Consider the following 134,033-nt stretch of genomic DNA (forward strand, 5'->3'; position numbering starts at 1 on the left):
ATCTCATGAGACTTTTTCACCATCACAAGAACAGCATGGGGGAAACTGCCCCCATGATTCAATTATGTCCACCTTGCTCTGCCCTGGACACAAGGGGATTATCACAATTCAAGGTGAGATTTGGATAGGGACACGGATCTGAACCATATCGCCAGGCAATCCCAACATCACTCTCATGGGCTTCAGGTTTCATCTCTGGCTACAAGCAGTTCTCAGCCACAAGCTGTCAGTGGGACCCCAAGCGCCCAGTTGTCCAAGTCAAAACTATGGAGACCATCTTGGACTCCAGCCCTGCCCCCCTTCACCAAGTCCTGGAGCTCCTGCCCTCCCAACCCTCTCTCGGCCGCTTATTCACAATCTAAGCAAGTAAGTTTCTTAACCTCTCCAAGCTTCCATTTTCTTGTCTCTAAAATGTTGCAAAAAATACTAATGTGTCTCAAAAGTGCTTTCTCACGAAGGAACAGTTCTGACTGTGTCATGGAAAAGGCCACAGTATATAAGCATGTTTAGTATCACACATAAATATGTTTTAAAGCCCTCATGGGCGAGGCTCAGTGGATCACACCTGTAATCCCAGCACTTTGGGAGGCCAAGGTGGGTGGATCACCTCAGGGCAGGAGTTTGAGACCAGCCTGGCCAACATTGTGAAACCCTGTCTCTACTAAAAATACAAAAATTAGCCAGGCATGGCAGTGGCGCCTGTAATCCCAGTTACTTGGGAGGCTGAAGCACAAAAATTGCTCGAACCCGGGATACAGAAGTTGCAGTGACCAAGATTACCCCACTACACTCCTGCCTGGGAAATGGAGTGAGATTCCATCTCCAAAAAAAAAGCCCTCAAGACTGCGTGTGTCTGCATTTCTTCTGGATAAAAGCCTTGAGTGAGAAAATGGTCGCTAAATAAATCTGTGAAGTCAAAGGCAAAGGTGTGTTTGGGGTGCAGAGCATCAAAGGCGCCTGGGGAGCAGGTGCAGGTCAGTGGGGTGGAGGGACTTCGCAGGGGGCCTGCACCCGTTCTCATGGCTGTGCCCTGTATTCCTCTCTAGAAGCCTCTATTCAGTTTTGACAAATCACGGGCTGAATTCTAAGAGATAATCCTGTTGTTTAATTTATTGCCAATAAACTGCATGCTTATAGGAAAGCATTTTGAGACCCTCAAATAGCAACTTTATAGGATTGCTGTGAGGTTTGAAAAAGATAATGAATGGAATGAGATTGCCTCTGTGCTTGCTTGGCACAGAGAAAACTTATTAATAAGTCTGTGCTGAATTTAGAAACGTCAGGTCACGGTCGTTGTTGACAGCAAAAACTAAAATTATGAAGCACGGTTTGTCTCTTTTGTCCTGGAATCCTCCAGCACCTAGTACAATGTTGGCACATACAGAAACTCAATAAATATTGCATGACTAAATATATAGACGGGGTGGGAAATTAACAGTGCAAAGGGGAAATGTCTATTGGGTTAACTATTCGAATGCTGCTAACCTGAATAAGTGTATAATAAAGACGTTTCACAAAACTCTTCAAACAATACATCATTCATGCATTCAATAGATATTTAGTGGGCCGGGTGTGGTGACTCAAGCCTGTACTCCAAGCACTTTGGGAGGCCAAGGCAGGAGGATCACCCGAGGTCAGGAGTTCCAGAACAGCCTGGCCAACATGGCGAAACCCTATCTCTACTAAAAATACAAAAATTAACCGGACATGGTGGTGGGTGCCTGTAATCCCAGCTACTTGGGAGGCTGAGGCAGGAGAATCGCCTGAACTTGGGAGGCGGAGGTTGCAGTGAGCTGAGATGGTGCCACTGCACTCCAGCCTGGGTGACAGAGTGAGATTTTGTCTCAAAAAAAAGAGAAAGAAAGAAAGGAATGTATGTTCCTATTACTAATAAAAAAAAGAAAAGAAAAAGAAAAAGAAAAGAATAAAGAGATATTTAGTGAGCACTTTGTCTGTTCCAGGCACTGTTCCCGATGTGGAGATAGACCGGAGAACAAAGTAGACAAGGCTGCAGCCCACATAGCAGTGTAGGGAGACAGGTAATAAACGAATAAACATATAATATCATAGAAGAAGTGCCATGAAGAAAGATAAAGCAAGGTAAAGGGGCAAAGGAGGCATGGATATGCTATTATAAATAGTGAAAAGCCTCTCTAAAAAACGACATTTGAGCGGAGACATGAAGGAAGCCACGTGGATGTCTGAGGGAAGAGATTTCCACACTTGGAAACAGTTGAAAAGAGAACCAGTGCATTTCATCCCGTACGAGGCCTCGTTCTCAATCGACTGAAACAAAATACTCTTTGTAGTGCAGCACCTGAAAGTTGAACAGAAATGTACTCAACATGAAAGGCAAAGCTTTAGTTAATCTGTTTTGGTTGTTATTGAAATCTTAAGTACCTCCTTTATCGCAGATGGCTCAAAACCTGCAGGGAAGGAGATGCTTTAGAAACATAATTCCAAATGAAGAAAAAATGACGACAGCAACCACCCAGTGATGATAATGGTCTCGCAAGAAATAACTTGAAATTGTATGTGTGATGCTTGATGAGATTAAGCCATTGGAGGCAAATGATGGAAGCCCCAAAGAGGAAAATATTCTTACAAATAATTACACAAATCCCTTGTTGTAGCACATCAGACTCAGTGATACTCAGTTTGGGGAGCAGTCATTCATTCACTCATGAAATATTATCAAGCACCCAATTATTTGTAAAGCTGGGTGCTTTGTGACATGAATGAGATGAATTCAATCTGAAGTGAGTGGAACTCAGATCTACCCTTAAGGAACTTTGGTGTGGCCACAGGTTTATTACTATTTATTTTATTTTAGATGGAGTCTCACTCTGTCGCCCAGGCTGGAGTGCAGTGGCGCAATCTTGGCTCACTACAACCTCCACCTCCCAAGTTCAAGCAATTCTTCTGCCTCAGCCTCCCAAGTAGCTGGGACTCAGGTGCACGCCACCATGCCTGGCTTATTTTTGTATTTTTACTAGAGACAGAGTTTCACCATCTTGGCCAGGTTGGTCTTGAACTCCTGACCTCAGCCTCCCAAACTGCTGGGATTACAGGCGTGAGCCACTGCTCATGGCCTATTTTATTTTTTAATTTAATTTTTTTCTTTTTATCTTCTGTGTCCAGTCCCCTTCTCCTTGCCCCATAGACATTGTTCCCAGGTTCTCTGTCCATTTTATTTACATTTATAAATGTATTTGCATTCTAAATGCATACATGTGCATTTATATAAACAACATATGGTATTGTCTTATATAGTGATACATGGCTAATAGCTCATTCTGCTTCTTTGACTGACATCTATTGATCTTGATTAATATAGATTTAGTACTTTTTTACTGTTGCACTATATTCCATCATTTATGCATATTATATTTTATTTACTAATTCTTTATTGAAGAACATCTAAGTTACTTTCAACTGTGTTATTATAAACCATACTGCAGTAAACATCCCTGAATATATCTCTTTGTGTACTTAAGCAAGAATTTCTCTGGGGTTCATACACAGGACAGGATTTACATTATAAAGGGAGATGCACTTTGTCCATATCACTAAAAATCTCCAAATTGCTCTCCAAAATGACTGCATCAATTTTCACTCCCAAAGAGGGAGGAAGGGAGGGCCACAAAGGTTGAAAAACGACCTTTTGGATTCTATGTTCACAATCTGGGTAATGGGTTCACTAGAAGCCCAGAACCCAGCACTACCCAATAGACCCATATAGCAAACCTGCACCTGTACCCACTGAATCTATAATTTTTAAAAAGTGAAGAAAAAATTTTCACTCACCCCTGCAGTGCATAAGGGTTGCATTTTCCCTGCATCCCTGACAGCTGGATATTATCCTATATTTTATTATTGAATGTAAAGTAGTATCCATTTCTCACTTTATTTTGCATTTCTCTCATTATTAATAAGATGAAACATCCCTTCCTCTGTTTATTAGCCACTCTGGTCTCCTCCTCTATGACTTGCTTGCTCATATCATTTCCACATTTTTACATAGAGTTATCTCCCTCTTTTTTTTTTTTCCTGATTTGCTGTGCATTACAGATATTAATGTCAGTCATATATATTGAAAATATATTCTCTCAGTTGAATTGGCATGAACTCCGTCTATGATACCTCTTCACTGTATAGCTACTAGCTAGCTCCAACAACTGCCCTCCCTTTACTTCCTAGTTAAAACAAATACAAACTCTGATTTGTAGCTGGACCCAAGGCTTCCAGTCACAAAGACTACATTTCCCAAAATACCTTGCAGGTGTTGCCACGTGCCTAAGTTCCGGCCAATAGGATATAAGAGAAAATATGTGGGAAATTTGTGGGCAGTATTCTCGAAGTCTCCCTCTTTCTTCTTTCCTCTTTCCTCCTTCCTGGAGGTTGGAACATTGGATTGAGAAGTCGGAAGTCGGAGTCATGTGCTGAGGTTAGGAAAACATCCCAGATGCCAGCCCCGGACTGCTAGTAAGCCTAAATCTAACTAATACAAGCAGAGCCTTTCATTTTGAAGTAGTCAAATCCAGCTATTTTCTTCTTTAAGAAATTCTTACTGATCACGAAGTCACAAAGGCATTTGCCTATATATTTTTTTCTAACTTTGCTTTTTCACATTAGGTCCTTAATCCAGCTGGAAGTATGTTGACTTCCTTCCCCACCTTATCAGCCAATTCTCCCACCAGCATTATTAAGTAATTCATTTTTCCTCCCTGAATTGTGATGCCACTCTTTATTATATACCGGGTCCCCAATACCACATTGAACAGTAGTGGTATTGGAAAGTGTACTGGCCTGGTTTCCATATTCATGGGAAATCTATATATATTTTTTCCATTAAATACAATGTCTGCTGTAAGTTTTTGATAGAGTACTTTTATCTAAGTATATTTTATTTAAGAAAGCTACTAAAATCACTAATAAGGGTTTTCCTGTATCTATTAATTTTTTCTTTAATCTGAAACACCTCAATAGATTTACCTGACTCTAAATTATCTGTACATTCCTAAAATAAACCCTACTTTGGTTTTTTGCTTTGGGAATTTTGCATCTGTAATTGTAAGTAAAACTGGCCTATAGTAATGTTGTCTCATACTGTCTATATCTGGTTATGATATCAAGGTTTAGGCCAGATGTGGTGGCTCACACCTGTAATACCAGCACTTTGGGAGGCTGGGGGTGGGTACAGATCACTTGAGCACAGGAGTTGGAGATCAGCCTAGGGAACATAGCAAGACCCTGTCTCTACGAAAAATTTTTAAAAATTAGCTGGGTGTGGTAGCACATGCCTGTGTAGTTCCAGCTACACAGGAGGCTGAGGTGGGAGGATTGCTTGAGCCTGAGAGGCCAAGGCTGCAGCAATCTGCAGCTTCAACCTCCCTGGCTTAGTCGATCCTCCCACCTCGGCCTCCCATGTAGCTGGAACTACAGGTGCATGCCACCACACCTGACTAATTTTTTTTTTTTTTTTTTTTTTGTAGAGAGAGGGTCTCACTATGTTGCCCAGGCTGGGCTTGAACTCTTAAGCTAAAGCTGTTCTCTCATCTCAGCTTCTGTGCCCAGCCAGTTTTTCTTATATATTGTCCTTACCCCATGGGTTATTTAAAGATACCACTTTTAGTTTTCAGACATATGAGCTTTTTTGTTATTAGTTCCCATTTGTACTGCATTTGATTTAGATAACTAGCCAATATGTTGTCAAGTTTTAGTAATTTCTTAATAGCTCTTTTGTAGCTTAGCACATAATTAATTTGTACATGTTATATATGATTTTGAGAATAATTCGTATTCTGAATTTATAGATGAAGTTTTGTATATATATGTATATATATATTAGCTTAAGCTCACTAATTGTTCAAATGTTCTATATCCTTGCTTTTGTTCTCTCTTCTTTATTGGTTTCTGAGAGGGTTGCGTTTATATCTCTAACTGCTGTTGTAAATTCACCTGCTTTGCCTTGTAAGTCTATCAGTAGATTAACCTATGTATTTCTAAGTTATTAGGAGCATATATATATAGCATATATATATAATATATTGTATATGCTATATATTGTGTATATATATTTATATTGTATATATTGTATATCTAGTGTTTGTGTATATGTATATGTATATACACACACACTATATGTATGTATGTGTATATATACATATATAGTAATTGTTATATACACTCAGTACAAAGATCTTTTACTGGCTGGGTGCAGTGGTTCACGCCTGTAATCCTAGCACTTTGGGAGGCCGAGGCCGGTGGATCACATGAGGTTAGGAGTTCGAAACTAGCCTGATCAACATAGTGAAACCCCATCTCTACTAAAAATATAAAAATTAGCCAGGCATGATGGCGGGCACCTATAATCCCAGCAACTCTGTAGGCTGAGGCAGGAGAATCGCTTGAACCCAGGAGGCAGAGGTTTCAGTGAGCTGAGATCATGCCGCTGCACTCCAGCCTAGGTGACAAGAGCAAAACTCCATCTCAAAAAAAAAAAAAAAATTTTACTAATAAACGTGGCCCTTTTTCCTTGTATGGATGCTTTGTTGTCTTAGGTTTTTTTAAATTTGTATTTGCTTGGTTTATATTTTTTATCTTCTTATTTTTTATTTTTGGGTAATATGTTTACATGACTCAAACTCAAAATAATATGAAACGGTATACAATGAAAAGTTTTGCTCCCACCTGGTTTCCATCTGCCCTGTGCCAGTTTTCAGTTTCTTGCCTTTCAGCTCTTAAAAAAAGTGAAAACAACAGACATTTATTCTTGCATAGTTCTGGAGTAAATTCACTCTTCTGTATAATGCTTTGTGACACTGGGGTAGACTCTATAAACACTTCTCCCACTTTGCAGATGGCAAAATGCTAGACTTTATCAGTAGAGGGTATTGAGGGAAACTGCAAGAGGAAAGACTTCTCTTCCTGATTCTGGGTGCTTTTCTTCTGGCCTATATAGTCCAGCTACCAGTGGATGACTTCTTGGCGAAAGGTATGTAGGTATAGGAAACACAGTGATATACACATTCCAGCATCCTGTGGGCTATAGCCACATACTCTCCAATGAGATCTCATCTCATCCTTGGGGTGAGTTGGGGAAAGGACTCTCCTACCTTGTTTCTTCCTTGGATACACTCAGCCTTAGAGACAGCAGCCACTCCCAACAACTGCTCTATCTGTATTCTTTAGAGCTGCCCTATCTAATGTGGTGACCACTTGCCAAATGTGTGACTTCTATTTAAAGATAAGTTAAAATTAAGTAAAATTAAAAATTCAGCTTCTTAGTTGCACTAGCAACATTTCAAGTGTTTCAGAGCCACATAGGTACCTTGGGTAGTGAAGTTATAGAACATGTCCTTCATTGCAGAAAGTCCTGTTGGTAAGTGTTGCTTTAGAGGTCTCTATTCAGATTCCCTGTTCAGATTTTCCTGGTTTCTATCTCCTGACTAATACATACTCCATTTTCTTATGTATTGTTCCAATGTTTTTAAACAAATACAAATGCATATTCTTATATCTGCCCTGCCCCCACCACCACCATTAGCACAAAAAAATCAACTGTATGTAAGTGCAGGAGTTTGACAAACTACTTCCAGTAGGACAAATCCAGAGCCAATTCTGGCCACATTTATTTGTTGAATGTATTGTCTAAGTGCTTTCATGCTATAATGGAAAAGCAAGTCACATAGTTGCAACAGAGATTATATAGCAGGTTGGTTGATCCCTGTTCTAGATCTTCTTAAAGTTAACAATACAGTCAGCCTTCCGTATCCTTGGGTTCCACATCTGTGGATTCAACCAACCTCAGATCGAAAACATTTGGGGAAAAAATACGAAAGAACCATACAGTAATAGAAAATAAGACAACTAAAAATATGGTGTAACAACCATTTACCTAGCATTTACATTGTGTTAGGTAGTATAAGTAATCTCGAGATGATTTAAAATATATAGGAGGATGTGCGTAGGTTATATGCAAATACTAAGCCATTATAGATATCAGGCACTTGAGCATCGTGGATTTTGGTATGCAGGTGGGTAGTCCTAGAACCAGTCCCCCCGACAGATATGGAGGGATTTTATATATTGAAGTTATTTCCCCATAAAGATGTTTAGAGCTTCTTCACTTATTTAAAACTATGTAATAGAGCCTGGGTGACAGAGTGAGACCCTGTCTCAAAAATCAGTAAATTAAACTGCATAATATGCCATTATATGGATGCATCACAATGTATTTAAGCTAGTTTTTTTATTCGAATTTTACTTTTCTCCTATTTTAGGAATCATTTCACTGAATAACTTTGTATATGTATTATTTTATACACATACAGGTATGTATAAAATAAAAGCCCAGAAGTACAATTATTGGATCACTGGGAAATGCACTTTAAAATTTTGGTGTTATTAATCTGCATCGAGATTGTATAGAGTGCAATTCTATTTCAACCAGCAATGGATGAGAAGGCCTGTTTACCATCACATTGTCAGACTTCCAGGATTTCCCAATGCATAGGTGAAGAAAAGATATTTCAGGGTAGCTTTCATTTGTATTAATCATACTGTGAATGAATCCAACAGCTTTTTGAGTATTTATAAGCCATTTTCCTGCCTATCATATATGGGGACTCTTTCTTCAAGTCTCTGCTCATTTTTCTAAGATTTTGAAGATGTTTGGTCTTGTTCTTGTCAATTTCCAGCAGCCCTTCATATATTAAGAAAATGAATCCTTTGTCTGTATTATGAGTTTCAAATGTAGTTTCCCAGGTTGCTATTTGCATTTAGACTTTATTTATGGATTTTTTTTAAATGTGGTTGAATGTATAAATCTTTTCTTTTATGGTTTTGGGAATTCGAGTCAATTAGGTCTTTGCTACCTCAGGGTTATAAAGAAATTGCCCATTTTTTCATAGTACTTTAATGTCTAAAATTTTTTAGCTTTAAGTCTTTGATCTTTTTATCGTTTATCCTAGCATAAGATGTGAGGTATAGATAAAACTTCTTTTTCAAATTATTACCCAATTATCCCCAACTATTAATTATAAAGTGTATCTTTACTTCACATCTTTAGCAGAAACTAAATTTCTCTATGTATTTTGGTGCATTTCTGGGCTTTCTTTTTGTTCTATTGGTTTGTCTGTTTATGTGCTAATTATTCACATTTTAATTGTTGAAGCTTTAAAATATAGTTTAATATCTGGCAGGGCTGGCTCTGCATATTCTTTGTTGCTTATTTTTCCATTTGAACTTGATAATCAGCTTCTCTAGTTTCAGAAAAAAACTTGTTGGTATGTTTTCTGGGAGTTAACATTTTTATGACGTTTAGCTTTCTTGCTTCAAGAAATGTATGTCTTTCCATTTGTTTGAGTTTTCTGTTTTATCCTTCATTAATTTTTTAATTTTTTTTATTTTAGACGGCGTCTCTCTCTGTCATCCTGTCTGGAGTGCAGTGGTGTGATCTTGGCTCCCCACAACCTCCACCTCCCAGCCTCAACTGATCCTTCCACCTCAGCCTCCTGAATAGCTGGAACTACAGGCACCCACCACCACATCCAGCTAGTTTTGTATTTTTTGTAGAGATTGAGTCTCACTATGTTGCCCAAGCTGGTTTCGAACTCCTGAGCTCAAGTTATCCTCCCGCCTTGGCCTCCCAAAGTACTGGGATTACAGGCATGAGCCACTGTGCCCAGCCTATCCTTTGCTAATATTTTGAAGCAAAACCTTTTGTATCTTGTCTTTTCGTGCTATTGTAAATGCAGTCTTTCATTCCATTTTTCTCTTCTAACTGGTTTCTGTATATTTGTTTAATATTCCATCTCCACCTTAGCACCTTTTACTCCTTTTTCCTTCCCCCGTATCTTTCTCTCTCTCTTCTCTCTCTCTCTCATTCAAATAGGTTCTTCAGCCAATTCTTTAGGACGTTCTAGTTATATAATCCCATTATCTCTCATTTTTCTTGGATCGTATTGAATAATACCTTCAATTTAATGTGAAAGAACAGCAGTGAAAGTGGGCATCTATGTGTTTCTCCTAATTTTAGAAGAAATGCACCAGGGTTTCCCAATTAAGCAGATATACTGTGATAATAATTTTCCTCCTAAAAGAAAACTTTGATAAATTAGATTTCCTCATAGTTAAAAACTTCAGCTTTTGAATGACATCTTAGGACGATGAGAATATTCATAACACAGACTGAAATATTCTTAATACATACGTATGAAAAAGGACTTGAATCCAAAATATAAGTAGAGGCTAGGTGTGGTGGCAGGCGCCTGTAATCCCAGCACTTTGGGAGGCCAAAGTGGGTGGATCACCTGAGGTCAGGAGTTCGAGACTAGCATGGCCAACATTGTGAAACCCCATCTCTACTAAAAAAACATAGAAAATTAGCCAGGTGTAGTGGCAGGCACCTGTAATCCCAGCCACTTGGGAGGCTGAGGCAGGAGAATTGTTTGAACCTGGAAGGCAGAGGTTTCAGTGAACTGAGATCGTGCCACTGCACTCCAGCTTAGGTGACAGAGCAAGACTCTATCTCAAAAAACAAACCCAAAATATATAAAGAATTTTTATAACTCAACAATGAGAAGAGAAACTACCCGGCTGGGCATGGTGGCTCACGCCTGTAATCCAAGCACTTTGGAGGCCAAGGCGGGCAGATCACCTGAGGTTGGGAGTTCAAGACCAGCCTGACCAAGGTGGCGAAACCCCATCATCTTTAAAAAAAAAAAACAAAAAAAAACTACCCAACCGAAAACAATGGCAAAATATTTGAATGGAGACGTCCCCCTCACCCAATACCAAATAGTAATGATGAATAAGCATGCAAAGGGAAATGCAAATAAAAACCAAAACGAGATACTGCTTCACACATTAACATGACTGCATTTAAAGTAACTGACAATGCCAACTGTTGATGAGGATGTGGAGTAACTAGAATCCTCGCACATTGATGATGGAAGTATAAGTGATACAAGCACTTTGGAGAACTGTTTGGTAATTTCTTATAAAGGTGCATAAACAGCTATCATATGGCCTAGGCTTCACATTCCTAAATGTTTACACAAGAGAAATGAAAACATGTTCACACAAAGACTTGCACGTAAATGTTCATAAACTTTATTCATAATACCCGAAGCTGTAAACACACAAATTCACACATTCACACAGGTGAATGAATACACAAATTGTGGTATATCCATGTCAGCAGACCCAGTAATTAAAAGAAACAATACTGATAAATGCAACAATATGAATACATCTCAACTACATTATGTTGAGTGAAAGAAGCCAGGCATGAAACACTACCTATTATATAATTTCAATGATATGAAATTCCAGGATACGTTAGAATTCTGCATATATTACATATATAATATGTAGTGTTATATAACATGTAACATATATTATTAGCATATTCTAGAATTTCATATCTAGAAATTCTGAATATGAAATTCTAGCAAGTCATCTATAGGGACAGAAAGCAGATCAGTGGTTTCTGGGAGCTGAGGGTTAGAGAGATAGGAAGGTGGGTAAGTCTAGAGGGGAAAGAAGAGTGTTGAACTGGGAGAGGGTACAAGGAAACATTTGCAGGTGATAAAAATGTTCCGGGATGTCTAGTTTCTAAGCCGGCATGTAAGAAACTTGGAAGTCGCCACTCCATCCTAACAATAAGTAAAAGCCAAACAAACTAAACATCAACAACTCTTAGATTCATAGAGAAGTGAGGTCATAGGGTAAATTACTGCCTCAGAATTAGAGAAATAGGTGGATACAGAAATCATAGTTTACCAGAGCGTAATAAGCCTCTGTGGAAACTAGTGCTGGGTAAGGAAACCTGAACTGTGATTGATGAATTGCTAGAGACTCAATGTGGACAAGTTCGAGAGATAAAAACTGCAGGGATAGCCGAGCATGGTGGTGCATGCCTGTAATCCCAGCTACTTGGGAGGCTAAAGTAGGAGAATCGCTTGAGGAGGCAGAGGTTGTGGTGAGCTGAGATCGCGCCACTGCCCTTCAGCCTGGGCAACAAGAGCGAAACTCTGTCTCAACAAAACAAAACAAAACAGAACAAAAAACTCCAGGGGACCCAGTCACATTGGAGGAGTGCACACACTTTTTTTTTTATTGTGGCAAAATAAAATACCATAAAATTTACCATCTTAACCACCTTTAAGTGTACAGTTAGTGTTACGAAATACAGTCATAGTGTTATGTAGCCATCACCATCATCCATCTCCATAACTCTTTTTGTCTTGTGAAAACAAAACTCTATACTCACTAAACAATAACTCCCCACGTCCCTCTCCCTCCAGCCACTAGCAATCACCATTCCACCTCGGTCTCTATAAGTTTGACTATTCTAGGTATTTTATATTAGTGGAATTATATTAGTCTCTTTGTGATTGGCTTATTTCACTTAGCATAATGTCATCAACGTTCATCCCCATTGTAGCATATTGCAGAATTTCTTTCCTTTTTAATATTGAGTAATATAGTCCATTGTGTCTATATGCAACATTTTGCTATCTAATCATCAGTCAATGGACACTTAGAGTTGCTTTGATGCTTTATGTGTTGTGAATAATGCTCTTATGAACATGGGTGTACAAATATCTCTTTGAGACCCTGCTTTCAATTTTGGAGTATACACCCAGAAGTGCAATTGCTGGATTATGGTAATCCCATGTTTAACTTTTTGAGGAACCACCATACTGTTTCCACAGCAACTATACCATTTGACACTACCAACAACAGTGCACAAGGATTCCAGTTTCTCCACATCCTTGCCAACACTTACTAGTTTCTGGTTTTTTGTTTTAAAGCAGCTATCCTAATGAATGTTGACAGAGTATGCTCATGATCCGCCTGCCCTCAGCCTCCCAAAGTGTCTGGTAGTGACTTCTAACTTCATTCAATTATGGTAGGAGAAGATGCTTTGTGTGATCTCTGACTTTTTAAATCTATCGAGACTTAATTTTTGGCCTAACATAAATCAATCCAGGAAAATGTCTCATGTGCACACGAGAAGAACGTGTGTGGAGCTGTTGTTGTGTAAACTGTTCTGTATATTTCTGTCAGATCTAGTTGGTTTATTGTGTTAAATCCTCCATTTCCTTATTTATCTCCTATATGGTTGTTCTATCCATTGTTGAGAGTGGGATAGTAAGGTCTCCAACTGTGTTGAAGAACTGTATATTTCTCCTTTCAATTCTGTCCATTTTTGCTTTATATATCTTGATGGTGTGTAATTGGGTGCATCAATATTTATAATTACTCTATCTTCCGTTTGTATTTCATCTAGAGGCTCCCACACTTTTGTGAGTTTTGCCTCCTGGAGCTCTAGCCAGGTTCTAACAGTGAATATCTGAGAAAAATCTCCTCATGCTTCCAGCAGTGGAAGGAGAAAAAAGAATCATTTCAAAATACTCCAGAATGTTATGTTCTCTCTCTAACAAAGTCTCAAGGAAAATTATTTAAACAGAATCTAACCTTCAGGGATTTGTTGATAAAAGGAAAGCCAAATGCTATAAAATATCTGAAGAGGTTTATTTTGAGCCAAATATGAGTGACCATAGCCCAAGGTAGTCTCAAAAGGTCCTGAGAACATGTGCCCAAGGTGACGGGGTTACAGCTTGGTTTATTCATTTTAGGGAGACAGAAGTCACAGGCAAAGACATAAATCAATATATGTAAGCTATACATCCTTTCGGCCCAGAAAGGCAGAGCATCTCAAAGCAGGGGCAGGGGCCTTACAGGTCATAGGTGGTGGATTCAGAGAGTTTCTGGTTAGTGATTGGTTGAAAGAGTTAAGCTTTGTCTAAAGTCAAAGTCAGCAGAAAGAAATGCTGGCGTTAAGATAAGGGTAGTTGTTCTTGTTATGCAGATAAAGCCCCTAAGTAGAAGGCTTCAGAGAGAAGAGATGGTAAATGTCTCTTTTTGGATCTTTAAAGGTGTCAGACTCCTACTTAAATCTCTCCTGGATCTGGAAAAGACCTAGAAAGAGAAAGAGATTCTCTGTAGAATGCAAATTTCCCCAAGAGACGGCTTTGCGAGGCCATTTCAAAATATGTCAAAGAAATGTATTTTGGGGTAAAATACTTTGATTTCCTTTAGGGCCTGCTATCTGTCATGTGATGTCAGGTTGGAATTTGGTATCTTATTGCTACAGTCTGTTTTGTCAGTCTTATCTCTTTTAATGTTAGTGCTCGTCAGTAGCATATAAACTCCAAAGGTAGGGTGTATAACTAGGCATGTCCAACCTCCCTTCCCATCATGGCTCCAACTAGTTTTTCAGGTTTCTTTGGGATTCCTTTGGCCAAGAATGGGGGGTCCATTTGTTACAGTTGGTAGTCAGTCAGACATGAGCAGGGCAGGAGAGGGACTCCTCCACCAGGAATGTTAGGTGACCATCAGGTAATGGTCAGGTGGTTGTTACACTGTCTCTCTAAAATAATAATTGGTCACTGGGCATGGTGTGTCACGCCTGTAATCCCAGCACTTTGGGAGGCTGAGGCGGGCAGATTACTTGAGGTCAGGAGTTCAAGACCAGCCTACCAAACATGCTAAACCTTGTCTCTACTAAAAAAATATATACAAAAAATTAGCCAGGCGTGTTGGTGGGCACCTGTATTCCCAGCTACTTGAGAGGCTGAGGCAGAAGAATCACTTGATCCCAGGAGTCAGAGGTTGCAGTGAGCTGAGATCATACCACTCCAGGCTGGGCAACAGAGTGAGACTCCAACTCAAAAAAACAAAATAAAATAATAATTGATCCAAGGGGTACCAAGGAAAGGCAATCTACCAATAGATAGAAAAAGTCTGAAACTGGTGATCAGCGGCTTCCCAATTAGATCTTAGGAGTTGGGTGAGTGGGTTCAAGCATGTGCAATAAGAGGCAAAATGGTGGAGTTTAACTGGTGTTCATATATGACCTTCTAGAAACACTTGCCTGGTAAGAGAAGAGTGCCTCAAGTGAGCATGCAGACAACTTCAGTAAACTCACTGTGCAGGCTCCCCTCCCAAGTGCTGGCAGGCCACTGCTCATGCAGGCAGCCCACCCCAATGGAAGAATTAGGGGAGAAGAAACACAACCCCCCCAGGAGCATGCTAATCTATAAAATCCCAAGTCAAAGGTCAAACCACACACTTGAATCTCTCAAGTCACCTGCTTGGCCCTCTTCCAAGCGTACTTTACTTCCTTTCCTCCCTGCTCTAAAACTTTTTAGTAAACTTTCACTCCTGCTCTAAAACTTGCCTTGGTCTCTCACTCTGCCTTATGCTCTTTGGTCAAATTCTTTCTTCTGAAGAGGCAAAAATTGAGGTTTTTGCAGACCCATATAGATTCACGGCTGCTAACATACTTTGGTGCCATGTGATTTAGATACATTCGTTAGTGCTAACCTTTGGTGCTGTGTGACTTGGATACTTTTCCTAGGGTTAACCTACTTGCCTGACATTCCTGGTAGGGGAAACCCTCTCCTGCTCTGCTCACGTCTGACTTACTACCTACTATAACACATTCAGCCAGCAGAGGGGTTAGAATTTTTATTTTATTTTATTATTTATTTATTTTGAGACACAGTCTCACTCTGTCACCCAGGCTGGAGTGCAGTGGCACAACCTTGGCTTATTGCAACCTCTGCCTCCTGGGTTCAAGCCATTCTCCTGCGTCAGCCTCCTGAGTAGCTGGGACTACAGGTGCGCACCACCATGCCTAGCTAATTTTTTGTATTTTTAGTAGATATGGGGTTTCACCATATTGGTCAGATTGGTCTTGAACTCCTGACCTCGTGATCCACCCTCCTCGGTCTCCCAAAGTGCTAGGACTACAGGTGTGAGCCACCGTGCCTGGCTGGAATTTTATTTTTGATTTATAGGTTTTACCAAAGATTAGTCTACCTGAGAAGAGGGACAAACCCAGCTCTAACCCCCCCTTGCTTTCCATGTGAAAGAAGGGAAATATCCAATTCCAGCCCACTGTGGCCATCCTGCCCCACCTAAGTGGGGCAGAAAAAACTGAGAAGCACTTGTAAAGTTCACAGTCCAGGGGCACAGGGGCGCCAAAAGACTGAGCTCTAATCATAGGACTGTAAAACACTTCCCACATCCCTCCACCTTACCACCACACCACTAAAGGCCTATTTACAGAAGAACTTATTTACCCAGTATATCGTGTCTGGCTGTAAAGAAAAAAATACAAGGCATACCAGCCAGGCATGGTGGCTCATACCTGTAATCCCAGCACTTTGGGAGGCTAAGGCAGGTGGATAACCTGAGGTCAGGAGTTTGATACCAGTCTGGCCAACATAGTGAAACCTCATCTCTACTAAAAATACAAAAATTAGCTGGGTGTGGTGGCACATGCCTGTAGACCTGGCTACTCAGGAGGCTGAGGCAGGAGAATTGTTCAAACCTGGGAGGTGGAGGTTGCAGTGAGCTGAGATCGCATCACTGCACTCCAGCCTGGGCAATGGTGAAAGACCCATCTCAAAAAAAAGGAAAAAAAACCAAAACAACAACAATACATGGTTTAAAGAGACAAAGCAACCATCAGAACCAGCCCCATTGGGTACAGATATTGGAATTATCAGACCAGGAATTTTAAGCAACTATGAATTAACATGCTAAGAGCTCTAATCGATAAAGGAGACAGCATGCGAGAACCGATGGACAATGTAAATAGAGATGGAAATTCTAAGAAAGAACCAACAAGTAATGCTAGAGATAATAAACACGGTCACACAAATAGAGAATGCCTTTGATATGCTTCTTATAATAGACCGAACATGGCTGAGAAGAGAATCTCTGAGCTTAAGGATATGTCAGTAGAAGCCTCCAAAACGGAAAACAATGGAGAAAAACAAAACTGAATGTCCTAGAACTGTGAGACAATTGCAAAAGGTGCAACATATATAATGGGAATGTCAGGAGAAGAAAGAAAGGAACAGAATAAATATTTGAAACAAGAATAACTGATAATTTCCCAAATCAATGTCAGGCATCGAACCACAAATCACAGAAGCTCAGAGAACACCAAGTACGATAAATATAAAAGAATAAAAACTCTACGTAACCATATCATTTTCAAAGTTTAGAAAAACCAAAGATGAAGAAATCTTGTAAGAAGCCACAGAAAAATAAAACCTTACCTACAGAGGAACAAAGACAAGAATTACTTCTAACTTCTCCATGAAGGTTCTACGGAAACCATGCAAGCAAGAAGAAAATGAGAAATATTGGAAGTGTTGAAGGAAAACGTCACCAAACTAGAATTCTGTACCCTGTGGAATTATCCTTCAAAAGTAAAGGACAAATAAAGACTTTTTCAGACAAACAAAAATTGAGGGAATTTGTTGCCAGGAGACCCGACTTGCAAGAAAGGTGAAAAGAAGTTCTTTAGAGAGGAGGGAAATTATATAGGTTAGAAGCCGGTCACAGTGGTTCATGCCTGTAACCCCAGTACTTTGGGAGGCCGAGGCAGGCAGACCCCTTGAGTTCAAGAGTTTGAGATCAGCCTGGGCAACATGGCAAAATCCCATCTCTACTAAAAATACAAAAATTAGCTGGGCATGGTAGCATGCACCTGTAGTCCCAGCTACTCAGGGGGCTGAAGCAGGAGGATGACTTGTGCCCACGAGGTAAAGCCTCCAGTGAGCCATGATAGTGTCACTGCACTCCAGCCTGGGCGACAGAGCAATAACTTGTCTCAAAAAAAAAAAAAAAATTCTATATCTTGATATGGTTGGTAATGGTTACACAGGTGCATATATTTGCCAAAATTCCACTTTTAATGAGTACTTTTTTTTTTTTTATGAGATGGAGTTTCGCTTTTGTTACCTAGGCTGGAGTGCAATGGCGTGATCTCGGCTCACCGCAACCTCTGCCTCCTGGGTTCAGGCAATTCTCCTGCCTCAGCCTCCTGAGTAGCTAGGATTACAGGCACGTGCCACCATGCCCAGCTAATTTTTGTATTTTTAGTAGAGACGGGGTGTCACCATGTTGACCAGGATAGTCTCGATCTCTTGACCTCGTGATCCACCCGCCTCGGCCTCCCAAAGTGCTGGGATTACAGGCTTGAGCCACCGCACCCGGCCTAATGAGTACATTTTTAAATGTAAATTAAACCTTGGTAAAGTTGATTCTAAAGGAAATGAAAGATCATGCTGACTTGCTGTCTGCAGAACACTGTAAAGGATGTCAAAAGAGGCTGCAGAAGGCAGGTAGTAGAGTAGTTAAGAGGTTAAGGGTCATTTGGACTTCGGCCGTGGACGTGGACAGAGCGTATGAGAGGCGAAATCAAGACTTGTGAGTGGTTGAGGGTTCGAGAGAGAAATGTCTGTGACAATTCCCAGGTGTCTGAGCTGGACGAGAGGAAAGAGAACGGCAGGTGGGCTATCATCTCGGAGCTAGAAAGCCTGAGGGCAGAAATGGGCTGGGAAATCGTCACTTCAGTTTTGGATCAGGTAAATATGCCGGGCCTGTGAGCCATCTCAGTGGAAGTGTTGATTCCATCCTTCTAAATGTGAGTGCCTTTCGCCTCGGGGGCAACCAAGGCAAGGGATTCATCGGGTCAGGCCCACTGTTGTCTGGGCAGCCCCATTGGAGCAAGGCAGTCTCCCTCCTCCTCGGCGTTTGTCATCCGGGATGGACGAGCAGGCAGGCGGTTGACCTTTCCGAGTCATTTGGCAAATTCCAACAGCAGCCTCATCTGAGACTGTCTGGTATCCACTGGGCAAGAGCTGAAGACGAAGCTTCATTTGGACTGGAGAGAAGATAGTGAAATTCTAACACTTAGAAAGCCAGGAAACAGAATGCCAAGGCCCAGACACCTACTCGAACAAATAAAAAGCATATGTCGAGCCTCCAGCAAACTTCACTTCCACAAATAACAGCACTACCTTGGGGAACAGCAGAGACATTTGACCGGACAGCAGCTGTGCAGAGGGTGCTATTTAAAGACTCAGCTTTTGCCGCCCGAGGACTCTGGGCATAGGATTTGATTGGAATGTGGAGAGAAGGCAGCAAAACTGAGGAAAGAACCAGCTTTGGGGAAAAACATCACCAGGTGGTTGGCTGCTGTTGTGAACCCCGAATATGTCAAATGAGTTCATTTTAATAAAATTACGTCTATCTCTCTCTCTTGGAATAAATCAAATGGGTTAATTCATGGAAAGCGCTTAGAACAGTGTCCAGCACACAGAGCTTGTTACTTGCAAGCTGTCATTATTATCATTATGATCTCCCCATCCACCCACATAAATATGCCCGGAGTGGGGAGAAATGCTCATCTGTAATGATAGGTTACTGCTGAGTGGTGGGATTTACAGTGATTCTTGTTTTACTGTTTCCTTTGTGTTTTTCTGTGATCCTTGAATTCTTTATAGCAAACACATTGATTTTGTAAAACCCAAAAGTTATTACTACAGGTTGAAAATAAGTGCAGAGTCTGGAGTCAGACCTCCCAGGTTTAAACCCTAACTCTTGCTATTTAGTAACTGTGTTTCTTTGAGCAAATTATTTACTCCCTCTGAGTCTGTTTCCTCCTGTATAAAATGGGGTCTATTTAGTAGGTGTGTTTCTTTGAGCAAATTATTTACTCCCTCTGAGTCTGTTTCCTCCCGTATAAAATGGGGTCTATTTAGTAGGTGTGTTTCTTTGAGCAAATTATTTACTCCCTCTGAGTCTGTTTCCTCCCGTATAAAATGGGGTAAAAATGTTACCTGCTTCATTGGGTGATTACAAGAATTAAACCAGAGAATCTAGTTAAAGGGCTTGGCATGATACCTGGCAGAAAGAGTGAGATAAATCATTGCTATTATTAGCAGGAGAAGTTGTGTTGGTTATTTCTTTTTTTTAATTTAGTTATTTATTTATTTTGAGACGGAGTCTCGCTTTGTCACCCAGGCTAGAGTGCCATGGCACACTCTCAGCTCACTGCAACCTCCGCCTTCTGGATTCAAGCGATTCTCCTGCCTCAGCCTCCTGAATAGCTGGGCTTACAGGCCCACAGCAGCATGCCTGGCTAATTTATTTTTAGTAGAGATGAGGTTTCACCATGTTAGTCAGGCTGGTCTGGAACTCCTGACCTCATGATCCGCCCGCCTTGGCCTCCCAAAGTGCTAGGATTACAGGTGTGAGCCACTGCGCCCGGCCAGGTGTGTTATTTCTTAGTATGGCAGGGAACATGTTTTATTGACCTCAGTTTTCTTGGCATTTAGTAGTCACTCTGGAAACAGCTGGCAGTTTAGTAGAGACACCTTGGGCGTCTTACACAGGGTCATGGCATGGGAACATTCTTTTCCAAAGTCGAAAAAAGTTGAAAAGTTCTCAACTCTCCCCCTCAAAGTCAAGGTTTGGGTCCTTCTGGTGATTGGGAAGCACAGCTTATTTCTCCACAGCTGTGGAAGCTCTATAGGGAGATGAGGCCCTTAGAAGGTCTAGAAAGTCTAGGCATTGTCTTCTCATTTTTGATATCAGGGGAAGCCAGAAACCAGAGCCATTGCTTTTCATGACCCTATGCCACTCTTCATGAACCATAGGCAAGTCAGCCCCACAAGAATTTCTATTAATGCAAAACCCGAAGTAAATGGTTATGGGGAACCTGCAGCCATTGATCCGCTGTGTCTGTGTGCGCGGGCTGTGTTGGGGGATGTCTGGAACAATCTCTCCTGAGGGAAAGATTCCTTTCCATGTTTTTTAAATTTTTACAATAAACATGAGTTCCTTTTTTAAAATTAAAAAAAGTTAAAGTTATAGAAAGCCTCCTCTTTGTCACTACTGTCCCAATACTTGAGTACACTTGGTGGCCATTCTTCTTTTGCTCTGTTTAGTCCCTATAGGATTCAAAGTCTTGTTAAGTAGAACGGGAGGGACAGATGGTGCCTGAAAACTGATTCCTATTGAGACTCCTGAGCTTCAAGCCATCTGCATATCTGCATTCGCATACAGCACATTGGCAATGATACTGTTTTTTAAAATCCATTAATTCCATAAATATTTCTTTCTTTTTTCTTTTTTTGAGATGGAGTCTTGCTCTTGTTGCCCAGGCTGGAGTGTAGTGGTGCAATCTCAGCTCACTGCAACCTTCACCTCCCCAGTTCAAGCGATTCTCCTGCCTCAGCCTCCTGAGTAACTGGGATTACAGGCACCCGCGACTACGCCCGGCTAATTTTTGTATTTTTAGTAGAGACAGGGTGTCGCAGTGTTGGCCAGGCTAGTCTCGAACTCCTGACCTCAGGTGATCCAGCCACCTCGGCTTCCCAAAGTGCTGAGATTACTGGTGTGAGCCATCGAGCAAGGCCAAAATCCATTAATTCGATAAAGATTTCTAGAGCACCTACTATGTGCCAAGCACCCTTCTAGGTGTTTGTTTGCTAAATCTAGCAACCCTATATTGGGGGGTCCCACTAAAAGAGAACGTGAGGCTGGTAGAAATGAGGGCTTAGGAGACACAACAGCTGTGGGCGTGGTTCCAGTGATTACAAAAGTGACTGAATGTCAGCTACAGTAAATCCGACCCTGAATGTGACAGTGACAGGAGTATAATAGTGAAAGTGACTAATTGAGCACAAGGGTACGAGGACAACTGTGTACCCTGAAGGGGCCTGTTAAATACTGGCTTGACTGTGTTGGCAGCGAAAGCGGCTGAATGACAATGACAGTGAAAACCACAGGAAGGGCAACAGCTGGGCAAACAGAGTACTATTTTGAACAGAACCGTTTGAAGTTTATGGTCATTGACAGTAGCTGCGTTGTGCAGACGGTGACAGTAAATATGATCGACCGGGAGACAGCAACAATGCAAGTGACAGTTCTGCCCAGTAGATTGAATTTGTGATGTAAAACAGTGATGGGGTGAGTCAGTCTGCCAGAGACAGCTCTCTGAACGACTGAATATTGACATTGCGGATGGAACAGCTGTAATCACAGAGGAAGCTCGACATTGCACTAAGACGGCTGGATTTGGGTGTGTAACTGGCAGGGACAGAAAAAGTGGCTGCATGTCAGTGACAGGGTGACTGTGTTCAGTGGGCCAGCGGAGGTGACTCAGTTTAATACTGCTGGATCTGATTTAAATGTCTGTGTAAGGAAGGGTGGCAACGGGACTCTTCAACAGGGAACGCATAGTGTCTGAGAAGGAAAATGAGCAAAAGAAAAGCTAGGACCACCTTCCCCCCAAGCCCCTAAATCCCAAAACTGGGAGGTGCAAAACGCAGGATCAAGATGCCTTCAGGACGCCTTCAGCCCACTACGCCCCACCGGCGTCAAGCCTCTCCCCCAGAAAGTGCGGCCAGGGACGTGGCTCAGGTCGCCTCTCTGCCTCGCACATAAACGTGTTGTTTTGGAAAAATGAAGCCCTTTGTGTTTACTTCTTTGCCATCCTTCGAAACAAGATCCTAACCCTAGAGCTCCCTCAGTGAGAGATGGCGGAGCTCCAGTAGAACTTTCCTCGGTGGCTCACACCTGTAATCTCCGCGCTCTGGGAGGCCGAGGCAGGTGGATCATCTGAGCTCAGGAGTTCGAGACCAGCCTGGCCATGGTGACATCCCCGTCTCTACTAAAAATAGAAAAAGAAAAAAAAAAGTTAGCTGGGCGTGGTGGCACATGCCTGTAATCCCAGCTACTCGGGAGGCTGAGGCAGGAGAATCGCCTGAACCTGGGAGGCGGAGGGTGCACTGAGCCGAGATCGCGCCATTTTGCACTCCAGCCTGGGCGGCAAGAACGAAACTCCGTCTCAAAAAAAAAAAAAAAAAGGAGAAAAAAACTTTCCTTAGGAAGTGTGGGGAGGGGAGGAGGGAGTGGCCAAGGTCAGGGGTCAGAGAAGAGCCTAGCAACCGACCGGCCCCCGCGATCCTAGCATTGGTGGAAAGCGAGCGCGTGACTCAGGCCCCGCCCTCGACACGTGACCGCGGCGAGCGGGGCAAGTCGGGCCGCCCCTTTCCCGCTGATACCCATTGCGAGCCGGCCTCAAGATGGCCGCCTTCTGGCGTCTCCGGCGCTGTTGAATGGCGAAAGCTTTATTGTTCCCTTCGGGCAGGAGTGTTCGTGTCCTCTATGGCGCTGTCAATAAAGAACGGCAGTTTGAATCGGTGCTGAACAGGTAACCATAGAAACGGGGCTGGGACTCCGCGTGGAGACCCTTTTTGCAGCGGAGGCCCGGGTGCGCCCTAGATGAGGGGTGTACACAGACCCTTCCGCGCGGCGAACTCCGCGGAGCTCGTCCGAGTCACAGCCGCCTCACCTCGTCCCGGGACGTGCCTCCCCAGGGGCGGCTCGCACCGCTAGCGCAGGCTCTGCTGTAGACTGCGGAGGGGAGAGGCCGCGGGGACCCACTCAGGGCGCCAGGCCGGGCCTGACACCGCCTGGGCCTGCTGTCGCCCCGCACCTCCCTCTCGGCCCGTCTGGAGGCCTCTTGTCACTGTCTCACTCCCCCTCCCTTCAGGTCCCTTCGCCGGGCGTCGGACTAATCCATCCCCCCACTTCTCTCTTCCCCTCTCGGTCTTTGTTTACATTTTCAAATGGTTGTGGGGAAGAATAGTTCATATAATTTGCGAAGGTTCTATGAAATCAAGTCCATAAATGAAGTTGTATTGGAACACGGTCACGTTCTTTGTTGATATATTTGTCTATGGCGGCTGTCCTGCCAAGAGGGCAGAGATGAGTAGTTGCGCAGCCATTGCTTGGCTTTTGATCGGCTGGCTTACAAAGCCAAAACTATTTCTGCCTGGTCCCTTACAGCAAACGTCTACTGACCCCTGCCCTCGACACAGGTTGGTTGGATCAGTGTTGTCATCCAGCAATTCCTCTCGTCCCTCCTGGAGTGGGAAACGAGTTAAAACTGCCCGATGCACCCAGAGCGCCTTAGTTAACAAAACACTCTGGCTTCCATTACCCCTGTCTTACTGACTATTCAAAGAGTTACTCCTGCTTTGAATAGCAATGATTCCATGTAGCTAGTGCTACAATGAGCCAGGTGCTTTCTTTGTATTCATACGAGCGTTGTTGTACTTTATGACAACACTTTATACGTAAGTATGGTATTTCCATTTTACAAAAGAGGAAGAAGTTGGTTCTGAGTGGTTAAGATATTTATAGGCGTACTAGGTTATAGGGCTGCCAAATTGAGCCCGTCCCTGGAAGCCCCCAGCCTGATGGCACAGGTCAAACTGCTTTGGATTTTATTCTTTCAAGTCTTTTCTACGTGGAATTGTTGGTTCTTCCCTGGAATTGTATCCAGAGCTTTGGATGGCTAATGGAGATTTAATTACAACCTCAAAGTGAAATTTTTTTATACTTAGCTAAATCATCAAACTTCTGCCCCTCCTTTCTAATGTAAACACTTTTCTTCTTTTCCCAAACTTAGCTATTCATCATCGATTTAACAGATGATTTGAAAACACCCCGTGCTTGTATGCAGGCATTCACTAATCGTTTAGTATTTGTTGAACCCTTACCATGTACCAGAGATGTTTCACACTCCTGGAAATACAGTGGTGAACAAGACAAACATGACTTCTGTCCTTCCATGGAATTTAAATTCTATATGGGGCTTGGACAAGTGGTATATAGGTAGACAAAGATAATTTCAAATACAGTTGTAATAGCATCATCATCATAAAATTAGTAGTTGCTATTTATTGAGTGATTATTTTGTGCCTGGTACTGCGCTAAATGCTTTATTTATATGGACTATCATTTAATCCTCACACCAATACTATGACATAAGTAGTAGTAATATTACCATTTTCAGCATAGAGGAAACAAACTCACAGAGGAGAGATGTTGGAGGTTACATAGCTAATGCATTCAGCCGGGAGCTGGAGCTAATCTGATCACACCCACCACCCTGCATTGTTCCGTCTGTTTTTGTCTTTCCTATTAGTTTAGGAGGTCCTTACTGGCAGGGACCACACCTTATCTGTTGTATCCTCAGCTGCTAGCCAGTACCCAAAACCTGGTGTTTGCAGGTAAATACTAGGTAAACAAATCCAGGTCATTCATTGAACAATTTTTTATTTTATTTATTTTTTTGAGACGGAGTCTCTCTCTCTCACCCAGGCTGGAGTGCAGTGGCACAATCTCAGCTCACTGCAACCTCTGCCTTCTAGATTCAAGTGATTCTCCTGCCTCAACCTCCGGAATAACTGGGACTACAGGCATATGCCACCACAGCCAGCTAGATTTTTTTTTTTTTTTTTTTTTTTGTATTTTTAGTGGAGACAGGATTTCACCTCGTTTGCCAGGCTGGTTTTGAACTCCTGATGTCAAATGATCTGCCCACTTCGGCCTCCCAAAGTGCTGGGATTACAGGCATGAGCCACCATGTCCGGCCTTGAACAAATATTTTGGTGTCTCCACGTACCAAGCACCACTGTCTAGGTCCTGTGATTACCAGGGTGAGCAAGATGGACCTGGGACTCTGTTGTGGAAGCTAAGCCTACTGTCAAGACAGTGAAGAAATAACAAAGTTATTCCAAATTGTGGCAACTGCTCTAAAGGAAATAAAACAGTGCTGAGAGAGACACTAACTTGGGAGCCTTACTTTTTATCTGGATGGTCAGGGAAAACCTCTCTTAAGGAAAGTAGTTTAAGCTGAAATTGGTTGAGTGACAAGGAGCCAGTCCAGCAAGAAGGGGAAAGGTAGAGACGAAGCTGGGAAGAACTTTTCAGCAGGTTCAGAGACTAAGGGGGTAACGACTTGAGGTGTTGAGTAACTCAAAGGGAGTAATGGTGCTCAGTCCTGTGCTCAGTCCTTGATCCTGAACCCAGCTACTACTGAGAGAACTGGACACCCATGGGCAAGTTACAGATTAGTTATCTCATCTGAAAATGTGGATAATGGTGCCTCCTCAAAGGGTTGTTGTTGTTACACATATTGCTGAATAACTAATCAAATTTAACTTCAAATGGAAACTTTATAAAGTGCTAAATAATAACAAAAATCCAGAAATATGTTACAGACAAAATTAAAAATGGGGGATCCAAGAACAATGGAAGCCCACTACTTTTTATCTCCAGCAATAGGGGAGCAGATCTTGTTTTTTCTTAGTGTTTCTGCTTGGAGAGGAACTTTTCCCAATGGCATCTAATTTTTTTTTTTTTTTTTTTTGAGCTGGAGTCTTGCTCTGTTGCCCAGGCTGGAGTGCAGTGGCGCAATCTCGGCTCACTGCAACCTCTGCCTCCTGGGTTCAAGTGATTCTCCTGCCTCAGCCTCCCAAGTAGCTGGGATTACAGGCATGTACCACCACGCCCAGCTAATTTTTTTTTTTTTTTTTTTTTTTTTTGTATTTTAGTAGAGATGGGGATTTCACCATGTTGGGCAGGCTGGTCTCGAACTCCAGACCTTGTGATCCACCCACCTCAGCCTCCCAAAGTGCTGGGATTATAGGCATGAGCCACTGCGCCCAGCCTGGCATCGATTTTTTTGAAAACCAAATTGTACAGCTGTCTATGCAGAACACTTTTCAGTATTTCAGTGTTTTAAGTTTGAAACTACTTGTGTTCCTCCATCCAAGGTGTATGTATTCTCTTAAGGCATTCTAAGCAAATGTTAGACTTCTTTTAGTTGGTGGTAATTTTAAAATTTGTTTGCAAATGATTTCAAGTTTCTTCCAAAAGTTTTCAAAATAATGTCACATACCCTAAAACAGTACTGAATGCTTTGAAGTAAATGGCAGACTTTTTGAATAAGTAAAAATAGGTTGGGCTGGGCGCAGTGGCTCCTGCCTGTAATCCCAGCACTTTGGGAGGCCGAGGCGGGCAGATCACTAGGTCAGGAGTTCAAGACGAGACTGGCCAACGTGGTGAAACCCCGTCTCTACTGAAAAATACCAAAATTAGCTGGGCATGGTGGCTCGTGCCTGTAATCCCAGCTACTTGGGAGGCTGAAGTAGGAGAATTGCTTGACCTGGGACCTGGGAGGCGGAGGTTGCAGTGAGCCAAGATTGCGCCACCGCACTCCAGCCTGGGCTACAGAGTGAGACTCCATTTAAAAAAAATAATAATAATAGGTTGATGTTTGGGTTCATAAATGTAAGACATTAGAGGAAATAATAAATCAAGGATCTATAAGAAGAACAGGATGGCAGGTTTTACTTTAAACACTACCCAGTAGCCATATTGCACATGTCATCAGAAGACACAATCCAACCCTGCAAACAGAGCAAAGAACTGGACAGAGAGTGGCATGTTCATGCAATGTTAAACAACAAGCCCTGAATTAAATTGCTATTTTAGGTTTGGGTGGGACCTTTGCATCTAAAGTATTGCAGTTTTACTCTGTGATTTGGGTCTGTTGGGTTCCAATAAAGAGCAGGTGCTAATACTAGCTTTGAAGGATAATATGAAACTGCAGGAAGAGCCAGGGCATACCAATTTGTTTTTCAATCTATTTTATTTCAGTTCAAAGCATCATTGCAGACAGGCAGCCCAGGAAAACGAGCCACGCTTTGGCAGTACTCAGCTGCTTTTGGAGATTGAGGAAGACTGAGTATAACCCAAGTGTGGCTTGTTTTCTTGGACTATCTGTCTGCAGTGATGCTTTGAACTGAAATAAAATAGATTGAAAAACAAATTGGTATGCCCTGTTGCCTCATACCGAGTATTTACATTACCCTTCCCAAGTACTGCCTGTACCAGCACCCTGGGGGAAGGCAGTGACCCCCTCAGCCTCTTTCAACTCTTCAACAGAGTGAGCTCTTTGATTTTCACAAGGAAATTGAATTGGGATATATGGTTTTCTGTATCTCCAATAGTCTGCCTTCTAAAGCCATCATCTTGATAATGTGGAGAAAGCAAGCTACTAACCACATAGAGGAAAGAATTAAATATTAAGGGCATTTAAATTCAGAGATGAGATTGTCACTTTCTTTAAGTCTTGCAGAGAGTGCAGTATTTCATTTGCAGAAAGCATGCAGTTTTGAGACTCTGGCAGCCCTCAAGAGAGAGAAGGATAAGAAGAGAAAGCCAGCTTTCCTTACATTTCCCTAATGTTGTTATTTGACTCCAAATCCTCAAAATTATAATGCCACATATTTCATTTCCTCACATAAATGTATTAGGCTGATCCATGTAAGTCAGAGATTGTTAATCTCAGGGTAAATGGTTGAATTTCAAGAGACCCATGAATCCTTTGAAGTTGCCTGCAAATTTGTGTGAATGTCATTTTTTCTGGGGAGAGAGCCAGTTACTTTAATCTGATCTCAGAAAAGCCCTTGACCCCTTAAAAGGTGCGGAGCCAACAATGAAACATCACATGTAACACCACCTAAATGAAGGCGTGATGAGAATCTCCCCGAAACCAGGTACTGTTTCACTGCTCTATAACCTTAACCTCAGAGTTTAAGTCTTTTCAGGCTTTGTTTTCTGTCTAAAGTGGTCAAGCATGGTTGAATGTTTGTGTAATATAGGTATCTGCGCAATGAACTGCTTCATGAATGCCTAAGAGATGGTTGTTGGTTGTTAATTTACATGAGACCGGTGAGATGTGGCTCTATTGTCTAGGCAACCCTGTTAGCAGATACCGTAACTGTTTCTACTGAGAGAGGATAGGAAGAGGTAGTGGGAGCCCACTACTTTGTTTCTAGGCATCAGCTTCTTGCAGATGAAGTCAGTTCCTCAAACTTAGGAAAGTTGGATTAAAAGGGAAAGAAGGCTGGGCACAGTGGCTCACACCTGTAATGCCAGCACTTTGGGAGGCTGAGGTGGAGGATCACTTATGCGAGCCCAGAAGTTTGAGGCTGCAGTTGCATGATGATCAGACCACTGCATTTTAGTCTGGGTAACGGAGTGAGACCCTGTTTCTATCCATCCATCCATCTATCTATTTATTTGTTTTAAGGAAAGAAGAGGAAGGGAGTGGATAGATTTGAGGAAGCAGAGGAATAAAGAAAGGTAGGATATTTCTCTGCATTTGTCCAGAAGAGTCCCCTCCCTTCATATCTGTGAAAAGAAAGAGCCTCTATATTGAGACTAAACCTATCTCAGAACTTAACTCATACTAGGACCTCTGAAAAAGTCAATTCATAGATATAATTTCTGGTTTTATTAGTACCCAAAGGGAAACAAAAAGAAGGAAATATCTTTATTTTAGGATATTCTGTAAAACTGGGACCTCAATAGAAAACTCCCGTAGGCCAGAGTCTGGCTCATAGACTGTTTAAAAAGTAGTTACTTCCATTTAAACATTAGAGATTTTCCATCTGTCTGACCCCTAGAGGGATTTGCATGAGTGACCTCTGCTGCAGGCACTGGAGTCTGGTTCTGGAACAGGACCAAACGATAGGGGATGCTTTATGAGGGAAAGGGCCCAGGAAGGATGAGGAAATTAGAAACAAGATTGTAAGTATAAATAAGAGCTTTTGAGGCTCCAAATATTGGTTATTTGTTGGTTAGTATTTGTTACTGTTAGCTATAGTGGGGTTATTTTTAGTGTAAAAACAAAGGTGAACAGTATGTGATTTTATTTCTGATTTTGAGAAAATACTGTAAGAGGTAATTTAACTTGCTAACGTCGTCCTATTTCTCAGCTTTCTAGGACTGAGGCCTGACCATTTGTCTTCCTGAGTTTTCCTTCTTGACTCCTTTAGCTCCTTATCCCCATTAGCTCCAGAAGATGATCTCCAGGGCATTGGCAGCAGAGAATTTGCCATCTTTCTTCCACTGGTACTTCTCTCTGGTTCTTAGGCTCAGCGGATGGCACCACAGAGTTACCAAAGGCAGAAACCTGGGAACAGTGCCATGATCTTCTCTTTCAGCACATACTTAGTTAGGTTACGAGACTGTTGTTTTCTTCTACCCTTTCTCTTCCTTTGGTTAAAGCTGCTATATTCTCTTGTCCCGGATTATGAAACAGCCTTCTAGTTGGTCAGCGGCTTTCAGCTTCATTCCTCTCCAATCTATTTGGTACACTGTTACCAGTGGTCTTTATAAAGCACAGCTCTGAGGCCCGGTGCGGTGGCTCATACCTGCAATCTCAGCACTTTGGGTGGCCAAGGCTGGTGGATCACCTGAAGTCAAGAGTTCAAGACCAGCCTGACCAACATGGAGAAACCCCATCTCTACTAAAAATGCAAAATTAGCCAGGCAGGTGGTACATGCCTGTAGTCCCAGCTACTTGGGAGGCTGAGGCAGGAGAATTGCTTGAACCTAGGAGGCAGAAGTTGCAGTGAGCCAAGATTGAGCCATTGCACTTCATCCAGCCTAGGGAACAAGAGTGAAACTCAGTCAAAAAAAAAAAAAGCGCAGCTCTGAATATATGATTCCCTTGCTTTAAAACTCTTGGATGGATTCCCTGCCCTTTGGATGGTCCAGCAAGTGCTATCGCCAACCCTGGCTGTGCTGTCTCTCAAGCCTCATCTCTGAGCAGTCCTCCTCCCCCAAATCACTTTGTATTGAGCACCAGTTGAAATCTCTCAGTAAGCCACGGGACTTCATACTTTCTGAGGCCGGTGGGCCACATTCTAAGGTTTCAAGGCTGCTCCCTCTCCCTGGATTTCCCCGGTGGTGGTATCAACCAGGCCAGTAGCAATGCCATTGTTTACACTGGCGTTTCTATTACTGACTGCTGTTTGGGTTTTCTGTTATTCCTTTTGTCCTTAGAATATATGCTACTTGAGATGTATAGTCAAATATTGTCTTAAAGTCACTTGATGTAATTATATTCTGTGTAGTTGTATCACCAACTTCATAAACAGGCTCTTTTTCTTGAATACTTTTTAAAAAAATAATTTATTTTGAGACTGGGTTATGAAACTGGCTGATTTTTGTATTTTTGTGGTAGAGATGGCGTTTTGCCACGTTTCCCAGGCTGGTCTCGAACTCCTGGCCTCAAGCAAGCCACCTGCCTTGGCCCCCCAAAGTGCTGGGAGTACAGGTGTGAGCCACTGCACCAAGCCATCTTGTGTTTTAAACTTTAAAGACTGCTATTAAAAATTAAATTCCTTTTTACCAAGAAGTTTTTATTTCATTTTTTTTTTTTTTTTTGAGACTGAGTTTTGCTCTTGTTGCCCAGGCTGGAGCAATGGCACAATCTCGGCTCACCACAACCTCCACCTCCCAGCTTCAAGGGTTCAAGTGATTCTCCTGCCTCAGCCTCCTGAGTAGTTGGGATTACAGGCACACACTACCACAGCCGGCTAATTTTTGTAATATTTTAGGAGAGATGGGGTTTTACCATGTTGGTCAGGCTGGTCTCGAACTCCTGACCTTGTGATCCACCCGCCTCAGCCTCCCAAAGTGCTGGGATAACAGGCTGAGCCACTGTGCCTGGCCAGAAGTTTTTATTTCATACCTAAACCCTCCTTCTCTGTTTCTCCTGTCTTGCTAACAAAGTATGCTGTTAGTTTTGGGGTTTTGCCAATCTGTCAGGTAAGAAATAGTATTTCAGTATAGCTTAAATTTGTTTTTTCTTTTTATGAGATAAAGATATTTCGTGTCTGGGATACAAATTGCAAATATATTTTTCCAGTTGTCATATGCTTGACTTTGCATATATTGTTTTATTGCTATTCAAGTTTTATATCTTTATATAATCATGTTTCTCAGTCTTACTGTGTATTGCTTTGGATTTGCAGTCATAGTTAGAAAATTTGCCTCACAATTTATGGAGAATCCATTTGTATTTTCTTCTAGAACATGTATGGCTTATGGTTTCGCTTTTTAAAAAACAGTTAAGACTCTGATCCAGTTGAAATTTATCTTAGTGTTTGGTTTGAGGAAGGATCTGATTTAATCTTTATCCCAATGGCCAGTCAGTTGTCTCAACAGTACTTATTAAAAACTTCTTTATTCACTGATTTGAGATGCTGTCTTTATTGAATACTAAGCCTTTGTATGCACTTAGATTTCTTACTGGATTTTCTGTTTTGTTCCGTTGGTTTGATTGCCAGTTCATATGCTGTTACAATATCATCTTAATTTTAGAGGCTTTATAATTTAACAGTCTGGAAGGGCCATCATTTTTCATATTGTTCTTTTTCAGGGTTTTCATGGCTGTTTTTGCTTGTTTATTCTGGCATATGAACTTAATAAGCAATTTGTCTGGTTTCAAGAGGAGATGACTTGATGGTATTTTTATTAGGATTGTGTTAAATTTTATAAATGAGCTTAGGGAGAGCTAATGTCTTTATGATATTGGCTCTTCTATCTAAGATCATGGTCTGTCTTTTCATTTGCTCAAAGCTACTTCAGTGATTTTTCAGGAGTGTTAATGTTTTTCCTTATATAAAATCTGTATGCTTCTTTTTCAGTTTATTAGACCTTTATCCTTTTTTTTTTTTGAGACGAAGTTTTGCTGTCATAGTTCATCTCCAGAGTTCAAGGGATTCTCCTGCCTCAGCCTCCCAAGTAGCTAGGATTATAGGCATGCGCCACCATGTCTGGCTAATTTTGTATTTTTAGTAGAGGTGGGGTTTCTCCATGCTGATCAGGCTGGTCTTGAACTCTTGACCTCAGGTAATCCACCCACCTCAGCCTCCCAAAGTGCTGGGATTACAGGCGTGAGCTACTGCACCTGGCTAGACCTTCATTCTTAACACTTAAAAAATAAATAGATAATTCTGTTTAGAATCCCTCCAGAAGGCCCCAGAGATGTTTTATACATCTACACATTCAAAACATTTTGCACGTGACTTCAGATGGTTCCTAGATACCTACCCCCTTAAAGCTCATCCTGTTATATTGTTCCCTAAATCCCCTTCTTTTGTCCGCCTTCATCTCTTTCTCACTCCTACCTCTTAGCACTGTGTCCTGTGTACAGTTCAGTCAGAACATATTTGCTGAATGGACGAATGAAGTAGTGAGAGGAGAAGGAAAGTGGGTGAAAGAGTGAGAGGCTTGTAGACTCTATTTGGAAAGGTCATCCCTGTTGTGTTTCTAAGTCTGATGTCACTGATTCACTGGTTCATAGTATTTGGTTCTCCTCTTTCCAAAACTTTTTTTTTTTTTTTTTTTGAGAGATGGAGTTTCACTCTTGTTTCCCAGGCTGTAGTGCAGTGGCGCGATCTCAGCTCACCACAACCTCTGCCTCCTGGGTACAAGTATTTCTCCTGCCTTAGCCTCCCCAGTAACTGGAATTACAGGCATGTGCCACCACACCCGGCCAATTTTTTTTTTTTTTGTATATTTAGTAGAGATGGGGTTTCTCTATGTTGTCAGGCTGGTCTCAAACTCCCGACCTCAGGTGATCCGCCTGCCTCGGCCTCGAGGTGCTGGGATTACAAGTGTGAGCCATCATGCCCGGCCCATTCCAAAACTTTTTTAAAAAGTTCTGGTGAACTTTTAAATTTTCATAACATTAAAATGTAGTGATTCATGTCTTAATATTATATTACGTTTCACACATCATGTTGTTAATAATAGTTACTATTTATTGAACACATACGAAGTGCCAAGCAGTCTACTAGGTATTTTACATTATTGTTTCATGTAAACCCCGCAGCAGCTAGGCAATAGGTACTATTACCCCTGTTTCTAAAAATTAAAAAAATTTTCAAATATAAAAGCGAGAGTAGCATTCTGAGCTCCCATTTACATGTTAACTTCATTTTACACTTGAGAAAACAGGTTTTGAAAGGTTAAGTCACTCAAGGTTACAAAGCTAAGGTCAGATTTAGAACCCAACTCTTTATAGCTCCTTATTAAAATTGTTTTTCAAATTTTAGTCTGTAGCTGGCCAGGGAAGAGCAGAAGCAAAGGAGATGGTCAAGAGCCACTCTTCAAACTAGCATAGTATTGTAGAAGGCCGTAATAGCAGTCTTCCCGTCTACGAATTTGCACCCAGGTGCTTCCCTCTCTACTTGTTGCGGACAGTAAGCCGTCCCATCTTTCCCTCTTTATTGCTTCTCTTATGTGCTCTGCTCACTCTGTCTTCTGTTTCTCTAATTGTATTAGTACAATCTGATATTGGTTAATTTTCAAAGGCTTGCCACTGTTTTGAATACTTACCTCTTAATATGATGTCATGAACATAGTAGGAACTAATGCATTTAATTAAATAACAGTGAAACTTGCTCTTATTCATTTAGCCTATAGGTTTGACGTGGTACTGTTACTTTTGAATGTTTCTTTGAAGGCCTGGCAGTCATTAAATTTGACCACTCTAGACACAGGCTGCTCATTTGGCTGGTACTCTGCTGTCAGTTCTCCTCAGTTAGTCAGGTTAAAACCAGAGGGAGACTTGCTAAGGTCAGAGTCCAAGACAGCAGAGTAATTGGCCCCTAGAGTTCTGTTTTTTTTTTTTTCCTGGGCAGTAGAATGTTGAAGATGAAATTTTCCATATCTTGCTTTGAACATTTTTGAGCAAATACTATGGAATCCCATAGGCACTTTCCCAACATTAACAGCAATAGAGAAGTTATCCTCTTTTGCATTTTTTTGTTAACTCCTTAAGTTAGCCCTCTTGTCATACTCCCTGGTGGTTGAGGGATATAGATGAAAATAATCCCCACTTCTTCAAAGACAAAAGAAAAAGCTTATAACACTAGGAGGAGATGAGAAAGGAGGTGATCTGTGAAATATACACAGAGGGGTACTGAAGGCTGAGTGATCTGAGTAGTGTAATAGTATTGCTGGAAGTTGGGGGTCTGTAGTCTCTTCAGTGCCCTGGTACTTAACTACAAAAGTGTGAGAAAAGAAAGATTTAAGCTGAAAGTGGTCTCTTCCCAGCTGTGCCATAAACTCCTTGAGAGCAGGGATTATGCTGAATTTCTTCTCTGTGTAGTGCCAAGCCTCAGTTAAGCATATTCAGCTGAACTCAGTGACAATCTGCTGGATTGACAAGCACATCTTGTTCACTGATGGGGCTGGGACACAGCCTTGGAGCCACACTGGGGCCACATGGGCTCCCAAAGTTTGGACAGTATCACTTAGTGGTCAAAGTTTCGGCGCAGGAGTCAGACAGCATGAGTTCATTGACTGACTCTACCACTCACTGGCTTTGTGATTTGGAGCAAGTCCTTTAATCTCTCTAGGCCTCCACTTCCTCAGTTGAAAGTGGGGTCAATAATAGTAACTATCTCACTGGTTTTGCAAAAATTATTTAAGGCCACCAATGTAAAGTGCTTGACACAATATCTGAGAGATAATAAATGCTTGATAAATGTTAGCTATTATTGTTAACCTCCCAAACTCATTTTTTTCCCCTTTTCCAAAATGCAGTCATCTTTGCATTCCACTGAGAGTATGTATCTAAGCCGTAGGTGACAGGAAGAGTCTCATTTCTGTCATTAATGAACTGGAAGATCTGAAAACACTTTACATTTCAAGGCTATGGTTTCCTCATCTATGAAATGTGGGAATTGGGCCAGGTGATTTCAAAGTCCTTTGTGTCTTCTAATTTTTAATGAGTTTAAGGTTTTGTATGAAATCTCTGATTATAGCCCAGCACTCTTGTTAGAAGTCTGACTCTCCCCACTTTCTCTGTTTCCTAGCTGAGTCTCATTCCAGACCAGCTGTCTGAAAGGAGCATTGTAGTTGTCTGTGAATTCTTTTCTTTTAAAAAAATTATGTAACATTTGGCATATAAAGATACATGCGTAACTTAAAAGTGATGAAGCAGAATTATAAAAAACAAATACTTTGATAGGTGTATTTTTATGCTTCCGTCTCCAAAGGTAATAACACCTAACATTTAGTGACTGTTAACAATGTTACAGTGTTATTTATGTGTGTTGATCCATTTACATATAATAGCTTATTTGTACAACTACCTCATGAGATGAACACTAATATTATCCCCATTTACATATGAGAAAACTGAGGCCCGCAGAGTTAAGCAACTTGACTAAAATTCAGCTGGTAAGAAGGGCAGAGCTGGGATTCGTGCTCTTGGCTGTCTCTAGAGCCTGCGCTCCAGACCTTTCCTGTGGAGCCCATAGCCGCTGGAATCACAGTGCCTGGTGTGATATTCTTTAGCTGCCAGGGCCCCTAATTTTTACATTAGGTGGGTATCTGTGAATCTGGAACTTGGTACTGTGTTAATGTGTGGCCCAGATTTATCCCCGATGAAGAAAAGTATATCATGATAATCAAGTTGACGAAAACTTAGATATCATCCATGTTTTCAGGTCAGAACAAAATGCCTCTCAGTACCAGTGACAAAGCCAAGGGTCTTTTTGATACCTAAGAGTTTGGATTTGAAAGCATTGGAGTGGTAATTGCTTGTTGAGACTCTTGACTGCAGGATGGAAAAGTTGGCCTTAAGTATAATGCGGTTACAATCCCTAGTCACTCATTAGATGCATGTGTCGCTCAGGAGATTTTGCAGTTTGGTCTGTAAAGAGTTACCTTGGATGAACTACTGGATCAAAGCAGCATGGCCTGGAAAGGCAGCTAAATCTCTCAAAGCCTGCTTCTGTTATAACAGCCTTGAAAATCGCTTGTTTCTATGAATTAGTCAGAAGATAAGAGGACATAAGCAGTTTGTTATGCTGAACATTTTGTTGTTTTGCCTCACTGTATATTATAGAACACCTCAAAAGAAGTTTCATTAGAAATTGAGAGAATCTGGAAAAAGAAATTAATTGAAAAGAATGGGTATTATAGGCACATCAGGAATCAGATGCTACCTACCAGTTTTGAGATTTGGAAAACAGCCTTTCTAGCAGTCCTTAATCTTCTCCGTGTCTCTACCTCCTTGAGAATCTGTGAGGTGGTGGTGGGGCAATGATCATGGCAGCTAGCAGCTAATTATTGAGCACTTCCTACCTCGCCTATAGAGCCAGTGCTTTAGATGTAACTCAGTTAATCTTCAGCAGCCCAGTGAGAAAGTTACTATTACTATCCCCATTTTTTAGAAGAGGAAACTAAGCTCTTAATAGGTTAGGTGATTTGCCCAGGATCACACACTTTGTAATTGAACATTTGAGATTTGTACTCAGGTAGTCTGGCTCCAGCTCCAGCCTTTAACCACTAGGCTACATTGCTCATGAAAGCTGTGGGCTGTCTCCCTCAGAAAGTGCAGTTGGACAACATCGCATGTGCAGTAATTTAAAGAGCTTCTGGACACTTCTTCCCCTATCCAGTCCATGGATTTGGGTTCAGACCCCATCCTAGACTTATGTAAATTCCTTTCAGGCAGAGATTTTGTGTTTGGTACATAGTAGTAGGAGCTAAGTAAATGTTTAATGAATGAATAGTATGTTGGAAATGACATTAGCTTTGAAGCCAGCCACACCTGTCTGGGTTTTTGTTCTTAAATTTCCTAGTTATAAAATTCATGCATGTTTACCACAGAAAATATTATAACATATGAAGAAGAAAATAAGTCTCCTATAATGACAGTGCCTAGGATAACCACTCTTAGTATTTTTCTGTGTTTTCTATATTTTTAAATGTAAATGTGTATATGCATGCACACATATTTTTGAACCAAATTGGAATTATACATGTATTCAGTTGCATGTTGGTTGTTTTCTTTTTAGGATATTGAGGGCATTTTCCTACATCATTAAAAACCTTCAAGTGCCCTTTTTTTCGATAAAAAAGTATTTTTATGTAATTTACATACCATACAATTTATTATTTTAAAGTGTACAATTCAAATGTCTGCGTAACTGTTATGGGATCTTTAGGGTATCGATTTTCTTCCTGGAAACCTCTGTTGGCTGTTGGTGCCTTTGCCCAGCTTCTTGTCCTTCATGTATGCAGACAAGTGAAGGGTGAAGAAGACGAAGAGGAGCTTTACATAGTGTTAGAGCAGCTCAGAACAGACCTGCGATGGGTAGCTTTCTCTGTAGGCAGGCAGGTCGTCTGTCGAGTGTTTAGCTCTCAGCAGAGAGGAGGCCCTGGAGAAGGTAACACCTCTCTGTGGGCAGGTTGTTTGTCAGTCTCTGCAGGTCTCTGAAGTTCTCAGCAGAGAGGGTAGCTCCTCTCTGCAGCTGGTCAGTCCATGTCTGTTCAGCTTTGGCTGAGTCGGGGGCTTTTATGGGCCTCAGAGGGGAGGAAGTGCGGTATGTGCCAGTTGATCCAAGAGTGGCCATCCGGGGGGCTGGAAAAGGCACCAGTCCCCACTCTGATCAGTGGGACTAGCAGCCAGGTCCCCAGCCTTCAGGCCTCTCCCTGGCCTGAAGAAGGGACCTTACTGGGACCTGCCCCCTTCCATCTGGAACTCTGCCTACTGTTGTTCATGGCACCTAGGCTCTGCCCAGCTTTGCTCCCAGATCAAGATTGGAATGGATGCTGATAGCAGGGAGAAGCCAGGCAGCAGGGGCAGGCACTTTTGAGCCTGTGAGGGCGAGGCGTTGCCAGATCCCCAGGAGTATAGGGATGCCTGAGTCTGCAGCCACAGTTTGAACAGTTGCAGCTGTGCCGTGGGGGGTGGGGCTCCTGCCTGCTCCCAGCCCTCCAAGAGCACAGGGAGGCTCAGATCTGCAGCTACAACTTAGGTGGTGCTCCTGCCTGCTCTGTGGAGCGTGCAGCCCTGGCCAGGCCTCTTTGCTGTAGCTGGGATGATGGCAGACTGACTCGATTGGCTGCCACTGTCATAACTATCACCACTTTTCAATTCCAGAACATTTTTTATCACTCTGCAAATCCCCCGTACCTGTTAGTAGTCACTCCCCATTTAGTCTTCCCCAAAGGGTCTGGTAACCACTAATCCACTTTCTATCTCTATGGATTTTCTTATTCTGGACATTTCATATGAATGGAATCATATACAGCAATATGTGACCTTTTATGTCTGGCTTAAACTGGCTTTTACTTAGCATAATGTTTTCAAGATTCATCCACATGTTGTAGCATGTGCCAGTACTTCCTTTAAATAATATTCCATTGTTTACATATACAATGTTTTGTTTGTTTGTTCATAAGTTGATGGATATTTAGGTTGTTTGTATTTTTTGGCTGTTAGGCTTAATGCTCCAAGGAACACTAATGTACAAGTTTTTGAGTGGATACATGTTTTCATATCTCCCAGATGTATACCCAGGAGTGGAGCTGCTAGGTCATATGGTGTCTCTGTGCTTAACTTTTTGAGAAACTGCCAGACTGTTTTCCACAGTGGCTGCACCATTTTATGTTCCCACGAGCAATTCTGTGAGGGTTCCAGTTTCTCCATATCCTCAGCCACACTTATGTTTCTGTTTTGTTGTTTTGTTTTATTATACCCATCTTAGTGTTATGTGGAGTGATATCTCACTATAGTTCTGATCTGCATTTAGTAATGACTTATGATGAACATCTGTTCATGTACTTATTGGCCATTTTGTCTGTCTTTGGAGAGATGTCTATTCAAATCCTTTGCCAGTTTTTAAATTGGCTTATTTATCCTTTTATTGTTGAATTGTAAGAGTTCTGGATACTAGATTCTGGTATACTATGTGTATTCTGAATATTAGACCTTTATCAGATATGTGATTTGAAAATATTTGTTCCCATTTTCTGCATTGTCTTTTTACTTTCATGATCCTGTCCTTTAATAAACACATTGAAAAATGTGATGAAATTTTATTTATTTATTTATTGGGGAGATTACTTGTTCTTTTAGTGTCATATAGAAAGCCTAATTTTATGACTGCATAAAATTCCATAATATGGCTCTATGTCATATTTACTTCAAAACCTCATATATTTAAGTTTATCCCCAGGTTTTTTAAACCATTAATACTATTGCTGTGAATATAGTATACATAAATATTTCATTGCATCTCTAATTATTTCTGATAGATTTTTAGAAGTGAGTCTGAAGGACATAAACATTGACATTTTTTTCCTGCTACTATCATTCTTTTTATCTGGACTTATGCAGCTGGTATAGAAACTAACTCTGGTACAACATTCAAACAGTGCAAGTAACGTGTACTTTTCCCCACCCTGCACATTCCCATGTCTCTAAGGACATGTTTATAGCTTTAGGTGAGCAGATTACTCCCAGATTATTTACCAGATTCGTTTCCTAAAAAGTCTTACGAGTTTATACTTCCATCAGCATTGTGTGGGTGCCTGTCTCATTGTTCTCTCTCCTATATTATTAATGCAAGTAGTTTTGTTTTCTTGTTTTTTGAGACAGAGTCTGGTTCTGTTGCCCAGGCTGTAGTGTAGTGGTGTGATCTCGGCTCACTGCAATCTCTGTTTCCCCAGTTCAAGCAATTCTCCCACCTCAGCCTCCCGAGTAGCTGGAAACACAGGTGGGCACCACTATACCTGGCTGATTTTTGTATCTTTAGTAGACATGGGGTTTCGCCATGTTGGCCAGGCTGGTCTTGAACTCCTGACCTTAAGTGATCCTCCTGCCTTGGCCTCCCAAAGTGCTGGGATTACAGACGTGAGCCACTGTGTCAGGCCTGTTTTTTTTTTTTTCAATAATAATAGCAGGCTGGGCACAGTAGCTTATGCCTGTAATCCCAGCACCTTGGGAGGCCAAGGCAGGAGGATCCTTTGAACCCAGGAATTCGGGTGCAGCCTGGGCAACATAGGAAGACCTTGTCTCTACGAATCAAAAAATTAGTCAGATGTAGTGTCCCATGCCAGTAGCCCTAGCTACCTGGGAGGCTGAGGCAGGATTGCTTAAGCCCAGGTGGTTAAGGCTGCAGTGAGCCAAGACTGCAGCCTGTACTTCAGCCTGAGTGACAGAGGAAGACCCCTCAAATAAAACCAAGTAGCTAATACTTACTGAGCATTTACTGTTGACAGTCACTTTGCTAAAGCAATTCAGATGCATTCTCCCATTTCATCTTCATACCAAAAGTATAAAGACGTTAAGGCTCACAGTGACTAAGGTGGTATACCCAGGGTCACCGAGTAAGTGTTCAAGTTAGTCTGCCAAATCCGAGTCCTTGATCTAAAACAGTTTCCCAGTTAGATAGTATCACTGAAAAACTTTTCTGATTCCATGTTTTAATTTGTGTTTTTTTATTCACCAGGCTGAATTTTTAAATCAGTTTATTGACTTTTAATTTTTTGTGAATTATTTGTATTTTTCTTTTTAAAATTTTTTGAAATTTAAAATGTTAATTTTTTAAAATTTTATTTGTTTTGGAGATAGGGTCTCACTCTGTTGCCCAGGCTGGAGTGCAGTGACACAATCATGGCTCACTGCAGTCTCAAACTCCTGGGCTCAAGTGATCCTTCTCCCTCAGCCTTCTAACCAGCTAGGACTATGAGCATGTGCCACCATGCCTGGCTATTTTTATTTTTATTTTGTTTTTTTTTGTAGAAATGAGGTCTTACTCTGTTGCCTAGGGTGATCTTGAACTCCTAGACTCAGGTAATCCTCCTGCCTTGGCTTCCCAAAATGTTGGGATTGTAGGCATGGGCTGCCATGCTCAGCTTTTCCTTATCGAGTTGTATAATCTTTGTTTTTTGGTTTCTTTAATAGGTACAGAGTCTTGCTCTATCACCAGGCTCGAATACAATGGCACAGTCATAGCTCACTATAGCCTTGACCGCCTAGACTCTCACGATCTTCCTACCTCAGCCTCCTGAATAGCGAGAACTACAGGTGCACTCCACCACACCTGGCTATTTGTTTGTTTGTTTGTTTTTGAGATGGAGTCTTTCACTGTCGCCTGGGCTGGAGTGCTGTGGCGCAGTCTCAGCTCACTGCAACCTCCGCCTCCTAGGTTCAAGCGATTCTCCTGCCTTAGCCTTCCAAGTAGCTGTGATTACAGGTGCCTGCCACCACACCCAGCTAATTTTTGTATTTTTAGTAGAGACAGGGTTTCACCATGTTGGCCAGGCTGGTCTTGAACTCCTGACCTTGCGATCCGCCCACCTCAGCCTCCCAAAGTGCTGCTGTTACAGCTATGAGCCACTGCACCTGGCCCCACCTTATAGTTCTAATGGCAGTAGATTGGAAATTTGCAATCATGTGTTTGCATGTATTTTGGGCAGTTTTATGGCTTAAAGAGTTATTTTCTCACTGAAAGAGCTATCAGTGGTTGAATTTTAATCAATATTCAAAGAAAAAAAATGATAAACAGTCTTTATAACAAGCCTAGTGCTTCAGTATATGTGAGATGCATAGACGCCCTCCCCACTGAAGGCCTGTTGTGTGTACTTTGGAGTTTGGTATCTTGGTTCAAGTACTGGCTTAAAAGGTCAGAAACCTGGGCCAGGCGCAGTGGCTTACGCCTGTAATCCCAGCACTTGAGAGGCTGAGGCGGGCGGATCATGAAGTCAGGAGACTGAGACCATCTTGGACAACATGGTGAAACCCCGTCTCTACTAAAAAATACAAAAATTAGCTGGGTGTGGTTGTACGCGCCTGTAGTCCCAGCTACTCAGGAGGCTGAGGCAGGAGAATTGCTTGAACCTGGGAGGCAGAGGTTGCAGTGAGCCAAGATTGTGCAACTGAACTCCAGCCTGGTGCCTGGCGACAGAGTGAGACTCTGTCTCAAAAAAAAAAAAAAAAAAAAAAAAAAGTCAGAAACCTGGATTCTGGTCTGGCCCTGCTGTTACCTATTACAGATATATGACTTGGGCAAATCAGTTGAATTCTATCAATTCTTTCATCTGTAAAATGATGGGGCTGAATTACATAGTCTCTAAGGATAATTCTAGTTGCATAATTCTGACTGTTACTATCTTTCTTATAAGGAATCAGTTTGTATATGTTTTGTATCAATAAGTTTTTTATAAAGTTTTAAGTGGCATGAAGGAAGACAGAGTAGTAACAAGTAGATGAAGTGTGTAGGAGAAAGGAGTGGGTGAGGGAAGAGAGAAGGGAAATGGGGAATGAGCCTGCTACAGCCAGTGTATGGCAGATGGCCCAGAAGGAAGCTAGGAGAGGGGTAAATCTGAAGTGAGTTGGGAGCTCCACTGGGCTGAGGCTTCTTCAGGGAGGAGTAGTTCTGATCTGCTATAGATAGATGTCCCGAGCATCAAAAGAAAAGCCTATGGCCAGGGCCAGTAGGAGGGTACTCTGAGAGAAAGAGACTGAAAAATTAGCACATGGCATGGTCATCACTATTAGATACCTGCAAAAAGGTTATCTCAAAGACAAAGCAATGCACCTATATCAACAGAGAGTAGAGCCACAGAAGAGTCTAGGAACTCTGTGATGGACGAGACGTGACAGAATATCAGTTGGCAGTGCCTGAGCGGTGTATTTATGCATTGGCCCTCAGACGTCCCCTGTCGGGTTAGGGGGCCAGGCATTCACTTTAATGGTAAAGACAGAGGCACCAGGCTGCCGCTAAATGTTGGTTGCATACTGCTAACTCCCTTTGCTGTCTTCTGTGATTCTGAAGAGACTTTCTGATGATATTTGACCTTGCCATTTGAATTTTTTCACAGGTAACTGCAAATAATAGGTATATTTCTCCTTGTGAATTAATGAATTGCCTTTCTGATTTGTGCTTCTTCTGTGTCTAGATAGTGTTATCCAACCTCCTCAAGTCCAGTTAACTTTAAGACTTTGACAGGATAGGGTTTCTGTATCTACAGGGTTGACAACCAAACTAGACCTTTTGGTAAATTAAGTTGAAGCCATCTTGGAAAGTCTTTTGGCAGCCAGCCAGCTGGCCTATTCCAATATCACTCTTTCCCAGATAACGAATCTCCAGCCATCCTTTAGCAGAGACCAGCAGAAAAAACAAGGAGCCTCAAAGGCAGGCACTCCTGCCAGGCCACCCAGCAGTTCATCTCTGTCTGTGAGAGGGGTTGGGGAATGATGGCAGTGAGCCCAGAAACCCTGTCAGCCAGAGAGACTAAGGTAGTAGTTAAGAACAGGGAGCCAGGCACATCTACATTTGGGCTCCGCTCAAACCTGTTAGCTGTGTGGTCTTGTGGGTTATATAACCTTGCTGGATATTAGTTTCCTCATCTATAAAATAGGGATATGGTGGCGTCTGCCTCATTGGGATGTTAGGGAAATTAAATGAGAAATTGTGTGGAAAGTGCTTAGTACAATGCCAGGCATTATTACCATGATAGAGCACTTGATGACCTTGCCAAAGGCATTTGAGAGCCTCGAGGATATGAAAAAGGGCAGAGACTGGTGGATTGGGCAAAAAAAGATGTTTTAATCACCTCCTATTCACCCTGTCTGAAAAGAGAGGGATTCCTACCATAGTGTTATGGGGATGGCTGAACACGTGACACCACACACCACATAGGCCCACATAGGAGTTGCACTCGGGAGCAGAGTAAGCCACCGGCGAGGGGCTGTGGGAAGCAGCCTTTGTAGTGTCAGGAGTGGATGGTGCCCCCTGCTTCTAGCCAGAGGATATGATTGGACTTGTTTGAATAATTGGAGGGGCTGGCTGGGAACTGTAACCCACTCACTTCTCAAGAGTAAGCAAGAGCTGTACCTGGTCCCTTTAGTAAGGAGGATTGTTTGGCCAGGGGACCTTATCCATGGAGCAAAATGGGAAGGGGTACTTGTGGTTAGGCCATTTGAGGCCCTTGAGATTGTACTAGATGTCAAGTAAGCATGTAACTGAGCTTTCTTTTTCTTTTTTTCTTTTTTTTTTTTGAGACAGGGTCTTGCTCTATTGCCCAGGCTGGAGTCTCCAGCTGGTGCAAACATGGTTCACTGAAGCCTCAATCTCCTGGGCTCAAGTGATCCTTCCACCTCAACCTCCCCAGTAGCTGGGACTATAGGCGCATGCCACCACACCTGGCTAATTTTTTGTGTTTCTTGTAGAGACGGGGTCTCGCCATGTTGTCCAGGCTGGTCTTGAACTCCTGGGCTCAAGTGATCCTCCTACCTTGGCCTCCCAACGTGTTGGGATTAGAGGTGTGAGCCACCATACCCAGCCTCATATTGGGCTTTAATTTTAGACTTTACACCACAAAAGAGAATACTAGTCTCGAAATGCTGTTTAAAACGGCTTTCAGGGGATCTGGGTAGGAGGCTATGGAAGAGAAGTAGAGTTGTTTGATTCTGTCGGAGATGACAGATGGCATAGTGGCTAGAAAGGAAATGTCACAGTAGGTCATATATCATATCATGAGCCAAGATCTTTTCACTGCATTTAGTTCGGCATATATTTATTGGCTGGTGGTACCATCCTAGGTCCTTCGAGGCTTAACTAGGTCTAGCTGACCGCTTTCTAGATCAGGAGCAGTGTGTTCTGGCACAGGATCCTGTTAGGTCTGGTTACTTTGGTAGCAACTGACCAAAGCCTGGGGCCCTAGAAGATAGGCTGCTGGAATGCATTCCAAAAGAGTTTGGGTTGGTACCAGGAGGCCACAGAGCTATTTGCCTAAGACCTAGTTGGTAGAATCCTCCATATTGTATAGAGTTATTCTCAGAGCTACTTTGAACTTTATTTTTCTGTCTGGAGCCAAGGGCAGGAGCAAAAGAGGGACGTGAGGGTGATCGTGACTTTCTAGAGGTGAAGTGTTGCTTAAAACATATTTGGTAATAATTAGATGTGATTTGAGACTAGGCAGTGTTACATAGTACTTTGCTACTCAGAGATGGTTCCTTGGATCAATAACATCTGTGTGTCACCTGGAGCTTATTAAAAAGGAAGCGCCTGAGGCCCCACCCAGAACTTCTGAATCAGAGTCTTTTCATTGGCAAGATCCACAGGTGATTTTTATGTACATTAAACTGTGAGAAACTGTTCTAGTGGATAAAGGGCATGAGCTTTCGGGTCAGACTAACTGGGTGAAAATTTCAGTTTCTCTACTGATTTGCTATATGTCCTTGGGTCTGTTACTTAATTTCACTATCAGGGGACTTACTTGTAGATTGGGTTTAACTGTATTGCTGGCTTGTTAGTATTAAAGAAGGTGATATGGAGAAAGAGCTAGAAACATAGTGAGGTACTTAAATATCCGTAGCTATTAGTGGTTATTTGATAAATAATATCCTAATATAATTTAATAGAATATGAAAGGAGAGTACAGGCTATCATTAGGGCTGACCCAGCCTTGAAGTATGAATTAGTGATTGAGAAAAACATGGTCTCCTGAGCGGATGGGGCAGTGGATATGTTTGGCTCACTGACCAGTTCCCTCAGGATGAGACTGTAACTGCTTATTTTAAGTAACCAAGAGTTGACAGCTATACTCTTAATGGCTTGTAAGCTCTCAGAAAGGAGAAATTATCTGCGAAAGTGATAGCTAAGTCTTAGCATTCAGAGAGGCCTTTGCATTATAGAGGAAAGAACCATGTCTCAGGAATTGAAACCTGAGTTCAAGTATGGATTTTGCCATTTATTAGCTCTGTGGCCCTTAACAAGACAGTTAACATCTCTGAGCCTTAGTCCTCATCTGTAAAACTAGGATAAGTGGGATTATGAGCTGTAAATCCCAGTATATAAGCGAAGTGGTATTAACATCATCCCTACTTGATATCTACAACAGAGCTCACAAGACAGCCTCCCAAATCCACAAAAGTGAATTTTATGCCTGATTCACACCCTTTAGAATCTTCAGTGCTGGCATTCTTCAGAGCCGTTCTGGCTGCCTGGATTTCCCAATGACCAGAATAGAATGTATCTTAGGAAAGCATACAGGCCATTCGAGTATTGTTGCCAATCTTGGGGATTGGAACTGAAGCATGCTAGCATTTGGGAAGGAATAATGATGACAGTGAAAACATATGAAACAATTATAATACATATGAGAGATACTATCATGAACCCAGGAATATAAAATTCAGAAATCTGCATCTCTTACACTCCACACTGTTGCCTTTCAGGCCCTCAGTACAAGAGAAGAGACCAAATGACAGCTGCTTTTGAACTTGAGAAATCTGGGCCTACTAAAAGCTACAGTCACCCTTTCCTAACCTCGCCAATCCTCCTTGCATTCTCAGAAATAATTGCTAGAGGTTCTCTTTTAACTTAGCTGATTCCTTGGATACCTTACATTTTAAGTCATCTTTTTGTGTGTAGCAACCCCCCATTTCTTGTCTCTGAATGTATGATCTTTGCTCTAATTATGTTGAGAGTGCCTGTTATTTCACCTGACTCTGGTTGTTTGTGAGCTACTAAGTAGCCATGAGGTTAAAACAGACTAGGATCAGAGAGAAACTCAGCCTCTCAGGACCTTAGTTTCCTCTTTTAAAAAGGAAGGAAATTGGACTAAGGTCACTTGGTCATGTGACAAGAGTACGTGATAGATAAAGTAATGAACTTCTGTTCGGCGAAAGCAATGAATAGGGCTCTCCAAGGTCCCATTCAGCTTTCTGGTTCCAGCAGAGCCCAGGCCTCAAAATAGAAGTCAAGATTTTATTCAGAAGATAGGGATGACCAGTAGCAACAATAAAAAAAATAAACAGGTAAGGTTGCGTCAAGCTAGAACCCCTAAAAAGATGTCTCTACCATGGGGTAGATCTGCCCAGAGGAGAGCACAGAATTGTTACGGGAGACAGAATCGAAAATCTTGACCAAGAATTAGAATGGCTTTTCTCTATTGGATATTGAAATCCAGAAATCCAGGCAAAGGTGGGTCTAGCTTTTGCTCCGTGAACCTCCAGTTGTTTATTGGGAGGCAATGTGTATAAGAAGCCCGTTATTCCTTCTAGTGCTAACGTCTTTCCCTTATTAGTCCATTCTGCTGATCACTGGCAAAACTGCTTTAATTGTGCTGTTCCTAGTTCAGAGTGCCTTTCTCAGAAGGCAGGCGTTTTGAGTTCCTCTCCCATTGTCTGAACTCATACTCCACACATCCTTTTACATGGGTGTTTTTGAGACTCACTCTGGTCAGCTCAGGGTCCATAACACTGATAGCAGATACTTATCGGGTGCCTTTCCAAAGCCAGGTGTGGTGCCAGTTGCCTGCATGCATGTGTTATTTCCAGTATATGTGCCAAGTATGTCTCTTTAGGTCTAGGTTTGCGTTTCTCCCTTAGTCTGCAATTCTTTATCTTTTCACCTTGTCTGTTGAAATTGAACCTTGAAATTACCAGCCCTAGTCCTTCCCTTGCTACTCACTGGGATCGATCTGATTTTTCTCTTCTCTCCTTTTCTTCCTTTCCCTCTTCTTGTCTCTTGTGGATTGAGTTAAGAGTTCTATTTTCAGTCATTCCAGTATTCGATTCAGTATTGAATTACCAACTCCCTGTGGACAAGATTTATTTACCTTTCCTTTTGTTCCTACACAGTACCTAGCAAGGTACTGAGTAAAATGGTGGGCAGTTGACCCACAAATAGTTAATTATTTGTATATGTTACCAGTGACCGGTATGAGGACATGTATGTATTGCTGGCTGAAGACTTAGGGGAAAATCAGTACAAACAACTGGAGAATATCAGGTCCAGTTCCCTGAGGCACGTAAGAGAGCCCCTTACACTCTAGTAGTGGCAGCAAAGGCTTTTGTCTTGTTAGGGAAGTTGCCAGCAATTGTGGATTACAGAACATCTACTTTATTGATTTGAGCAATGTATATGGAGACTGTAAATATGTAGTATGATTTTTTTCCCTATTCATTAAAGGGATTCCATGTTTTATGATTTTTCTCCCTATTCATTAAAGGGATTCCATGTTTTGTGCAAACTACGACTTAGTTCTCACTTGTACTTTTTCTGGGTTTTCTCCTGTGTGTGACTGTTGTTTCCTTCATTTTTTGGAGTCTCGCTCTGTCCCCAGGCTGGAGTGCAGTGGCACGATCTCGGCTCACTGCAGCCTCTGCCTCCCGGGTGCAAGTCATTCTCCCGCCTCAGCCTCCTGAGCAGCTGGGATTACAGTCACATGCCACCGTGCCCAGCTAATTTTTTGTATTTTTAGTGGAGATGGGTTTCGCCATGTTGGCCAGGATGGCCTCCATCTCTTGACCTTGTGATCTGCCCGTTGCAGCCTCCCAAAGTGCTGGGATCACAGGCGTGAGCCACCGCGCCTGGCTGTTGTTTCCCTATGACTTAGAGGATCCTCAAACTTTCTTTCTTTCTTTTTAGACAATGTCTTACTCTGTCAGCCTAGAGTGCAATAGTGTGATCTCAGCTCACTGCCGCCTCTGCTTCCCAAGTTCAAGTGATCCTCCCACCTCAGCCTCCTGAGAGCTGGGACTACAGTCATGTGCCACCACACCTGGCTAATCTTTTTGCATTCTTCACAGATGGGGTTTTGCTGTGTTGCCCAAGCTGGCCTTAAACTCCTGGGCTCAAGTGATCCGCCCACCATAGCCTCCCAAAGTGCTGGAATTACAGGCGTGAACCACCACGCCCAGCCCTCAGACTTTCAAATTGCTTTTGGAAGTAGACAGAATAAAAATTTAAATGAATAAATATTCTTTGTGCTCCTTTTAGAAAGCTGGCCTAGTTTCTACTTTGTGTTGAATTCCCATTTGTGTTTTGGGTCATTATGCAGCACTTGGTTCAGCCAATTAAGTTTCCTCTTTCTAAGTATCTTTATTCTATATCAGTATAGTCTTTTCTTGAGGCTTTAATATTGTTCCTTTGAGGAACATTCATCTTTCTGGTACTCTTCTGTTGCTTAAACGTTCTTCCCATGGGACCTTCGACAATTTTCCCGAGCCTAGTAATTCAGTAAGTACTTAATAGCATAATTTAGGTTCCTACTACACGTGAGTCTACAGGACTTAGAGATTCGAACATAACAGTGTTTCGCTATGGCTTCTTACCTCTGGAAAGCGCACTTCACCACATGACAGCTAGTGCTATATTCTATCTCCTCCATTTACTTCCTTGCAAAGAAAGTTAGGCAGAAACAAGTAAAATATATATTAGAGACTTTTACGTTTCATTTGTGAGATGAGCAAAATATAGTTTAGCCTCTATAGTGTATTTCAGCAGCCCCCAAATCACTAGTGTATCCCTCATGATTATATATATTTATTTAGTAACAGACTTGTGTTCCTGAAAGTAAAGATTCTAGTTTAATTGTTCATTTACAGATAAATACTTAATGAGGATGATTTCATAGCCTCTCTCAGTACCAATAATAAGAGCTAACACATACAGTGCTTACTATATGCTAGGCATTGCTTACTATATGCTAGGCATTGTTTTAAGTATAAATACAACCACACATTAATAAGCAACATAGAGCTGGCTTTTAAGAAATATAATCAGAGGATCTCTGCCTTTTAACAAGAGAGTTTAATGTTTCTTTATTGTGATGACTAATATATTTGGACTTTTTCTACTATCTTAATTTGTTTTCTTTTCTTTTTTTGGGATGGAGTCTCGCTCTGTTGACAGAATCTGGAGTGCACTGCCACCTCTGCCTCCCAGGTTCAATTGATTCTCCTGCCTCAGCCTCCCAAGTAGCTGGGATTACAGTTGCCTGCCACTATGCCCAGCTAATTTTAGTATTTTTAGTAGAGATGGGGTTTCACCATGTTGGCCAGACTGGTTTCAAACTCTTGATCTCAAGTGATCCTCCCACCTCGGCCTCCCAAAGTGCTGGGATTACAGGCGTGAGCCACCGTGCCTGGCCGTCTTAGTTTGTTTTCTGTTTACCATACTTTTCTTACTTTCTTCCCCTTTCCCACCTACTACTGGATTAATCACATTTTCTTTATTATCTTTTATACCTCTTATTTGTAAATATTCAGCCTCTATTCCCTTATAGCCTTGCACATGAATGTACATAGTTTACTTAACAAAGGCTATAGGTGTTATTTTGTCATCCTTGACTCTTAGAACACCCTAACTTTAGTCTCTCTCACCTTTTGTGTTGTGGATTTTTAATTTCAGAGAGACAGTGGATTACCATGTTTAACACTACAGAACTCCGTGCCAGACTGCCCGATTTTGAACTCCACTCTGCCACATACTAGCTGTGTGGCCCTGGGTAAGTTATGTAACCTCTCTATGCTTTAATTTTCTTACCTATAAAGTGGAGGTGATGAGTACCCACTTCATAGGGTTGTTGAAAGGATTAAATGAGTGAATATACACAGAGCCTGGCACATAGTAAGCACTCAATGTGTGGTAGCTACTATGATTATCATTATTCCATTTTGTTTTTACTCTCCCCTTTCCATACTCATTTTTAAAAGCTGGTGCATCTTTAGATATATTAACATATTAAATAATATTTAAATTGAGATATAATTAACATATATTACAACAATCTTAAGTGTTCTAGTTGAAGAGTTTTGACAAATATCTACTCTTGTAACTGCAATGCAAAATAAGATGTAGAATATTTCCATTCTCCCAGAAAGTTCCTTGGTATCTCTTTACATTTGATTTTTTTCCTGCTTACATTACCTCTAGAACCATTGTCTGATTTTTATTATGGTAGGTTAGTTTTGCCTGTATTTCTACTTTCTATAAATTGGATCATATAGTGTGTACTCTTTTGTTTCTTGCTTTTTGACATAACATATTTTTTAAGATTTATCCATGTTTTTGCATGTATAATAGTTCAGTCTTCATTATAAGAAATTGCCAATCAGTTCTTCAGGTAGGTGTACCATTTTACACTTCCACCAACAGTATATGAGAGTTCTGGTCACTCAGCATTCTCACCAACATATGGTTATCAGTCTTTCTGATTTTAATGGTTTTAGTGGATATGATGTTTAATAATTTTTTTGCTTGCTGCTTACTAATTTTTTCTTACACACTTATCTCTTCTTTCTGGTTCAGTTTTCTTCCCATAGTAATTCTTTCAGTGACAGTCTCTGAGTCTTTTATGTTTCTTTAAAAAATCAGCCTGACCTGATAGTTTATCATATAGATACTGGGTTGATTGGCATTTTCCTTAATATTTGAAAACTGTTGCTCCATTTTCTTTTTACATCTGTTATTATTAATGAGAAGTCTGTATCAGTCTAGTTGTCGTTCTTTTGTAAGTGATGTGTTTCTCGTGATTTGCTTAAATTTCTTTTTCTGTGTTGATATTTTGAAGCTTTTGTTCTTAAAACTCATCTTTCTTTAATTCTGGAACCTATACATGTCTTCAAATTACTTCTCCCACATGTTCTCCATTATCTCCAGCGGGAACACCTATTAGATGCATGTTTGGCTCTCTTATTTATATTCCGTGTCCCTTAACCTCTTTTTCATATTTTCTATCTTTTTAACTACTATCTTCTAAGCAATCTTCTCAGACTTTTCTTCCTAATCACACATTTTTTCTTTAGCTATGTCTAATCTATTCATCTATTGATGGATTTCAGTGACTTAATTTTGTAGTCCTATAAGTTCTTTTGGTTCTTTTACACATCAGCCTATTCTTTTTTTCATACTATCTTGTTCTTTCATTATAACTTTCTTTCATTTTGCCTGTTTATTAAAATGAAGCACAACTAATTTATAGCATTTTCATAGTAATCTTTAATTTTTAGTTTTCAATTCTTTGAGATGTTGTTTCTCTTCTTTTCTGCATCTAATGACTTTTCTTCACAGTGAAGTTACATGATTCATTTCCTCATGTGACTTTTTATTTTTTGCCTTTTTAGGAAGGTTCAGGGAGCCTCTTCTGTGGCCCTCTAGCATTTATCTGTCTAGATAGGGCCTCTCTTGTTTTGTTTTTCTACCTCACTCCCAACTCCTATTCCCATTCCCCTCTCCCTCTATAAGTACCCACTTTATTTCATAAAATGTCTTTGACTGCGCATGTAACCATATCTCATCTATAGTATTATTTTGATGATGTGTTTGTAACTTACATAAATGGCATTATGCTCTAGATCTCGTCCTGTTTCTTATTTTTCCATTCAGTACTGGATATTTAAGATCTATTCATGTTTCTGTCTGAATAGCAAGTTATTTCTCTTGACTAGTGCATTGTATTCCATATTATAGATCCTGCACATTTACTTAGACAATCTTTTAGTGGTAGACATCTAAATTGCCTCTCATTTCCCTTCTACCACAAACCATGTTCCAGTAATCTTCCTGACCACACTTCCTACAGACCTATCTGAGAATTTTTCTAGGATACATATGCAGAAGAATGACCTGGGTCACGAGACATATATGCACAACATATCTCACCAAATATTACCAAATTGCTTTTCCAGAACAGCTATATCGATTTGATTCAGATCCAGGTTCTACTGCATGTTATTGGGAGGCCTTGGAGAAATTATTCAACCTCTCTGGGCCTTAGTCTCCCTATGAGTAAGACTATAGTAACAGTATCTACCTCATCAGGTGTTCATAGAACAGAATGTGTTAATGTATGTAAAGCATGTAAAGCACCTCTGATTGTAAGAGACATCATATAAATGTTAGCTGCTAGTCCTGTTAGAACAACTACCATTACTACTTGTTAGCCAATTTGCCTGTTTTTTTTGTCTTGTAATTCAATTTTTTTCCCCTAAGATTTTTTTTTTTTTTTTTTTTTTTGAGACGGAGTTTCGCTCTTGTTACCCAGGCCGGAGTGCAATGGCGCGATCTCGGCTCACTGCAACCTCCGCCTCCCGGGTTCAGGCAATTCTCCTGCCTCAGCCTCCCGAGTAGCTGGGATTACAGGCACGCGCCACCATGCCCAGCTTATTTTTTGTATTTTTAGTAGAGACGGGGTTTCACCATGTTGACCAGGATGGTCTCGATCTCTTGACCTCGTGATCCACCCGCCTCGGCCTCCCAAAGTGCTGGGATTACAGGCGTAAGCCACTACGCCCGGCCCTCCCCTAAGATTTATAGGAATTTCTTTTTTCTTTTGAGACGGAGTCTTGCTAAGATGTCAGCTCACTGTAACCTCTGCCTCCCAGATTCAAGTGATTCTCCTGCCTCAGCCTCCTGAGTAGCTCGGATTACAGATGCACACCACCACATTTGGCTAATGTATTTTTATCAGAGATGGGGCTTCATCATGTTGGCTAGGCTGGTCTCAAACTCCTGAGCTCAGGTGATCCACCCACCTCGGACTCCCAAAGTGCTGGGATTACACACATGAGCCACTGCACCAAGCCAGGAATTTCTTATATACTCTAGATATCAATTCCTTGTTGCCTTTAAACTTTGCAGATATCTGCCATTTCTGTCATTTGTCTGTCTCTAGTATCCTTTGACAGAAATCTTTAATACCTGTATAGTCAAATTTATTCTTTTTTAAGAGAATAAATTGTTTTAGAAGTCTTTGCCTACCTGTTTCTTTCTTTTTTTTTTTTTTTTTTTTTTAGACAGAGTCTTGCTCTGTTACCTAGGCCAGAGTGCATGATATCGGCTCACCGCAACTTCTGCTTCCTGGGTTCAAGTGATTCTCCTGCCTTAGCCTCCCGAGTAGCTGGGATTACAGGCACGTGCCACTATGCCCAGCTAATTTTATATTTTTAGTAGAGATGGAGTTTCTCCATGTTGGTCAGGCTGGTCTCGGACTCCTGACCTCAGGTGATCTGCCCACCTTGGCCTCCCAAAGTGCTGGGATTACAGGTGTGCGCCACCGCTCCCGGCTTTGCTTACCTGTTTCAAAGGTCCTCTCTGACATTTTCTACTGTTAGCTTTTATAGATTTACTTTTTACATCCAAGTCTTCCTCATGAGGTTGGTAATTGTGAACTTCTTTTCTATGTTTTTCTCTGTGTGAGTCCCTGTGTTTTTTCTGCTGCATGCTAGAGGCCAGTTTTTATGTTAATTTCTTGACTTGAGATTCCTGTATGACACAGAGTGTAAGTTTGGATGCTATGTTACTCTGTATGGCATAAGTAAGCATTTTACCTTTTCTCCTGCTGAAGGCCTAGATAGCAACTTTTATTGCTGTTTCCCTGAGCCAGTGAGCAGAGATTTACTGCATATCAAGGAAGGATAGACGTTTGAAGCTCTGGGCTTTATGCAAGAGTCTCAGTGCTAACTCCCCACCTTCTACCTGCCTGAAGCTACATTTGCAGTCTCCACATGAGCATTAATGCTTCCTCCTCCCAGCTTAGGGCCTGTACAGGAGTTTGAAACCCCTGTGGGCCACCATGGTCTCAATTCCCACTTACTGTTCTAGCTTTGATTTTGATGTTTCTTTCATTTCGGGTACCTAGGGATTTCTTTTCTTTAATTTTTTGTCAAGCCTATGTATTTTAAAAGCATTTTTGTTATGTTTTATCCAGCATTTCGGTGTGTTTGTAGTGGGAGAAAAAGATCCATTTACTTCAGCTCAGTGTGCCATTTTGCCAAATGTCTGTTTTTTAATTATTATTACATTAATCTCAGTAAATTTTCAATTTCCGACATTGCCAACTTAGGTTCATTATGTAGCCATGGACCACCCTTGGTTGTTTTAGGCCTTAACTATTTCCATTTCCCTTTTATTGCTCAAGCTTGTAACCATCTTTTTAGATTCTATATATTGGTAAGCCAGATAGTTAGGTTCAGTTTTCTTTTTAACTTTACCCATGTGCTCATTCTGCTGAAGTTTTCCTTTTTCTCTTCTAATTCAGTTGTTCACAAAAATATTAAATAGTTCTGACCACACGATGCTCTAAATATCTCCCTCTGCATCTTGGGTGGATCTTCTTCTTGTTTAATCTGATGTGGGTACCCTCCCCAGAAATTTAAAAGCAACCTTTTAAGTTTGAGTCTATCCTGAAAATACAATCCCAGTCACTTGTTTCTTACTAATAGGAAAGAAGTGTTTAAAAAGATCTAATGTATGTCCAGGTAAGTCTTTTGGTTTACTGTAATCCATAAGATTTATGTCTTGTCTTACCAAAAAAAAAAAAAAAATCACATTACATTGATATAATTTGTTTCTTAGAAAAACCTCCTCAGTACCCGTTTATGGCCTTTTATTATTTGCAAATTGAATTCTTATTCAGATTTTTCTCAAATATTAAAATAAATTAATTTGAAATTAAAAAAAAATTTTTCTAGTTTTAAATCTTTTGGAATTTTTCCCCCTTTCCATAAAACACCAAGAGATACAAATTCCAGTCCCCTGCTTGAGCTACTGCTATTATAGAAAGTCAGTTACCTCCTACGACTGTTTCTTCATTTGTTTAAAAATATATGTGCATTTTTATAATACGGATTAAAACAGACTGTATTCAAAAAGTAGGGGTACATATTCTCAAAGATGCTCTTTGAACAAGCCGAAAAAAAATCATATGAATTCATGAATGCCCAACAATGTTAGATACGTGGTATATAGACAGGACTTGGGGTAGTTAGAGCTGAAAATTTTATATAATTTCAGAACTTTTTATTTTAATGAATCAACTATTTTTTAGAGCAGTTTGAAGCACATGTACGATTAAGCAGAAATTACGGGAGTTTGTAGATCCCTCCCCACTCCCATTCCCCACTCATGCACAACCTCTCCCAACACCCATGTTTCACACCACAGTGGTACATTTTTTTTTTTTTAATTGAGACAGTCTCACACTGTCACCCAGGCTGCAGTGCAGTGGTGCGATCTCGGCTCACTGCAGTCTCCACCTCCAGGGTTCAAGCAATTCTCCTGCCTTACCCTCCCGAGTAGCTGGGACTACAGGCGTACGTCACCGTGCCCGGCTAATTTTTTTTTTTTTTTTTTTTTTGAGACGGAGTTGCGCTCTTGTTACCCAGGCTGGAGTGCAATGGCGTGTGATCTCGGCTCACTGCAACCTCCGCCTCCTGGGTTCAAGCAATTCTCCTGCCTCAGCCTCCCGAGTAGCTGGGACTACAGACACGCGCCACCATGCCCAGCTAATTTTTGTATTTTTAGTAGAGACGGAGTTTCACCTATTTGGCCAGGATGGTCTCGATCTCCTGACCTTGTGAACATTTCTCATCATTGATGAACCTGTATCGACATGTCATTCTTACCCGGAGTCCATAGTTTACATTAGGGTTCACTGTTGGTGTTGTACATTCTATGGGTTTTGACAAATGTATAATGACTTATATTTACCATTGTAGATTCATGAAGAATAATTTCACTGCACTAGAAATCCTCTGTGCTTTGCTTATTCATCCCTCCCTCTCTAACCCCTGGCGATCACTGGTCTTTTTCAGCATCTATATATTTACCTTTTCTAGAACGTCTTATATTTGGAATTATAAAGTATGTAGCATTTTCAGATTGACTTCTTTTACTTAGTAATATGCATTTAAGTTTCCTCCCTGTCTTTTAATGGCTTTATATCTCATATCTTTTTGGCACCGAATAATAGTCCACTATCCGGATGTACCACAGTTTATTTATTATATCTGCTTCTTGGTTGCTTTCAAATTTTGGCAATAATGAATAAAACTGCTTTATAAGGATTATGTGCAGGCTTTTGTGTGGCCATAAGTCTTCAACTCCTTTGGGTAAATTCCAAGGAATATGATTGCTGGATCATGTGGCAAGAATATATTTAGTTTTTTAAGAAACTGTTAATCTGTAGAATGTACTATTTTGCGTTCCCACCAGCATTGAATGAAAGTTCCTGTTCCTCTACATCCTTGTCAGCATTTGGTATTGCCAGTGTTTTGGATTTTGGTCATTCTGATAGTTGTGTAATGGCATCTTGTTTTAATTTGCAGTTCTCTAAAGACATACCATGTGCAACATCTTTTTTATATGCTTATTTTCCATCTGCATATCCTCTTTGATGAGGTGTCTGTTCAGGTCTTTTGCTATTTTTTAATTGGGTTGTTTTCTTATTGTTGAGTTTTAAGAGTTCTTCATGTATTTTGGATAATAGTCCTTTATCAGATGTGTCTTTTGCAAATATTTACTCCCAGTCTGTGGCTTGTCTTTTCATTCTCTTGACATTGTCTTTCATGGAGCAAAAGTTTTTTAATTTTCATGAGGTCCAGCTTATCAATTATTTCTGTCATAGATTGTACCTTTGGTGTTGTATCTAAAAACACTGCCATACCCAAAGTCACCTAAGTTTTCTCCTACGTTAACTTCTAAGAGTTTATAGTTTTGCATTTTACATATAGGTCTCTGATGTATTTTAAGTTAATTTTTGTGAAGGGTGTAAGGTCTATGTCTAGATTCATTTTCTTGTAGTGAATGTCCAGTTCATTCCAGCATTGTTTGTTGGAAAGATACTCTTTGCTTCATTTTAGTGCCTTTGCTCCTTTGTCAAAGATGAATTGACTATATTTATGTGGGTCTGTTTCTGGGCTTTCTGTTCCGTTCCTCTGATCTACTTGTCTTTTTTTCACCAATATCACATTGTCTTGATTATTATAGCTTTAAAATAGTAAATGTTGAAGTCAGTATCAGTTCTCCAACTTTAGTCAATACTAAGTTGGCTATTCTGGGTCATGAGGGAAGATCTAAGTCTCTGAAAATATTGAATCTATCTAAGAACATGGGATATCTCTCCATTTTTTTAGTTCTTTGATAGCTTTCATCAGAGTTTTGCTATTTTCTTCATATAGATCTTGTACATATTTTGTTAGATTTATACCTAAGTATTTCACTTTTTGGGGTGTTAGTATAAATGGTAAAGTGTTTTTAATTTCAAATTCTACCTTATTGCTGGTATATAGGAAAACAGTTGACTTTTGTATATTAGCCCTACGTCTTACAACTTTGCTATAATCTCTTATTAGTTCCAGGAGGTTTTTTTGTTATTTCTAATTTGTTGTAAAGACAATCATGCAGTCTGCAAACAAAGTTTTAACTTCCTTCCCCATCAGTATACCTTTTGTTTCCTTTTCTTGTCTTGTTGCATTAGCTAGGACTTCCAGTACAGTGTTTAAGATCAGTGGTGGGGTGGAACATCCCAGCCTTGCTTATAATCCCAGTGGGAAGACTTTGAGTTTCTTACAATTATGAATGATGTTAGCTGTATGTTTTTTATAGAAATTCTTTATGAAGTTGAGGAAGTTTCCCTCTATTTCTAGTTTGCTGGAGTTTTTATCGTGAATGGGCATTAGATTTCTGCCAGATGCTTTTTCTGCATCTTTCTGTTGACTTGTTCATGTGACTTTTCTTCTTTAGCCTGTTGATGCGATGGATTACATTGATTTTGAATGTTTAACCAGCCTTGCATACCTGTGAGAAATCCCATTTGGCCATGATGTATAATTCTCTTTAGGCGTTTAGAGTCAAGTTGCTAATATTTTGTTGAGGATTTTTGCATTTATCTTCATGAGAGATACTGGTCTGTGGTTTTCTTTTCTTGTAATGTCTCTGTGTGGTTTGGTAGTAGGTTAATGTTGGCCTCAAATAATGAGTTGGGAAATGTTCCCTCTGTTTCTATCTTCTGGAAGAGTTTGTAGAAAATTGGTATAATTTCTTTCTTAAATGTTTGGTAGAACTCAGTAGTGAATACATGTTGGCCTGTTGCTTCCACTTTGGGGAAGTTATTATTGATTCACCTTCTTTAATAGATATAGACCTATTCAGATAGTCTATTGTTGCATGTGTGAGTTTTGACAGATTGCATCGTTCAAGGAATTGGATCATTTTATTTAGGTTGTATTTGTGGACTTACATTTTTAATGTCTATTGGGTGTACAGTGATGCTGATATTAATAAATTGTATTGTCTATTTTTTTTCTTTGTTACCATGGCCATCTTTGATTTTCTGACATTTGAAAACAATATGTCTAGGCTTAATGTCCTCTGCACTTCCTGGATCTGTGATGTGGTGTCTGTCATTAATTTGGGGAAATTCTCACTCATTATTGCATCAAATATTGCTGCCCTTCTCTCTTCCCCTTCTGGTGTTCCCATTTTGCATTAGTTATTCCTTTTCTAGTCTTCCCACTGTTAAATATTCTGTTCTGTTTTTTTAATCTTTTTTTCCTTTGCTTCTTAGTTTTGGAAGTTTCTGTTGTTACATCTTCAAGCTAAGAGATTCTTTCCTCAGTCGTGTCCAGTCTGCTAATGAGCTCATCAAAGGCAGTCTTCATTCCTGTTATGGTGTTTTTTATCTCTAGCATTTCTTTTTGATTCTTTCTTAGAATTTCCATTTCTCTGCTGACATTATCCAACTATTCTTACATGTTTTGTACTTTTTCCATTAAAGCCCCTGGCTATTTAATCATAGTCTAAAAAAATTCCTGGTGTGTTAATTCGGACATTCCTGCTATATCTGAGTCTGGTGTTGAAGTTTTCTCTGTCTCTCCAAACTGTTTTCTGGTTTTGTTTGTTTATTTGCCTTTTAGTATGCCTTGTAATTTTTTGTTGAAAGGTGGACATGATGTACTGCATAAAAGGAACTGCTATAGCTAGGCCTTTAGTGATGTGGTAGTAGGGTGTAGGGGAGGAGAAGCTTTCTATAGTCCTCGGATTAGGTCTCAATCTTTTGGTGAGCTTGTGCCCCTGGCTGTGAACTTCCCAAGAGCTCTCAGGCTTTTTTGCTCCTTAGATGGTACAGGATGGCTGGAGGGAGCTGGAATTGGGTATTTGTTTTTCTCCAGGTAGGTTAGGCTCTGATAAAACTGTTGCTAGTTAGGCTCTTATAAAATAGTTTTCTTGAAGGCCGACCTTGTTGAAAAGAGAGTGCTTTGGCAGATTTCAAAATGGCTCCTTTTCCCTCTCCCACTGCTAGAAGCAAGAGGGGATTTTTCTTCAGTATTCATTGTGAGTACTTGATGGAGCTCTAGGAGGTAAAGCTCACAGAAGTGTTGGGGGGGGCCTTATGACTGAGTCCCCTCAGAATTTTTAACTCTCAGAGTTGTGCACACTGATCCTCCAGCAATTCATTGGTTACAGTTCAGGTTTTCTTAACCTGGCACTTGTCCCTAGAGAGGCTTTTGCTCATATATTGTTTTTGTTTTGTTTTTTTGAGACGGAATCTCCCTTCGTCACTCAGGCAGGAGTACTTTGGCGTGATCTGGGCTCACTGCAGCCTCTGCCTCCCAGGTTCAAGTGATTCTTCTGTCTCAGCCTCCTGAGTAATTGGGATTCTGGGATTCCAGGCACCTGCCACCATGCCCAGCTAATCTGTCTATTTTTAGTAGAGACAAGGTTTTGCCATGTTGACCAGGCTGGTCTCAAACTCCTGACCTCAAGTGATCTGCCCACCTTGGCCTCCCAAAGTGCTGAGATTACAGGCGTGAGCCCCTGCACCTGACCTGTGTCTTTTGTTCATTAAGTTGTGATTCTCTGTGTCTGCCTGTTTGTCTCTCATTTTAGGGACAGTGATTTGCCCTGTGACCTTTCTTCTCTGACGAATTAAAGAAGACTTGTTGATTTCTCAGTTTGTTCAGCTTTGTTTACTTTTAGGACATGATGACTTCTAAGCTTCTGACATGCCAGAATGGAAACTGGAACTCTGAAATATTTTTATTTATATTTTTACCTGTCAATTTCAATGTCAGCAAATGTAGAAATGGTGAGATGGAAAGAGAATCATCCATAATCCTCTAACAAAGGCAATGACTGTTTTTTTTTGACATGTCTTTCCACCCTTTTCTTAGTGTACTTTTTTCTTTATGCAAGTGAGATTATATAATTTCCTCAAAGATCCTCAAAGATAAGATCCTCAAACCCAAAACTGAACTGGATGTCTCTTCCCCTAAACTGTCTGTTCTTGTATTATCTGGATCATCTTATCCACCCACTCACCAAGCCAGGAACCTGGGAATTGTTTCTCTCCTTTCTTCACATCCCTCCAGTCCCTAAATCGTGACAGCTGTGCTTTCTCAGTGTTTTTCGGCTCTCTCCTATTACCAGTTCTCCTGCTTGAAGCCCTCATTGATTTTCTCCTGATCTCCTGCAACAGCAGAGCCGTCTCCAGCATTATCCCCTCACATTCTGTACACATCTGACTTAGGTGATACATTTAAAATGCATATCTGACCACATGACTTTGCTGCTTAAAGCCCTTCAAACCCCTCAATGGCTACTCATTGCTTTTAGGATAAAATCCAAGCTCATAAGCATGGCCTATATATCCCTCTGTGGCCAACACCCCTGCCTGCCTCTCCAGATTCGTCTCTTAATACTCCTATTCCCTGCCTTATGTTCCAGTAATAATCTCAGCTCCTAATCCTCCTGCCTGCCACACGGTGTGCTTTCTTATCTGTGTGCCTCATGCAGGCGTGCCTGCCAGGACTGCCTCTTCCATTCTTTTTACCTCATCTGTGCCTCCATATCTTTTAAGACACAGGTCAGCTGTTCTTCCCTCAAAGCTTGACTCTAACTCCTGGACTCCCCTACCCCCCAAACTGTGTTTCTGTGTACAAATCCATCATTATGTTTCCTTTTAGTTATTTATTCATTCCACCAACGAATCAACAGTATTTGTTTTAAGCAGAATTTTAAGCACTGGGATATGGCAGCTGAGAAAATTAAATTCCTACCCTGATGGAGCTTACATTCTAGTAGACGAAGATAGATCATAACAAATGAAAATATAGCATGTCAGTAGGTGATACGTGCTATGAAGGAAAACAAAGCTGACTGAGGAGCAGGATGTTCTGAGGTTGGAGGGGAGGTTGTGTTGAAAGAAAAATGGTCAGGGAAGTCGTTACTGCTAACATGGCCTCTGAGCAGAGAGCTAGTAGAAGAAATGAGCCAGCCAGCCAGGCACAGATATACTCAGCATGCGCTGCCCTGAGGCAGAGAACGCAGAGCATACTTAGTGTATTCCAAGGTCAACAAGGAAGGTGGAGTGCTCAGAGCGGAATGGGTGAGGGGGAGAGTGGTAGAAGATGAGGTTAGGAGCCAATGGCAGCCAGATCATGATGAAAGGCTTGCTATGCCATTGTAAGAACTTTAAGACTGGAAGCCATTTAAGGCTTTTTGTGCAAAGCAGCAGCAAGATCTGGCCGTGCGTTAAGTAGACTGCTCTGTAGCAGTAGGGCAGGATGGAGGTATGGAGACTAATTAGGAGGTTGCTGCAGTAATCCAGGTAAGAGATGATGGCAGCTTAGATGACTAGAGTGGAGCCAGTGAAGGAAATTGGTGATTGGATTTTGGATATACTTTGAAGGTAGAGCCAACAGGATTTATAAAGGATTGGATATAGGGTATGAGAAAAAAACAAAAGTCCAGGATGACTTGGTTTTAGTCTAGAAGAACTAGGAGAAGAACTAGAAGGACAGAATTGCTGCAAAGTGGGGAAGGTGGCGGGAGAGTTTTGGATGTGTTACGTTTCAGGAACCAGGCTTCCAACTGGAGATGTTGTGTAGGTAGTTGGAGGTCTACATCAAGAGTTCAGAGAAAAAGGCTGAGCCAGAGATGTAAATCTGAAAGCTGTCAGCATTTAGATGATATTTCTAAGCTATAGAATCAGAAGAGAGGAAAGGTAAGAAGTGGGCTGACTGGGTCCTCGAGCACTCCAAGCTTTAGAAGCTGCAGTGGTGCAGAGGAGCCAACCAAGGAGTCTGGGAAGGAATGGTTAGCGAGTGAGTAAGAGAACCAGGTGACAAATGCATTTTCAGAGGAAGAGAATGATGATCTCTGTCCATTGTTAGGGCTAGACTGAATAGGCCAAGTACAATGTATTGTAAGTCTCCATCTACATGTTTATCTCCTAGATGGCTGAGAGCTCCTTGGGAGCAGGAATGGTATATAGCAGGAATGGTACAGCTTTGAAGTCAATGAGATGGCTGTTTTTCCTTAGGGTAATTCTCTTGATCCTTTAAAGCTCCAATCTCATCTGTAAAATGGGGAGGGAATAATATCTTTTCCACTGAGTCATTGTGAGACTCAAATGAGATCGTCCATACAAAGCATTATGTACAGTCCCTTTCATATATTTAAACACATAGTGATAATGATCGTTACTGATTTAGTATACCTGGCATACTGTCTCTCCCCATTAAGCAACATTAGTTGAATGAATGAGTGAAATGCCTTTCTTTTCATTTAGCATTTCATTCAAGGCCTTTACTATGTGCTTGTGAAGTTTTAACCTGGTATTTTGTGGGTTTCTCTAGGGCCTGTCCTCCCAAAGCAGACTGGAGGAGAAGAGAGGAAGAGGAGTTCTTGGGGCAGAGGTGGCACAATGGAGCTCCCCAACTACAGCCGGCAGCTGCTGCAGCAGCTCTACACTTTGTGCAAGGAGCAGCAGTTCTGTGATTGCACCATCTCCATTGGTACCATTTACTTCAGGGCTCACAAACTTGTCCTGGCTGCTGCCAGCCTCCTGTTCAAAACCCTGCTGGATAACACGGATACCATCTCCATCGATGCATCTGTGGTGAGCCCCGAGGAGTTTGCCCTCTTGTTAGAAATGATGTACACGGGCAAACTACCTGTCGGCAAGCACAACTTCTCCAAAATCATCTCCTTAGCAGACAGTCTGCAGATGTTCGATGTGGCTGTTAGCTGCAAAAACCTTCTGACCAGCCTTGTAAACTGCTCTGTTCAGGGTCAGGTGGTAAGGGATGTCTCTACGCCATCCTCAGAGACGTTCAAGAAGGAACCAGAGAAGCCTCAAGTGGAAACCCTTTTGTCTGAAGGTGCTGGAGAGCCTCATTCTTCCCCAGAGGTTTCTGCCACTCCAGGGGGTCCTGTGAAAGCTGAGACCGAGGAAGCAGTCCATGCAGTTTCACAAGAGATGAGTGTGAATTCTCCCATAGCCCAGGAGAGCCAGAGGCATGCAGAAGCCCCAGTGGAGACTCCTAATACAGCTGAAGTTTGTTCCCCCTCCCCTGCTGTGCAAACCTCTAGTGAGGCAAAGGAGGCAAGCACAGAACCAGGTGACATTCTCTGCTTTATAATCCATCCTTCTGTTTTCAGTTACCAGATTCAGTGATCTTTATCAGTTTTAATGTTTCACTGATAAATTTATCAAAGACCACCGTTAGGTAGAAAATCAAAATTCAGTGCAGTACCGTACTGGGGCATTCTTCTTTTAAAACTGTCTGTGTTTTTGAACATCGAAAGTCCAAAGATGAACACCAGAGCAGAAAAGCAGTATTGGAATAATGAGAATAATGATGTGCCATTTCTATAATTATCTGGGTTTTGGTTGTTGTTGTTTTCTCTAGACAGAGTCTGTCGCCCAGGCTGGAGTTCAGTGGTGCGATCTCGGCTCACTGCAACCTCTGCCTCCTGAGTTCAAGCTATTCTCCTGCCTCAGCCTCCCAAGCAGCTGAGATTATAGGCGTGCACCACCACACCCATCAAATTTTTTGTATTTTTAGTAGAGACGGGGTTTCACCATATTGGCTAGGCTGGTCTTGAACTCCTGACCTCATCATCCACCTGCCTCAGCTTCCAAAGGGCTGGGATTACAGGTGTGAGCCACTGTGCCCAGCCTCCAGCTGATTATCTGTTATTTTAACCAGGCTGAGGATAGCACAAAGGAGAAAGCTGTGAGAGATGTCTGTCATTCATAACTAATGTGCTAGAGATGAGTTAAGTGCAGTATGTGACCTGAAGGTGCTCAGACAGCTTAAACTTGTGAAAATTTACTTCAAGCAATGAATTTCTGATTTGTTTTATTTTGTTCTACATTTAGCATGTGAAAGGCAACACTACCAGCTGAATTTTCTTCTAGAAAATGAAGGTATCTTCTCAGATGCACTCATGGTTACCCAAGATGTTTTAAAAAAACTAGAAGTGTGTTCAGAAATTAAAGGTCCACAGAAGGAGGTACGTACCTCTGAGTTTTGTACTTTCTGGCTAGTTTAGTGTTCTCAGGAGACCTTACTAACTTTCCATATGGGGCAGAAATAGCCCAGGGTTTCAATGTTTTGAAACTTTTAATTTTTTTTGACATTTATTTCCTAAAGGACAGTCTTACAAAAGTACTAGGCAAGATACTTTCAAAACGAAGTTACATTTTGATCACCAGAAGAATCCCAGCTTCTAACCAGCTTTGATCCAGGATACTTAACTGATCATACCATTTCCTCCTGAGTAATCACAGATAAAATTAAGAAGGTAGCCATGCATAACCCCAAACCTGAGACTTAAACAATTAAAATTAAAACAAAACAACAGATACTCAAAACATGAATAAAAAAGGACTCTATATAAACTTACAAATTATTGATTAAATGCATCCAATATTTAGGAATAACAGTGGGCATTTTCAGACATAAAAACAGTAATGGTAAACATTTATTGAACACTTCCTGTATTAAGCTTGGCGTATGTGTTATCACATTTAATTTTCGCAAACGTCGTCAGTGTGGGTATTATCGTTAAGTCCTGTTTTATGGATGAGAAAACAGTCTCAAAGAGGTGGTGTAATTTGGCAAAGGTCACAGAGCTCATATGACCCTGAGCCAGAATTCAGACCTCAGCATTCTGACTTTAGAGCAGTTCCCTTCCACACTGACTTATACTGCCTCCCAACAGGGTAAAAGTGATGCATATATGTATAAGTGTTTAGGAATTGCCTGACAGAAAACTGCCAGATGGCCATCATGCTTTCTTAGCCGACCTCTTTTTTTAAGTAACTCAGTTGAGACTCATTCCCACGTGTTTGATCCCTCAGTACCTGATTCTTCACACCTGACCCTGCAGAATTTGACTCCACAACCAATTTAGAACTGCATTTATTTCCTCTTCCTCTCAGCCCTATGTTCCCATTCTTAGAGGCTGCTGGCAGAGTGAGAGGGCACTGCCCCAGCAGGCTTGCTCCTCTTATTGGTAGGGGGTAGGTGTGGGTAGGTCCTCCCATGATGCTGTAGGCAATTTTGTATTAATCCAAGTAATACATGCCTTCTAATAATTAAATGTTTTCCTGATTCATAGCAAGTTACTTTTTTAAAAACAAACTCAAGGTCTAGTATTTATTTTAGCTGTGTTAATTGACAGTTGGTTATACATTGTTTTCTTGGGAGACAAGCTATTTACAAGGCTGGGCTAACCCTGATGACTCTCTATGGGAGGTTTCAAGTCATAAATCCTTGGTACTCTTTGTACTGATTATGCTGAAGGACATTATGGTTTTTTTATTTTTGCACTTGCACATTCTCTTAACTGTTCAATCCATCATTTTTGTCATTAGCTTGTTACCTTGATAGCTTCTAGACACACCTCTTCATTTTCTCTTAAGGTTTCCTTTCCACTTAACTTTGGCTACAGAGGAGTAACATTATTCCTTAGGTCAGCAATACTCAAGTTATTAATGTCACCTTTAATGGTGGCGTTATAGCAACCTCCATATTTATTCCAACTGTGTCTTACGTATTTTTTTAACATTGCTACCTAAAAGTATGTGGCATATAACAGGTGATCAAGAAATCCGTCTGTTGTACACGGATCCATCCAACATGTCTTTCTTTTTTTCCATTTCTTGTTCTAATCTTTTGATGGCAGTATCATTAATAGTACTTTAAAAGAACACTGATTTGCTGTTGGTGATCGTTATAGGCTTATGTTATTTCTTCCTCAGTTTTAGAGGTCAGAGCAGGAGCTCTGCAAATCACTTGATGGCTGTTTTTAAAACCGATTCTGTTACAGTCCATAATAAATCTTTGAACTTCAGAAAGGAGAAAAGGGAAAAGATACTTTAAGAACATAAAGTTAAATAGGGAGTTGGGGAGATGCTGCTTTGTACTTGGGCTTCCACTTCTCTCTCTGTCTCTCTCTCTCTCTCTCTTTCTGTCTCTCGTACTTTGTTTCAGACAGCCTTATTGAGCTATGAATGACATGCAGCAATCTGTACATATTATGGTGTACAGTATGATCAGTTTTGGTATTAGCCCTGAAACCATCACCACAGTCAAGATGGTAAACATCTCCATCACCCCTAAAAGTTTCTTCATGTCCCTGTGTACTCCCTCTCTCCTGCCACTTCCACTTACCCATGGCTTGGGTAACCTCTGGTCTGCTTTCTGTCACAGTACATAATTTTGTATTTTCTAGAGTATTGTATAAATGAAGTCATATGGTTATGTATTTTTTGTTTGGCTTTCATTCAGCGTAAGTATCTTGAAATTCATCCATGTTTTTTTTTCCTTTTTCCTTTTTCTGTGAACTCTAGAGAGAAGTATGCCCATGCTGTTGTACATTCATTCCTTCTTGTTGCTGAATCGCGCCCCATTGTGTGGCTGTACAATTCATTTATCCAACGCTACCATTTACTATCATTGTGACCTTAGGCAGCTTCATCTTTATAAGCCTCAGTGTCCTCATTTGTAAAATGGGGATGCTATCACCTATATCATGGAGTCATTAAGAATTAAGATTCTTTATATAAAACTCATAGTAAAATGCCAGACACTCAGTAGGAGCTCAGTAGGTAACAACTGCTATTGTTTGTTTATACATTAACTCAGTAGTTTTACACCTAAGAGACCTTGAAACCCCCTTTTCACTGAATGCCTTATAATATCCTGGTGCCGTGGCCATTTTCTCTGACACATGAGATGGTTTGCTGTTACTTTAAGCTTAATTTGTAAGGCATGCTTTCAGATAGGTACCACCATCCACTTGGAAGTAGCTTCCTAAACTGCAAGGGCAGTGTCTAGTCTGAAGCAATCAGTTTCTAGAATAGTCTGTAGAGGAAGTAGCTTCCTGTACTGCAGGGGTAGTGTCTAGTATGAAGCAATCAGTCTCAAACTATGTATGGAAAAATCATCTGAGGTGCTCGTTAAAATGTATACCTCCAGAACTCATTTCCACAGTGTCTGATTCTTAGGTCGTGGTAGAACTTGGGAATCTACATCTTTAACAGGCTCCCCATGGGTTGCTGTTTTGGAATCTGGAGACTGCATTTTGAAAAGCATAGGTAGAGAAGTGAATGGCTTACAGAACTCTTAGTGTGTGATGGTAGGTGTCATAATGTCTGTGCTGGCACCTTTCAGTGGCATGAGAGGTCACCGAATACCCATTTTCCTCATTTGCTTACCCTTTGATGTAGCAGATATTTACTGAGCAACTGATATGTGCCAGACTGAGCTGCTTGCTAGGCAAAGAAACTTCAATAATACTTGATCCCTGTCCTTAAAGAGTATCTTGACAGCAGAGAAATCCTGCCACATGTGTGATTATTTTGGAGGAGGTATGCGCAGGAGTCACCAAGTTACAGATTTCACCATAAGGCTTCAGCAGTGAGTGCATTTAAGAGCTGTTCACTTGGAACAACATTGTTTTACATTTCCGTACAATTTTGAAGTTTGTTTGGGGTATTTTGTTTTTCTGTTTATACATTTTTAGCTCCCCAAGAGCTTTGAGTGGTGTCCTGTGATTGGTTGTTGTTTAGTTAATCATCATAATTTGGGAACAGCTTAACATTAAAAATAGTCTACTAGATGCGTCACTCCTTTTCTGAAACGCAGCTGTGAAGTGTGCAACTGGGCAGGATGGAGTTTAAGAAGGGCATCACGAACCAAGGTCCTGATTATTTTATTTCCTGAGATCAATGATGAAAGGTGGCAAAGCCATTCCCTGAGCAGTGATTGCAGCAACATGAGAGAAAGCTGGGCTACTTGAATTGTGGGAAACCAAAGCCAAAATTTATTAAGGAGAAATCTCTTGGGTGCTAGGATGGGAACATGTCTTCCGCCTGTCTTTAAATCAGTGTAATATCCTTTATCCATTAGAAAAGCAGGTGGTGACCCAAGAGGTCACTTCTGACCTCTGGCTGAGCTGAGTAAAACTTTTAGAGCTAGACTCATACTTTTTTTCAGTTTTTATGCTAGGGTTTTTTTGTTTTTGTTTTTGTTTTTGAGACGGAGTCTTGTTTTGTCGCCCAGGCTGGAGTGCAGTAGTGCAATCTCAGCTCACTGCAACCTCCACCTCCTGGGTTCAAGCAATTCTCCTGCCTCAACCTCCTGAGTAGCTGGGATTACAGGCATACCCTACCACACCTGGCTAGTTTTTATATTTTTAGTAGAGACAGGGTTTCACCATATTGGTCAGGTTGGTCTCGAACTCCTGACCTCAGGCGATCCACCCGCCTTTGGCCTACCAAAGTGCTGGGATTACAGGCGTGAGCCACCGTGCCTTTTTTTTTTTTTTTTTTCACATTTTAGGAAACATTTATTTAACTCTTTTCTGGACATCAGCACTAACAAGTTTCGACACTGCCACTTATTTGTTATGTGGCTTCAGGCAAGTTGTTTTGCCTCTCTGTGCAGGTTTTCACATGGTAAAAACAAACAGGTAAAGGCAAGGTAGGGGTTGGGCAGGATGCTTCCTGGAGCCCCCGCTGGCACTGACATTTCCCAGTTCTCTCCTCTGTGTTTCCTGACATGCGTCTGCCTCCTGACCTGCAGGCAGCAGAGGTGCTATAGATGGAGAACAGCATGGAGCTAACAAGACTTGCATACAGTGAGACACAGTGGATGACTTTGTGAGTGCCTGGGATACTTTCTGGAGGCTGAAAATTGTTTTTATTTAGCCGGCATCACGTGTCCACTAACGGCACTCAGCATCCCCAGGGATTGAGCATGGCTTGCAACTCAGTGACAGACAAACCCCATTGGGACTGTGAGGCTCAGGGAATTTTACTGGGGATTCAGATGCCACCCATGGTCCCTGTAGACCAGGCAGTGCTCAGAAGCATGGAGGCATCAGAGATCCGGTTCTCATCCAGGACACCACGTTGCCTGAGAGGCACCATGTTGATACTAAAACAACTAAGTTGGGGTAGATGTGGAAATGTCAGCGAGGACATTATAAACACATTCACATACCACAAGGAACACCAAGCCAGCTGAATTGTGAGGCTCTTTCCATTGCTGGGCTTCTGGGATTCCTTTGAGTGCCTTCTGTGTGCAATCTACTGGTCCAAACTGGCTTATGCAAAAAGTGAACTTGTTGGCTCCTGTGACTTCATAGTCTGGAAGAGAGATAGCTCTGGCCATGGCTGGCTATAGGCATGGCAACACCATCATCAGGACCTGGGTTCTTTCTCCCCATCTCTCAGCAATGCTTCCTCTTTGTGACCTCCACTCTCAGAAAGGCTTGCCCTCACAGTTACAGAAATGGCAGCAGCTGCTCTAACTTCGGGTGCAATTCAACAGAAAGTGGTCAAAGGCGTGGTAGGTGGCACACAGTCACAAGGTATAAAGTCCTATGATAGGTCATCTGCACACTGAGGAGCAAGGAAGCCAGTGGTGGGTCAGTCCGAGTCCCAAAACCTGAAAAGTAGGGAAGCCAACAGTTCAGCCTTCAGTCTTTTGCTAAAGGCCAGAGCACCCTTGGCAAACCGCTAGTGTAAGTCCAAGAGTCCAAAAGCTGAAGAACTTGGAGTCTGATGTTCAGTGGCACGAAGCATCCAGCACGGGAGAAGATGAAGGCTGGAGGACAGTCTTCCTTCTTTGTTCCTAGCTGTGTCTCTGCTTTTAATTAATTGTGAAGACAGCAAAGTGGGTCCGCGACTAGAATAAGGAGATAACTGTCTTCTATTGATTTCTGCGCCTTTTGATCCACTCTTCACCTAACACTCTAGAAAGACTCTCAAAGCTGAAGACCTAGTAGCATTTTTTTCTCCTTCAACTTTATTTCAAAGGCAAACGAGTCTCTTCTCCTATGTGAATCTGATGTTTTCAGCCGTGTCGCTACTTTGGAGGTTTGTCAAGTAGTGCAGGTCTGTGTTTTGAGGGCTCTGTTCATTGACAGGGTTGTGTTGCCCTCTTGAGAGGGAATTAAGGAGATTCATTTTACAGGTCTATGAAAGGTAAAAATAAGTTGTTTTTCCAAGTCTTCTTTCTGTTAATGATTAAGCCTAAGATATGTAGCCATAGATAGAAGAGCCAATGGTTTTATGGCAAGGGAATTTCATTCAGTTAAACATTTATTGAGCATCTACTATGCACCAGTCTTTATATTCATTGAGACCAAGAAAATTGATACAGATTGTCTACATACTACCCAGTGTTCAAAAGCGTTATTGATTCTGATAAGTCTAGTAGAATCCAGTGTAAACAGATTTGATTATGCTTAAATCTGGGAGGTAGAGCTAGGTGAAAGGGATGCCAGGCCTATGGAATGAACAGTGTTTCATCCAGCTGCTCTACTTACTAGACCTGTGACCTTAGGCAAGTTACTTAACCTCCCTGAAGCTCATCTAAAGTGGTAGTAGTAACGCCTCCCAGGCCTGGTGTGAGGAGGAAGGTAGATGGCACGGTGTCCGGGATGATGCTGAGCGATTGTAGTCTCTATCATTATTGCCATCACCCAGCCCTCAGCAGTCAAGGGAGGCCCGACTGAACAGGAATATAGTGTAACTCAAACAGATCTGAAGGTAGTAGGCAAACAATTGGGGTAAATAAGTAAACTCAGGTAAAAGGCTTGAGTTAAGGGAAAGATTAAATGGTTTTTCATCTATAGAGGGAAAAGAAATGGTCTCCTCTTGAAATATATTTACCTGTATTTCACTCATAGGCAAAGTACTTGATTACTTCTGTGACCATGCATTAACGTGAATTTGTTGAAGTACCTTTAACCCTGAGAGTGAAGAGTTAGTTCCAAATGTGTGGTTAAAGAACTTAGCCCTTTCAACAGAACTCTGTTTTGGTTCAGCTTTTGGAGTTGTGTTACATGATAGTAATTGGTGAATGGTTATCCTAATATGTGACACCCTTCTGTTTAGGCAGAGAAACTGTTGCAGCTAAGGGCTTGCTTATTCCATTGTGGAGCCCTAGGCAGCTTTAGGGGGCTGATGGAGTAACTGGTATAGTGCTGGCATTGGTGTAGGTCCCCAGTAGGTTCTGAAAGAAAAAGCAGAGAGAGCAGGGCCGTCCAGGCAGCTAACCGCCCTCTCCTGGCCCTTTCATCAGCCCTCCTGTGGTTCTTTTCCCAGATGGTCACCCTAGCATCACTGTTGAGCAATGAAGTGAACAAATGTTTTAATTTCACTGATGAGTAGTTCTGCAGAGAGGGAGATGGCAGAGAGGATAATGAGAAGTGTATCAAATGCCACCACTGATGAAAGCTTCTCTTCCCCACTGGCTCAAATGATAATGCCAGACAAATTGGATACTGAGAGATGTGGATTTGGGATATTCAGAGAGTTTCAGGTGGAAAAAAAAGGCCTGGCCTACGCTAGAATGAGAGAGCTATATGCTGTATCAATTGAGATGCACAAAAGGCAGGCAGGAAGGAAAGGGAAAATAGGAAGAAACGTGTTTACCGAGGCAATTAGCAGCGAGTGGCTGTGTATTCGTTATCCATTGCTGTATCACAAATCGCTCTAGAACTTAGCAGTTTCAAACAGCAAACATTTATTACCACAGTTCCTGTAGGTCAGGAATCCAGGTACAGCTTAGCTGAGTCTTCTGGCTCAGCAGCTCACAAGCTGCAGTCAAGGTGTTAGCCAGGGCCGCATCTCAAGGCTCAGCCGGGGGAGTAGCTTTTTCTAAGCCCACTCTCATGGCTGTTGGCAGGCTTCAGAAGATCCACTTCCAAGCTTACTCCCTGACTGTTGGCTGGAGACATCAGTTCTTTGCCACATGGGCCTCTCCGTAGGGCGGCTCACAACATGGCAGCTTGCATCTCCCAGAGCAAGGGCAGAGAGAGAACACACAGGCAAGATGGAAGTCATACCAGCCTGACCTCAAAAGTAGCATCCTGTAACTTTTACCATATTCTCTCTCAGAAGCAAGTCATGAGGTTCAATCTAAGGGCATGAATATCCAGAGTCAGGTATCATTGGGATCCATGTTAGAGGCCGCCTGCCTTGGGGTCCCTACTGCTGTCAGTGAAAAGGCATTTTAAAGAGATTTCAAGCCAACTAACAAAAGCATGACAAGTTGATTTAATTTAGCTAAAGGGGGATTAAGCATTCAACTGATGTCTTCATTTCTTATTTATTATTTTTTAAGTAGAAGAGGAGTTACCTTAGGTTCTCAGAAGTTACTTACGCTAATGGTATGCTGATATGGATTATTAAACTGTGTTCTGTCTGCGTCTACTTTTGGAGATGACCAAAAAACACAGGAAACTTTAAAGTTTAGTTTAGCTTTCTTTATACAGGCATTCTGTGATTACGAAGCAAGCCAAAGCAACGCCAAGAAACACAAGGTCTAACTCATTTATAGCTCCTATTTGGGAGGAGAGGAGAAAGAGAAAATCTCTCTAAATAAAAATCTTAAACATATGATTACTACCAGAATGTGTAATAACCGCTGTCTAGCTAAATTTTGCTGTGTTGATACAGTATTCATGAGCTCCTTCAGTGTGGTGGGGAGACGTGTAGATGTGTAGAAAACTAACCTTTCGCTCCCTAAAGACCCTTGTTAGAAAATTTTCCTATTTTGTAATCTTGACACTAAAAACATCAAAGGTAGATTGTAGTATAAAGCCATGAAACTCAGTTTTGGTTACCAGATTTTTTTCAAGTAAATTCATTATTGCTAAAATAGAAATATCAATCCTACCTTCCGATTGACCTTCCTCACATTTGCATGAAAGATGTTCTGTCAGACCAAAGAAAGGAATGCTAATTTTGTTTATTTTCTACTGGGGTTGTTGATGTCTTAGAAGGGTCTAGAAGAGTCAAGATGATGAGTTTGGTTTTGTATGCACCCCTGAGACCTCTGGAGGATAAGGTGTGTACAGCAGAAAGTGTGTGGCAGCTCTGGATTGAAAGGGTGCAGGATTAGAGCTGCTTTTCAGAGTAGTTTGCATAAAGGTGACAGTTAAAGCTAGATACGTGAGAGCTTTTCAAAAGGGAGCATATAAAAGGAGAAAAAAATAAAGGATTGAGACCAGTCTTAGGTGCTGTTAATGGTTATAGATTTAGAAGAAGAACCAGTGGGAAAGGTTGAACGGGAGTGGTCAGGAAGGCAAGTTCTTATCCCAAATGCTTCAGTGCTGCTGAAATCAGAAGAGAATTGTGATACAGAAACACTGCCAAATGCCACCGAAAGGTCAAGTGGCACAAAGCCAGAGGCAACGCTCATTATATAAACGTTGGTTAGGGGAAGAAACTGTGAAGCCCCTTCAGGCTGAAAGCAGTCATTCACATGGGGTAATTAATATGTGAGTCATATGTTCTTACAGCTGGCAACTACAAGCCAACACATTGTTAGCCTTAATTGTTACAGACTATATCTAAAATTAATAAGGCCCATGTCTTTTTAAATAGTCTGTCATTTATAATGTAAATGATTAAGGTATTCTTTTTTCCTAAATTGTGAGATTTTAATTGCATTCTCAAATAATAAAATGACAGTTCATTAAATTTAAATTCAGACATCCTTGCCAATGAAATACTTAAAATGCCATAAGATTCAGAAAGGTATAATTAGGTAAGAAGTACATTAAGTTTGTTAAAAGTTCACTGAGCCCCTACTGTGTGCCAGGCTATACTATTTGCTAGGCATACAGAGCCCTAGAAAGCATAATCCCTGTCTTTAAGAAGTCTAGTAGGAGAAAAAAAAACAATTATAGTGTGACAAATGTCAAATTAAAAGCAGTGAAAAGGAGGTAGGGCCCATGGCCGGGAAAGGCCTCCCAGCAGAGGTAGCCCCTGAGCAAGGTTAGGGCATGAAGTTGTGGAATTGGAGTCCTCCAGAAGACTGGGTTAGGAGCGTGGGACCGCAGGGCTTGTTGGAACTGCCACTGGGGAAGAAAGCGCAGTGGGTGAGGAGCTGCAGGAGAAGCAGGTGGGAATCAAACTGTTTAGGACCTTGTTTGCCAAATGCAAGGAGCAGGTGGTTCTTGTGGTTTGCTAATCTATCTTTCTGGGTCCTTTTGTTCCATAGACTATAGTGAAATGTCTGCAGGATGGAGGAGAACATTCAGCTTTCCATAGAATCCTGGGTAAAGTAAGAGAGGAGAGCCTGGATATTCAGACGGTCATGTCCCTGTTGAGGCTGTACCAAGATTCTAATCCTGCAGTAAAAACAGCACTATTAGACAGGAAGCCAGAAGATGTAGACACAGTGCAGCCAAAAGGTAGGAGAAGATCCTATCCATTGGAATGGCAGGATTTTATTTTGGGATGATGCTATAAAGTTCGTTCCAACGATACATTTCTTTGGTGGCTTAGTTATTAAGTGGTTTTCACGTAAGTTTCATATCTAATTCCAGAAGCTGCATGTTAAATATATACCAACTAAATTTGAGTCTCCATTTCTGTCCCACAGTTAACTAGTCTGACACCTTGAAGTTGGAGAATATCATCAGTGTTCTCCTGTCCTTCAAAAAGCCACACATCCAAATCAATGACTCGAGTGCCCAGGGTGGACTGGTTCGCTGACAGCACTTAAAGGCTGAGGTTTCTCTCATTTGGGTTAGGTACAAAGCAGTGGCCTTGCCAACCAGAAGTTAACCTCTGGCTGGCTCTGCAGCTTTGTGTTCGACAGATAAATGAAACATTTTTCCTTTCATAGAGTTTAAACAGAATAATAAAGTATTTTCCTCTGTAAAAGAGATTCTGCATTCAGGTGCTCAGAATAAGCTGAAAATCACTTTACTATTCTGTTAGATCTCTCTTGACAAACCATGCTGTCATTTTCTTCAAATTGACTAGCTTCTCTTGTGTGTCTCTAACTCTTTCTCCCCCAGGGAGCACAGAGGAGGGAAAGACCTTGTCTGTTCTGTTACTAGAACACAAAGAGGACCTGATACAGTGTGTAACACAGCTGAAACCTATTATGGAGTTCCTCGAAACAGCCAAGGAGGAATTCCTGACTGGCACTGAAAAAAGGGTAACTGTGTCAAGTGTCTCCTCCCTCCTTCTGAATTCAAAAATTCTTTTGTGGCACATTCACTTTATACTTTGCAGTATTTTAATACATACTGCATAGTAAGCACCTTGAAGCTGAGGTGCTTGTTTCATATCCCATTGCATTCCTCGCAGCAGCTTACTGAGGGCATTGCACGGCGGAGCCATATGGGAAATGGATGTATGGATGAATGTGTGAGTGGGGGGGTGGATGGATCGATGAATGTGTGGGTACATGGATGGATGCTACTCCTGCTCTGACTCAATCAATTTGTACTGTAAACAACTGTATCAAGAGTTAAAATGTTGAGGCAATTTGTAATTATTATGGCACTTTCCCCTTTATAGAAATGTGCTGTACTGTACATTTGGAGTATGTAGAAAATTGGGAAAACAATCAAAAATAAAAAAATTCTAATTTCGGAGATGAAACTGCTAACATGTTGAAGCCTGTGTTCCCCTTCTTTCTCATTTGAGTCATCTCAGGATGGGGTTATGGTTTTCTAACTTGGCTTTTTACCTAATATGTTAATACATGTCTATACCTGTAATATGGATTTTGTATCCTGTCTAATGGACATACCATAATTAATTTTTTTATCATTGAGCATTTGTGTCCATTTTTTTTGGCTATTATAAGTGATGTTGTGAGGAACACTCTTGCACACAAATCTTTGCATACCTCTCAAATTATTCCCTTAGTATAATTTCCAAGAATTTCTAAGAATTGGAATTTTGGAATCGAGCATAAAAATTTTCAAGTGTTTGATACATGTTGCCAAATTGCCCTTCAGGAAGGTTGCACCAATTTACTCTCCCACCAGCTAGCTACTAAAATCCTCATAAAACTGCTGGCATGACTTCTCGAGGCAACTAGATAACTATATTTGTTGGTGTTATTGATTTCAACTTTGTGCTAAAAATATTTTTATATCTGGAAGGAAGGAATAGGGATAGAGTACTTTTGTGGCATCAATTCCTAAAACTGTGGGAAGTGACTTAAGTGTTCAGGAGAGAAAACGTTTAGAAACCACTGGTATAATGGCTAAGCACTGAATTTACAGTGAGGACTGGATTCTTGATTTTATTTTTTTCAATGATCTTATATCGCACATGTGTGCATGCACACACACGCAATGGGAACAACCTTTAATCTCAGAATTACATTTTGTGAATTAATTTTTTTTTTTTTTTTTTTTTTTTGAGACGGAGTTTCACTCTTGTTACCCATGCTGGAGTTCAATGGCGCGATCTCGGCTCACCACAACCTCCGCCTCCTGGGTTCAGGCAATTCTCCTGCCTCAGCCTCCTGAGCAGCTGGGATTACAGGCACGCACCACCACGCCCAGCTAATTTTTTGTATTTTTAGTAGAGACGGGGTTTCACCATGTTGACCAGGATGGTCTCGATCTCTTGACCTCATGATCCACCCGCCTCGGCCTCCCAAAGTGCTGGGATTACAGGCGTGAGCCACCGCGCCTGGCCCGAATTAATTTTTTTTTAATTTTTAAGTCCTTTGAACTTCTTCAAGAAAGAAAATATACAAAGAATAAACTTCTGTTTTTTCCCCTTAGTCTTCAAATTAAGTGTAATTTCTGGCACTCAATTTAAGTAAGTTGCTTATAGCTCTAGAAGTTCCCGATTCCCTCTTTAGTATTTCATTCAAGTACTCATTCAAACCTTTTCCTTATTAGCTAGATTGAATGTGTCCTTTGAACTGTTTCATTATCTTGGTAAAACAGCATTTATAGATAGAGTCCAAACTCAGCCTCATTCTCTGCAGCAAGATAGACCACGCTGTCATTTTCTACTGTCACTTTCAGTTTACTTGACAGAGAAAGCTGAAGCAGAAGAGCTTGAATTAGTTATAAATCACAAAAACACTTCTTAAGACTGGGGGTCCACCAGAGCTTCATTAACTGATTCCTTCTCATGAAAGCTGAAGCAGTCTAATAAAGTGGGAGTGGAGAAGTGAATGTTGATTGAATAGCCACAGTATTTTGACATCATGTGGAATGTGTACCAGGCCTTTTTGAACTTTTTTTCTGTTAAGAAGGTATGCTAACAATGACTGCCATGGCCTTTATAAGTATGTTGTGTTTTTTAAGAAGCAGTAACTAGGACCATCTTTACATCAGGACTGGAAACAGAAAAAAAGGGTTGATTACTGTAGCTGTCATTTATTTATTGCTTACTGTGTGCCAGACAACATGCTGAGGACTTCTTAAATGTTACTGAGTTTCGCCCTCACAGCAACTTTATGACGTCATAGATATTACCCGTATTTTAAAGATGAAGAAACAGAGCATAGGGAGGTGGAGCAGCTCACCCAAAGACACAGCTGTTTGGGGCCAGTACTAGGAACCAGACTTCTAATCAAAGCACATTCTCTTAACCCCTATGAGTATTTCTCCCTAATGGTATCAATAACACTGTCATTTCTTAAAGATCACGGATGTTCTAGGAGTTAGGCAAGGCTATACAAACAGCACCTTCATCTTACAGAATCCTCCAAACAACTGTGCAAGAGGTGGTATTGTTATCTTCTTTTGCTAGTGAGGAAAATAAGGCTTGAAGAATTAAATAACTTGCCCAAGGTCACACAGGCAATAAATAGTAGAATTGCAATTTGAACTAGGTCTGTCTGGCCTTAAAGCCTATAGTTACTCTTACTGGTATCTGGCTGCCTCTTTATGTATCAGATTATTGCTTAGGAACCAAGATTTAGCTCTGAAATCAGTATGGTGTTCAGATACAAGCTCTTAATTTTTAACTTATGATTTATTTAGTAGATATCTACTGTATATTAGACCTTAAAGAGAATGACTATGTTCCGTACTGACAAAGAATATGACAACTTGATTTATTATATATATATTCCTTTCATATACATAAAACCAATTTGGTTTTAATGCTAAATTCATTATTTTAAAATGGAAGTTAATTTGATAATGGCAGCCTCTGGCATACTACCATGACTAGGAGCTGGCATTTTCCCAAAGGAGAGCTCAAAATTCAGTTCCTGTGAATCTGTAGATTACGTGTATTGAAATAATCCCCTGCTTTATCAGTTCCGTAAGAGCTAAGTTATGCATATTATGCCATAGTCCATTAAGAAATGGTTCTATTGTAATATAAAAATATCGGTAAAATATCTGTCACGTGTTTTATTTTCATCCTTTTGCTAAAGTTCTATGCCCTTTTGACTCAAAATCCTCTAACGTACTAAGGAAGGACAAAGGAGTGGAATTGCTAAATTATAACTGGAGCTGATGTATGTGGCTGTTGAGAATGAGAGGAATGGATAATAAAGAATTCACAAGAAAATAATCCAGAAAGGCACTTTAAATCTATTATTTTGGAGTCCACAGACCTAATGTACAAATTATCTGAGTATTCAGATCACTACACAAATAAAGTAAAACAATATAGTTGCTCTGAAATTATAACCTATGCTAATATTATAAACTTTACTAAAAGATCAAAAAACATGAAACTATATTAATTGCCAATCTGTGTTTCTCAATCTTAGTGTCCAAACAAGCCACAACTAAAGAACCAGGTTAGAGATAGGCTACTTGCTGCATCATACAGGCCTAGTTTAAGAATATTTTCACAAAATGCAAGCTGTTGGAGGCAGAGCAGATACACAGACCTGCAATTGAGAAAGAAAGATTGTCACAGTTACTCGTTTGGAGAATATTTTAGATTTCTATTGTAACAGAATAAGGAAGAAACTATGAAAAAAAGTGATGCTGGAGATTAACAGAGGAGGGCTTGGAGATGGAGCACCTTATGATGCTGTCTCACTAGGTGTTCCAGTAGTGTATCAGATCAGTGCTGAATTGCCAGTAACTGGTATCTGGCTGATTGCTTGCCACTGCAGGTGATTCTGAATTGCTGTGAGGACAGAACACCCAAGGAGACAATAGAAAATTTGTTGCACAGAATGACTGAAGAGAAGACCCTGACTGCTGAGAGTTTGGTAAAACTCCTCCAGGCTGTGAAGATGACTTTCCCAAACCTGGGCCTTCTGCTAGAGAAGTTGGAGAAATTAGCCACTTTGCCAAGCGCCACAGGTATTAGTTAATCATCAACTCTCTGGACTGAAACCACTCTTCCAGAAAATTATTATAGCTTGAAACACCCTTTTGGCTCCATGCTGGGGAGATAAGATAATGTTAAGAAATGTCACTGCAGAGTAGAAACTAGCTGTCATTAGTCGATAATTCTCGCTATCTCTGGAGTTAAGATCTGAAATCTGAGAGTGATTCTTCTCGGTTAAGCTCCGTCATGGTGTTCCTGTGGCTCAGGATTTATTAACGTGTGGCTTTCCCAGGGCTGTCCAGGATCATCTGTGAAAGCCAGAGGAGCAAATGTGCTCATGAGGCTCAGCATCCTGTCAGCTGTAGTCACAAATAGGAGCGTCAAAGCCTCAAATCCCGATCGCCCCTTTTCCGCCAGAGTGCTATTTGCTTCCAGCAGTCCACAGAACTCACTCTTGTGTCTGTTCAGCTTGGGGAAATGCGTCCATATCTTATTGCTTAGAAAGATATTCCAACTCAAACCAACTCTTTCCTATCCCAGAGCATTTAGGCCTCAGACGGTTTTCAGAAAAAGGATATTTGTTCCTAGGTTATAAAGGTAGTATGTACTTGTACAAACTTGGACAATTCCAAATATAAAGAAGAAAACCATTTAAAATCCTGCCACTCAAGTATGCCAATATTAATACCTTGACATATTTGATCTATCATTTTTATAATGTTGAGATACTGTCATATTGTATAATTGTATGGTTCCCCCATGTAACGTTACAGCAGCATTCTTTTCTACAGTTCAGAAAATCTCCCCACAATCCTAGTTTTTGAAGTCTGTATAGTTTTCCATCATAAGGATGTATAAGGTGTATTATTCATGCCCTTATTTCAGAGCAGATGGAGCATAATGGTTAGGACTGCAGGCATTAGTGTCAAGACTCCCTGCGACTGCAACCTGAGTGCATTCTGTAGCTGTAGTGTCCTGAGCAAGTGCCTTAACCTTTCTGAGCTTCATTTTCTGTGTGAAATGGGGTAAGAGTGTTACCTATCACGTTCGTTTTTGTGGCAAGTATAATCCATGTAAAACATTTCGCACAGTGCCCGACACATGGGCACTCAGTAAGTATTAGTTGTTATTTTCACTGTCATTATCAACGCAGATTGTGCATTGACAATTCGTACATAGACAAAGACCTTCAGATAATTTCTTAAGGTTGTAATTCCAGAAGTGGAGTTACTGGGATAAAGAAGGGAGTACATTTTTAAATATCTGCAAAGCTAAGAGAAATGCCTGATAGGTTTGATTTTTCTTAACTTTCAAGTAAATATGACCTCTTGAAAGAGAGAACCTAACAAATTGGCCCAAAGGGCACCTAAATAGAAAAACCGCAGGTCAGCTTCACATGCAGAGCCTTGATTCGTGCTTGTCTTTAGGATCACCACACGAATCCTCTACCTCAGGCTTGACAGACACGCCCCCCTTGAACCTACACATCTGAGTCTCTTATAAGTACAGCCTTCTAATTACCCCCCTGGTGAGCAATTGCTGGCTCCTACCACCAGGCACCGTCTTTCAAAGTGTTAATGGTTTTGTGACCCTCAAGCATCAAGCGATGAAGCGTAGGCAGAGGAGCTCTGAACATATGTGTATGAGGCCCCAAGCCAGGGATCTGCAGAGGACACTGAGGTCTTGTGCTGATCACTCTTCCTCTCTCATTTGTAACATCCTGGAGTCTTCTGTAGGAGGTTTTGTTGCAGCAAACATCGTTGTTTTCCTAATATCTTTACAGTCCAACCAAGCCCTGATGATTATGGAACTGAGCTATTGAGACGCTATCATGAAAACCTCTCTGAGATTTTCACAGACAACCAGATATTATTAAAGATGATCTCACACATGACAAGTTTAGCCCCTGGAGAAAGAGAGGTAAGAGAGGGAGAGAAACAGAGGAAGGGGAGGGTAAAATGAGAAAGAAGGAAAAAATATGAATATATATATATTCACACACACGCATATTTATATTTTCTGTAAATATACATATGTAGCCGTTTTGATAATTGCTAAGTAGAGGAGAAATAGAAAATAACTCAGTTTCTAAGGTGGAGTTCTAATTTCTGTGGTAATAAGGAAAGTCATTCAAAAGGAGAAATGAAGAACTTTGTCTTTGTCACGTGTAAGAAACCTCTCAGATTGAGAGAGGTGAAGGATGTTGAAAAACTCCTTCCCCAACATACGTTCACTATAAACCAATACCTAGACTTGCAGCTCTGCAGCGGGGCCAGTGGCTAGAGAGTCTCTTACGTGCGTGTTTGTGCTCCATCTTGAAGGTCATGGAGAAGCTTGTGAAATGTGACTCTGGTTCAGGTGGTTTCAGTTCCCTGATATCAGCGGTTCTGGAAAAGCAGACTCTCTCTGCCACAGCCATTTGGCAGCTGCTGCTGGTGGTTCAGGAGACAAAGCCCTGTTCACTGGACCTGCTCATGGAGGAAATAGGAAGGGAGCCTGGTGCCGGTGCTTTCTTCCGGGCAGGTGAGTTACCTGACCTCTGGGAGGAGTTTTCCCCACTAGAGATTACTGTCAGTCTTCCTAGAAAATAGGAAGAGCTCTCTTACAGTAGTCACCTGCATCCCTACCATTAGAAGTGACGACTGGCAGTTTAGTTCAAGGCACAAGAGTTTGTAAACCTTTTAAAAAATAGATGCTGTAATTATCTTAAGCTTACTTCATTATTATACTCTGATTACAGTGCTGTTTGCCATTTTGCCCACTGCCAACCTCAGATAGGAGATAAGGGAAATGTGTTTTCATTGTGAAGAGTTGAGTGGAGGAAGGGTAAAGGAAAAATGGTACTCATTGTTTGACTAATGAGTTTCTGATCCCTGTTTGTTTCAGTGACCACCCCAGAACGGGCCACTTTGGAAACAATCCTGAGGCATAACCAATTGATCTCGGAGGCCATCCAACAGAAGATTGAGTGCAAGTTCTATACCTCAGAGGAGGAGCACCTGGCAGAGACTCTGAAAGAGGTGTGGTGGGAATAAAAAGCAGAATGCTGGAGAGTTTTACAGTTGTTGCCTGGGACTGTCTTCATTCCTAAGGGAGGAACCAATATCTCATTGGGTTTTTTTTTTCCTTCTTTTTTTTGAGACAGAGTCTTGCTTTGCTACCCAGGCTTCAGTGCAGTGGCACAATCTTGGTTCACTTCAACCTCCAACTCCTGGGTTCAAGCAATTCTCCTGTCCCAGCCTCCTGAGTAGCTGGGATTACAGGCACACATCCCCATGCCCAGCTAATTTTTTTTTTTTTTAGTAGTGATGGGGTTTCACCATGTTGGCCAGGCTGGTCTCGAACTTCTGGCCTCAAGCGATCCACCTGTCTCAGCCTCCCCAAAGTGCTGGGTTTACAGGCGTGAGCCACCATGCCTAGCTGGAACCAATATCTATCTGTACCTCATGATAAGCTAATGCTTACTAACACATTTGCTCTTTAAATCCTTCTGGCTCCACATGGCAGGTGATGTCATCACATTTTATAGACAAGGGTTCTCAGACCCCAAGAGGTTAAGTTACTTGTCTAAAATGCTCCAGTAGGGAGGAGATGATGTAAGGATTTGAACCCAGGTTCTTATGACTCAAACCAATTTATTCCATTTGTCTAAACCTAGTATCCCCTGGAGTCATGATGCTGTTCTCTTACCTGTTCTAAGAAGCAGCTTCTCTCAGATGAAGGAATGTAAAACTGGTCTTATTACATGTTCTATTCTGGCTTCTAGAAAGAGCCAAGATAAACATAGATAGAACAAAGCTTTTGCCCATATGGGGTAGCAAATATGCCAGCTCACTTTCTGTAAGGCTTCACACGATGTGGCCAGCATCCCAGGAGTACCAGGTGGGGACTAGGGGAATTCATGGGTGTCTAGCCCAGGATCATGAGCATCTTGAGTGGGGAAGAACAAGAAAGGAGCATGAAATTAAACTACAGAGTCAAGTGTAGTGCCCTTTTGATTCAGGTAGGTGTGGAAGGTGTGCAGAAGGGCTGGCTTCTAACTGTCTCTATACAGGTGACAGCCACATGTTGGTCTGACTCAGATGGGAAGAAGATGGCACACATTTCTGTGGGGCTTCAGAGGAAAGATTCATCTGCTAGACTCTCTCCAGCACACCACAGCTTCAGAGATGGGGCTTCTGCAGTTGATCAGTTTTAGCCTCACTAATTAGTCTCATGCCTGCCTCCAGGGACATCAGGTTTATTTAGATAGACTTGAAAAGAGCAGAAATAAAATATCTTCCAAAATGAAAATTCCATTTGGCCATCTGTGGATGGTTTAGCTTTATTTTCTCAGTGTACCGACTCTTTCTGCTGATAGCTCTAACATTCTGAAAGAGGACGATGGCTTTGAAATAATATTCTTGGCCTCTTTAAAGCTTCTATTTGAACCTTCTTTAAAACGCTGAGTTTCTTTGTGAAAGAAAATGACGTTTAAACGGGTACATCTAAGTGTCTAAAAATACAAAGCCACTGATCATGCAGAATTACTTCCAGACATTGAGACAATTATATATTATGAAAATTTATCCTGATTTTCAAGACAGACACACCAACGACCAAATCCTATAGCTTTTCAAGCTTTTAATATTAAGATCCAGAAAAGGTCTTCAGGAGACTCCTAGTTTCTGAGACGCTGTTTCTTATAGAAAATGCTTTATGCTTCCCTGCATGTTTCTTCTTTGTATTTGCACATTTATCTGGATCCATGCTTCTCTTTTTTGTTTTGTTAGTTTTCTTGTTCTTTGGCAAACAGAGCTGTCCACTACATTTATCACAAGGCAATATATAAACTGCTTATAAATGGAGCAATGCCTTCCTGGGATTAGCTTTTTTTTTTTTTTTAAGTTGAAAACCGTGGAGAAAATCTGCTGAGATTAACCCCACACCTTTGTCTCCTGGTATTCATTTAGATTCTGAGCATTTCCTCTGAGACAGCCAGCCCTGAAGCTTCCCTGAGAGCAGCGCTGAGCAGAGCTGTGGAAAGATCGGTCTCGGCCATTGAAATATGCCACCTCCTGTGCAGTGTCCACAAATCTTTCCCAGGCCTGCAGCCCGTCATGCAGGAGTTAGCAGACACTGGTAAGGAATGGGCTGGGCCGGAAGGGGGTTCCTGCAGGACCCCAGGTTGTTTCCTGAAGAAAGAGGCAGAAGTTCATGTAAGAGTTTATCACAACCTTAAGTTACATATTCATTTTATGTGTTCTCAATACCTAAAAAAATTGTGAGACATAGAGGAAAATGTTCTTTGTGTTTATTGGAAAGTAAAGAAGACAGTGATATGACTTCAGAGTGTTTTTGAGGATTTCAAGTAGTCTCTAGTCTCCTTTAAGAAGTGTGTTAGAAAAGTTATAAAGGAAAAGAGAAACAGAGTTCCCAGAGCCACGAGATGTCTCTCTTATGCAGGTGTCCTTACTAAGGAAGATGGAGAGAAGGAAACATGGAAGGTGAGTAATAAATTTCACCTTGAAGCCAACCACAAAGAAGATGAAAAGGCAGCCAAGCCAGCCAAAGAAGACAGCCGGCCTGGGGAACAGAACGATCAAGGAGAGACTGCTTCCTTGCCAGGACAGCAAGAGAAAGAGGCTTCTGCCTCCCCAGACCCCGCCAAGAAGAGCTTTGTCTGTAAGGCCTGTGACAAAAGCTTCCATTTCTATTGCCGCCTGAAGGTGCACATGAAGCGCTGCCGCGTGGCCAAGAGCAAACAGGTGCAGTGTAAGGAGTGCAGCGAGACCAAGGATTCTAAGAAGGAGCTGGAGAAACATCAGCTGGAGGCCCATGGTGCAGGCGGAGAGGCCGACGTCCCCAAGAAGAAGAAAAAGAGGCTTCCAGTGACATGTGACCTCTGTGGGAGAGAATTTGCCCATGCCTCAGGTACATTCAAGAAGGCAAAGTAACAGGATGATAATTGTAGGTTTTATTGTTTGGATTTCAGGCCTTGCCCCTAGTTGTGTGCAATGAGGGTGGTGGGTGGGCTTAGAAAATAGAGCAGGTTCCTACAGAGGCAGGGCAATATTTTGAGAAGAGCATGGGCTTTGGAATCAGCCCCCTGAGCTTTGATTTCCCCAAATCTATTAAAGCAGCACCCTGATACCACTTACTTTGTTGGAATGTTATGAAGACTTGAGGTAACAGAGCTAAACACTAGTGCAGTGCTGTAATAGAGCGAGCACACAACAGCATATAGCCCTTATTGTTTACAGTAATAGCTTGCTACTTAATACCTGGCTCGTGTTCCCATGTGCCACCTGTTTCTTGGTAACAAACAAGAGTCATGGAAATTATGGGATGTATAGTCAGAATGGTTTTCCCTTATCCTAAGAATCTGGATAAACCTCATGAAGGCAAGTTGAGTTTCCCTAGTTCTGGGTAGCTGGATCTTCTTTAAGAGAGGGGGAATGGGGAAGATAAGCCCAGCCTCACTTTCTACCGGATCCATCCAGGAGTGAGGCCAGGTGACTTTGGGGATGCCAGTTGGTGGGCAAAAGAGCAGCGTGGATGTGTGCAGTGGGCACTACCGTGGCCTGGCACCCTGGGCTCGGTGCTGTGCTTCCTCTGGAGGCCTGGCCTGAGACAGTGCTCTTGGCATCCTGTGCTAGATTCATACACTGATTAGTAGCATCCCTTCTGGCCCTGGTATGCGTGGTTTCCCTAGGCATGCAGTACCACAAGCTGACGGAGCACTTTGACGAGAAGCCTTTCTCCTGTGAAGAGTGTGGGGCGAAGTTTGCAGCCAATTCCACCCTGAAGAACCACCTTCGCCTTCACACAGGAGACCGTCCGTTCATGTGCAAGCACTGCCTCATGACCTTCACCCAGGCCTCTGCCTTGGCCTATCACACCAAGAAGAAGCACTCAGAAGGTAAGGCGGGGTGCAGTTCTTCATTTCTCTTGCAGACTTCCACTGTGAGCTGCCTAAACCCCATTTGGATTAAGTGTGCTGTATATCTCAAATGACAAACAAAGCCATTTGATAGCACAACAGGAAGACTATAGTCAATAATAACTTAATTGTCCATTTTAAAATAAATAAACAGTGTAATTTAGATTGTTTATAACACAGAGGATAAATGCTGGAGGGAATGGATCTCTCATTCTCTATGATGTGATTATTTTTTTATTGCATGCCTTTATCAAAACATCTCATGTAACTCATAAGTATATACACCTACTACATACCCACAAAAGTTAAAAATAAAAATATTTTAAAAAACAATGCACAGTCTCTAGGCAAACAGACAACTGGGAATAGCTCTGCACAGACATGTAAACTGCTTACTGGGAGAGTTTTTGAAAGAGGCTGGCTGACCTCCTATGACTATATTAGGTTGCAAATACAACATGCAAAATCATTGCAGTTTTTGCCATTAAAAGTTACAAGAATTTACATAGAATTCTTTGAGCTTTGAGGTTGAGTTCAAGCATGAGAAAGACCCTGACTGAGTACCTACTGTGAATCAGGCAGTGGGAGATGCCAAGGGGCTGAGCTGGGATTCCTGTGTTCCATAGCTTATGACCTCAAGGGGGAAGGGGAGTACAGTGCCCATTATACTGCAGCTTGTCAGCCATATGATACTGAATAACACCAGCATGATGAGGAAGGATGGAGAAGGAGTCTCTAGTCCAGATGGAGGGGAGGAGGAGGTGCATTGTCAGGGAAAGCTTCGTGAAGGAGTCTATGTATTGTTTAGAGCGTTTCTGTATAAATTAGAATGTAACCCTCGTTTGACCTGGACTGTCACAGTAGCCTCAAAACTGGTCTTGCTGTCACCATGCCTCTTGATACTTAAAAAAAATTAAACCATATAGGTCACTTCTCTGCTCCAAACTATACAGTGGCTTTTTGTCCAACTCAGTTGTGAGATCCAGTGTCCTTAAGATAGCCTCCCAGGCCCTCCCTCTGTGATTAAGTTTCCTGGTTCCTTTCTGACTTCATCTCTTAGGCCTGCCCATTTTAGTTTTCTGGCCACACCTCAGGCCTGCAGGCACCTGCCCCAGGACCTTTATTCTTACCCTTCCCTTTGCTGGGGATGCTTCCCTTCAGACACCTCATGCTTCACTTCCTCACCTCCTTTGAGGCCTTACTCACACTTAGCTTCTCTGTGAGTTCCTTCCTGATCACCCTCTGTAAGGTCTCAGCACCGCACCCCTGGCTTCCATGCAGTACTTTTCTCCCATAGTGCTTCTTATATGATGCAGGATCTACTTTAGTAAGTTACTTCATTTATACTTAGTGTTCCCTGTTAGAATGCAGCGTTGTGAGGGTCAAGCTGTTAGTCTTTCTTTTCCCACTGCTGTATCCGTGGGACTCAGGCTAGTACTTGGCAATAGTAGGCCCTCGGTCAGTATTTGCCGAGTGAATGAATTCCATAAGCACGGTTTCAGGCATGGGGTATTGTAAATATACGTACCCCTCTCATGGGGCTTACATCTCCCACTAGGTAAAACTGACAGTAAATATGTAGTATAAATTGAGATAGCACATTGCTATGAAGAAGCATGCAGGGTACACAGTGAGGGGACAGAGCTTGGGAGGCGCTATTTGTATCATCAGAGAAGGCCTCTGCGAGGTAACATTTGCAGAGAAACCTAAACAAAGTGAGAGATGGAGCCAGTGGAAGACCTAGAAGGAGAGCACCCCAAGTGCAGAGGCCCCTCCCCAGTAAAAACAAGCTTTACCTGCATGAGAGACTGCAGAAAACTGGAAGGGGCTAAAGCAGAGTCAACGAGGAAGAGCATTAGGAGATAAGGCCAGAGATGCTAGCAAAGGCTGGTCGTTGGAGGGTCTTAGAAGCCAAGGCGAGGACTTCTGTTTTTTATGTGAAGTGTGTTAGTTTATCCTGCTGCTGTAACAAATTACCACAAATAGTGGCCTAAAACAACCCAAATATATGAGGTTAGCAATCCAAAATGGGTCTCGTGAGGCTAAATTCAAGCTTTCGGCAGAGTCCTTCCTTCTGGCAGCTTTAGGGGAGATCCCATTCCTTGCCTTTCCAGCCCCGAGAGGTTGCCCACATTCCCTGGCTCTTGGCCACATCACTCCAACCTCTGCTTCCATCGCCGTGCCTCCTTTTCTGACTCTTCTTCCTCCCTTTTTTGTTTGAGATGGAGTCTCACTCTGTTGCCCAGGCTGGAGTGCTGCAGCGGTGCAATCTTGGCTCACTGCAACCACCGCCTCCCAGGTTCAAGCAGTTCTCTGCCTCAGCCTCCTGAATAGCTGGGATTACAGGCTCCTGCCACCACACCTGGCTAATTTTTGTATTTTTGGTAAAGACAGAGTTTCACCATCTTGGCCAGGTTGGTCTTGAACTCATGACCTCGTAATCCACCCACCTCAGCCTCCCAAAGTGCTGGGATTACAGGCATGAGCCACCATGCCCAGCCTCTTCCTCCCTCTTATGAGGACCCTTGTGATTACATTGGGTCCATCTGGATAATCCAGGACAACCCCCCATCACAAGATCCTTAATTCAGTCACATTCACAAAGTCCTTTCGCCATGTATGGTAACATATACACAGGTTTCAGGAATTAGGTGTCTCCATCTTCAGAGGCCATCATCCTGCCTACCACATGAAGCCATAGGAGGGTTTTGAACAGAGAATGGTAGGATCTAACTTACATTTTCAAAAGTTAATTCTGGCCACTCCAGACAATAAGCTACAGTAGGGCAAGAGGGAATCGGAAGGCTGTTAGAGCCGTCCAGCACAGAGGTGATATTGTTTTCCACTAGAGTTGTGTTAGTGGGGGTGTAAAGAACGTTCACGTTTTAGGATATATCTTTGGAAATGGAGGTGACAGGACTCATGGTGGATTGGATGTGGGATGTGAGGGAAAGAAAGGAACTAAAGGCTTTGGGGCTTTGCCATGAGCAACTGAGTGAACGATGCTGCCATTTACTGAAATGGGGGAGTCGGAGCGTGTGTGGGTGGTGGCTGTGGGGGTGGTAGGGTTAGAGCATTGGGAGCTCTGTTTGGGGTATGATACACCGTAGATACCTACTAGATATCAGGTGGAGAGCAGGGCAGTGGGGAGGTGGACATACGGAGTTCTGGGGAAAGGTGGGAGCTGGAGCTATACTACAGGAGCCGTCCAGTACAGATGGTGTACAAGGAACGGAGACAGGATCATCTAGAAACTGAGGATTAAGGACGTCAAGGACGAAGCCCCAGGCTCCTCAATAATTTCACCTCTCCATTCAAGGAACCCTTTTTTTTCCTAACAAAATCTTATTTTGCAGCCCAATACATAAACACTGAAAATGAGGCTGCTTGCCCTAGTTGTGGTAGACCCTGGGATCTGGGGTTCTGGAGCCTCGCCTCACTGATCGCCCTGCTTCCTCTCTTGGCCTGTAAGAGGCTTGGAGGTTCAATTGGTCTAACATTTTCTACAAATGCCAGTTCTCCACATTTTGTAATAATCTTTGACAGTCTGGTCATTATATCCTCATTGTGTGCATATGAAAATAGAGAAACCAAGGGATACGTAATAACTTCAGAGCAAGCGACTGGAAGAAGGCTTTCATTCTTCTCTGAATGCACGTCGCTCACCTTTGTGTGCAGTTGCAAATCCACACTGTGTATGTTGCAAAGGGATCCAAACGGACGTATTTCTGGTCACAGGGATGTATCTGGTTCCATACTTGTGGTGGCTGATGAACAGATGGGTTGTCTTGTGCAGTGAGAACTCTGTCCTTATTCCTTTGTCCAACTACAGTCACACCTTCTGTGTGATTGGCTGTGTTCATGAGGTGCCATGTGACGAGGCGGCTCAGATCTCACCCAGCGTATTGCAGACTGCCTGATGTTTTAATGTCATCTACCAGATGATATTTCCCAGATACGTGCTGTAGAACTAGATTTTGTTTGTAGCAATGCCATAAATGTTTAGTGCTGACTCTAATAAGCTCATGTGTATCTGCAGGGAAAATGTACGCGTGCCAGTACTGTGATGCTGTGTTTGCCCAGTCCATTGAGCTGTCCCGCCACGTGAGGACCCACACTGGGGACAAGCCCTATGTCTGCAGGGACTGTGGCAAGGGCTTCCGGCAAGCTAATGGCCTCTCCATCCATCTGCATACCTTTCACAGTATGTACTGAGATTGTGGATCTCAAGCCCTCAGTGCCAGCCTGGCACTGGGAAAGCATGTCATAATTGCAGTGGAGGGGTCAATTCATCAGACCCAAGCTCCATTTGGTGCCTTCCCCTTACTAGTTCCCCTGCATAACCCAGAATCCCTCGTTCCTGTTTCAGGAAGAATCTCATTTTAAGGTATCTCACATAACAATTATTTCTCTCTGGCCAGGTTGTTTCACCGTCTTCCTTTTTAGCCTACCCAGCACTGTTTGTCCAACGGAGGCAAATTCTGTTTGAAGGAGAAAACCTCTATAACTGATTGGCTCCAGAGCACTGGAATATTTCCATTAGTCCATCTTCCATCTGCCTTTTCCCATAGGAACAATCCAGACACTTTCTGAGTTCATGTCTACCACCATAAGTGGTCCTTGGCCATGTTCCCTTAAAAACCTCCTGCCCAGCGTTCTCTTCCGAATGCCATTGTATTTCACACAGTTACTGGGGTCTGCCCCTGTCTTTCTCCCTTTCTACAAGAACTGACACAGACAAAGACACACTTTTATTTAGCATGCATGTGTGCATGGGTGCACACACACACACACACACACACACACACACAGGAAGGAAGGACAAAGAAGTTCTGTGATTCCTCATCACACCATTGGGAAATCACCAGTGTGGCATTTGGCTGGCCATATCACATTTTCTTCAGCCTCTCTTGTTGCAGCAGGAGTGTAATCAGCACAGCACAGCACAGCAGGGGAGTTAAGAGCTCGGAGTCTGGAATCAGGGCTCGGACTTGAATCTTGACCCTGACGCTTAGTTTCCTTGAGGCCTTAAGCAAATTTATTTACCATTTTTAGACTCTTATGCCCCTTCTGTAAACTAGAGCAAATAATAATGCCACCACCTTGGACTGTAATTAGAATTAAATGAGCTCACATGGAAAGCATGACACGCCACACCTGACACACAAAATGCTCAGTAATGCCTGATATTATTATTATTGGTGACAAGAGCAACCCTCTAAGATGCCATTTGTTACCATCAAAGCTTGTCTTTTTTGCATGCCATGCATCTCACATATTATTCTTCCCTCCGCAGCCCTCTTCCCACACACCAGTTTCTAGCTGTTGGCAGATACAGTGTCTCACAAGTGCGCTTTATGTAAACACATCCAAGTCTGTCGTCAGCCAGCCAGCAAGGACTTTGCCAGAGATCCTATGTGCCCAGCATGTGGCTACACACTGGGTGATGCTGGGGCAATATAGAGTGTGGCCCTTTGCCCTCCAAGGAGTTTACAAGGCTGTCCAAAAATCCAGTTACAGTAGGCTTCCAGATGAGAGATTTGGCTTGGATCCAGTGCCACAATTTTGATGTCCTCTTGACCTCTTTAATGACATTCTGCTTTAGCCTTCCTTTCCCAGTGGCATTATGTGGGCATCAGAAAGGGGAAGGCATTATTAACTTTCAGAAGGGCAAGGACCCAGAATCCTTTGTCATACCCTAAACTGAATCATCCATGGCTGGCCTCACATCCAGGCCCTTCTCGCTCCCATTTCTTGCCTGTTTCATAGAACCACACCGTTGCTTATGGAAAGCTGCATCAAAGTGTCATAGAAGACGGTGTAAAACTGAGACTTCAAGAGCTCATGTCCACAGGGAAACTAGTTAGTGATACCGAGTGCTGCTGCCTGTCAGAATTCCTGAATTAATCTGAATCAATGCACATAAAAGATTGGCTTGTGAGCAAAGGATTTTATTAAAACGTTTTGATTTCTGTTGCTTTAAGAAAAAGACCAAAGTTTTCTGCCATAGGGTGGCGAATGTATTCTTCATCACTTCTAGTTTTTGTTTTGGGGGTCTCACTGAAGAGTTGGCATATCCAGTTAAGCATGTAGCTCTCAGAGCATGGATTTGAGAGTGAGAGATGGGATTGTTTCTCAGTTCAGCTGTTTCTTAATTGTGCCCATGGGCAAGATAATGCCTCACCACTCTAAACCTTGATTTTCCTCATCTGTAAAATAGGGATGATAATAGAACCTACTCAGAGTTACTGGAAGAGTTGAGTGAATTTACAAACAGCACCTAGAACCTGCTTGATTATGCTAATGTTTTTATTGTTGAATCTGAAGTTGGGAGAGAGGAAACAACCCTCCACTTGTGCTGTTGATGACAGAGGAATCAGTGATGCTCTGCGGAGTGTGCTGGGAGTCTCTATAGAGAATTAGAAAACTCCAGAATGCCCACTGCAAACAGGACGAGCCAGGGTGAAACTCCCTGGAAGTTGGTAAAGTGTAATTTAACTTGTAAGATGTAAAATGAGGAATGGAGGTGAAGTAGACGCTGCTGCAGAGGTGATGAGTCTCGAAACCCTGGAGGAATCCCATCTCCTGGGATAAAGGAAGGGGTAGCAGGTGACTGCCACACTGATTTCTGATCCCTGGAGTCTATGGCCCTGCCTGTTATCTAAACACAGTCTTCACATCTGTTGCTGTGCACAACAACCAGTGTCTCACTGATGGCTGCCTCTGGTGTTTTCTTTTCCTTTCCACTTCGTCCTCTCATGGATGTCCCATGAAACCAGACATAGAAGATCCTTACGACTGCAAGAAGTGCAGGATGAGTTTCCCCACTCTTCAGGATCACCGGAAGCATATCCATGAGGTGCACTCCAAAGAGTACCACCCCTGCCCCACATGTGGGAAGATCTTCAGTGCCCCTTCCATGCTGGAGCGCCACATGGTGACCCACGTTGGAGGGAAGCCCTTCAGCTGCGGGATCTGCAACAAGGCCTACCAGGTGACCTCCAGTGCCACTGGGAGCTCTTCCCTAATCCCTGGCCCACTCTCCATTTGATCTTCCCTGATTCCTGACTTGGTGGCTTGCAGATCGTATGTTGTATCCAGGATGTGACAATTGGCTGATTCTCATGAAGGTTGCAGCTTGTGGTTCAGATTCTCTAAGGAGATCTGGTCAGAGTACTGCAGTTGGGGAGCTCATTATTGGAGCAAAGAGTTCATATGCTGCTTCTGTTAGACAGCAGACTTGTCGTGAATAGAATGCTGCTTTTCCCCTTGGACGCTCACCTTCCATGGAACCCACTGCTCCCACATGTCAGTGGGCGTGATTGGCAGTGGGGAGTGGAACACTACCTGGAATTACCTTGTTTGGCACAGTTAGTGTTTGTTTAACTCCCAGGGAAGGGCTCAGCCTTTTTACCTTAGGATTTTGTATATAATTAAAGTGAAGCCCCACATAGAACTAAAAAGAAACTATATCTATCAGAAGCTTTGAAACTTTAGAGAAAAGAATGGTCCTTTTGGTATCTATAAGATTTGGGTACAAAGAAGCATAACTGTTCATTTTAGCTCAGCAAAAACTGAGAGCTAACTTTGTGCCAAGTCTCATGTTGTAACATTAGCGTTCCAGAATGGAGACCTAGGCATGAGCTCTAGGATGGCATGGAATTGTAGGGAAAGTGGGGGCCAGGGCTGCATGCACTTCTCCAGCAGCCTGCCCTGCTGTGCCCCAGCTCCCTGGGAAGTTGTGAGGTGCCGCTCGGTGGTGAAGCACACAGGTGTTAAGAGTTGGAAGACCTGGGCCTGAATCCTGGTCCTGCTCTCTACTGATGCTATGATTAGTCATTCAGACCCTCTGTGCCTCCGCTTCCACTCACTAGGAAGACCCTAACGCCTCCCTCATAGGCTTGCTGTAAGGAATGAGAGTGTGTAGGACTCCCTGGAGCCCTGCCCTGTAGTGGCCTCTCAATGAATACCTAGTTGCCTTGTTCTCAGAAATACCAGCCTCTCCTCACATCAGCACCCTGTGTGACAGGTAAGAGTGTGTGATGCTAGAAACATAAGCTTACCCAAAAATGTATTTCTCCCTCTCTTGAGAGCCTCTTGAGCTCTCCAGCTTGCTGGAGCTTTCTAAGACCTAACACTTGCCAAATTCGTTGCAGCAATTGTCTGGCTTGTGGTACCACAATCGGACCCACCACCCTGACGTGTTTGCTGCTCAGAACCACCGGTCTTCCAAGTTCTCATCACTCCAATGCAGCTCCTGTGACAAAACCTTCCCCAACACCATAGAGCACAAGAAGCACATCAAAGCAGAGCATGCAGGTGAAGTTTGGATACTGCCGGCCGAGAGTGGGAGGGACTTGATAGTGCAGCCTCCTGGGTTCCACCAGAAACCCCGACTTCTAATAGGCTAGTGTGGTGTGCAGTGGTAATTACCTTTGTTCTGCCCCAGCACACCTGAAGGCTGCCACTCTAGTCCATCAGTAGCAGCAGCTTGAGTGGCAGTGGTTCTCAAACCAGGAAGCGTAGAGCAGTATAAGCTCCCACCACCCCTGAGTGAGTGAGAACTTGTCACGGCACCTGGGAAGGGTGTCAGCCTTGTGGTAGGCAGGCCTGAGTGGAAATCCTGATTCCAGCACTTATCAGCTGCATGACCTTGGCAAGTGACTTCTCCTTTCTGAGCCTGTTTCCTTCTCTCCAGAATGGCACTTATTAAAACCTACTTTGCAGGTAAATATGGTGATAATCACAACAGCTGTCAGTTACAGAGCGTTTCCTATGTATAAGACATCATGCTAAGCACCTCGTTTGTATTTTCTCATTTCATTCTCACAATAATCCTCTGAGCATCCAGGCAGTCTGGATCCAGATCTCACGCTCTTTACCACTAGATCGTACAAATATACCATAGGTTATAAGATTCCTGGCACTGGGGAGATGCTTGCTAAGTATTGGCCGTCGCCCCAACCCCAGCCCTGTTACTCTTCAGCCTCGGAGAGCCAACCATTTGTTCTTTCCCACCGCTTCTTTCCTTCCGCACTTCACAGACATGAAGTTCCACGAGTGTGACCAGTGTAAGGAGCTCTTCCCCACGCCAGCCTTGCTGCAGGTGCACGTCAAGTGCCAGCATTCAGGTCAGTACTGCTGCCCGCGTGCTTCTAGGCTAGACTGTCAGGGCCTGAGTCTCCTCTCCACCACTGGCAGCTTTGCAACCCAGGCTAAATCGCTTAACAAACTTGTGCCTCCGTTTTTTCATCTGTAAAATGGGAACAGTGGTAGTGCCTGCCTCATGGAGTAGTGTGAAAACTGAAGCCCTTGGCATCAGTAAGCATTCCTTAAGCAGTAACTGTGATTGTCATTGTTACTGCTATATTTCATCCAATCTAAAGTGCCAGTTAAAAATAAATACAATTTCAGTAATAAGATGTGCTATTTTTATTTTTTACTTATTTTTTTTTGAGACAGAGTCTCACTCTGTCATCCAGCCTGGAGTGCAGTGGTGCAATCTCGGCTCACTGCAACCTCTATCTTCTGGGTTCAAGCAGTTCTCCCTGCCTCAGCCTCCCAAGCAGCTGAGATTACAGGCACCTGCCACCACGCCCAACTAAATAAGATGTACCTTTTCTTTTTTGAGATGGAGTTTCGCTCTTGTCGCCCAGGCTGGAGTGCAATGATGTTGATCTTGGCTCACTGCAACCTCCACCTCCCAGGTTCAAGCAGTTCTCCTGCCTCAGCCTCCCGAGTAGCTGGGATTACAGGCACACGCCACCACACCTGGCTAATGTATTTTTAGTAGAGACAGGATTTCTCCATGTTGGTCAGGCTGGTCTCGAACTCCCGACCTCAGGTGATCCACCCACCTTGACCTCCCAAAGTGCTGGGATTATAGGCGTGAGCCACCGCGCCCGGCCAAGATGTACCATTTTTAATGAACTATTAAGAAAGAAAAACTACTGCCAGTTAAAGTGTGCTTTCTTATCACTTAGAATCTGTACATTATTCTAAGTGCTATTTTGGACTTAATTTGACATAGATTTTTATCATGTCACTCACTCCAGTGTGCATACATAAAAAGGAAAACAAAAAAATTAATTGATTAAGGGAAGAATCCAGCTTCTTAGAGTGACGTTCAGTTCTGATTGTCAGCAAGCACGTTTTCAATCCAGTATTACTCTGCCATCAAGAACACTGGCGATGGAACAGAGTATAAGATTCCACCAGAGAACTGAAGGCCTTTGGTTTTGGTCTCTTGAGCCTTATGTGAAACTAGTCTACTTTTGATTCCCCACCATTCCTGTCTTAGAGAGTTTCTTCTAAGCTGTGGACACTCATCCTGCAAGTCTTGATGCTGCCACTTTTGATGTTCATGTGTGTGTTGACAATTGCACCTGACTGCCTTAGCCCACAGCAGTCCTAGGGTGCCATCGATCCTATTTCAGAGATGTTAAAATGTATTTCTTAGAATGGATGAAATACAGTATCGTCAGCATCATTATCTGCAGCTGAATGAATAACGCGCTTCTGCAGAGACAGATTTAGCCTGAATCTAATACTAATGAAACTGTCATCTCAGGGCCCCTCACTTGCATGGGACCCTTCCAAGACTCTACCTAGTTCTGTCTCTTTCATTTTGTATTATTTTCCTTAAGGCACCCCAAATTGAACAACCTTCGGGTCCCACAAAACCTGGATCTGCCTCTAAGCCTCGATCCTCATTGCTCCTTCCTCTCATGTCTTCCTGCTCTCACTTCTGTCATTTTACCCACAGCCCGCCCCTTCTGTCTCCCTCTCCTCCAGGGTCCCAGCCATTCCGGTGCTTGTACTGTGCGGCTACTTTCCGTTTTCCTGGAGCGCTGCAGCACCATGTCACCACGGAGCACTTCAAGCAGTCAGAGAGCACCTTCCCCTGTGAGCTCTGTGGGGAACTCTTCACCTCCCAGCCCCAGCTCGACAGTCACCTGGAATCTGAGCACCCAAAGGTGATGAGCACCGAAACCCAGGCAGCAGCCTCACAGATGGTGCAGGTGATTCCGGGGCTGTCAGCTACACAGAATGCTAGCACTGGGTTCCTAAGGCTTCTCCAGAGGTGGCTCTGTCATAGCACCCAGCGATACTCCTTGGGGATCTTGTAGAGATTCTCTCTGGACCTCTTACGAAACAGAACAGAAAATTCTAGTCTTCTGGTGGCCACATGCAAAGTGGCCCTTAGGTAGAGGGAGCCTGGAACAGGAATTTCCAAAAGAGAAACAGCTTGGTTCCTCCTCCCAGTGCACACTTCCCCTGCCTTCTGAGAAACACGGTGGGGTGTGGTCAGAGTTGCAGGAAGCCTTGGAGAAAGAAGAGCTCTTTCTCTTCTTTGTGGGCAGTTGAAGCACTTGGAGAGCTCCCCGGGCTGGACACAGTACACATTTGCACACACGTGGACCTTTCACCGTTATCTGGGCAAAAATCCCACCTCTTGATGTTTCAGGGCTCTTTGCTTCCCTGATCCTCTCTCACTCTTCTTCCGATCTTCTCCAGAGAGGATGGGCAGAAAAGGAAAATAAACTCAGGTCCATCCATCGTCAGTAATTTGTGGGTGGGTGGGAGAAGCATAAACTGTTGAAGTTTTGGTCTGTTAGACTGTCCCACTGCGCAGTTCCATAGATCAGTCATTTATTTACAAACCAAGTTCTTACAGGCCTCTGGGGAACGGGGGGAGGGGAGTCAGGTAGGCAGGACTACTGCCAGCACTCTGCTGTCATATCAACTGAGAGGTGCTCTGCTTTATCTTTTTTATATATTATGGTTCTTGGTAATATGTCCTTTGGGGAAAAGGTGGGGGTGGAGGGTCCATTTCTAAAAGAAAAGGAAAGAAAAGCAGTTTTTTGTTTGTTTGTTTTTTGGTTTTTTTGAGACGGAGTTTTGCTCTTGTTGCCCAGGCTGGAGTGCAATGGCACAATCTTGGCTCACCGCAACCTCCGCCTCCTGGGTTCAGGCAATTCTCCTGCCTCAGCATCCCTAGTAGCTGGGATTACAGGCATGTGCCACCAATCCCAGCTAATTTTGTATTTTTATTAGAGACAGGGTTTCTCCACGCTGGTCAGGCTGGTCTTGAACTTCCGACCTCAGGTGATCCACCCGCCTCGGCCTCCCAAAGTGCTGGGATTACAGGCATGAGCCACCGCTCCTGGCAAGAGAAACAGTCTGAAACCTACTATCCTAGACCATTGCTGATTGAACACCACAGTCGGTCTCTTCTCCTGTTGCCTAGAGAAGTAGCTGAGCTTGGCTTCCTCACTGGTGCCTGCTCTCGGCTCATTCTCAAGGGCAAGGTGGCTCTGGCCTCTGCTTTAAAAAGATCAAGGACATCTAGCTCTTCTAGGGTCTACGGGTCAGAAACACCAACTTGGAGACTTAGGTAGGAACTGGGTATGCCTAACCACAGCCTAGTTCTCCCTGAGCTGGAAAGGCCATCTCCAACAGATGACATGGATTCGGAAGGGACGTATGTGGCCTGAGGAGGAGAGAAGGGGGCACTTGCCCTGCCAGGCTGGTGAGCTGAATGAACGAGTGGAGTCACAGTTCATCCACTCTTCTTCCTCCTAAGCTCCGTCACTGTGTGGCCTCCTGGGAAGGCTGTCAGCCTGAGAGAGGTCCGGAGACGCTGCCCTGGCCTGTGGTGCATCAGTCCCGCTTCCATGTTTCAGGCATGAGACCAGCTGACTTCAGTAGCATTCCTCTCACATGGCACTCACCTCTGCAGTGTCATCCGAAGACAGGAAAACCCAGTGTGAGAAACAGAGCCGGTGTTCGTTCACTGGTGTGTAATCATAGGGTCCGGCACCCCGAGATGGCGTACTGAGGGAAATTATAGCAATTTAGTGCGCAGTTATTTAAATTGTTTGCGGCCTTCTCTTTTGCATCACCGGTGGGTTAGACTTGCCTCTTCCCATTAGGCACACGTAATTGCTCTCCTCAGGTGTAACCATAAACATCATCATTACAGCACGAGATGAAAACCATGTAAATCAGGGAGCTCACTGCGAACACTGCCCAGAGCAGCCTCATGGTCTTTCCCTTTCAGGTGATCCAAGCCCCAGAACCAGTGGCCCCGACAGAGCAGGTGATCACTTTGGAGGAGACCCAGCTTGCCGGCTCGCAGGTGTTTGTGACGTTGCCAGATTCTCAGGCATCTCAGGCCAGCTCTGAGCTCGTGGCGGTGACTGTGGAGGATTTGCTGGATGGCACGGTGACTCTGATCTGTGGTGAGGCCAAGTGAGCGGCTGATCATCCGCAGAGCCTTCCTGCGTCGGCAGCAGGGAGGAGGCCCCATGGTTTGCCCTTTTTTGCCCTTCATCCCTGGTGGTTGTGAGTGGTGAGCATCTTAGCACCAACCAACAGGTCTCACCTGGAAAACAGACAGAAGCTTCATTGTTTCCATAGAATCAACAGCCTCTGAGCCCTCAACACCAACAGCACCATCCTCTGTAGCAGACAGGCCTCCTTCCCCACAGGCCTGCTGCTGCAGCCTCTGTCACACTGTCATCCCCGAGTGACATGTGGCTTCTTTCTGAAGCAGAATCTGAAAGACCAGTGGGATGGGAGCTGGTGGCCAGGGTACCCCAGGAGGTGCGATGTGCCGGCAGCTGTCAGCGGGCAGAATGGCGGTTAGATATGGGACTCGGCCCACACAGGAGGTTGCACATTTTGCCAGTGTCTCCAGCCATTTAAAGTGAGGGGCACCAATGGACTGTTCAGGGACCTCAGCCGTGAGCACACTTGACCCCTTCCTCAGTTCTGTCATCCTACCCTCTGCTGAGGTCCTCCGGCACCAGTGGCCACGCCCAGCACCCTTCTGGTGGCTGTAGGACAGGTAGCCCTCATTTCCATGCCTGGTTACCCCTTGTCAGTTGTCAGTCCTTCCCAAAACAAAGCTGTGGAGTTTCTGCTGGAGTGTTTAATGTGATGCCTCTGGCCACTAGACAGTCTCTGCCTCTCCAGGACATTCTTCTTGGTATTCCATTCCTGAAGGCTGGTTCCCACAGCTCGTCCTTGTCATCCTGATCCCTTTCCTTTAATCAAAGGCTGAAACCTCTGCCTGACCTGGCAACCTCGCTCCCTCTGGGTCACGTGATGCAGACCGTGACCAGCGCCAGGCAGGCAGTCCTGTCTGCGTGTGGAGGAGCAGCCGCGACTGCCCATGGCTCTGCTCCCACCTGCTCCCGGCCTTGGGAGTGGCCTGCTGCCTGACCTCCCCCAGGCCGCCACACTTGCTGCAGGTCAGTGATCCTTTGCAGTCTGAATTTCACAAAGCTTTTTTATCTTCAGTTCCTAAAATATAATCTGAAAATTAATGGTTTGTGGAATCCATTATGAAGTGCAATTAGATAGATGCAGGTTCCTGCCGTTTGGAGAGAATGACTAGCATTTATCTTCTTTTCCTTCCATGCCAAAAGGTTGGAGTTCGCTGGTGCAGTGTTTACACACCAGTCCGGGCTCTCTGCCACCTTGTGTGGCTTGACACCCTGTGGAGGGGAGTACCCATTTGGATCCCACACTGGCAGATATGGGGCCACTGCTTCCTTCCAGGCACATCTCGCACTGCCATGTACAGAGGCAGGGCTCAGTGTTTGGTCACCATGGAAGCTTGTGTTGCTCCCATGTGGTCAGGTCTCACGCTGCTTGAAGAGCAGAAGGCAGAGCCTTTCTGACCAGGACGCTCACTGCCTGGCATCTGCCAGCTTTGTGCAGGCAGGCCCGATGGTTTCCGCGGCGCCGCGGCGAGCACCAGTTCCGGCCAGCCTGGGATAGCTCACCCCAGCCAACTACACCTGTCTCTGGTCCTGTCCACATTTTGATACACAGATCACTTGATCTTGTCAATTAAGGCTCTGCCGTTCTGAAATAAATGAAGTTTCTAAAGGTGAGTTGGCCTCAGAAACCAAAAACTGACCAGAAGATGGTGCTCAAACCTTTAAGACTTCATCACCACGTGAAGGGCTCACTGCTTCTACCAAGGCTGTCCCTGGCTTAAGGCTTTTCAGTCCTGGGAACTGTCAGATCAGGAGAGTTCTTGTTCTGCAAGTGGCAAAATGGCAGTGGATCTCTCCTTGGCACCAGAGAAAACCCACTGAAAGATGGTAGTAGAGTGGCACATGCTTACAGGGCATCAGTGCCAAGCCCAGTGGATGAGAATGTAACCCCTCACAAGCTATGGGATGGGGCTTAGGAGCTGCAGTGAAAGTCACTAAAATTTCTTCCATAACAAAACAAGAAATAATTGCTGAGGGCTTATAGCGAAAAGTGATTCAAAAAAAAAAAAAGACTCTTCAGAATAAAGAGGGCTGTAAGTTTTGAATTCAAGTGTCAGGTCCTTTCCAGCACTGAGAAACCCTTTCTCAGGGTTCTTTTTGTTGGGGAGACAGGGTCTTGCTCTGTCTCCCAGGCTGGAATACAGTGGCATGATCTTGGCTCAGTGCCACCTCTGTGGGCTCAAGCGATCCTCCTGCCACAGCTTCCCAAGTAGCTGGGACCACAGGCATGACCACCACCACTGGCTAATTTTTGTTATCTTTTTTTTTTTTTTGGTAGAGACGGGGTCTCGCCATGTTGCCCAGGTTGGTTTCAAACTCCTGAGCTCAAGCAATTCTCCCACCTGGGCCTCCCAGAATGCTGGGATTACAGACGTGAGCCACTGCGCCTGGCCAGGTTTCTGCTCGGGACCCAGATTGTGACAAGACATTTGTTTTCTTCGGAATCACCAGATTTGCAGTTTACTGTGCTGAGAGTGAACAGAGAAGTCAGACTGGCTGCCAGGGCCCATCGGACGCCCTCTGGTCCATGGCACACTTGGCAGAAGGCACAAACCCAGTGCTGGTTCTCGTCAAGAAAGAGGGGAAGGCCCTTCCCGAGTTTATTGTCTGCTCTTAGCGGGCTCTGCACTCGCTGACTGAGTGTGTCGTCTTGCTCTCTAGAGAAGCCCAGACATGGATCTGATTGTAGGAAAACTTTCCAACTCTGCTTGGCCATTTTACCCCTTTCTCCTGCTTCTACCCCGGAGACCTGGATTGCTGCCGCAGAGGACAGTGTTTGTGTGGGCTCCTGAGTCCACGTCACTTGCTTCCATGGGGTCCTGGTGTTACATTTGCCTCATCCCCCATGGGGTGCTGCTCTTGTGGCCTCTGGGCTGAACTCTGGGGCCTTCGGGGTGGTGTGAGGGAGTCTGTGGGCTTCTTGGAACACATGGATTTATTTGGTGGGTCCCCAGACCTCTGCTCCCAGAGCTGATGGCCCGGCTGGTTGAGGAGGGAAAGGCAGTCAGATTCCAAGCCGGAGTGTGATTCTGTGGAATACTGGGGTCCGTTATGGAACGGGACTTGCCCATCACAGGTAAGTGAGACAGCAAATAGGTGATTCAAGAGTAAGGATTCCTGCAGGAAGGTGAGACCCCTACTGTCCACACACATGAGCAGATCGTGGAACCAGAGGGGCAGGGCCAGGGGTCTTTACTCATTTACTTTATGTAGTGTGTGTCTTCTGTCTCAGGAGCTTTGTGTTTGGGAAACTGAGCCCAGTGAGTAGCAGGCTCTGCAGTGTGAATACCAGGTTTCCCTGACGATCCGGGTCTCCGCTGAGGAAGCTTTCTGACTTCCCACCGACCACGGGAAGCATGTCAGCTTCATCCCTCAGGCTAGAGCTCTGATAATCGGGGCTGGGGGATGAAATGAAATCCAGTCAGACAGACAGTGAATGGGGAGACAGGTCCCTGCTCTTTATTTGCAGGATCAACCAGATGGGACTCCCAGAAGAGAAAGAGAATGGTGAGAGAGGCTCCTGAGAGTTCCTCTCTCACCCGGGGGCTGGGGACGTGGTCACCACCAGCTGAAGACAGGCTAATGGGGTGGCGGGTGTGCCTTCAAACCTCATGTGCCTGGACGCCGCACATTGACCGAGGGAGGGAGGGAATTGCTACCATACACAAGTGGGCGAGCAGTTCCGGAGAGGCAAGCAGCATGGTATTAAATTGGACCTAGACAGCTGGATGGTGATGGAGAAAACGCAAGGATGCTGTAATGAGTCCTCCCCGAGGGTGAGTTCACACCCCAGCCCTGTCCCGCTTGTATCCCAGTGATCCTCAGGAGGTAGGAAGAACATGGAAGTAAGAACCATTTGGGGCTGAAGGGAGTGTCAGAGGCAAGTTGATCCTTATCTTGTTGTCACGGAAACTTTGGGGCTGGTGGGATTTAGACCAAAAGCTCAGAAGCACAGCCAAAATTTAGAAATTTGCTACTCCTACGACTCGGCCTATAAGGAAGAAAGAAGCTGTCTGTACTTTGGGGACTACACTGTTGAAGGAAAAAAATCACTCCCTGGCTAATTAAGATTGCTTCCAAATTGGGGGAAGGTTTGTCATTTCCTTTACCAAGGCCAGTCAGCCCTGCTTCCACCCATGGCCAGCACAGCCAGCCCCTACGTGATGCTGTATAAATTGGATTACAAACCATATTCATGTTCAACTTGCACTAATCTATATAAATAAAATATGTACTTTGAAAAAAATTAGGCCACATGCATCTCAAATGGACTGTGATGTTACAGACCTGCTTTCTCTTTGCTTCTGGGCCAGTGTCAGACGGGGACAGGCTCAATAGGTCTGGTGTCCTAGGGGCCATTTGTGTACCTTCAGGCCGTGTTAACATGGCCTGGGGGGAAGAAAGCTCTCCCTTCACGTGAAGCCTCATTTCCTAAACCCTCCTTCCCAGGGAGTGAGTGTGGGGCAGGGTTTCAGAGCACAGGCTTTGGTGTCCAGCCTGGTACATCGCACTATCCCGCTGTCTAACTGTACGACACTGTGTGAGATGCTTCCCCTCTCCGAGCTCCTTCCTCCTGGCTCTTGACTTTATTATAAAATGGGGGAGATGATTGTGCTTGCCCTACAGAATTGTAGTATGAATTAAAAGTCTGGATTTAATGTATTTACTGTAGAAAATTTTAGCTTTTATTAATAAAAGTTTTTGGCATACAAGTCAGCTGTTCCCTGCCTTCTCCGGCACTAAAGAGAATGTTCGTTCCTGTGTCTTTGTGTAGTCTCTCTTCTTCCTCTGAATCCTTAGGGGATCCTTATAACACCCACCACTTTTCATTTATCTCTTGAATCTCAACTGCCCCAGAGTACAAAGTGCTGAGCAGATAGCTGTAAAATAAACCAAATCTTTCTCAGTGAACAGCTGAAAATGTCACATTGCTGATGGCCAACAAGGAAACGAGCAGGAGACCCGGATGGGATGTGCATGATTTCTGCAGGAAGCGTCCAGTGTTGAAGACCAGGGGAGATGCATCAGATCCCGCAGCCCTGACGCTGCGGAAAGCCAGGAGTGGGCAGTGGGGAGGGGGTTCTGTGCTCACTCCTCCTGGGATAGTCTTGGGGAAGCACAGACACACCCTTGTTCAGAGCCCACAAGTATCTTTAGGAAGGAACGCTCCCCTGCCTAAGTGCTAAGAGCAGGGCTGGAGCTGCCCGCGTCGTATTTTGGTAGTCCCAAGAGTGCCCCAGCCAGCTGCAGTGGGTCATTGTGACATACACTTGGGCCCCAGCCATGAAGTTGAAGGTATGCAGAGGTGAAATGCTGCTGCAGGTCGGGTGGGATTACACAGGTAGGATGTGACTGAGGGGTTCCCTCTGTGATCCCTGGGCCAGGGTGGCTGGCTGGAAGGAGCTCAGCAGCACAGTGGGAAGGACATGGGCTTGGGAGCTTCCCAGCTCCACATCTTACTAGACACATGACCTTGGATGAGTTTTCCCTGACAGTGACTGTGAGGAGAAAGTTAACATTTGTAAAATAACTGGCGAGTATAGATGCTTCGTAGATAATGGCTGTTTGTGTTTATAATATTTTAGAAGGCCTGGAGGAAGAGAGGCAGAGGAGAGCTGGAAGGGAGGTACCTAATGTATCCTCGATACAGGGCCTGGAGCCCAGTGCAGGGGTCTCCAAAGCCAGGGTAAGAGGAGGCATTCGGGGCTGCACTAAAATAAACCCAGAGACCCCATCCCAGGCCAGAGTGAACAGTGATAAGAGGGAAGCAGGATCTCCCCCAGTTGGAACTGGGGCTCAGCTTTTTGGCACCACAGCAGAGGGGTCACATCTGAGTAAAGCAGAGACCTGGGAGTGTTGGGTGGGGACACATCCAGTGAGAGCAAAGGAAATGGAAAAACTAAGTCCACAGTGACTTTTGGCGTCTCTGCCTCTAGTGTTCACTGTTTATCCTGCTGTCCAAGGGCTTATGCTCAGGATGTGTTTGAAGTGAAAAAAAGGAAAAGGGGCTTGTGGCACCATGTAGATGCGTCCCAGACCAGGGTCTTTACTCTTCGTTCAGAGGTGAAGAGGTCATAAGGACGTGGGTGTAAAAACCATGTTCATGTTCTCGGCTTTTCGTGCATCTGTGCCGTCTTTTGGCCTTTCACCCAGGGCAGGTCTAGGACCCATGCCCACGGAGACATTTCTATCTCTTTGGCATACTCAGACCGGGCAGCACTCAGCGGGTGCTTGGCAGATGCTGCCAACTGCTGGAGACGGGGACGCTGACCTTGGGCTTGCTCTTTTGAGGGGTAGAGGAGCTGCTTCCTATTCTGCAGCTCTGCACCACATGTTCTGTATGAGCTGTTTCTAGCCAGTCGTGGAATACGCTATTATTCTGTCTACTCTCCATCCACCTCATGTCTGCAACCTTGTGAGGCAGAGAGAGCCAGCACTTGGCGGGGTTGCGTGTGCTGCTAGAATCCTGAGCTCCATCGTGGAGAAAGAACTTCCCCAGCTTTCCCTGTCGCTCCCTAAATCTGCATTCTGTGATTTCCCAGATCCGTCTACTACATAATTGAAACCCTAGGTGTGTAGTTGTGTAGTTTGTGCCTTAATCCTCACACAGCTTCATCTAATTTGAGATTCTCACAAGCTTGAGGACAGGGACCACATCCTATTGACTGCCTTGGGTTCTCTGAGAGTCAGGGGTGCTGTGTTGGGCACACAGAGGCTCTGCGAGAACCAAGCAGTACCCCTCTTGCTTGCCCTCATTTCTCAGCTCAGAGAGAACCCCACTTCCACATCTTACGCCTGTCAGTGAGGCTCTACCCCAAGTTACCCGTGGGCTGGTCTCAGAACATCCTCTTCTCTTTGTCCTCTGAGAAGAGATTAGCAGAAGGCTACGAGCAGCCAGCCGGCCCCACCACTCCCAGCTGCTCTGATCAAACACCACTCCTGCCGGTTCTTCTAGCTCTGGCTCCCCCAGCGCAGGCCAGAAACAGCTGATCAAACACATCAGGACAAGGTCAGTCCAGGGACCCACGGTCCCTTCCAGGGGAGATTTCACAGCCCTGCCATCAGGAGGGTCTGATAAAAATGGTCGGGGGTGGGGAAGGGGGCCCGTGGGGCTGGCACAGGACCAAACAGCTTTTCATTTTGTTTAAGGTTGAAACCTCTGTGCTCCACGCGGGGTCCACACCAAGCCAGCATTTCCAGAAAGACATGGCTGGAGCTGAGGAGACGAGAGCTGTGAGTGCACGTACGAGTGTGTGGGGGTGAGAGAGATGTCAAGTGAGAGCGCATGTGGGTTTGGGAGCATGGGATTATTGGATTGTCACAGGCTGACTTAAGATCCTCCCTCGCTAAACTGCGACCCCTTCAAGGGCAAGGACTGTGCATTATCCTTGTCTCTCTCCTACACGCATACAGGCACACGTGTGTACCCAGCAGTTAGCCTGGCACATCAGGTGTCTGACTGCACAGGTGTTAGACCTGAAGTTCTGGGAGTCCGTAAGGTCCTGTTTGCAGGCTAAAACGGTGCCTGGCTCCCGATCCTACAGGATTACAACCTCATCAGCCAGGTAGGGATTGTAAATGAGAAACAGGTACTGAAAACACGCATGCCAATCCAGACTCAAGACCTAAAGGTCCTGGCGCCTACAGATTCTGTGGGGTTTTTGGTTGGTGGTTGGTCTGTTTTATGGGTAGAGGAAGGAAGGGGAGGATTAATACTTTTTAGAAATTGGCCAGGCACGGTGGCTTACACCTGTAATCCCAGCACTTTGGGAGGCTGAGGTGGGTGGATCATCTGAGGTCAGGAGTTTGAAACCAGCCTGGCCAACATGGCAAAACCCTGTCTCTGCTAAAAATGTAAAATTAGTGGGACGTGGTGGCGCATGCCTGTAGTCCCACCTATTAGAGAGGCTGAGACAGGAGAATCGCTTGAACCTAGGAGGTGGAGGCTGCAGTGAGCCAACGTTGCGCCATTGTACTCCAGCCTGGGCAAGACAGAGTGAGATGCCATCTCAAAAAAAAAAAGAAAGAAATATTCTCCTAATCAATGATTGGTGTTATTACATGCTTACCTCACATTAGTTACTGGATGAAGAGCTCTTTGTAATTCTTTTTTTTTTTTTGAGACGAGTCTCACTCTGTTGCTCAGGCTTGAGTGTGGTGACACAATCTTGGCTCACTGCAACCTCCACTTCCTGGGTTCAAGCCATTCTCCTGCCTCAGCCTCCTGAGTAGCTGGGATTACAGATGTGCACCCCCACACCCAGCTAATTTTTGTATTTTTAGTAAAAACAGTGTTTGACTGTGGCGGCCAGGCCTGTCTTGAACTCCTGACTTAAGGAGATCCGCTTGCCTCAGCCTCCCAAAGTGCTGGGATTACAGGCATGAGCCACCATGCCTGGCCCAGTAATTCTTATTTCTTAGAATTCTAGCACCAACTCCATGATGTAGGTGCTGTTATTATCCCTGTATTACAGATGAGGAAACCATCACCAGAGAGGGAAAGTTGCTATGTAGCTAGAGGGTAGCATAGCTGGGATCCGAACCCAGCCGTCTGACTCCAGAGTCTGTTCTTAAATCCCTTGCTGTTTGTAAGCATTTCTCATTTAATACCTAATCAGCCAGAAAAATGTGGCTTATCCCCACTTCCCATGCTTTAAGCAGCCTTGCTGTCACACCTGCACTGCCAGCCTAGCTCTGAGGACTCCGCACCTGCTCTCTCTCCTTTCCCGTCCCCCCTGTCCATCTGCCTGAGACAGCCAGGCAGGCCTAAAACTCTGCTTGTATCAGCCAGAATGTGTCCAGGAGCAAAGGGTCCTGTCCTTTGCCTTGCGTGGGATCAGTGGCCTGGGTCCTGTCACTGTTTTGGACCTCCATGCTCTTCAGTTTCCCCAGTCCTCAGTCGACACTTGACAGCTCACTTGGGGCTCTTCCTTGAGAGGCAGGACAGCCAGGGGTCCTGGCGCTCAGGAGACACATCTTGTATAAGCAGGTGAGCAGCAGAATCGGGAGTAGGGCCAGGCTCTGCGGACGCCTCAGGCCCGCACTCCTCCTGCTGCCCGCACTGTGGAGCCTGCCTGAAACAAGCCCCTCCAGCCCAGGGGCGCATCATCAATGCAGGGGGTTTCCTGGATCTCACGCTCCCCAGTGGCTTGGGACGTGTGGCCCCAATGGAATTGGAGTCTTGTTCTGGTATCAGCAGAAAGAGCTTTTTTGTTTTTTAAGCTCAAGGATACAAGTGTAGGTTTCTTATACAGGTAAACTCATGTCACAGGAGTTGGCTGTACAGATTATTTCATCGCCCAGGTGTGAAGCCTAGTACCTATGAGTTACTCTTCCTGATCCTCTCCCTCTTCCCGCCCTGCACCCCCTGAAAGGCCCCAGCATGTGTTGTTCCCCCCGTGCGTCCATGCACCCCCCTCATTTAGTTCCCACAAACAAGTGAGAACATGTGGTATTTATTTGGTTTTCTGTTCCTGTGTTAGTTTGCTAAGGATAATGGCCTCCAGCTCCATCCATGTCCCTGCAAACGACATGATCCCATTCTTTTCTATGGCGGCAGAGTGGGTTGTCTTCCCCACATGGCGTTCCCATTTCTGTCCCAAGCAGCCGTCAGTAGACTTGGAGAAGCAGAGGCCTCACCTGGTAGGCGCAGGGCTGCGGGGCAGGTGGAGCGCGGAAAGAGAGGCGGCGGCAGTGCGTGACCCACCTGGCCCGCCCTCCCTTTTGCATGGATAATGGTAGTCCCATAATGCCTTCTTCTGGAATCACAGTCTGCTATTTTTAGATACTTTCATATACATTATTTCTTTTGATCCTTACAGTCACATGAAAGTTTAGAGTAGGTATCTTTATCGTTACCTCCTTTTACAGTAAAGGGATTCAGACAGTACAAGACCTCAGCCTTAGGTGCAAGGTTCCTCTGCTAGTGAGGAGCGGAAGTGGAGTCCAGGTCTTCGACGGCAAATGTAGGCTTTTCTCCACCTCGCTGTGCTGCCTCTCCCACTTCCCTGTGTTTCCTGGCACTTTCAGTCCTGTGCGTGCTTGATTCTGGCCACAGTGCTCTGAGGCTGGAGGGCCACGGGTGATTATTTTGCGAATGAGGAAACTGAGGTTTCAGGATAGTTCTTTGTTCCGTCACGTGGTGAGTCAGTGACAGAACTGCAGTGAGAACAGCTGGACCCAGCATTACGTCCACTCGGCAAGAGTGCCTCTGAGGAGACGCGGGCACAGCCCCAGTCCTAGCAGCAGGGCTGGGGGAGAGCCGCTGTTTGCTGACCTCTGCCCTGGGCCAGAGCGTGTGTACCTCATTCCCAGTGCAGGCGCCACACCCACAGTCACCAGCTCAGCACTGGCCAGTAGGATTCTCCGTGATGGTGACAGTGGTCTATTCTGCACTGTCCAGTGTGGGAGCCACTGGTCATGTGTGACTGTCGAGCATTGACATGTGGCTAGTGCAACTGAGGAGCTGTAGCTGTAATTTAAATAGTCACAGGTAGCTTTGTGGCTGCCGTTATTGATGGTATAGAACTAGATGAAGGCTCCAGGGTTGAGGATCACACAGGAACTGGCTGAGCCCAGACCCAAGTCCAGGTCTGTGAGATTGCAAAGCCTATGGCATTTCCACTGGGGCCCAGTGTCAGGAGGGAGAGGCGCGCAAGTGGTGGGCATTGGCTGCAGAGTTCGGAGTGCTGCGTTTCACTCGTGAAGGCTGCCCCTTGCTCCCCGCCCGTGTGCTCAGACAGCCACGTCACCGCTGTGCCCTCCTGCATCTTCATCTTTGTCAGTGTTGACGCTGTTATGTTGACCACCTGTCACCCCCAGGCTGGGTGCCAGGGACTCTACCTCCATCAGGACTCAGCCTGATACTGAATCTACAATGACACTACTCTGATCCCATTTCACGGAGTCAACAGAGGCTCAAAAAGATGGAGAAACTTGCCCAACGTCACCAGCTTTTGCTGGAAGGGTCATGTTGGCATAAACACAAAATACTCTATTTTTGCTCCTGTTTCTTAGCAGCTCCAGACCAGAACTAAAGCGAAATTAGCGCCCTGGAGGCAGCCAGGAAGCCCTCCCACTCCCCACTGCACACTTCCCTGGCCCCCATCTTTGAGAAGACAGCATTGTCTGGGGCGTGCTGTCTGGGCGCAGTCACTGCTCCCGGAGAGTGGGCAGAGGGCCAGGCCGGCACTCCGGGGGGGCAGCCTCACCTGAGTATTTGCAGCTTTCTCACAACTATTATAGAAAGCACTTGCCTCAAGTAAACATTTTTTTAAAGCATACCATATGCTTAAATACGATTTTCATTTCATTTTGGAACTAAGACGATTTGTTAGCGCCAGCATACTTCCAATGCAAGTCATGGGAAGACTCAGTTCATTGTCACTCATGAGCTGTGTGACTTTGGTCGAGTCTTTTCAGCCCCACCCCTGCAAGTGGATTCGATAACCTCCAAGAGCCCGCCTCCAACATTTCTGATTCCTTGGGTGGCTTGGGAAGTAGAGAAACCAGGGTTCTGGCTCAGACTGCCACTTCCACTGTGTGCGACTTACCTCTGAGCCTTGGGTTCCTCATCTGTAAGGATGGCATTCCCATGGAGTGGGAGCGCTGAGCAAGATCTGGCACACGAAGAGCCTGGCACGGGGCTGCCCTGGGGCACATGCTCAGTGAAGGCCCTGATACGCCTTTGTGCTGTGTGCATAAGACCCAGCAATACCCCATGGCCCCATCTCAAGGAATAAGGAAGAGATGTTGGAAGAAGTCTCTGTCCTCCGCTGGGAGGAGAAACATGTCCTGTTCGGGCCAAGATGGTGGCACCAGTGCTGAGAACAGCACCAAAGAGCCTCCAGTGGAAGCTTTCGCTGCAGAGCAGCATTGCCCCCTCACCTTAGTGGGTGTGGGCATTGGGGGCTGTGCCACCACTGGCACAGCTGGGACGATCTGGTAGGGACAGGTAACAAGCATTTAGTCCTGGAAGAGGGAGGCTTCCCAGAGCCGAGAGGAGGGCGTGGCTCGGGAGAGGAGCAGGGCATGAGGACGGTGGTTCGGCCGTCCCTGCCAGCCCTGGTCTGGAGCAAGTCTAGAGTCCAGGATAGCCCATAGGCTGACAGTCAGGGATACGGAGTCGGATGGCCAAGTGTCAACACTGTTGATGCCTGGGACTGTTGAGCATACTACTTAAGCTCTCTAAGCCTTATTTTCCTCATCTGTAGAATGGGGAGGGTAATACTTGGTTGCCTTGCAGGGGTAGAATGTAATGCCCATGAATGCCCTTGTGTGATGCCAGCCAGAGTGGGCCCAGTAGCAGTTATTAGCTTCCTGGGGCAACTGTTGCAGAAGGAGGCTGTGCCTCATGCTCTGGCCTCTGCTGTCCATGAGACAACAGAGAGAAGTGAGTCTGCTGGGAGCTCACTGCTGACCTTGGGAAGGCTGTGACCTTGGTGCCAACTGGGAGAGACAGGGCTTGAGGTCTGGGGTTGCCGGGGTCCAAGTCTCTCAGGTTAGCCTGGTGGGCTGGGTGATCAAGAACAGAACCCCAGGTTTGGGGAGGGCTTCCTCATCTGTCCACTCGGGAGCCCTGGAGACAGGATCCCCTGGACACCAAGGGTCACCCCCCCATCTTCTGGTCAGAACCTTTCTCACAGACATTTCTCGGGGCTCGGACCTGGACTGCCAGGGGGCAGGGGACACAGAGCTTCGAGTTTCCCCCTGTGGAACTGTGAAAACCCCGAGCCAGGCACACACACTCCGGGCCATCCACCTCCCCATCCACCAACCCCACCCTCTGCCAGCCTTCCCACCCAGCTTTCCCCCATCCTTCAAGCCCAGCCCAAATGTCTCCCACTGCAGAAAGTGGCCTCTGTGACGTTCCCCAGCCAGGAGCATCTTACCTGGACTCCTCCCATACTTTGTACAACCCATAGTATTGAGCATGTGGTCATGTGTGTTCACGTCCTTTCGTTACTTTTTTTGATAATATACTTAACATAAAATCTACTTTTTTAACCATTTTTAAGTGTCAAGTTTGGTAGCATTAAGTCCATTCTCACTGGTGCAAGCGCCATTACTACCCGTCTCTAGAACTTTCTCATCATTTCATACAGAAGCTCTGTCTCCATCAGACATTCTCTTTTCCCCCAAAAGAAGCCTCGTATCTGTTATCAGTCACTTCCTGTTCTCCTCTCCCTGCACCACCCCAACCCCCACCCCACCACGACAGTCACCATTCTACTCCCTGTCTCTAGGAATTCGGTCTAGGTATATCACAGAAGTAGAGTCATACGGTATTTGTCTGTGTTCATGTCTTTTTTAAATTTTTTTGAAACAGGGTCTCTGTCTGTCACCCAAGCTGGAGTGCAGTGGCACCATCCTGGCTCACTGCAGCCCCAATCTCCCAGACTCAAGTGATGCTCATGCCACAGCTTCTCTTGTAGCTAGCACCACAGGTGCAGCCACCACTCTCGGTTAATGTTTTAAAAATCATGTTTAGTAGAGACGGGATCGCACCATGTTGCCCAGGCTGGTCTCGAACTCCTGAGCTCAAGTGATCCTCCCACCTTGGCCTCCCAAAGTGCTGGGATTACAGATGTGAGCCACTGCTCCCAGCCTGTGCCACTGCAACCAGCCTGTGTTCATGTCTTAATCCTCCACAGGCCCTGTAGCTAGTGACTCAGCAAAAAGAGCAAATGAAGAGGCAAAGAATGCTACCTCCATGCCTGAGACTCCCTGAGACAGGCACAGTCCCTGCCTCACCCAGCTCCTAAACTCCTAGAATTCATTCATTCCCTTATGGTGGCCAGACAGCGTTGTAGACGTGGATACCCCACAGTGAATGGAATAGACTGCAGTCCCTGCTCTCACAGAGCTCACAGTTTTGTGGAGGAGGCAGTGAATAAGTATATGGTCTGCTAGATAATGGGGAGCCCCAGGGAGAAAAATTAAATTGGGGGCAGACAGGAAGTACCAGGCAATGTTGCAATTCTAGGGCGGCCAGGAAAGGCCTTGATGATTAAATGACTTGAGCGAAGACCTGCTGGCTTTGAGGGAGTGGCCATGTGAATGTCTTAGGGGAGGGCGTTCCTGGGAGAGGGACAGTCAGTGCAAAGGCCTGGAGGCAGGAACGTGCACAGCCTGCTTGAGGATTCCTGGGGGGCCAGGGTGGCTGCAGCAGAGTGGGCATGGGAGAGGGTACAAGAGACAAAGTGAGAACATGGGCAAGGCCCAGATTATGCAGGAACTTCTAGGTCTTTCTTTTTTGTTTTTTTTTTGAGATGGAGTCTTGCTCTGTCACCCAGGCTGGAGGGCAGTGGTGCAATCTCATCCCATTACAACCTCCATCTCCCAGGTTCAAGTGATTCCCCTGCCTCAGCCTCCTGAGTAGCTGTGATTACAGGCACGCACCACCATGCCCAGCTAATTTTTGTATTTTTAGTAGTGATGGGGTTTCACCATGTTGACCAGGCTGGTCTCGAACTCCTGACCTCGTGATCCACCCACCTCGGCCTCCCAAAGTGCTGGGATTACAGGCATGAGCCATCACACCCGGCCCCTTCTAGGTCATTCTAAGGCTGTGGCCAATGAAGGGTTTTGAGCAGAGGTGCTGCAGCTGCTGTGCAGAGAATAAATATAAGGTGAGGAGTGGGGGGCGGCAGCGCTGGGAGGTAACTTAAGGGGCCATTGCAATATCTCATCGCAGCAGAATTTCATAAAAATGAAAATGAATCCACAGCCAGGCAATATTTCTGAGTGGCTCATTTGTTAGCCAAGCAAGGAAAATGGTGTGTGGACAAGGGTGGCGGTGAGGAGTGATCAGTGGCACCTCCGGGTTTGCTGATGGACTAGATGTGGGATTTGGGAAAAAAGAGGTTCGAGGATGATTCCCAAGATTTTTGATCTGAAAGTGGAAGCATGAAATTGCCAGGTGCTGCGCTGGGGGCAACCTCAAGAAGGCAGGGAAGACAGGCAGAGCTCACGGGGCACGGGGGCTGAGCTCAGGGCCCACTGTGCGTCCAGGTGGAAAGGTGTAAGTCTGGACGCAGGCAGTCAGGTCACCCTGGCCACTGTTCCTCTTTCATTTTCCAGGTCTCACCAGAGCTGAGTCAGACTCCCTCCCCACTCGGCGTGAGGCAGAGACCAGGTGTCACAGTCTACCCTTTTTCCATCCATCCGTCCATTTATCCAGCATGCCCTGCACGTCTCACCTATGTCGGGCACAGTTCCAGGACACTGGAATGAGTAAGATGTGGCCTCTTCCCTCCACAGGCCCATAGTCTGGTTACAAATTCTCTACCCTCCTCCTCTGGCTTCTGCCCCTCATTCCTCCCTTGGCTCCAGTCTCTCCATTGGTAAAACACCTCTGGACCAGACAGTCCTTAAGTGCCCCACCAACTTGGCCCTCCCATAAGCTCAACTTGCCCATCCCCGCCTTTCTGTGGGCTGGGTACCCACGGCCTGGGCAGAGCTGGGGGATGGGTCTGTGTCAGCTTCCTGGTCCCAGAACACCCACCTGACCAGCAAACGTGCCCTGACAACAGTTTTGCTGTCTTCATGTTCCACCCAGAGGTGATGAACTGTGGGGAGTCAACCTAGCAAGTGAGCTTTGCAGTGCCTGGGACTCACCAGTAAGTGACTGGGGTCAAGGCATGCACTCTCAAGGGGGCTGGCTACTGGGGGAAGAAGAATCTTGCTCTTTTTATTTATAAAGTAGATACACACATAGTACATACATAGGTATATTGTATGTCTGTAGTATTAAAACGCTTCAGGGACGCCGGGCGCAATGGTTCACGCCTGTAATCCCAGCACTTTGGGAGGCCAAGGCAGGTGGATCACTTGAGGTCAGGAGTTTGAGACCAGCCTGGGCAACATGGTGAAACCCCATCTCTACTAAAAATACAAAAATTAGCTGGGTGTGGTGGCATATGCCTGTAATCTCAGCTGCCTGAGAGGCTGAGGCAGGAGAATTGCTTGAACCCGGGAGGTATAGTTTGCAGTGAGCAGAGATTGGTGCCACCGCATTCCAGCATGGGCGACAGAATGAGACTCTGTCTCAAAAACTAAATAAAAATAAAAATGTTTAGGGGAGAAAATGTCCTAAAAGGATCCCTGGGGAATAATACTGGGGGAAAAAAAGGTGAGGAACACCAGGTGAAGGGAAGGAGGGGAGGGTCAGGGCTGGGAGCCACACTCATTTGGCCACAGCCCTCGTACTAGGGACAGAGGTGACCAAACTCAGAGACACTGCTGTTACGAAGCTCACAATCTAGTGAGTGACAGGCAATAAAACAGGCGGTCATTATACCTGATGGCAAGAGCCATGCCAGGGTCAGGGTAGGCGGGGGTAGTGCAGCAGGGGAGGGGCTTCACATCAGGGAGGCTCCCGAGACTGGGCCAAGCAAGGTTGCAATGGGAGAATTTAGATAGCTCGGGGAAAGGCAGCCCACTGACGCCAGCTCCCATCTAGATGCCGTCCACAGATGCCTCCGTAGACTGATGCCCTTGGGCAGGATGGGCACAGAGGGGTTGAAGGGAGGCCTAGAAGTTCAGCTCAGAATACCTTCTCGCCAGTGCCTGGAAGATGCCTGGAGTCCCCCCGTTACAGCCTTGTCCCTCAACCTGAGAGATTTATCTTAATGGCAACCTGATAGAATGGAAAGAATTCTAGACCAGGTGCCAAAAGAATGGATCCCTTGGGCCGGGTGCTGTGGCTCACGCCTGTAATCTCAGCACTTTGGGAGGCTGAGGTGGGTGGATCACGAGGTCAGGAGTTTGAGACCAGCCTGGCCAATATGTCGAAACCCCATCTCTACTAAAAATACAAAAATTGGCCATGCATGGCGGCGCACACCTGTAGTCCCAGCTACTTGGGAGGCTGAGGCAGGAGAATCGCTTAAACCCAGGAGGTGGAAGTTGTAGTGAGCCAAGATCACGCCACTGCACTCCAGCCTGGGCAACAGAGTGAAACTCTGTCTCAAAAAGAAAAGAAAAGAAAAAGAAACAGAGTTCCGGTCCCAGCTATGCCCCTGATGTGTAAAGTATCCCGGGAGAGGCCAGCTCCCTCTCCATCTCAACTCCCTACCTCTAAAATCCCTTCCCCCACCCACTTCGCATGGGGGTCCGGCAGGAAAGACCCACAGACGCCATCAGCCACAGCCTGGAGATCCGTGAGATCACCCACACACACCTGCAATGAGGGGCTTCTGCCCCATTTTACAGGTGAGGAGACTGAGGCATGGAGAAGTCAGTCACTTGCCCAAGGTCACACTTGTCATAAGAGGGATCCAGGATCATATCCCAATGGCACGGATGGGGTGAGCAGGGAGAGGTGGGGTGGTTCAGGGAAAGTGGACGCTGGCCCTACAGGCCCCTGCTCAGCAGTCTCGTGGGTGGCCCTGGGCTGTCCACCCCAGAGCCACGATGCCTCACTCTTCCGGGGGCCATTTATGAGCAGAGCACGCGCTGAGGAGTTGGGCACAGTGGCAGCTGGGGGCCCTAGAGACCCTGTGCCGGGAAAGGGAAGGCCCATGGGGCCCTGGAGCTGTCTTCGCAGGCCTTCAGCTGTCAGCGGGATCTGTTTAGAACACAGATCTGACCACACCGTGGCCCGCCCCCACCCCCACAGCGCCTGAGATGAAACTCTGGCGGCTTAGCCAGACGGTGCCCTCCAAGACCCAACCTCTCCAGCCTCGTCACTCGCTCTCCCCCGCCTCGGACTTCACTCTCAGGTCAGCAGACTATGAGTAGTCTCCATCCTCCCACCAGCTCTGCCTGGGCCCGTTTCAGAGGCAAGAAGGAAGCGCAGGCCTTCCCTCACTGAACCTCTGTGTGTGCTGCCCCCGGGCCAGAGGGCCCTTTCCTGGCCTCTTCCTGGCCAACACCTGCTGACGCTTTGAGCCATGACTCCCATGTCACCTCCTCCAGGAAGTCCTCCTGTGTGCTTCTCTTGTACCCCGTCCTTTTCCTGATCCTTGAACTTAGACTCTACTGCGCTCATCTGTGTCTGCCTCAGCAGCACAGGCTGGGTTGGAGGCAGCATCTGGGTGTGGACTCCCCTCCCAGCTGCCCTCACAGGGAGTCCAGAGCAGCCAAGGCAAGTGCTGTTTCCCATTCAACAGGTGAAGAGGTGGAGTCTTGGAGAGTAACTTGCCCCAGGTCATACAGGTATCAGGAGGTGGAGCTGGGATGGTCGGACATCAGAGCACTCACGGGTCAGAATGAGTCTGAGATCCGTAGCCTTTAGAGACCTTCACTGACACTGGGGTTCTCAAATGTCACCTTCTCCAACAGTGTGGACAGAGCCCTCACTGTCCACACCGCCCAAACAGTCCCATGCCACTCCCCATCTTAGATTTTTACAGAACACTTAGCAGGTTCAAAAGTTTTATAGGCCAGGTGCGGTGGCTCATGCCTTTAATCTCAGCACTTTGGGAGGCCGAGGCAGGCAGATCACTTCAAGCCAGGAATTCGAGACCAGCCTGGCCAACATGGTGAAACCCCATCTCTACTAAAAATCCAAAAATTAGCTGGATATAATGGCATGCGCCTGTAATCCCAGCTACCTGGGAGGCTGAGACATGAGAATCATTTGAACCCGAGAGTCAGAAGTTGCAGTGAGCCAAGATCACGCCACTGCACTCCAGTCTGGCGGACAGAGCAAGACTCCGTCTCAAAAAAAGAAAAAAAGAAAATTTTACAAACTTCTTTACTCATTGGTCTGTCTCTGAGAGCCCCACAGGGGCAGGAACCTGGCCCGTTTTGTTCACGGTTCACGGTTGGGTTCCCGGTGCCTAGGCTGGTGCAGTGCCCAGTACATGTTTGCTGCACGAATGAGCACTGGGCACGTGCCTGGCGCTGGCTAAGCACAGTCTGGCATCCTCTTGGCCGCCCCAGCCACTCACGAGTGAGGCGTTCTGCACATTTTTTGGACAAGGACATGGAGCCCCAGAGAAGTTAAGTGCCTGGCCCGGGGTCACTGAGAAGAGGCAGAGCCTGGGCTCAGTTCATCTGATTCGAAAGCTCACACCCTTAGACTCTGGGCCAGTGACGGTGCTGCACCGGGCGAGGTTCACAGACTGTCCCGAAGTTGCCCAGCCGGCTTCTACTCAAGTTGGTGGCTTCATTCTTCACATAGCTTTCTGCTGGGTCCCCCGGGGCTTAGGCGTGGAGCAGGTCATATTTTCAGCGCTTTCCTTCTGCCTTCTATTAAGCCATGTAAGAGCTCTGCAGACTTCATAATTGTCCACAGCTCAGCTTCGCCTTTTTTTCCCCCTTTGCAGCTTTCAAAATGAACACACTCCTTCAGCAGCTGCGGCGTCATTAATTCTCTGGCCCCATCCTTGGTGAGGCCTCGGGTCCGAGGTCGGGCTCCTCTGACGGCCCTGGCAGGAGCCTTTTCAAGCTCCTAATCCACTTGGCAGTTGTTTGAACTCTCAGAAATTATGCCTTCTCATCTCGTCCTAATGAACTCGTAAGCCCGGTTAACGCCAGAGGAGATAGTGCATGTTCTTCCCGGCTCTGTCCCCGAGACACAAGCTCACACCTTCTGAACACTCCTTTCCCTCTCCCTCCTGGGCCTCAGTCTCCCGGCCTGTGCAGGGGAGGCTGGGAGTCTCTGGCCTGGAAGGGGTCTTCCAGCTCAGACATTTCAGAACACGGAGAGTGCCATGCCCTAGAAATAGATGGTGAGTCAGGTGTGTCATTTTAAATCATCTAACAGCCGTATTAAAAGGCTAAAAGGAAGCAGGTGAAATTAATTTCAATCATGTATTTTATCTAGACTACCTACATTTCAAGCGTTTAGTGGCCACACGTGGCTGGTGGCTACCATACTGGAGAATGCTGTTGTAGAATTCCTGTCTTGTTCTGGCCCTGGGGCTGTGGCCGCCCTCATTCTCTCAGTCCCTACCCACCTGACTGAGCGCCAACCTGGATGGCAGTTACAGAGCCTGTGACACCAAGAGCTGGGCTCTGAGGGTGAGGGGTCCCGCTTAGCCTGCCCTCCTCTTCCCCCAGGAAAGGCAACACCATGGGGAAAATAGATCTCAGACCTGGGGCTCCATTTTTTGGGGGTGTCCCTTAAGCTGGGAATCCATTGACCCAGGTGCTGGGCTAAGTCCTTGGCATGAATCATCCCATTTTATCCTCCCAAGAGTCCTGTGAAATGTGTAATATTTGAGGCTGAGCACAGTGCTTCACGCTTGTGGTCCCAGCGACTCAGGAGGCTGAGTTGGGAGGATCACTTGGGCCCAGGAGTTCGAGGCTACAGTGAGCTGTGAATGCGCCACTGTACTCCAGCCTGGGCAACAGAGCAAGACCCTGTTTCAAAAAAAAAATCCAATTTTGGGAGAGGAGGAGTAGGAGAGAAAATAATAAATATGTTCGATATTCAGATCCTGATTTTTACAAAGGAGGAAACTGAGGTTCAGAAAAAGAAGTGACTCTTTTTCTTGTTCCTAGATCCCTCGTTCATTCAGTTGCTCCCTTTCCTCCTGCTTTCCCAGCTCTGTGTGTGTGTGCGTGCGCGTGCGTATGTGTGTGTGCGTGTGTCTCTGTGTGTGTGTGCGTGCGCGTGCGTGTGTATGTGTGTGTGCGTGTGTCTGTGTGTGCGCACGCGTGCACGTGCGTGTGTGTGTATGTGAGTGTGTGCGTGCGTGTGTGTGTGTGCATGTGCGTGTGTGTGTGCAGGGCGGAGCGGGAGGGCTACGTGGGAAATAAACTCCCTTCCCACATACAGCCTTGGTTTTGGGCATTAGAGCTCCTGCCTGCAAACTGCCTGATGCTGGAGTCATGGCGTGGGGCTCAGGGTGGTGGGGAGACTGCAACAGCTGAAGTGGGAGGGGCCTGTGCGGGGGGAGCGGGGGCTGGAAGGCGGAACTTTCTTCTCCCACTGGATGCCCTGAGCCCAGGCCCCCTCATGGCCCATTGGATCTTGCCTGTCTGGTTCCTGCTGGGACCCCAGGCCCTATGCCCACAGGGCTGGCACTGAGCAGGTGCTTCTGCTGTCCTCAGCTGCCTCTCTGCCTCCCTCCCGTCCTGGTCCTTCTCATGCTCCCCACAGCCTTCCCGGAATCTGTGCCTCTGCCCTCCGGCTCCTTGCAGCTCCCTCTGTCTGTCTGGGTCTCTCTTGCCCTCTCCCTCAGTCTAGCTTGACTGGTCAGTCTCTCTCCCTCTCTCTCTTTCTCTCTCTTACTCTCTCTCCCTCCATCTCTCTCTCTCTCTCAGCATCTCTCTTCCTCCTCTCCATCCCTTCTCTCTCCCCAATCTATCTCCCTCTCTGTCTCTCCATCTCTCCCTCTCTCTCTCCCCCTCTCTCTCTCCATCTCTCTCTCCCACTCTCTCTCTCCCCCTTTCTCCATCTCTCCCTCTCCCTCTCTCTCTGTCTCTCTGCGTCTGCTCCCGTGCCCTCTCCTTCCACACCCCTCTCTTCCTGTCACTTGTTTGTGCCTCTTCCCCCCAGCGTCAGTGTCAGTGGGGCCCCACTCCTCTGGCTCCTCTTGGCCTCCCGCCTCTCCTCCCTGGGAAGGCAGGCATGCTCCTCCCGGCCTCCTCCCGCCTCTCCCTGATGGGAAGGCAGGCGCCGCAGCAGCCAGCAAGAAGCCCCACTGGATGACAGCCGAACCCAAGCATCCCTCGGAGCTGTCACCGAGGAAATCACACACCAGCGCCTGAAATTCAAATTAGAGTTTTGCTGAAGCTGCTAAAACTCATCAAATACTATCTTTGAAGTCTGCTAGCAAGCTGGCCATTGCTCTTAAAGGAGTCCCTGTTGGAAATGAGATGGTAGAAGGAGGGTTCAGGCAGGGCCTCTATCCCAGGGCCTGGAGGTGGGGCCCCTCCTCCCAACCCCACTCCCAGACACATCCAGCCCCGATGGTGGCTGTCTGGAGGCTCTCTCACAGCAGGCTCGCTGCTCACCAGCCTCACCAGGCCAAGATCCCACTGCCCTACAGAGAAAGGAGCCCCGGAGTAGAGGTCCGACTGTGCGCTCCAGGGTGAGACACCCGCTTCCAGGTCCCCATCCCTCTGCCCCTGCCTAGCCGTGTGACCCAGAGCCACTGACCTCATCCTTCTAGGCCTCCTCTGCAAACCGGGATACCAGTATTTATTTATCTCTAGCATGTAGTGAGATTAAATGAGGTATGGCGTGCCGGGCACGGTGGCTCACGCCTATAATCCCAGCACTTTGGGAGGCCAAGGCAGGCAGATCACGAGGTCAAGAGATGGAGACCAGCCTGGCCAGCATGGTGAAACCCCGTCTCTACTAAAAACACAAAAATTAGCTGGGCGTGGTGGCAGGTGCCTGTAATCCCAGCTACTTGGGAGGCTGAGGCAGGAGAAACTCTTGAACCCTGGAGGTGGAGGTTGCAGTGAGCTGAGATTGCACCACTGCACTCCAGCCTGGGTGACAGAGCGAGACTCCATCTCAAAAAAAAAAAAAAGAGAGAAAGAAAAAGGAAATGAGGTACTGCGTGATAAGCACCCAGCACATTCTCACTGCTCAATACATGACCGTTGTTTGCATCATAGTAACAGTTGCAAAAACACACACAGTCATTAATAGTAATAGGCAGAGCAAATATGTGTCAGGCGTTGTTTTTTGTTTGTTTGTTTTTCTGAGACAGAGTTTTGCTCTGTCACCCAGGCTGGAGTGCAGTGGCGCAATCTCGGCTCACTGCAACCTCCACCTCCTGGATTCAAGCGATTCTCCTGCCTCGGCCTCCCAAGTAGCTGGGATTACAGGCACGCACCACCATACCCGGCTAATTTTTGTACTTTTCCTAGAGACAGGATTTCATGTTGGCCAGGCTGGTCTTGAACTCCTGACCTCAAGCAATCTGCCCGTCTTGGCCTCCCAAAGTACTGGGATTACAGGTGTGTCACCATGCCTGGCCAGGCATTGTTTTAAGAGCTGTATTTATATTAACTCATTCCATCTCAGAACAATTCTATGAAGAACCTACTCTATTTTTTGTAGAGACGGGATTTCGCTACGTTGGCCAGGCTAGTTTTTGAACTCCTGGCTTCAAGTGATCCAACCCCCTGGGTTTCCCAAAGTGCTAGGATTACAGGCATGAGCTACCATCCCCAGCCAGAAGCTACTCTTATTATCCCCATTTTACAGATGAGAAAAATTGAGCCTGAGAAGTTAAGTAACTGGTTTATGGTTCCTCCCCTACCTGTCATCCCCCCCAGCCTCTTTTCTAGTCTCTTCTCTAGGGTCCTTAACCCCAGGCTTGGAGGTCTGTCCTGAGCCTGCCCTTTGCCAATTGCCTGCACTTAAGTCTTTCTGGTCACCTCTGCCTGCCCCTTCCAGGACACTGACCCTATTGTAAGTCCGTTCCAAGGGGCCAAGGGGGCAGCCTGCCAGATGGGGCTGTCACCACATGGCCTGCCCGCCTGGAGTCTCTATCCCTTCTAGCTGGGCCTGCTTTTCTCCCATCACCTGTACCCCCACCCTAGGCTGACCTTTTCCATCGCAGATCATCCATTGAGGGTTTGGTCTTTTTATTTTTATTTTTGAGACCAAGTCTCGCTCTGTCACCAGGTTGGAGTGCAGTGGCGCGATCTGGGCTCACTGCAACCTCCGCCTCCCAGGTTCAAACGATTCTCCTTCATCAGCCTCCCGAGTAGCTTTGACTACAGGCGCATGCCACCATGACCAGCTAATTTTTGTATTTTTAGTAGAAACAGGGTTTCACCATGTTGGCCAGGATGGTTTCAATTTCCTGACCTCGTGATCCATCCACCTCAGCCTCCCAACGTGCTGGAATTACTGGCGTGAGCCACCACACCGGGAGTTTGGTCTTATTACAGGCTACCACCGGGCAGGGCAGGCAACTTTCTGCTCAGGAACTTAAACATAAAAGTCCTTGACACCCTGCCTCCTGTTACCTATGACTGATGACCCCTGGAAAGGGCAAAGTTAACCCACACTGAGATGGAAGGATTGAGCCCTGCGGCCCTTGGGGACATGAGGGAAAGGCCATCTGTGTGTGGGAAATGTGCCCAGGAGGGATTGGCTGGCATGAGTCCCACCTGACCCCATGCCTGGTGCCTTAGAAGGATGGCCCCCAAGCAAGCATGCCTGTGGCACAATGGGTGGAACACACTCTGAGAGCAGCTGCTCCACAGAGCGGCCTCGGCCCTAGAAATGACTGCACGTGGCAGTCCTCGGATGGCTGCGGAGCCAGTGGGAAGCCACCCAGCCACCACTGGGTTTCAGCCAGCCATCCACAGGCTGCTGCTGTGACCAGTGCCTGTGCCACAGCCTGCCAACCTTGAGCTGCCCTGGGGTCTTCCATCCACTCAGCAAGCCTGTGTGGACCCCCACTGTGTGCCAGGCCCAGCCTTGGAGAAGCCATTCACCGGCCCCCTCAAGTCCCCAGGGCCTGGAGGAGAGAGACACCACGCAGCATGGCTGTGCCACTGTCATCAGTTCTGTGACTCGGACATACAGGAGGCTGAGGCAGCCCTAACCCAGACGGGGGAAGCAGGGAAGGCTTTGGAGGCCTGAAGTTAGGGTTGTTTGAAGTGGAGGTCACAGGCGGAGGGCCAGGGCGAAGAGGAGAAGCGTACTGGCTGGGGCAGCAGCTGAGGGGAGCAGAGAGGCCGTGGTGGACAGGCGTGGGAAGTTCAGAGTGCTTCTCCTTGGAGCTGGGGAGGTAGGAGTGGTAAGACCCTCAGCTGGAGAAGAAGCAAGAACTGGGCCACAGGACTCTCTTGTTGTGGAATGGCACAGAAGTATTCCTGAATGTTTCCTGAAGATTCACTCTAACAGGATTTGGTGGCTAAGTTCAGGCCTGAGAAACATCCCCAAGTCTCTACCATATGCCTCGTGCCTGGCACTGTCTGAACAAAAACGATTGCCCACAGAAGAAGTACCCCCACCCCGAACCTCCTCAGCCCTGAGTGCCCCAGGAGCTCTGGGGTCCCACAGCTGCCAGGCCACCATCCCTGCCCAGGCTGCAGGGACCACACACATCCACAACTGGGTTTCAGCCAGCCACCCGAAGGATGTTCCTATGACCAGGGCAGAACAGGAACTTCTCAGACAGGGAAACCGAGGTCCAAAGACAGGGAGGCTGTGGTCACTCAGAAGTGAGCAGCAAGGCCAGCACCTGGAGACCGGACTTCCCATCCAGGGTTTCCAACCCGACCACGTAGAACCCAGATGAAGCCTGAGTTTCTGGTTTAGGGATTTTCATGGATGGCCGAGGCAACAGGATGTGCCAGGGCAGCAGGCCCGTGGCCCGTGCCTGCCGTGTGCCAGGTGTGTGCCACGTCCTTGGGGGCTATGCCGAGGAACAAGAAGAGGGTGGATGTTAAATAGCATCTGGGCTGGGTGTGGTGGCTCACGCGTGTAATCCCAGCACTTTGGAAGGCTGAGGTGGGCGGATCACCTGAGGTCGGGAGTTCGAGACCAGCCTGACCAACGCGGTGGAACCCCATCTCTACTAAAAATACAAAATTGGCCAGGTGTGGTGGTGCATGCCTGTAATCCCAGCTATTCAGGAGACTGAGGCAAGAGAATTGCTTGAACCCGGGAGGCAGAGGTTGTGGTGAACCAAGATGGCACCACTGCACTCCAGCCTGGGCAACAAGAGCAAAACTCCATCTCAAAAAAAAAAATGCATCCGACTGACATCAAAACCTTTTTGGGAGGATGCAGGGAATGAGTGAGTGCTATGCAAATATAAAGTGTAACCTGGAAGCGGGGAGGCCATGAGGGACAAACTAGGAAGTCTGCTCTCCGCCCTGTCTCCTGTCTGTCCCTAAGCCAAGGGGGCTGTGGGCACCACCTCCCGGGTTTCCCATCCTACACTTTGTGCCACTCGCTGAGACTGCGTGTGCGCGAGTGTGTGTGCACGGCCGCATGTGCAGGTAGGATGAGCAGGAGCCGCTGACAAGTGCCCCAGGTGTATTTTGGGGGCTGTTAAAGCTCCGTGTTTAATGGCTGGAGCCACAGTGGTCACGGCTGTCACCAGGGATTTCACGGGCTCCTTTACATCTTTAGCTTCCTTCTTCCCAGACAACTTTATCATCCCCAGCTCCCCCAGCCCCTAGGCAGTGATGGGGAGAGGAGGTGGGGCCAGAGCGCTGGGCTCCCCGTGTTTGTATTCACAAGCTCTGATGGGGGAACCGGCCCACAGAACAAGCCCAGGTGGAGACTCAGGGTCGGGCGGGGCCTCCGGCGGGGTCCAAGGACAGAAACCCTTCTCCGAAACCACTCCACAGAGCAAGAGAGCCGGAGGCCTGGTGGCCAAAGTGTGGATGGGGATTCGGGACCAGCAGGAGGTGACATCTGAAAGCCAGGAGGTCAGGATCGGGGAAGGCCAGGAACTTTAGGGGCCAGCAGAGGGACTCGGAAGTGGAGATGGGAGAGCCAGAGAGGAGAGGGCTGTGAATTCTGGGCTCCCCTCCCTGGGAAGCCCCTCAGATCCTGGCCCAGAGGGGAGTTGCTGGGGAGGGCTGGACTCAGGCTGAAATCTGAAAAGAGCTGGCATCCCCAGAACCTGGGAACAGTCCCCAGGAAGCCAAGATATCCAGGGTGGGATGGGGGGTGGAGTGCTGGCTGAGTCGGGATCCTTGAACTCAGCCACAGCAAACACTCGCCTGCTGGGGCCTTCGAACGCATCCCTCCCCACTTCCTCCTCCATGAAGGGGCGATCCGGAGGCACTCCCAGTTTGGTGGGTAAGATGAACAATCGCATTTTCCACATTGCCGTCAGTGCCAGGATGGAATCAGGCAATGTGGGCGAAACGCCTGGCACAGCCCACTTCCCCTGAGAGTCTTATCACAGTGAGTGGTTATGATGATGGGACGACCAAGGGGTGAGGGCTAGGAGGACAGAGGGGCACCCAACCAGACTCAGGGGTTCAGTTCAGGGAAGGCTTCAAGGAGGAGGTGATGTCCAAGCTGCGATCTGCAGAAGTAGAAGTCAGGCCCTGTGGGAGGTGGCGGGGTGAGGGGAGGGCGCCAGGCAGAAGGAGCAGCCCATGCCAAGCCCAGAGTAGAGAGGAGAGAACCGGAGTGTGAGACACTGTGCAGAGCGAAGCAGAAGCCAGACCACTAGGGGCTTTGTTTCTCAGGCCAAGTAACCAGGGCTTCCTCCTAAGGCAGTGGGCTGGCCACAGGTGATGCGAAGGCAGGTATTTTGCTTTAGAAAGACGACCCTGGCTGTGGGTGGAGGCGAAATTGGAGGTGGGGGACCTGGAGGCAGGAAGACCTCCCCCAGAGGCAGTGGCCAGGAGGGAGGAGGATGACGGAGTTAAAGAGGGGATGGGTTCAATAGACGGGATGGAGCTAGAACGCGGCTGGTGCCTGGGTGATTTCTGGGGTTTACTGAGCGGAGGCATCAGAGAGGCTGGGCCCCTGCCCTTGAGGCCAGGGGGAAGGTCGGCTGAGCCCAGGCATGGGACCAGACTGTCTCCACGTCAACAGCAGTCCCTCCACAACCCGAGATGGGGGCCTGTCAGCAGCAGCCCCAGGCAACATCCCCGTGGAGATCCGTCTGATGGACCCACCCAGCCGGCCCCTTACCAGGGAATCTGCTTTCACCAGAAACATCCTTCAGTCTCACCCCAGCTCCCAGCTCAGAGCTAGGGAGTGCAGGACACGCTGGACTGAGAAGCTGCCTTTCTTCCCGAAACAAATGACCTTGGGCCAGGGCCAGCAACAGCATAGCTGGGGTTCAGACAGCCTGGGCCCCGTGGTCCTGGGCGCCGCAGTGGGGGCAGAAATGGGCTCTCATCCCCTCTGCCACTCGCATCTGAGGGAGAAACCCTGCATTTAGAACAAACCCAAATTAAACTGGACCCTTGAGAACGCCTCCTCCTAGGTGATCCCTCAACCACGAACGGGTCTCCAGTGTCCAAGTTACCCTCTATCTCCCTCCCGAGAAACCTGCCCCAGGGAGTTCTCTGGCCAAGGGGACACACATGGGCTGGAGGGTTCACATCTTGGTTCTGCTGCTTCCTGGCCGGGTGGCCTTGGACAGGTTGCTCCCGTGCTCTCAGACTCTGGGGAGCCCTGATGTGATGCCCCAGCAGCCTTGGTGTGACGTGAGTGGGGAGGGAATTGCAAAGCACCCAGATGTCATAGATGGGCACCGCATCTATGGTGGCCCCTTCCAGCTGCTGCTTTCCACCTGCCCTGCTGGGGATCAGCACACAGACTCCCCCCACCCCACCTCCCCCCGAGGCTGACAGGTGAACGAACCCACAGCCTGGCTCCTTCTCCATGATCTGCTTGCTCCATGGGGAGATGGCCCAAGGTGGGGTCAGAGCACTGGATGAGGAGCCAGGACATCAGGTTCTGGTCCCAGATTTGCTGCTGGATGTGCAACCCAGGAGAAGTCACCTTCCCTCTCTGGGCCCGGCAGTCACTCCCTTCATCCTTCCATGCACACCACGCCCATGCCACTGTTCAACTCTCCTTCCTTTGGAGCCTACAGTCGCTTGTTCATTGCCATGAAACGGTCTACACTAGTCTGTCCGTACGATCAGATTAGGAGTGTCCCCAGGGTGGGTGATGTCACCAGTACCTAGCACCCAGCACAGTTCCCCCACACTGTCAGGCCTCAGAAAATGTGGGTGGATAGAATGGGATGGAGGTAGAACAAGGGTCTTCTTGCCCATGTGACAGATGAGCACAGGGGCCCTAGAGGCAGGGGAGAGGGGTTTCCAAATGTGGAGCACTGGGCTGGCATTCCCTCCGTTTTTTGTTTTTTTGTTTTTTTTTTGAGATGGAGTTTCACTCTTGTTACCCAGGCTGGAGTGCAATGGTGCGATCTCGGCTCACCACAACCTCCGTCTCCCGGGTTCAAGCAATTCTCCTGCCTCAGCCTCCTGAGTAGCTGGGACTACAGGCTGTGCCCCCATGCCCAGATAATTTTTGTATTTTTAGTAGAGACGGGGTTTCACCATGTTGACCAGGATGGTCTCGATCTCTCGACATCATGATCCACCCGCCTCGGCCTCCCAAAGTGCTGGGATAATAGGTGTGAGCCACCTCGCCCGGCCCCCTCCGTTGGTTTGTAGCAGTGGAGACTAGGCCTTGATGTCCAGCAACCAAGATGGCCTAACACAGGGGCCAAAGCGTCCATTGTGTGGCCCTGGCTATGGTGACGACAATGGTGGCAGTGGCTGGGAAGGCAGCCGCCGTGGTGTGGGTGTGGGTGGCTTCAGTGCTAGCCATGACCCTGGCTTTGGCTCCTGAAATCAGATCTTCCCTGCAGTGATGGAGCCATCGCCCCTCCCATCACACCCTCTGCCTCAGCAGCTTGAATGAAAATCAGACACAGATCTTCAGAGCTGCTTAGCATCTCAATACGTTCGGTATTGGGTATTACCAAGTCACTCTCCTTGAACCATTCCCCTGCTCCAGGGAGGTGCCCTCACCACCACCCACCCGCTTACACCCACGCAACCCTGCCTCACACACAAGTCGCTGTCACCCAGGCACTGGCTTGCTTGCTCTCTCTTCTCTCTCATACACACACACACACACACACACACACACACACACACACACCCTCCACAGGAGCTCCTCCTCCCTCTCGTTCTGTCTGTCTCTCTAGAAAACACCCGCATGGACGGAGTTCCTCCCATATGTGAGAACGCCGATGCATTGTCCCCGCCACAAGGCAGAATGGAGATATGGTTATTTTTTAATATCAGGGATATTAATGCTTCTCTCTCTGATACTGAGCCAACACTTGCTCCCTCCTGCTCCCCGGAGGCAGCCTTGGGGCTGGGCAGGGAGAGGTGGGCAAAGGGCCTTGACGCACAAGAGCCTACTTTGTGCCAGGCATCCTTTTAATCTTCACCACCTTAAAGGACAAGGGATGGTGTCCCCATTTTACAGATCCGGACTGAGGCTCAGAGAGGTAGAGTGAGCTCCCAAAGCCACACAGCACACAGGAAGGGTCAGGCCTGGGGTTTTATTAAACCTGATCTGACTCCAGAGCTCTTTGCTGCCTCCCAACAAATCTACAGACTTTCCTCAGCCACTTCCTGGGAGCCCTGTCATCCTGGCTGTCCCCAGGGAGGGCCCCTGCTCCGCCCCGTGCTCACACTTAGAGGTCAAGCCCAGCTTTGACCCATGGACTTGGCAGAACCTCCCTGCCCCACCCACTGAGATTTCAGCCTCTCCTCGGGGCCAGGAGCTCCTTGACCTTCCCCACAGAAGTCTGAGGAGGTCAGGAAAGGGTCAGCTAACCCACCTGGTAACCTCCAAATCAATAACCCAGCACCCACGTGGCACCAGCTCCGTCCTCACTGCCGACCAAGGCCCTGGCCAAGGGCTCCTCCACGCTCAGCGTCATCACCGAGCTGCCTGTCCCCAGCTCTCATGACTACGTGCTTGGGCTTTGGGACCAAACAGATCTGAGTGTGAGTCCTGACTCTGCCACTTCATAGCTGCGGCATCTTGGACACGTCACGTTCCCCCACTCACCTGATTCCCATTTACATAGAGACAATGTCAATAATAATAGAACTCGATTCAAAGGATTGTTATTAAGACTAATAAGAATAGTGACTCTTCTGTCGTATTACTCTAGATGCCAAGAGCCCTTGGAGGCCCTCCCCCACGCTGAGCAGCACCCCAGAGAGGTAACGTGATTTGCCTAAAGTTGCACAGGCAGGCAGTGGCAAAGCAATCCAGCCTCCGTTCCAGGACTGGGCCAGGCCTCAAGAAGGAGCCGGGGCCTCCCTTGTGGAGGGCAGCCTGCCGGCCGGGCGCTGACAAACTGATGTCCAGCGAGAGCGGAGGGGCCCCTGCTCCCCAGGAGGGTGGTGAGGATCAAGGAACCACCCTAGGAATCTAGGTAGGATTCCAGCCCCAGCCGAAAGTGCCGCTGTGGACGAATGAGGCTCTGTGACAGAGCTGGGCTGGTGGCTTCACTGAGGACGGGCTGTCTGAGCCAAGCTGAAGGAGGAGCGAGGGGTGGTGGGGAGGAGAGGCTGAAAGAGGGAGCTGCAGAGACAAAGGCCGTGTGGGGAGGGGCACAGTGCATTCCAGAAAGCTTGGGGAGGGAGAGGCGGGGACTGGAGAGGTGGCAGAGGCCAGACCCCGCCCCTCTCTCCCTGCACTAGCAGGTGTGACAAAGATTTGTCTCTGGTTTTTATCCAGAGAGAGCAATGGAAAAGCTTTAATAAGGGCAGAGGAGGGGAGAGCAGGAGCAGCGCTGACCATGACCTCGTGCACTCAATGGCTTCCTGGTTCCAGTGTGGCGAGCGCTGGAAGGGCCCAGAGGGTGTACACAGAGGCCAGTGATGGGACCACCAGGGACAAGGCCACTGAGGCTGTCCCGTGAGAGGTGAGGGGGCTGAGGGCAGCCTGGTGGCAGTGGAGATGGACATCAGGCTGGAAGCATAGACACAGTCCACACGTGTCCAGGTGGTATCAACAGCAGGACCTGGGCTGTCCCGGCTCCACAGCGGGTGGAGAAGGAGGTACAGGGACAAAGGGCAGTTTCCTGACTTCTGCAACTGGGTGGCCCATGGTGCTCAGAGAGGCCCAGGGCGTCGTGTCGGGCAGGGGCCAGTGGTGTTTGAAGGGCTGGGGAGGTGACATAGGCTGTGCAGGGACTGTGAGATGAACGGAGTGGAGGGGAGACCGGGAGAGAAGGAATGGGGAGGCCGTGAGAACAGCAGTTTGCTGGAAGGAGAGGCGAGAGGGAGAAGGCAGCGGGGCCAGGGACACAGCGGAGCACAGGAGGCTTTCATCCTAGTTTGTTAGGACAGAACGGACTTGAACATGAAGGATGGAGCAGCCCAGACCTCTGAGGCCCCTCCCCATCCAGTCATCTTTCCACTCCACTCCGCCGCTTGCCTAGTGGTTCCAAACTGTGGACGTGATTGATTATGTGTAAACAGCAGGAAGCAATTAGTCTGTGCATGCCTGGCCATTAATAAGCCTCTTATGTATTTAGAGCAACACCTCCCTTACCCTTCAACCCGAAAACGAACGTCTGGAGAACCGCCAGGAATAAGCAGAAGAGACCTCTGGGCAGCCGCAGCATCGACCCTAAACTCACACTCTACCCATAAGGCACTACCCGTAAGGCAGTCGCTCGCTTACAGCCCATTGACTCTTACTCTACAAACAATTCTTACAAGCGTTTCTTTTTATTTAAGTCCACAAGAGATTAGAAACCACATTGTAGGAGGCAGTTAGAAACTGTCAGAGGCAGGAGACCTGCAGCAGACAGAAGAGGCAGCTGACAGCCTGAGGGAGAAGGGAGAGACAGAAACACATTCAAGCCTGGGCGTTTTGTGCCAGGGCAAGTAAGTCCACCCAGCCACGTGGCCCTGCAGGCGCCTCTGTCTTGCACCTCTGTCTTATACGCCACAAGCAAGGGCTTGGATGAACTCATCTCTAGGTCTTTTTCCACATCGAGATTCATTGATTCTTGGTTCTTAGTGATGACTTTCAACCACTAAGAAAAGCGTCAATTACATTCAGTATTTGAAGCTTAAAAAGGACATTTTTGGGCCGGGTGCGGTGGCTCGTGCCTTTAATCTCAGCACTTTGAGAGGCCGAGGCGGGCAGATCACTTGAGGTCAGGAGTTGGAGACCAGCCTGGTGGTCAGTATGGTAAAACCCCATCTCTACCAAAAATATAGAAAATTAGCTGGGTGTGGTGACACACACCTATAATCCCAGCTACTCGGGAGGCTGAGGCAGGAGAATCATTTAAACCCGGGAGGTGGAAGTTGCCGTGAGCCGAGATCGTGCCACTGCATTCCAGTCTGAGCAACAAAAGCAAAACTCTGTTTAAAAAAAAAAAAACTTTTTTAGAGAAAACATTTTAAATTGTACATTTTAAGTTTTGGTGCTTTATGGCTCTGAAGCATTCCCTTATGTGGAAGGGGGTTTTGTAATTGTCTCTTTAATTATCCTGCTAGACAGAAATGCTGTGAGAACAAGGCCTGTGTCTGTGTGGTCCGTCATCCTCTTCCAACACCTGGCACAGTGCCACAGGGGGTGCCCAGTGCACATTTGTTGAATGAGTGAATTGAGTAATAAATTAATGTTACATACCAGGCACCATCCAATCTACAAATATATTCTTACATCTAATTTCACCTATTTCCTTTTACTTTTTTTTTTTTTTTGAGATGGAATCTTACGCTTGTCAACCAGGCTGGAGTGCAATGGTACAATCTCAGCTCACTGCAACCTCCACCTCTCGGGTTCAAGTGATTCTCCTGCCTCAGCCTCCTGAGTAGCTGGGACTACAGATGCCCACCACCATATCCAGCTAATTTTTGTAATTTTAGTAGAGATGGGTTTTCACCATGTTGGCCAGGCTGGTCTCGAACTCCTGACCTCAGGTGATCCACCCACCTCAGCGTCCCAAAGTGCTGGGATTACAGGCGTAAACCACCATGCCCGGCCTTCTTTTTACTTTTAATGTGATGCTAAACACATTTATTTTGTTCTAATTATTATTTTGAGACAGAGTTTTGCTCTTGTGGCCCAGGCTGGAGTACAATGGCACAATCTTGGCTCACTGCAACATCCGCCTCCCAGGTTCAAGTGATTTTTCTGCCTC

At 45.1% G+C, this 134,033-nt stretch overlaps 1 protein-coding gene across 4 annotated transcripts; it reads left to right on the top strand.

Moving 5' to 3' along the window:
* The first annotated feature begins 22,975 nt into the window (after positions 1 to 22,975).
* Positions 22,976 to 105,185, top strand: ZBTB40 (zinc finger and BTB domain containing 40). Of its 4 annotated transcripts, XM_012440066.2 has the most exons (20): positions 22,976 to 23,101; positions 50,559 to 50,655; positions 63,569 to 64,333; positions 65,098 to 65,231; positions 75,248 to 75,440; positions 76,053 to 76,195; positions 80,099 to 80,291; positions 82,043 to 82,179; positions 82,581 to 82,782; positions 83,146 to 83,279; positions 85,212 to 85,380; positions 85,705 to 85,745; positions 85,968 to 86,172; positions 86,954 to 87,160; positions 91,221 to 91,385; positions 93,961 to 94,175; positions 95,338 to 95,500; positions 96,226 to 96,312; positions 97,976 to 98,202; positions 100,245 to 105,185. In XM_012440066.2, the coding sequence occupies exons 3-20, from the start codon at positions 63,637 to 63,639 to the stop codon at positions 100,437 to 100,439; spliced, it is 3,507 nt and encodes a 1,168-aa protein (XP_012295489.2). In that variant the 5' UTR covers positions 22,976 to 23,101; positions 50,559 to 50,655; positions 63,569 to 63,636; the 3' UTR covers positions 100,440 to 105,185. The 4 variants fall into 4 exon arrangements, with proteins under 4 accessions (XP_012295489.2, XP_012295486.2, XP_012295488.2 ...); XM_012440063.2 differs by having other exon boundaries at positions 85,705 to 86,172; XM_012440065.2 differs by having other exon boundaries at positions 85,705 to 86,172; positions 97,976 to 98,157.
* Positions 105,186 to 134,033: the final 28,848 nt, after the last annotated feature.

Source organism: Aotus nancymaae, unplaced genomic scaffold (assembly GCF_030222135.1).
Source record: "Aotus nancymaae isolate 86718 unplaced genomic scaffold, 86718_ANA_hifiasm-v0.15.2.pri h1tg000053l, whole genome shotgun sequence".
Classification (NCBI taxonomy): Eukaryota; Metazoa; Chordata; class Mammalia; order Primates; family Aotidae; genus Aotus; species Aotus nancymaae.

What these genes read in the sequence shown, in the direction of transcription:
- ZBTB40 (XM_012440063.2), top strand. Translation starts at nt 63,637, where the DNA reads ATGGAGCTCCCCAACTACAGCCGGCAGCTGCTGCAGCAGCTCTACACT. An exon ending in TAGCCCCTGGAGAAAGAGAG is followed by an intron (nt 82,180 to 82,580) that starts GTAAGAGAGGGA and finishes TCCATCTTGAAG; the next exon opens with GTCATGGAGAAGCTTGTGAA. An exon ending in CAGCCTCACAGATGGTGCAG is followed by an intron (nt 98,203 to 100,244) that starts GTGATTCCGGGG and finishes TTTCCCTTTCAG; the next exon opens with GTGATCCAAGCCCCAGAACC.